Source organism: Scardinius erythrophthalmus (assembly GCF_964197995.2).
Source record: "Scardinius erythrophthalmus genome assembly, chromosome: 24".
Taxonomy (NCBI): Eukaryota; Metazoa; Chordata; class Actinopteri; order Cypriniformes; family Leuciscidae; genus Scardinius; species Scardinius erythrophthalmus.
The window spans coordinates 31781634-31906227 of record NC_138244.1 but is presented as its reverse complement, the minus strand read 5'-3'; the positions used below and the strand labels follow the sequence as shown (position 1 = coordinate 31906227).

The 124594-nt window shown below is 40.9% G+C and overlaps 4 protein-coding genes across 6 annotated transcripts; 3 read left to right on the top strand and 1 right to left on the bottom strand.

The window, feature by feature from the left end:
- Nucleotides 1-3994: 3994 nt before the first annotated feature.
- Nucleotides 3995-19752, top strand: LOC308684663 (stonustoxin subunit beta-like; the record flags this gene model as incomplete). Its single annotated transcript, XM_081355906.1, has 5 exons — nucleotides 3995-4135; nucleotides 5207-5240; nucleotides 5679-5772; nucleotides 18215-18261; nucleotides 18403-19752. 5 exons carry the CDS (start codon nucleotides 3995-3997, stop codon nucleotides 18930-18932), a joined length of 846 nt encoding a protein of 281 aa, XP_081212032.1. The 3' UTR covers nucleotides 18933-19752.
- Nucleotides 19753-22775: 3023 nt separating this feature from the next.
- trim44 (tripartite motif containing 44) lies at nucleotides 22776-33770 on the top strand. 3 transcript variants are annotated; one of them, XM_081356163.1, is made up of 6 exons: nucleotides 22776-23230; nucleotides 25655-26168; nucleotides 26862-26939; nucleotides 29537-29851; nucleotides 31265-31284; nucleotides 32159-33770. In XM_081356163.1, the coding sequence occupies exons 2-6, from the start codon at nucleotides 25707-25709 to the stop codon at nucleotides 32238-32240; spliced, it is 957 nt and encodes a 318-aa protein (XP_081212289.1). In that variant the 5' UTR covers nucleotides 22776-23230; nucleotides 25655-25706; the 3' UTR covers nucleotides 32241-33770. The 3 variants fall into 3 exon arrangements, with proteins under 3 accessions (XP_081212289.1, XP_081212288.1, XP_081212290.1); XM_081356162.1 differs by having other exon boundaries at nucleotides 22782-23230; nucleotides 31514-33442; XM_081356164.1 differs by having other exon boundaries at nucleotides 22782-23230; nucleotides 32164-32229.
- A 7681-nt stretch (nucleotides 33771-41451) lies between these two features.
- On the top strand, nucleotides 41452-62818 carry ldlrad3 (low density lipoprotein receptor class A domain containing 3). Its single transcript, XM_081355990.1, has 6 exons — nucleotides 41452-41641; nucleotides 45232-45378; nucleotides 54146-54271; nucleotides 54694-54828; nucleotides 55464-55848; nucleotides 61728-62818. The coding sequence occupies exons 1-6, from the start codon at nucleotides 41578-41580 to the stop codon at nucleotides 61879-61881; spliced, it is 1011 nt and encodes a 336-aa protein (XP_081212116.1). The 5' UTR covers nucleotides 41452-41577; the 3' UTR covers nucleotides 61882-62818.
- A 26888-nt stretch (nucleotides 62819-89706) lies between these two features.
- Nucleotides 89707-108050, bottom strand: LOC308684662 (scavenger receptor cysteine-rich domain-containing protein DMBT1-like; the record flags this gene model as incomplete). Its single annotated transcript, XM_081355905.1, has 18 exons — nucleotides 89707-90206; nucleotides 90425-90459; nucleotides 97462-97767; nucleotides 97915-97971; nucleotides 98129-98164; nucleotides 98689-98994; nucleotides 100415-100720; nucleotides 100870-100926; nucleotides 101088-101123; nucleotides 101646-101951; nucleotides 103373-103678; nucleotides 103828-103884; nucleotides 104046-104081; nucleotides 106330-106635; nucleotides 106781-106837; nucleotides 106998-107033; nucleotides 107556-107861; nucleotides 108023-108050. 17 exons carry the CDS (start codon nucleotides 108048-108050, stop codon nucleotides 90452-90454), a joined length of 2550 nt encoding a protein of 849 aa, XP_081212031.1. The 3' UTR covers nucleotides 89707-90206; nucleotides 90425-90451.
- Nucleotides 108051-124594: the final 16544 nt, after the last annotated feature.

Genomic DNA, 124594 nt, shown 5'->3' with positions numbered 1-124594 from the left:
GTCAGCAATTCTTAAAACACTACACACTGGGCAAAAGTCACTACAATGTCAATAATCACAGCAATCCAGTGGATATTGGACGGTTCATCATCATCAATAAAACATAATAATAAATAGCACAAATAGTTAGTTTGTATAAATCAGTGTACTGACATGGAGTCTAATGTACGAACACACACTCACAAGACCGGACTGAGGCTTACTGGCGGGCATCCAGCGATTGGTATGATCAGGGATGGGCAGTATTTCAGATAGCCTACATGTATTTAAAATATGTATTTGATATACAAAATACTATTTTGTATTTTAAAGCCTTTGGAAAAAATCTGATGTAATTTGTATTTAAATACATTTAAGATGAGTATTTTTGTATTTTCAAAATACATAAAATACTTTTTTTCAGTCATCCTCTTTATCAGGGTACTGATTTTGTGCATCAACTAGTTCAGACATTCACTGGCTCAGCATTGGAGCAGCGATTTGTTTTGAAATAAGGTGAGAATGTTGATTAAAGTTAAAATAGTGCATTATTATGATTGATGTCTGTTTCAATATAACCTCGATTTTATGTAGTTACATCGTAAAATACATCACAATTTTAAAGGTGCTAACGGAAATTAAAAGATAATTAATAAGAAACTGAAAGTGATGAAACGACACTCGGTTACTAACGTAACCTCGGTTCTCTCTAGAGAGGGAACGAGTGTTGTGTAAGTTTAGCTTACGCTACAGGAAAACTCCTTTTCTCGAGAATACACTGGCACAATATTATTTTCTTTAATTTTTACAATGTAAAATGCATTTGCTGCAGCAGCAGACCTAGGCGACACAGCTTGAGCGCCTATTGGCTACTCTGCGGCAACTGCTGCAACCTATCAGTGCGTCAGACATGACGTCAGCGCCAATGGGAGGCTCGCCTCGCGCTACATCATGGCCCGCCAAGATGGGTGTGGCCTCAGCCTATAAATACCCATCGCTCAGGTTGCACTATGATTTCAGTCGACTGGAAGCGAAACCATTGTGCAGCACAAGCACGGCAGGCTACGCAACACTCGTTCCCTCTCTAGAGAGAACCGATGTTACGTTTGTAACCGAGTGTCGTTCTCTTTCGAGAGTACTCTTGTGTTGCGTAAGTTTAGCTTACGCTACGGGAACCCTATGTAAAGCGCTGTGCGTGCTGAGGTTCCAACACTTATGTCCCAAGGGCAGTAGCCCGGGGCTCATGTATAAGTGGAACGGTCGCAACGGCAGAACAGGGCGGGACGACTCGGTATTGTGAGATAGGTGCATACACATATATACAGTTAAGGCAGTCTATCAACCTTGAAACTGCATAAGCCCACTGGACATTGCAGCATATCAACAGTCTAATCAAACTGAGTGGGGTAGACAATGTTAATATGGCATAATCAGACTGAGAACAGCCTGATCTGTAGGGTGGGTACTAGGTTATAAAACCTTACAAATGTAGACAGCGAGGCCCAGCCTGGTGCCATACAAATGTCATGAAGTGATACCCCACTTGTCCTAACCCCCAAGGGGCAATCCAAGCCCTTGGACGCATAAGCCGACGCAATAGCGTCTACTATCCATCTGGACAAGGTCTGTTTTGGGATGGCTAGCCCTTTGACGCGGCCACCGAACGAAACGAAAAGCTGCTCCGTTTGCCTAAAGGAAGCAGAGCGCTCCACATAAATCCTTAAAGCCCTTACTTGGCAAAGGAAATTAACCCCAGCCTCACTGTCGGACGCAGGGAGGGCCGAAAGGGAAATAACTTGCGCTTTAAACGGAGTCGCAAGCACCTTCGGGACGTAACCATGCTTTGGTTTGAGGATGACCTTAGAGTCATTAGGCCCAAATTCCAGGCACGTAGTGCTCCCTGTGAGCGTGTGCAGGTCGCCCACCCGTTTTACTGAGGCGAGTGCCAGCAGAAAAGCAGTTTTGAAGGACAGGTCCTTTAGCTCCACCGCGTGTGATGGTTAGAATGGTCCACCTTTCATGGCCTCTAGGACCGTGGAAAGGTCCCAAGCTGGAACCGAGGGTGGCCGAGGATGGTTCAGCCTCCCAGCGACTGGCCATTCACAAGCCGCTATAGCCGCCACATACACCTTGAGCGTGGATGGGGTTCTCCCGCTGTCCAACAGCTCTTGTAGGAAAGAAAGCACCACCGTTACCTCACAATCTAGCGGGTTTAAGTCATGAGCTGAGCACCATTCAGCGAACACTGACCATTTAGACGAATAGAGCCGTCTAGTAGACAGAGCTCTAGCCTGTGTGATCGTGTTCAGCACTCCCTCCGGGAGGTGAAATGATGATAGCTGATCGCCCACACATGTAGGGCACACAGCTCTGGGTACGGGTACCAAACTGCGCCCTGGGTCTGGGACAGCAGGTCCTTCCTCAGCAGAATCAGCCATGGAGCCGTGTTCCCCAGTTCTATCAGTTCTGGGAACCAAACCTGATTCTCCCACAGCGGGGCTACCAGGAGAATCGAGCATTTGCTCTCACTGACTCGCTTGATTACCTGTGGTAACAAGGCGACCGGGGGAAATGCATAGAGAGGGAACCTGGGCCAGTTTAGGGCCAGCGCATCTCTATCTTTTGAAAAGAACATTGTGCAGTGAGCGTTGGTTTGTGACGCGAACAGATTTACCTCTGCTCTGCCGAAAATGTCCCAAATGTTTTGCACCATCAGGGGATGCAGGGACCACTCCCCTGGGGAAAGCTTGGCCCTGGATAGCATATCTGGGCCCACGTTCAGGACGCCCGGCACATGAGCCGCTTTCAGCGAGCACAGATTGTGCTTGCCCCATATGAGGAGGCGTTTTGCTATTGCAAGAAGGCTCCGGGACCTGAGGCCGCCCTGGCGATTTATATAGGACACCACTGACGTGTTGTCTGTTCTGACCAGAACATGGTGGTTCCTCAGTGTGGGGAGGAAAAACTGAAGGGCGTTTTCGACTGCTTTCATCTCTAGTCAGTTTATGTGTAGACGCCTCTCCGCATCTGACCACAGGCCTATAGAAGGTCTCCCTTCGTAAAGGGCGCCTTAAAGAAATGATGTTGGATGGAAAGATGACAAGTGCCCAGGCTTCAAAAAAAGGGAAAATTTAAAGAAAATAAATAAGGTAGCATCTGGCATGATTATACAATTGTTCTGTATTCTTTCGTTTTTCAGTATTTGCATAATATTTAGTAGTTATTAATTGATGTGTTGCCAAACTGTCATAAAAGGAGATTTACGATGTTTTTTTCTCCCAATTATGGTTTATTTCTTGGCTAGTTACAGTAATTGCCGTTCTTATTGACAATAAAAACGTTATTAAGTGAATTATTTCAGTTTAATATGGAACATTTAATTTTGACTTTACATACTTTGCACATTACTTTTCTTGAATTACAAATATTTTGAATTCATTTCACTATTTACACTGCAAAGTTTTCAATAAAAAGAAAAATGAGTCTGAATGTATAATTACCACTACAGTTTTAAACATTAAACTATTTACAAGTGTAGCAAATTATTTCCTTAAACAAAAATGTCATACATTTTATGAAAGAAATACAGTTTACTGCCTACAAGTAGTTGTGGTCATGTAGCTGGGTCCTGGGTGCTGAAATCTGGCGAGTGAGTGTGTTCCTCACAGCTACTCCACTCAGGTCTCCAGGACCCATTTGAGGAGGTGGTCCCACATCATTTTCTGCTGCCTCAGGTCCAGGATCCTCCAAGTCCCCAACCCCAAGGCATACATTATGCAATACAGTATAACATGTGATGACGTCAGGGACAAAATGTGAGTCAACTTCAAGGGCCTTAAAGAAGATACTACGCCACCTTGAAGAAATGGCTATGGGCCGGTCTGGCAAATCCTTCTCCAACTTTGTCTGAGTCCTGAGGTTTAGGAAATTGAATACACTTGTTTTGTAGAGCTACAATTTTCATGGCAATTGAATGGACGATCTGAAAGACACTGGTCTTTGGAATGAAGAAAACATGAGACACAACACTATAAGAAGCCCCATGCCCAAGCCAATAGAGAAACACAAGCACCTCAACTACAGGATTCCAGCCATGCCTCTTTTTAATGCCAAGGAGTCTAACCAACATAGATATGGCATCTTGAGACAGTCTGAAGTCAGTCTTTGTGTCCACAATTTCTTCAAAGTAAATTTGAAGTACTGGCACATTGGGGTTAACCTTTGCAATTTGCCTTTGGTCCTGAAATTTGGAAGAATAAATATTTGGTTTAAATAATATAAAAAAAATATAAAATAATAATTATAATAATAACAACAATATACTGCATCTAATAATAATAGTAATAATAATAATACATGTATAAGTAGGCTATATTAGTACATTACATTAGTGCATTATTAGTATGACTATTCATTTATGACTATAATAGGATATTTAATGATAAATACATTAATTAAATTAGGTTAAGTTGATGATTGTCATGATTAAAAGCTAAAAAATAAATATATAAAAAAGCAGTCACGACTCACAAGATGTCCGTTCAGGGACAAATAGCTCTTTAATGGGCACAGTTGTGGTTCAAAATGAATAGAAATAACAATATATTCGCTTTGGGTGTCAGAAGGCTCGAACCCCAGATCTTATTTAACAAGTCATTGTTGGCTCAGACTGGTTGATGGGTTTGTGAGGAGAGAAAATGAATTTATTTAATGAACAAATCAAACACAAACATGTAAGGCTTTTATTTGTACACATAACATTGAAAACTATGGAGTGTGTTGTGATTGCTTCATCTGCCAGAGCTTCTAACACAGCCTGTTTATTTATTTATTTATTTATTTTGTCTCGCGCTTACAAGATTCCTTTGTAAGTATGTAATGCACATCTGTTATCTATTAAGTGGGCTCGAGTGTTTGGCTGTAGAGAGAGCCCTCTATGCTATTCTATTCTAAGCATTGTGTGGAAGCCTTCGGACCACAAGGCTCAGAAGGAAACTTTACCGGATATTGACCATTTATAGATTTGTTATACAACGTATATGATGTCATGTATGGTATCATTGGTTAGGATGGTCAAACTCCCCTTAGTTTTTCACTATATATTCCCGACACAGAGTTTTGTGAGTTTGAGCATTGTCTCCCCAGCTGGTTAATTGTTCATTCATATGCCCGAATAAAGACGAAGGCTAAAGGCACTTTTCGTGTTGGAATTCTTCATTTCTAACAGCTTGGGGGCTCGCTTCCGGGTTATTCTCCAGACGGTAAGAATTAAATTTTTCTTTAATAAGAGATTCATTCTTACTGTCTGCTGAGATACATTTTTGATAAGTGCTGTGATTTTTTAGCCTGGGTGCCAGCCCGGATCCCACCCACAACATTTTTGGGTCGGGAAGTTTGGTCTGGACTCGATCCGTTGAGGAGTAATTATGCCCGGCTCCTAAAAGGCCGAGCCAATCAAATTGCCAGGGCGGGCTTTAATCGATGATGGACAGATGATCTGCGGTTACGTAATCACCCACGTCACCAAAGAGCGCTTGGGTTGAATTAGTTTACAACAAAGATGACTGCCGCTGGAGAAGTGAGATTTCACGAGTTCACACTTACAAATAAGTCGGATAGAATAAATGCGTATATGAGATTTCACGAGTTCACACAAATAAGTCAGACAGAATAAATGCGTATATGACGTGCTGTCCGAGGAGAGGGCTGTGGGCTCGGTAGCCATACTCCCCTCCCCAAGAGTGAGGATTCGGGGTGGTGGAGGGATGCTGAAAAACTGTCAAGGAGTGTTAGGTAAGTTGACAGAGTGAATATGCTTCCTCATGCTGATATAGGGTAACGTTAGACATGGTATTGTTTGATGACAAGTTGATATTGGATTGATTATTTGTACGTGCTTCTCCCGAACTTATGAAACATCATGTGTAGATTCCGCCATCGCATCTAAGATATCCACAGCGCATTCATTTTAAAAAGCCGCGAGATTTTGTTGGTTGAAAATATGAATGAAGAACATGCGTCATTTACTCCGTTGCTCTGATTGGTTGTAGGTCTATCCAATTGAGTGCAGAGTTTTTTATTTTCCTGGTTCGGTTGAGACACGCCCCATAATCAGAGCCCTATGGAGCGGTATCAGACTCACATTCTGATTAGAATATGAGTATGACGAAGTCAGGCTAGTGATTTTTACCATGGTAAAATCAGATATGTAGTTTACCTCGTGTTTGAATGCGGGAAGAACGATAAAGAGAACTGATCCATCTGTTTATCGTTATATGGTTTACCTCGTGTTTTAATTAATGCGTGTTTTGATTAATGCATGTTTTTAATTAATGCGGGAAGAAGTGATCTTTTGTCGTTAATTGAGTGTACCTTGTGTTTTAATTAAGACACAGGAAGAGCGTGAGAAAAAACTGATCACTTTTCTACGTTTTTTTGGGATGTCCTTGCTGTGCAAGAAGGAAATAGGCTTTGGAGTTGAGAACTTTTTTTCTCTCTCTTGCAAAGATATTTCAAAGAGCTTCGGTCTTTTGGGCTGTGAATGAATAGGTTAGGCCTACTTTGATTTTTTTTTCTCTCCCTCTCTTTTCTTATACTCTCTTTGTCTCTGTCTTTTCTCTTTTTGGCCAATGTGTACTAACATAATTAATTAAAACTGCAGATTCTTTCTAGTTGGTTATTTCAAAATTTGTTTACTTTGAAATTTGTTTTATTTGAATTGGACTAGAGGAGACATTTTTGTGTGATTCACAATGGGGAATAAAATTAGTCCGCCGTTAATTAATGAATCTCCAAAAAGACAGAAAATAATATTTCTCCCTCGCAGATTGAAGGTGAGGTTCCTAGTGTTTTCCTTTTTCAGTCTGGGACGAGAAAAAAAAAGGCTTTGTAGACTGAGGGGAAAAAAGCGCTCCAACCCCTCCCTCCCAGATGTGAAAGTATTCCGGCCCCTGTCTGCATGGAACCCACTAAAAAACAGATTGTATCCGATTTGAAGAACACGACTGCTTTTCCCTTTGTGGAAATTTCAGACGGATTTAAAATTCGTCTTCTTAATATCTCAGAAGTGATGCCAATTTGCAAAGAATTACCGGATCCGGCCCGATCTCCACATCATTATGTCTCGGTATTGAAACGGTTAACAGCATACAATCAACTGACTGGTAGGGATTATCGCTTCATTTTAACTAAAACATTACCTGCCGAAATTACGGAGGAGGAATTAATTGAAGGGTTCGAGCTTCTAAACCCAGTTAATGATATACCTACCATCCGTAGCATTGTGATAAAGAATTCAGATCATATTGATCTGTCTAAACCTTTTTGTGGACTTAGAGTTATGAATGATGATGATGACAATTGTCTGTTGTTTGTGAACACGTTCCATTGTCCAATGAAAAGAAAAAAACACAAAAAAAAACCCAAAAGAAGTCAAAGTGCTATTGTTGTGGACGTCCCGGTCATACTGCAAAATTTTGCAGGAGAAAAGCCGAGATGCAGCAGGCTAATGGGAAATGGGAACCAGATGTTTAGGCGCTCTGATGGCTACGGGCCAAAAGCCCCCACCTTGCGCTCTCCCACTCAGCAGCAAAAGAGCCTGGATTTTGACGCTGGCTCTCTGACACTTATGTTTCCTGCAGTTTTTCCATTACGACCGACATAGGAAGTGCTCTCATCAACGATTTGCCTGCAACTGTGCTGAGACAGGACATCCCTGATGTAAATTCTAATTTGTGGGCGGTTCACAAGGATGACGCAGGTTTCATCAATGTACCTCCCTACAGGGCAAATTTGACAACTACTAGGCCTGTTTCAAAAGCAATACCCGCTTTCAAAGGAAAAAGAGGAGGGAATTAAACCCCTCATTCATCAATTACTGGCTCAAGGCATTCTGGTTCGCACTCATTCACCATATAATACACCAATTAACCCTACAAAAAGGCAACTGTTTCTTGGCGTTTAACGCAAGACCTGAGAAAAATCAATGATTTGATAAAACCACTTGCTCCTAATGTAAAAGATGTACAGACTATAATTAGTTCTATCCCTTCGGACCATGCATTTTATTCTGTTATTGATTTCAGCTTCGCCTTTTTCAGTATTCCTGTTGATCATGAAACTCCACTGTTTGCATTTTGTTTTCAAAATTGTCAATACATGTGGACCAGACTCCCATATGGGTTCAGATTGTCCGGCTGTTTTCTCCGCTGTAGTGCACGCAGCGCTGAATACGCATCAATAACATGTCAAACTCCCTCCAGACACCTGCCTGCTCCAGTACGCTGATGACATTCTAGTCACTGGTGCCTCCGAGGACATGTGTGCTGCTGCCACTACAATTGTCTTGCAACATCTTAGCAGAGGCTGGTTTCAAGGCATCTAAAGAGAAACTTCAGTGGGTGCAGATAAAAGTCACCTACTTACACTGCATGAAAAGACTCAAATCCGGCAAAATACGGGCATGGTAAACTCCTGTGTAATTTGATGTTTGCCGGATGTATGTGGGAAAAAGCGGATCAGAGTAACATGGAACAGTATATTTCCAGATAAACCCGGAAACCTCACATATGCGGACATATACAGGAATCCGTGAAATTTCACAGACATATACAGCTGAAACACTGCTGGGTGTGAGAGGACTGACAACTGTTAGGTGTGAAGACCTTTCATATGTTAATGACTGACACTAACACAGTGCTGGCTGTTCTCAGAGGGAGGGGTGGCCAGGGAGGACTTCAGGGTTGAATTATCTCTGGACTACTAGGTTAGGCTACAGCAAACAAGCTTTTTGTACAGAAAAATAAATAAATTCTTAAGGCCCTGAAACACAAAACCGACGTCAAAGAACTAGCAATGACTAAAGCCGACTCTAGGGTTGGCTCACGTCGCCTGTGTCAGGGCCTTAAAACCACTGCATGAAAAAAAGTCTCTTAATCAAATATTTTTTAGAAAAACAGGACAAAATAAACACCCAGTCTGAACATAAACATCTGAATATTTAATGAAGTAAACAAAGGAATTTAATTAGTGCTGGGAAAAAATTAATCGCATCCAAAATAAAAGTTTGTGTTTGCATAATATATGTGTTTGTACTGTGTATAATTATTTTGTATGTATAAATACACACATATGCATGTATTTATTTAAGAAATATTTGCATGTATATACTGTATATACATTTATACATAATTTATATTATATATAAATATAAATAATTTATATATAAATAAATAAAAATCTTAAATATATACATGCATATGTGTGTATTTATATATACAAAATAATTATACACCGTACACGCACATACAGTATATTAAGCAAACACAAACTTTTATTTTGGATGCGATTAATCACGATTAATTTTTTCCCAGCAATAAATTTAATGGAACAAATAAAGAAAAATGAACCAAACATTTCAGAATATCTCAAATTTTATTGTGAAGTTTTACAAATTGCAGACAACAACTTTTGTCAGCTTTTTCACAATTGGCTTTTAGCTTGCTTTAATAGCTGGGGACATTTAATTTAATATTCAACAATATTATTGATCTGCCTGCGTTGACACTATTATATGAGATCTGAACTGAGCTGGACGATGATATCACGGTTTTCTCCAAAGTGGCTATATATATATTGTTTTATGGTGCTTAATTTAACCCCTTGTTTGGGTATTAAATATAGACACCTTCTACCTTATTTTGTTTATTCTCAGGTTAGGTAAAGTCAGTCGAATTCGTTCTAAACAATAAGTATATAAATTTCCATACTTACAATTCAGTCGAAAGACTGCTCCGTGGTTTAGTTCAGCTCAATATTTGGTAAAACAGAGACTTAAGGCAGGCGAGCTTCTTAATTGCAATTAAATCAAATTTTTATTAAATACAGGTTAACTAGTTTACATAAAGTAAACTATAAAAAAAGTAAATCAAAACCAAATAATTTACAAGCTTTCATCTTCATGAGGCGCAATGGCAAGGCATCTAACACCGGAGAGGCCGTCCTTGGTGAAACAGCGTCTGACTTTGGCATTCTTTACAATACTTTTTATAGTCCACACGCCCTCCGCACAGATTCAGTCCTTTACAGATCTGTCCATTCCGAAGTCTTGAACTGTCCTCCGTTCTGGAAACCCCCTTGTAACTCCATATATAAAGCTCTTTCCTTTGTTCTCCTTTGTTTGCTGCTCTGGACCCTCTGCCTTTCTCCTGCGTCTCATGCTCCTCAGCAAAGTAGAAATGGCAAGCATTACCCATTTGATAAGTTACATGCTTTTCACTACTTAATGTTACTTCTATCTATTGATTAAATGCTTAAACACGAGTACATTATTGTCGTTTCTTGACCCACGTTACGTCACACCACCAGTGCATCATGGCAGTTTGAAAAAATGAATATTTACATATATTTTATATACACTTTAATTTCTATATTTATTTATTGATCTCGTTTTATATTGTATACTTTGTATATTTGTTCCTTTTTGATGTGCATGTTGCTTATCTCCACGTTTTGTATTTTTTTCCTTTACACCTTTGTTCACATTTCTTTTTCCCCATTAATTTTAATGTATGTTTATAATGTTCTTTGGAATGTTCATGTTATATTTGTTTTTGTTCCTTTACATTTTCAGGCCCTCAAATATTTTTGTTCCCCCATTCCTTTTTAATGCTTGTTTATAATGCTCTTTGGAATGTTTTATTTACCTTAATAAAAATGTCAGACTTTCTCATTGTTCTTTGTGTGTGTTTTTAAAATTATATTTGAATGTATTAAAATTTGGGTAAGGGGGGTTTAGTGTATACTGAGCAATATCTGCATAGCTGGCCTATAACCAATCAAATCACTGTGCGATAAGGCCTAGGGTGGGCTATGTTCTAAAAGTAACCAATCAAATCACTTTCCTGGGTTTTCAATGTGTCCGGTCCTCCAATAGTGGTCTGGGTAATGGGAGTGGTTTTAAAAGAAAAGGACCAATAGGGGGGAAGGCCAAAAGGTGCACAAAGGTGTGAAAATGTTCTCTTGAAAAAACCTTTGATGGGATTACTTGCCATGGCAACAAATGGCTGTAGCACGGGAGTATACGTCCACAACATACATCCGATTTGGTATCATTTCGGATGTATACGGATATATACAGACCCATGGAATTTGAGCTATCCGGCCAGTATACTCCTGGATTCTTCCGAATTTCAGCAGTGTATACAAGAGTATACTGGTCCGGATACACCTCTTTTCATGCAGTGTTAGGCCATGAACTGTCACAAGGCCAAGTTCGTCTGTTTGCTGACAGGGTCAAAGCCATCGCTGCATTCAAGCATCCATCAACACGGAAGCAAATGCAAAGCTTTCTGGGACTGGTACATTATTGCTTATGGGTGCCTAATTGCTAGCCTGGCTCCGCCCTCCTCCGTACTTCCGCTCAATTTCATTTTCCTTCAGTACTACGTCTGGGACTGCTGTATATTCTTAGGTTTCCAGAACCAAATTTTTTGTAGGACCAATCAGCGAATAGAGGGAGTGGCTGAGAACGATGACGTTGATGTGATCACACACATGACTAGCGTCGGCCAATAGTGAGCCTACGTGTGACGTACAACACACAGACGCGCTGCTTTATCAAGACTCGAGGAACAGAGAGAAGGAAATGAATAGTGGAATAAAGTCGTTTTTTTTTTTTTTTTTTTGCACAAAAAGTATTCTCGTCGCTTTATAAACTTTATAAAAGACAGACATCTTATTCTAAACATAATCCTCTGATCATTCGGACGACCACACGTTAGCGATTGGTTATGGCAGATCCTGAGTGACTCTGGGCAGATCCAATAGTTTTGAACTTTAACAGAGAACCCGCCTTCAAGGAAGTAAACGTTTCTCAATGGAGCGAGGCCAGACTCTCTGTACAAATGAAATGTACGAGAGTCTGGTAGAACCAGGCTACCTAATTGCTCCATGTATGACAAGATCCTGCGAGAAGCTACACTAGCTGGTAAAGAGGACGTTACATGGACAGCTGAAATGGACCAGGCATTCAGACATTTGAAATCCTCTCTCTTAACCCTCTGGGGTCTGAGGTGTTTTTGGGGTCCTTGAGATGTTCTGACATGCCCTGACATTTGTGCTTTTTTCAGTTGCTTATAAACATAGTAATGGCAAAAAAAAATTACACACTATTTAGCACAAACAGGGCTACCATAATATGTGAGCAACAAGAATGTACATGTCTGCATTTTTGAGAGAATAATGTTTATGCGTGGTTATTGAAAAAACTAAAAACTAAAGTTTCTGAAATAAGACCACAAAACACACACTAAATATGTGCCAATAAGACTTTTGTCTAATGGATGTCATCGCCTAGTGTTTTTTCTTCAAAATTATGTGAAAATCACCCTGCCTAATCCTTCACATAACACAATACATTGATTTGAATTTTGCAAAGCACTTTCTGTTTGGAAAGGCAATATTCGAGTGGGCGTCGACGTCGATCATGCATATGTAGTGGTTCACACCTGAGGACCGCATACTTAATGAGCCATTCATTCAGGTGAGTCACTGAGCCACAAGAATGCAAGAGCAACAGTTGGAAGCATCTCAATTCTTTTTTTATTTTTCCACATATTGTGCTTGCAATTTGGCCTATAATAGCCAAGGAAAACATGTAATTGTGCAGTTAATTCTCATACTGTATTTTCAGTTTTGGAATATTTATCCTCTCCCCAAATTTGTCACTAATAAAACACAATAAAAATTATTTAAAGAAAAGGCTTATATTTACCTTTTAATAGTTTGTTTACATCTACCTTGTAAATATTTAAATAACCAACAATTCAAGTGTAATCTTTCTTTGTACAAACTAAAGTATACATTTTATCATACATATTTTAAAGTTAAGGATTTGATTGATTATTTGATTATTTTTGACAAAAAAAATGGCAAATAAAAGCTTATTTGAGGTGGCAGATATTTTACAGTAAAAATGTATAATCTATCCAAAACTAATCAACGAAATGTTGTCTTTCATATGTCTGTAACATAGGTCTTTCATTTTTATTATAAGGAATATAAATTCAGACGCGAGTCAGACGCGGATACTGTGTTTGTTTTAGGCTCGCGCAGTCTTCACTCGGACGCGCGCTTCAATCCGTTGTGGAGACTCTCTTTTCGTTCCAGTGAAATTACAAAACAAAATACACACAAACGTGTGTGGTTGTATATCAGGCAGAGGCCTGATATACAACCACTGATAAACATAATCTGATTTGACAAAAAAAAAAAAAAAACTATATGAGTGCGGATTCGAACTCAGAACCTCTGAGACGCTAGGCAAATGTTCTACCACTAGACCACTTGAGTTCACGTATTTACATGTTCACGTATTTACTCACGTGAAAACTCGGTGTTTACTCGGCGTGATCAATTCGCTCTTGAACATGCTGCCGTTCGTCTGAGTTACAATCTTCCTCTGAGGAAAAGCCAAGGTGAGTTATTCCTCGCTGTCCAGGATCATCTGAAGAGCGTCTTTACCGGAGAAACGCGCCATCCTCTCTAAACGCGATGAACTATCAGTGAATCTGATCTGATGAAACTTCGTGTTTTCAAGGCATTGATCGGGGGGCGGGTGCGAAGCATAGATTACCTAAACTATTTACCATGTCAATAGCGCCGGGGGCGGGGCGGCATCAGTTCATTATAGAGATAATTAGGCAGAAGGAAAAAAGGTACCTCTCCTTGCTTTCAAACGGATTACATGAGTTGAAAACATTTGTTTTTTTTATTAATTACTTCATTTAAAAGAAGAGATTTCAAGCTTCATAAAGACATATATCACGTGCCTGTGTGAGAAGTATTCGCTGAGTTATGATTCATTTTCGGACGCGTTTCAGAATGGACTACACGGACAGAGAGAAGGCAGAACTCGCTCCGTGATTATTTTTCTTAATTTGGCGAAAAGCACAACACTTTGTTTTTATTGTGAGTATACAGAAAAATAATACACATTTAACAGAATCGATTGATGTATGAAACTCCTATGGAAAATCAAAGTCAACAGAGTATTTATGAGTTTCTTTTACACTGATAAAAAAAAAGCGAGCTGGTATCGCCGGCGATACCGCCGACCTCAGGGGGTTAAGGCCTCCCACCCTCGGCCTACCATGTTACTCTCGCGAATTTCATCTGTGCATGCACGAGGCTTTAGGAACAGCCGCCGCAATCCTGGCCCAAGATCATGGGGGCACCTTTTGTCCAATAGTTTATTTATCTAAAACTCTTCAATGGCTAGGGGTCTCCCTGCCTGTCTGCGCGCAGTGGCCGCAACGGCAATCATGGTACAGGATGCTGAAAGAGTCGTCTTATCACATCCACTTACTGTACATATTTCTTATTAGGTAGGAGCCATACTGCATAATATATATATATATACAACATATGACTGCTTAGTCTCAGCCTCAGACGTCACGCCCACGGAACGTTGGCTAAACGTCTGATGCATATGGTACCCTTAACTGGAAACACTTCAGGAATGTCGAAGTCGTCATCTGATTGGTTGAATTTTATCGGATTTCCGGGGGGCGCTGTAATGATAACCAGCTGGAGTGCCCTTGAAAGCCTCCAGAGGGCACTCCACAGCAGACTATCATGTTTCACTCACAAACTACATTTCCCATAACTCACTGCCCGGACTCATCATCACTGATCACATTCACCTGTACCTCATTCACTGATTGCATTCACCTGTGTCATCCTGTTAGTCTCAGTCTATTTATACCCTGTTCATTCATTCACTCACCACAAAGTCTTGTTGTACTGTTAGTCTGCAATTCCGAGCATTTTCCCTGGTTTCATGTCTCTTGGTTTTTTTGGATATCTTGCCCTGTTCCCTGGATTACTCTCTTGCCTCTGGTCCCTGGATTACTCTCTTGCCTCTGGTCCCTGCCTGTTTTGTTTGTTTGTTTGTTTGTTTGTTTGTTTGGACTGCCTATCTGTGTATGACCCTTGCCTGTACATTGGATTACGCCTCTGGATTGCCCTCAAATAAAGCTGCATTTGGATCTAAACCTTCGTGTCTCAGAGCAGTTTCGTAACAGAAGACTTCGCCACACCAAGATCCAGCAGCTATGACCTCCAGGAATCCAGCAGTACGGATCTCGCCTGATCTTCCCAGCATGAGCCGGGAGTTCGCTGGACAGATCGCGGCCTTGGCCCTGGATAGCCTCGATTTGTTCCAGTACACCTGGGGGTTTGTTCCTCTCGCTGCCTCTTGCTCTCTGGGTGACGAGGCGATTAAGTTGTGTTACCGGCTGGGGGCTAAGGAGGTCGACCCGAGGGAGCTCCCCGATCTCTCCGGTCTGGATTGGAGAGAGGCACTCTCCAGCCGAGCCTGCACTTCACGTCAGTTCAGCCGAGCCCGCACTTCACGCCAAATCTGCCGAAGCCAAGGCAGTATGCGTCATGCCCGCCGCCCCTGAGACTGAGAGCGTCATGCCCGCCGCGCCTAAGACAGCAAGCGACATGCCCGCCAAGCTAGAGCCTTCACCGCTGGTCTCGTCCAGCACAGAGCCCTCTTCACCGCTGTTCCCGTCCAGCACAGAGCCCTCTTCACCGCTGGTCTCGTCCAGCACAGAGCCTTCTTCATTGCCGCTGGTCCTAACCAGCTCAGAGCCCTCTTCATCGCTGGTCCTGTCCAGCTCAGAGCCCTCTTCGCCGCTGGTCCTGCCCAGTCCAGAGCCCTCTTCGCCGCTGGTCCTGCCCAGCTCAGAGTCCTCTTCGCCGCTGGTCCTGCCCAGCTCAGAGTCCTCTTCGCCGCTGGTCCCGTCAAACTCAGAGCGCGCTGATCCTGATCCAGAGACTGAGCTTCACGTCACTTCTGCCGATCCAGAGACTGAGCTTCACGTCACTTCTGCCGATCCAGAGACTGAGCTTCACGCCACTTCTGCCGATCCAGAGACTGAGCTTCACGTCACTTCTGCCGACCCAGAGACTGAGCTTCACGTCACTTCTGCCGACCCAGAGACTGAGCTTCACGCCACTTCTGCCGATCCAGAGACTGAGCTTCACGTCACTTCTGCCGATCCAGAGACTGAGCTTCACGTCACTTCTGCCGATCCAGAGACTGAGCTTCACGTCACGTCAGCCGATCCAGAGACTGAGCTTCACGTCACGTCCGCCCGTCAAGAGTCTCGTCCCGCCGAGACTGAATCTGTTCCTGAGCCTGAATCTGATCCTGATACTGAGCCTGAATCTGTTCCTCTTCCTCTTTCTGCGCCTGTGTCTTCGGACAAGATGGCCGACTCCACGCCTGTGTCTTCGGACAAGATGGCCGACTCCACGCCTGTGTCTTCGGACAAGATGGCCGACTCCACGCCTGTGTCTTCGGACAAGATGGCCACCGCAAGATGGTCTCCACTGAGCCAGTGTCTCAGGACAAGATGGTCTCCGCCGAGCCAGTGTCTTCGGACAAGATGGCCGCCGCTGAGCCGGTGTCTGTTCCTGTCCCTGTGTCTGTTCCTGTCCTGGTGTCTGTTCCTGTTCCTGAGCCGGTGTCTGTTCCTGTTCCTGAGCCGGTGTCTGTTCCCGTGCTATGGTCGCCTGCAGGGTCGTCTCCGCCCTGGCCGCCTGAAGGGTCTGCTCCGCCCTGGTCGCCTGCACGGCCTGCTCCGCCCTGGTCGCCTGTCTCAGTCTATTTATACCCTATTCATTCACTCACCGCGAAGTCTTGTTGTACTGTTAGTCTGCAATTCCGAGCATTTTCCCTGGTTTCATGTCTCTTGGTTTTTTGGATATCTTGCCCTGTTCCCTGGATTACTCTCTTGCCTCTGGTCCCTGGATTACTCTCTTGCCTGTGGTCCCTGCCTGTTTTGTTTGTTTGTTTGTTTGTTTGTTTGGACTGCCTATCTGTGTATGACCCTTGCCTGTACATTGGATTACGCCTCTGGATTGCCCTCAAATAAAGCTGCATTTGGATCTAAACCTTCGTGTCTCGGAGCAGTTTCGTAACAGGCGCGAGTGTCGTGTTTATTTTTGGTCCGCCGGGAAACAAAGCGCAGACTTGTGATTGCGGAAGAAAAACTGTTGTGTTTACATGAGTGACAATGAGCATTTATCAAGATCAGCTAAACGTAGGATTCTCAAAAGTATGCAAGGTTCACGGCATAGACTCTTTAAGAGATGTCCAGGAGTTTTGTTTGAGGCACTTAGTGGAGACAAAAAGAGATATTTTAGCCTGTTTGCCGACGGGATTTGGGAAGAGTATTATTTTCCAAGCCTGGCCGACCCTTTGTCAGCATTTAGAAGGATTGCCAGCAGATCCAATTTTACTAGTTGTGTGTCCCCTCCTATCTATTATGGAAGATCAAGTGAAGTACCTAACTGAGAAGGGGATATCAGCCGCGTTTGCTGATATCAGATGCTTTGAAGGTCTCTGAACAAAGTCTGCATACGTTTCCTACTGATTTACTCAGTGTTTTGATCAGATGTGGTAATGCAGACGCCATTGTTGTTATACGTGCACGAACAGATCAATGACTTACTGCTTGTTTTCTTCTCCTTCTTTGATTTTCTATGCTGACTGACTTGTTGCACGCCGGTCTGTTGTTGTGGGGACATTTCCACGCCCCGAAACATGTCGGTCAAACGGCCTTATGGGCGGGCCTTGGCCAAAGAAAGCTGCTATGAATTCCAGACCTTCAGCCGTCAGTCTGAAGGTCTGGCTACGCGAGACTAATGACTGCTCAATGCTGTTCAGGCTATGATGCTATATTGTTAGCTACTACTAATTTAACTTTGAAAGTAACCTCTCTTGTCCATGGTCCAACATTGGACTGTGCAACTGATTTCTTCCTGTTCAAGTTCATCATCTAACTCTAGTTGGCCTCATCATCTGTGATTTGGATTTATTTATTTATTTTCATCTTCCAGGACTGTTGTGATTGTTTTCACTGTGGACTAAATAAACGATTTAATTGCACTCAGCGTTTGGGTTCTGTCTGTTACCGTGTGAGTGATTTTCTGTATTCAAAATTTATATAGCTGTGTGTTTAGTCACTTAGTCTTGAATTTATTGTCACTGCGTTATGTATGCTGTAGACTGATCTGTCTTTATAGATCTGTAACTATTAGACTTCTAAGTTCATTGGACTGTCCAAAATAATTCTGTATTTGGTTACATTTTTGAATGCCTCATTTTGATAAATCCTTATTTATTTTGAAGTTCTCACTAATATTTTATGTCTCTTTCTAGTTTGGATCATGGAGAACATTTCAGAATTCAACAAGGACTGAGAAAATGTAGGACTTTTCTCTTTCACACACACACACACACACACACACACACACACACACACACACACACACACACACATATGCACTGCTCTAAAACTATCAACTTCACACAAGTTCTAATCTTCTTCTTGTGTTTCTTGTGTTCAGATGCCTGTGATCTCCTTCTGGATCCAAACACAGCACATGTTAAACTCTCTCTGTGTGAGGAGAAGAGGAAGGTGACACACACCAAAGACCCAGAGTCGTATCCCGATCATCCAGAGAGATTTGAGAACTATGAGCAGGTTCTGTGTGGGGAGAGTCTGACTGAACGCTGTTACTGGGAGGCTGAATGGAGCGGGAAAGGGGCTGGTATAGCCGTGGCATATAAAGGAATTAGCAGGAAAGGAGGGAATGACTGTTGGTTTGGATACAGTGACAAACCCTGGAGTCTGTACTGCACTGCAAATGGATTTACTGTCTGGCACAACAATATGAGCAATAACATTTCTTCCCCCTCACCGCCGTCTAACAGAGTAGGAGTGTATCTGGACTGGCCATCCGGCACTCTGTCCTTCTACAGCGTCTCTGACACAAACACACTCACACACTTACACACATTCAACACCACATTCACTGAACCCCTCTATGCTGGATTTAGGGTTTATGATGCCTCCGTCTCTCTGTGTCAGATTTAACAACCTGCAGTTGGTCTGTGCGCTTTCATTTGACCAGGACTAAAAAGAAAAAGCGGCCCATCACACCATAACGCACTGGCTTATTACGCACAGAGCAATTTTTAACACGACTTACTAACATTAAAATATAACAAAAAAAAACTTATAACCATATTGTCATTGAACCCTTTCAATTACAAATAATGTGCTAACTAGTTTTGATTTGGTATTGACTTTGAAGTGCTACCTATTGCAATACGATATCGTCAATCTCTATAGCGATCAGTGGCGTGGCGTGGGGAAAATTTCTGAGGAAGCCAATTAAGACGCAACCTCTAAGCTGTGTGTTTTAAGGGGTGGGGGAAGAAAATCATACGTTACCATTTATATATTGCTATTTGGATGAACTATTAGAGCGCCCAGCATCATCTTACCGGGACTTACGCTTGTTACAATCCAACACTTTGAGCACGTAGATACCTAAAATATGTTGCGCATACAGCTCAACTAACGCAGTTGTTATAAAGGTGTTTGAACAACAAAACACATCCTCTTGCACATATTTGACAATCGGAATATCAGATATATCCTGCTATAGCTAATAAATTTGTGAAATTTTGAATAAAAAAAGGAAATAAAAGCTGATCAACAGCGCTATTGTGCCTGCGGTGTGACAAGCAATGAAAGACGCGTCTCCATGGGAACCATAAAGTGATACTACGATCAATAACGGTCGCCTTGAAAAACTTACGTGTGAAAAGGTTGTTTGTAAGGCTTACATTTAAATGTGTCTTTGTTTTGTTTTGAGTGTATGGTCAATAAATAAAGGAATTAAAAAGATGGGCACAAAACCTTTCAAATCTTCCGCTGTTCATTTAAAGCCTCTACATTGGTCCCTTTGGTCACAATATGTTATTTTTGACACTATAGTGATAGTGACCTGTCAAATCAACAAAGAAAAGCATACCTTGGAGGTAAAAATATGGGTCTAGGGCCCTGAGTAATATTACAATGTGACTTTTTCAGAGATATTGACAGTTTATTTGAGCTAAATATGACTATGATAATAGATTTAACATGGAAATGGACTTAAAATAAGAAGAATATATCAGAATTGGATTCCTTGTATCAAACAAAGCAGAACAATTACATTATACAACAATTTAAGACTAAAGGAAGCTGAGATATAACCTTTTCTCTTTTCGGCGGGGGCCAATTTGGATTTTATGGATAACTGCCACTAGGGGGGCCACCCCAACTTGTATCCATGGATTTTTGAAAACCTTAGGCCCATACCTAACACCCTGCCAAAAATCAAAAACTTTTCCAGAAGTGCCCAATCTTCATGATTTTTCACGTATTCCTTCCCAGCTAAAGCTATTGTAACTGCGCTTGTTTCCGTCATTGGTATAAGTAGCAGTGGGTGGTAATAGACAAGAAATGTACAGTTTTCTATCATCTTGTTAATAACATTTCTTTAGTCATTCGCAGTCTTGCAGCCTGAGACCCTGTAGGAAACCCACCCTTACAAATGGAAATAAAAAGTCTTTTTAATGAACAAATGACTGGCTTCTTTACATTATAAATTATTTCTGTGGACCTCATTTATAAAATATAAAATACAGATTTGATCTTAGAGTGTTTGTATGCCACGATTCAGATTTATATAAAAAAAAGGTATTTGATGTGAACAAGGGCTGCACTGGTGGGAGAGGAGGGAGACCCTGTACTCAATCCTGAGTGAGACAGGAAGCCAGTGGAGTGATTTAAGGATGGGGGTGATATGGTCATATCTGCGCACCCTAGCAGCGCTTTTCTGAATGTACTGCAGCTTCTGGAGGCTTTTGTGAGGGATCCCGATGAGGAGCGCATTGCAGTAGTCCAGCTTGGAGGAGACAAAGGCGAGGACAAGCTTTTCCACACCTGCAAGAGTGAGTGTGGGACGAAGATGGAAGAAGGAGGTCTTGGACAGATGTTTAATGTGTGCCTCAAAGGTCAGACTAGAGTCCATTCTAACACCCAGGTTGGTGGCTGATGTTGAAAGTGGAAAATCCTGTCCAGAGAAGGTAATGCTGGTAATGCTGGCAGATGTCCGGACCTGGTGTGGAGTGCCAAGTAGGATGGCTTCAGTCTTGGAGCTTTTTAGCTGCAGACGTGTTGCTTCATCCACACCTTTATCTTCTCCAGGCAGGTGCTCAAAGTGGATGATGGCAGGGCAGCAGAGGGGGTTGATTTTACTCCTGAGTTAGAGTTTCATCTTTCTGATGATGTCCTCAACCTCTCGCTGTGAGATGTCAGAGAAACAGCAGAGAGGTTGGGAAGTCCCAGACTGTGGGTTGACAGTCTGGACAGGCAGGGTGGAGGAGCTGGATAGGAGGGAGCGGATGGTGTCTACTTTTTTTTTTCTGAAAAAATTAGAAAGTTGTTGCACCTCTCCTCTGTGGCTTCTGAATGACAGTTTGCGGTTTGAGGATGTGATTTATAGTAGAGAAAAGTTTCTTAAAGTTGCCAGGGCTATTGTTGATGATATTGGAGTATGACCGTGCATCGCACAAGGACCTTGCGTAGGCCTTTGGATGCTCTCTGTAGGCTTGCCTGTGAACAGTCAGTCCTGAGACCCCAAAATTACCCAAAAATTACCCAAAAATTGCCAAAATGTGTTATATTAGACCTATTATATGCATTTTATAATACATCCAAAAGCAAAACATGCAAACAGCACTATAAAAGGATGTGGTAATGGCAAATGAGCTAATGAGTGGTCCTCTGCTGCTCTCTACTGGCTATAGTGGTAATGTCGTGCCATTTTCATATTAAAAGAGTTAGTTTTCCACCAAGTGACAGAAATCCTTGACTAAAGCATGGCACATTTCCTGTGTTATCTCCATGAATGAAAATGAGAAATGTAGATCTTCTTTAAAGTTCTCTTTAAACTTGGCTTAAAGTTAAGCCAATCTAGACATTTACAGTAATATAGGGTTTGTCTGTATTCTCAATATAATGAATGAATATTAGCTGGTTATTTAAAATGATTAGAAATTAATTCAATTTTCAGGGACTGACTTGATGGGTTGTTTAGAACCTACTGTATTGTTAAGGTCTATCCTAGTATACAAACAATATATACAATTATAAAATATGAAAAAAAAAAAAAATGAAAAAAAGAAAGAAAATGCATTTGGGAAAATAAAACAGAATTTTATAGGGTGCTTTTAATACATTAATGTTGAATTGCATAAGTTTCATTATTTCAATGAATTAGACATGCTATTTGATTGCTTACATTTAATTCAACCATTCAGATGGAATCCAGAAAAAAATCAAAGGAAAAAAAATAATTAAAATCATCAATTTCAATTTTGAAGACATCAAAACTATGAGACCTTGAACTGAAATGAATGAATGGAAGAAAGTGTTGTACTAATGTTGACTTCCACCAAAGAGCGGTTATCTTTATAGTGAAAGTAAATGTCTTCCCTGTTGTGCCTTATAAACGAGTGAAACGCTTATGGGGGAGGGGAAGTTATTCTGATTCAAGACACCAGAAACATGAATTTAACACAGTAAATAATGAGGTGCAGCAATAAATCATTTATAAGAAATACTGCAATATTCCATTAAAAAAAAAAAAAAAAAAAATATATATATATATATATATATATATATATAATTAACTATTTTGATTTCATGGTGCCTTGAAAGCACAACAGCACAACATGAAGCACAAGTTGAAGCCACTGACGACTCACACTCCCACAGTCCAACATTTCTTAAAGGCAAAGCACTTGAAGACAAATAAATAAATGGTAACACTTTACAATAAGGTTTCAGCCTTAAAGCTCCGCCTACTCCCAGCAGTCACACACACACACACACACAGAGAGAGAGAGAGAGAGAGAGAGAGAGAGAGAGAGAGATCCAAGCAACCATTTTGTAATTAAAACAACATTAATCCAACATTAAATCAACTAAATAACAACAAATATTTAGAGAGCCGAGTATCCTTCCATGGTGTTTGTCCTCATCTCCGTCTGCTGTTGCTGGTCTCTGTCTTTCAGCTTGTTTTGGAGAAACAGGAAGTAGTGAAAAAAAAAAAAAAAAAGCAAAACAAGGAAGTGCAGGCAGTGTGAGCAGCAGCAGAGGTCTGAGATCATCATGTGTTGGGTTACAGCTCTGTGAAAACAGGGCAGCCCGAAAGAATACAAGTAAAATTAACAAAACAAAGGGGGAAAGAGAAAAAATCAGCATTAGCATCCCAGCGGGTCATACGTGTGCAGCACAGAGACAAAGGAAACAGTGTCCACTCCAGAAAGACAGAGGTAAGACTGAGGACTCATGAAGAAAACACAAGACAATAGCTTTCCTTCTCATGCTGTGAGCTGGAGAGAAAACCCGCTGAAGCTTCATGTTAGGAGCGGGAAGCTTTTGTGTAATCCTCTGTGTGAGGATCCGGAAGGTTGTTGAATGGCTGCGACTCCTGAACTTCCTCATTGTGTGTTTCAGCAAGACTCTACTGTCCTCAGGTTGATATAGGGGAACAAGAAGTTGCTTTGGATAATAGCGTCTGCTAAATGACTACAGCTGATCCTGGGACTTTAATACCTTGCCTAACAAAATACAAAGTGCTAACAGCTAGTGCGCTGAATAAAAGTAGTTTCTTTATAAAAAAAAGTCTTGCTGACCACAAATGTTTGAGCAGGAGTGTATGCTACACGGCTAACCTGCGTTGTTGTTGTTTTTCTGAAGCCTGTCTGACAGGGTTAGCTCTGAGTTGACAAAACCAAACAGATCCAAGCAACTTGCAATTTAACATTCTCTCACCATGTGTTATGAACTATCTCTATCAACTGGAGGCTTGATCCTGAGGTTATGAGTGCCTCAGAAACATGTGCACATGAAGTGTGATGTTTACAGCGACAGCCAAACGTGTGAATAAGAGATAGATTCACATCTCTGCAGAAGTAAGTGAAAGTGAATTTAAAGAGTTTGTCATTAGTATAGGTCCACAACAACACAGATTTGGTCATTTTAAAGGCTTTTATGAGAACATAATTTTACTTTATTATGATATTGATAATCTGTAAGCTTGATTTATATAATTTTATACAGCATATTAAGTATAATTAATATAATGAATAATATACAATTATAATTAATTAAAAAAGATTAGTAATTCATATTTTGATATTAATAAAAACGAATGACGATTTATTAAGGGTTTGTAGACAGATCTTAATTTGCATAAAAAGGTATGTTTTTTTGTCACACACCCAAAAGTACGTGCAAAGGTGACAAAAAACAAACAAAAAAACTCCTTTTAATGATAATGGAGAAAACTAAGTAGATATGTTACTAAAGTGATTGAACTGTAAGGTTACAGTGTTAGGATTGTATGGAAAAGTGCAGTAAGCACTGAACTAAATCTGAAATACTGCCCACTGTAAATCAGTCTGGTTCCTTTCAAGATTTTACAATGCAAAATGGCTAATGACATAAAATCCAAACCATTGACCGCTCCAGACCCTAACCCTAACCCTAACCCTAACCCTCGCTCTACGGCCAGTCTTTTTTGAGTCACTGTTGTCATCAGCTAATTTTCATTTGCTTTCAGCTTTTCAGTTTTATCCCCTTTAAAGAGAAGTGATGTTTTCCGAGACGGGACAATGACTGGATGGTCTTGTTTGCAATACATATATATTACTCTGTACTGTACATAACTTTGTGAGCTCATGGAAAACCTGCGAAAACCCCACTCATGAGTACAAGTGGAAAACCTCCATATCAAACAGCTGCAAGAAGAAAGATGATGTGAAATGGCCCAAAATCTTTCCTAGCATATTTTATGTTAGCAAACTAATTACAATACATTATAGCTATACACTTTTAGTGGACTGAACCATCCACACATTACTGTTATGCCGAGCTCACACTGCATGATTTCCGGCCAGATTTTCAAACGCAGACGAATGCCCGAAATCGGAGGCAAATCGGTGTTCGTTCGCACGAGTGACGATCACGCAGTGTGAATGATCAAAGACGCAATCTGAGAGAATCGCCGACGCCTGTGAGATATTTGGCGTGCTCTTTATCTGGACCTGAAGCGACTCACAATCCTGCTGTGTGAGTGTTCTGACTGAAAACTACACCTGCGATGACCTAAAGCCAACGAGAGAGCAAGATACAGGGCAGCGGGAGGAGTTATAGACCAGAAGATCAGTGTTTTAATAGATATGTACAATTATATCAAACAGAAACAAAGCACAAACATTCGCTTGACCAGCGCCGCAACAGCAGAACATTGCAGAATTATTCATTTACCCCCAACTCTCTTTACAGAACACAGTCTTTTCTCCCCGCGTCTCCCCAACCATTCCCTCCTGCATGATCGGTTTTCTTCTGTGTCCTTTTCAGCGCACAGACAATTTGGACAAATTGGATCATTTTTAATAACAATTCCAGTCTCACACACTCTTGATCTGGCTTTATTCCCGTATCACTTCTCGCGTGTGTTTGGTTGTTAAAACGTAGTTCGCGGACCAGACAGAGTTGTCGGCGATTCTTCCGACTGTAAAGTCATGCGGTGTGAAACCCCCTGTCACCGATCTATCGTTCAGTGTGAACACAACAGCGACTGAATGTCACCCCAGATAGTCATGCAGAAAAGAACAGTGACCTGACGAGTTTGAAAATGGTGCAGTGTAAACTTGGCATTAATGCCAATCCTTGTCCTTTGCCCATTTTAGGCTTCCACCCAGAAACTCCCTATCATCGTGTTAGCGTCTCCCGCTGACGGTCATGGACGCCTCCGGAGGAATCAGGGGCTGTCTGAAGGAGGAGAACCTGCCGCAGATGGACGGCACATGCGACGCGTGTGAACCGGACGAGCCTCAGCCGGCGGTGTGGGTTTGCACTCGCTGTCGCTTCGCCTTCTGCAGCAGCCATGCGGACCAGCACTCCCTGAGCACTGGGCACCCGCTGCAGGCGTACTGCACCCCCGAGCCCGCGCCGGAGTGTGTGTGCCCGCCGGCCGACAGCGCGGCGCAGGGAGCCTCTGCACCGCATGAGCTTCAGACCCACACCGGAGCCGGGAAGAGAGAAACTGTGACAGTGGAGAGGCTGAAGTGTAAAGAACATGATCAGGAGGGTTCGCTCTACTGTAAGCAGGACCAGCGGGTCATCTGTGTGGTGTGTGCAGTGCAGGGGGATCACAGAGAACATGAGATCATCACGCTCAGAGAGGCCTACCTGTGGCAGAAGGTCAGTGAACACACACACACACACACACACACACACACACACACTTTTGTTATACTTGTTAGGACATTCCATAGGCGTAATGGTTTTTCTACTGTACAAACTGTATATTCTATCCCCCTACACTAACCCTACCCATTACACACACACACACACACACTTAACCCTACCCCTAAACCTACCCATTACAGAAAACTTTATGCATTTTTACATTTTTAATAAAACACTGTTTAGTATGTTTTTAAAGCCATTTGAAATGTGAGGGCTCAGGAAATGTTCTCATAAATCACGTTCACGTTGTAATACCAGTGTAGTACCCATGTCATTATACAAATTTCTGTCGTCATAAATCACAAAAACAAACACACACACTCACTCACACACACACTCAAGCACACACACACACAAAGCACTGGTTATAATTCTGTCATTTAGGACACATAGGGATAGATCACCAAATGTAAGTTCCAAAACTCTGGCTACGTTCAGACTGCCAGTCCAAATCTGACTTTTGTGCTTAAATTAATGTATTTATGAAAAAAAAAATTTGAAACAGAAGAAGATCCTCAAAGACTGGTTTGTTTATTGAAGAAGCCGAGCACAAGTGTGCAGGGAATGAGTCAGTGTTGAGGACCGACCAGCAGAGGGAGCAGTGGACAGCAGTGTCGACATGTTCATGGTTTGTTTGTGTTTCAGAGCCGAGAAGGCATCGACTTGCTGGAGCGCACGCAGGAAATATCAGACAGGATCAAGAACAAGTGGATAAGCCCAGACGTGAGTCACCCTCATCACATTATTGCCTTAACCCCTTAACTGCCCACCAAGAAAAAGGCATTTGAAAGAATGTTTGTTTGCATTTCTTATCTACTTATGTCGCTAGTAACCACAATCAATGTCTTTTTTTTCATAACATCCCATAATTTAAAAAATATCGGCCTCTACCAAATGGTTGAGATGGCACTTAAAGGTAAAATAAATTGTATACACATTTTCATATGAACTATAATACTAATTTATTAAAAAACATAATCAATTTTTTTTTTTTTTTTATATTGAATCTTCTTTATTTATTGAAGTATGCCATTAAATATTTCAGGTTTTCATTTTAACACAGGAAATTATATGTTTTCTTGTTTTGTTTTTTAACAACAAACTAAAATAAATAACACAAATAACTAAAAGTAACAAAACCAAAGACATTACATTCTTTCTGCATTCAAAAACAATAAATAAATAAATAGGAAAAGACAGTAATATAATGGCATTTTAGGCTTTTATGTTTCAAGAAACACGCCGTCAAGTGTGGTAGAGCAACAGGGTTTTTGTTTCTTTGCCCATCATAATTTATGATCAAAACCTTTTCTAATCTTGACAAAACACATTGTCAGAAAGGTCTGAGTCTCAAGGTTCCATATTTTGTGACAGAAGTGATATTTAGACAGACATTTGTTAATTTGTTACGGCAGAATGCATACAATTAAAATCAATGGAATGTATGTCACCCGGTGGCTATTTTTGGTAATACGCCTAAACAAAATCTTCAATTCAATTCAGTTCAATTCAATTCAATTCAATTCAAATCTTCAACTTCAATTTTTGTGATATCAACTTCAAATTTGGAACACAACTTGGATAGATATATGGCTTTGATTTTATAGTAATTATATAGTAAAAAATATTTTGTAAAATATTTATTTTATATAAAAGAACAAATATTAAGTACAGTATATTTGATTTACTGTAAATTTAAACTTCCATTTACTTTTTCATACTTTCATTTTTTGAAGTGCAATAATCTGCTGAGTGTTTTCTTTAAAACAAGACCAGACTTGGGTCTATCTTCCAAAGCATTCTTGAATTAGAACCAAGTTTTAATAGTGCATTTTAATGTCCATTCTCAAAAAGGGGGGTGGACAGTTAACCGTTATGTGACAAATCAACCGTTTGCTTGAGCAATGAGCATGTTTTTGAAAAATTATTAAAAACATACAAACGTTTTTTCATGGCACCAAGTAACATCATTTTGTAAAGTCAGGGCTCTTACAGTGTAATATGTAAAAAAAAAAAAAACTTTCTTACCTTGCAAAATTTCACCAAAAACAGTTCACATGGCAGGAGTGATTTTATTGTTTCTGAAATCCATGTTTCAGGAAATGTTGTGACGAGTGCTGTTGATTGACACTGTGACATCTAGTGGATATTTTTGGCATAACATACCTCAGCCAGATGGTAGAGATGGCTCAATCAGCTTGAGTTAAGTTAGGTACTCCTCTCAATAAAATATAGAGCCTCAAAATGTGCTCAACCATTTGCTCGAGCAGGCACTTCCACACATGCTGCACACAAGGAAATATTGAGCAAAAAAATATAGATGTGTCATGAAATACGACTAATTTATGCATCTCTTTAGTCCAAATGAATTCCATCATTAAAAGAGCATTTCAGAGACTCTGACTTCCGTCATGTGCAACCTCTAGGCCCTAGTCTATGTTTGATGGACACCATGTTCTCCTCCTACTCACAGGCACTGTATGTGAAATATAGATACAAGATAAGTGCTTATAATTACAATTATACAATTATAATTGCATTTAATTGATAATAACTTAACCATGGTAAAACCCCAAAAATCAAGAAAAACTACTTTGGACATGCAAATCATGAGGTCTTGCGCATCCAGTCGCTTCACTTCGCTTCTGAAACGCTCCTGGTGTGTGTTGGCACCGCCTGGAGGACAGATACGCCGCAGACGTGTGCAGTGCAAATAACATGTAGCCAATGTGTCAATAATAAAGTTGGGCTAATACGATCAAATCTTCTGGATCAGGTAAAGACACTAGCTGCTGGATTTTCAACCAAACGATAGGACGGTTGTAGTAATAGTCTTGAGGTCAATGTATGACCTAGCATTTCTGTATCAGGAACAGAAAGCATGTTTCATAACTGAAAAATATGGCAGGTGAATGCAATACAACCAACTGCAGCTACTGGAGGTAGAAGAAGGGAAAGCAAATGATATGGACAGAGATATTTAGGAAAAGGCTTTACCTCTAAATCTCAGTACCTCGGCTGCTGTGTTTTGAACAAACTGCTATGTGTTTATGGAGACTACATCCAGCCTGAAGTAAATATAATTATCTAGTCTTGTGGTTATGAATGCATGAACAAGCTTGTCTGAATCAGGAACAGGCAGTTTCATAACTGAACAATATTCCTTGGGAGAAAGCATTATTTTTCAATCCTGTAGTTGCCTTTGCACTCCAAATAGTAATCAGGCTTGTTACTACACCAAATTAGCATAGATTGAACAAAGTTTACTTACATAAATCAATATACTGTGTAGCAAACCTCTCCTGCTTGGCTGCTCATAGATGGGTGTGGAAGAGCTGGAGCAGTTTGTGAACGATCAGTTTGACGAGCTGCACCGGCTGGTTCGGCTGGAGGAGTGGCGTGTCCTACACCTGGTGGATCTGAAGGAGGCTTTCCTCACAGCCCAGGCCGCCGAGAAGATCTCTGAGATCAGCGTCCACACGGAGAAGCTTCAGGAGGAAATGGACTCCATCACACAGCAGCTGAGCGACCTGGATCAGATGGAGCAGGACGGGGTCGCGCCGATGTCCCTCGCCCCGCTGTTGGCCAGCGGACCGGCACCGGCACCTGAAGCTCTGCTGGAGCCCAGACCACTGGTCAGTCAAGCTTCTCACATCGCACATGATTTCAAAGAAGCTTCACTGAAAGAAAAAAAACACAGTAATAATGCATGAAGAGGTTTGGGCTGGTTAACTAAGATAAGTACATTTATAATACTTTTACACATTTGGCATATGCTTTTATTCAAAGCAGCTTACATTGCATTCAAGGTATGAGCTACAGGAACGCAAGAACAAATCACATTTCAGAATCGCAGCAGACATATTTGACTCTCAGTGTATTGTAATGTTAAAGGACATTGATCAAACTGGGAAAGCAATAATTTATTGTCTATAAGGTCCATCTCATATTGCTTGATGAGGTGGTCAAAGAGGTTTGCTTTGCTGTCTAACTGGTGGTTGTTTTAGTCACTAAGTCCTTAAGATCGAGGACTAGGTGAAGGCATAGATGATTTCAGCTTTCTGTTTCTACCGTCCATTGCTGGATTCATTCATTAGCCGCGTTTCCACGGCAGGAACTTTCCCCAGGAACTAGGGACTTTGGGCTGGTACTCTGTGTGTTTCGACCGCAGGAACCAGGGTCTAAATGAAGTTCTGGGTAAATATTTCCCCCTCAGAAAGTCCCTGCTTGCGAGAACCAAAGTTCAGGAACTTTCAGGGGTGGGACTTGGGCACTGAACATGCTGATTGGTGGAGTTCATACCGCATTTTGATTGGTTGACTCCACGCAGCATTTCATTTCGACCACCATTTTTTTAAATCTATTGCGGTGCGCGCAGTCCTAAATCACCGGACTAATTTGCCTAATCTTCACGGTACTTTAGACTGTGGTGGAAATGCAGAAAGCAACAGGTCTTGGGGGAAAAAGTTCCTGGGACAAATTGTTCCTGGTAATTCCGGTGGAAACGCGGCTATCGACTGCTGTTGTTACTCACCAGTTCATCAACAGCTATCTGCAGTTAAGATCGCAGCATTTGGGCTTCTAACATCCTTCTGCGCTTCCTGACAAATATTTAAGTCAGTGGCAGATTATCCTGCACAACCAGTTACTCCTGAAACCTGGCATTGTGGGACTAAGAAATAATGTTTTCTCAAGTAGAGTACACTTTGGTCCTGGAGATTCATTGTCCTGCAGAGTTTAATCAAACACATCTGCCTGTGTTTGTAAGTCAGTTTTCATAAAAGCATCTTCTGAATGGATAAATGTAAGTATAGCAAAGTTTTAGAAAAGGGCTGACATGTTCTATCACAGGATGGGCTTGACCTAAAGCTTCTGTATGGAGATATACTGTAGGACAACTATAACACATTACCATATTATTACATACTTTACATACCAGGGAAAGGCAGCTCTACTAGTCTCACAGCCACTGACAGTCGGGGTGTATGATATAGCAGAAGAACAGTGATTTCAAATGAATAACTTCTTTTCTTTGCTCTGTTTTTCAGATTCCTGATTTGAGACTAAGGTAAGGGATTTGAAATGATCTTTTGTTTCAGTAACTGCCAGGTACTCTTTGTATTGTAAATAGGCATGGTTTGTTGACAATATACCAATAGCTGAACATTATTGGGTTGCATACTAACTGATTGACGAAAGATACAGTGGATGTGGCCGGGGCCGGATGCAGGCTTTTAGATATACTGAGGTCCCAAATTTTAGTCTCTCAAATGATGTACTCAGAACTTCCCCTCCAGATCCTGGGGAACACCAGAGATACTTCCCATTCCAGAGAAGAGGATTTTGGCAGGGAGTCAGAACGGCTTGGCAACACTGGAGACACAGGCAGTGTATAAGACTGCATACTGTTATCTCATCAGAGTCCACAGGATTGACAATCCGATAAGTCAGTCCCAGTTCTCCACATGAATCCATGACTTGTATAATACCGGCTTCATGCGGGGATGTGGCACCCACACTCTCAGAAAATAAAGTACATAATTGTACCTTTAGGGGTACAATGGCTTGTCACTGGGGCTGTACCCTCAAGGGTACAATATTGTACCTTAACCTTTAAAAGAAACGGTACATATATGTACCTTTTAATGCTTTTTGACCCTCAAAAAGGTACATATATGTACCTTGAGGTCCAATAATAAGCCCTATGGGGTACGTTAGTGTAGATTGTACCTTGGGGGAAGGAAATGGACTCCTACTGTACCCCTATTTCTGACAGTGCTCGAATCAACATCTAGATTAAACTGTGCCCTGTGTCACTATTACTTCTCTATATTTAATTGGGATTTTGTGACCTCCAAGTTTTAAATTTCTGTGCCGGTGTCTGTATTTTGTCAATGTTTGAATGTAAAAGTATAATTCATGAGTCTTCCTTCCTCTTACAGAGCAGTCAATCAAAGGAGGGATGCGGAAGATCCTTCGGGAGATGAAGAGAGAGGAGATGCACATATTGGACATACACCCTAAAACTAATGGCCGTTCCGTCACCTTCTCCGGCTTTCTCCCTTCATACCAAACTTATCGGGATGAAAAACTATGACTATCGCTGAATACAACTGTGCTGATCATATTTCTTTAGTTTTAACCGCTCATCTCAAAATTGTTTTGTCTTGAACCAATTTCTTTCTTTCTATCAAAGTTAATAAAACAAAATGGAAATGCTGGAAAGGCAGGAAGGAAGCAGAAACACTACATTCTACAAGACAGATTTGTATTTTGTCATTTGAATTTTTTTTAAAGAAAAAAAAAACTCTTTTGATAGAATGCCTTTAACCTTTTTTGTTATAATTATTCAGATTTCACACTGGTTTGATAGTTTGATTCATGAAATGCGGTCTCTGACCTTCACATCATCATGCTATACTTTGATTCTATTCGAGCTTAAACGTAGAGGATTATATATTTGGTCTAGCTGTTCATTGTTTGATGCATTGTTTCTAGTCCATTTGTTGGCTACCTTTTCTTTATCAGAATGAAATGTACATTTTCCTGGGTCACTGATTCCCAGTATACCAAATATATTACAACCCTGATCGTAACCTGCTGGAAAACCATTTCTTGTGTTTGGATATCAGTATGTTGGGTCTGGAATCGCATTGTGTACATTTTCCTCACCAGTTTTAAATGTATATTTAGCTTTTTTCAGTTCTCTTAGCATTTTTTTCTGAATTAGTAGATCTCTCTTTGATAACTAAGCAATGCTTTGCTTTGGGAAAACATGAGGTTATATATTTGATAATGGTCAGTTGGGGAAAGTTACTTTTATAAGTAATGAATTCCTGAATACTGCGTTACTTCCTAAAAGTTTTAGTTACTTTTTTATTTATTTTTATTTCGTTGCTTTTTATGGAAAGTAATGCACTATGTTACTTTTGCATTATGTTTTCTCACCTTGGCTTGCTTGTATTTTAATAAGAAAAAAAGTTGTATTTTTGGCAGCAAATGTAAAGGCCCGTTCACACCAAAGGGGAAATGAATAAGTCTCAGACTGAAGGAAACGCAGATTTACATTTACATTTATGCATTTGGCAGACGCTTTTATCCAAAGCGATTTACATTGCATTTTAAGGTACACATTTACATTCTTATCAGTTCTTGCTTTCCCTGGGAATCGAAGTTTAACACTCTTACTTTAGCAATAATATTAATAAAAACTTGTACTCAAATGTAAAGTCATTTTTGCTTATTCGTATGGTTGATTTGGATCATTGAAGGTCAAAAGCAAAGACATTGGTTAATAAAGTGCGATTAAATACATAAAGTATTTAATACGTCTCTGCACTTACAATTCTCTCAACATGGGGATGGGAGAGCTGTCAGTCAATACATGGGAAAACAAAGTAACTTGTGTTACTTATTTACTTATTACTTATTTTTTTGTTGTAAATTAATTAAAAGTAATGTGTTACTTGAAAAGATGTAATTTGATTACGTAATGCCCATATGATCTTTGATATTAGGAATACAGTGACCTCTGTATCAATAAAATGTTTGGCTAACAAGTGATTTTAACTATTGCTCAATCATGGAGTCCATGAATGTGAGTTAAACTCTCAGGAAAAGCAGTGTGGAAAGATTCAGTTCTCAGCATACACACATCATAAGCTGTGTTGTAAAATAATAGGCTTTTATGATTTAACTTACTCTACCTACACTGATTCTGAACTCCTACCATCATGTAAGCTGCTGATGATATTACTGATTTAAAAAATCAAAGCTTCAATGCTTTTGAGGATTAAAATACCAAGGTCCACAATTACTACCAGCTTGCTCCAGCGCAAAACCTCTTTTGGCGGTAAATAAAATACTGTCCGGATTTACTAAAGACACGGAGTGTAAAATTAGTGTTTAAAAAGCGAGGACAGGGTTATTTTTACGCCTGATCTTATTGCAAAATGCATTTGTAGAAGTTTCCCTTTCAGATGCAGTATATATGGGAGGAGAGTATTTAAATAATTAATGCAAGGTGATTTACTAAGGTTTACGCTAGTCAATTTACTGGTGTGTACATCAATATTTACCGCCCAAAAAAGCATATCTTACGCGGCTCTTGGTAGATTGCGTTGGTCATTATGGAAATGATCCGGCTACGTCTGTTCTTTAACGTGTGTGTTGTCAGTAGATCACGTGCTGAACTTTACACTCCCATCAGCACTTTTATGTGATTGCGCTCTCATGCTAATTTGCCCTGTTTATTAAGTCTGGTCTCAAGTCTGCCAGTGCCGGGCACTCAAAGCACTTTCTTTAAAGTCCCCCTGCAGTCAATAATTTTACCTCTTTAAACTCAGCTTTGATATTCAAAATAACATTTTTAGGCCTAAACGTTTTTCCTGTGAAAAATGTTTCTTAATGCCTTAAAATAGCTTAAATATTACTCTGAACTCTTGCTTCATTCAGCACAGATGGGACAAAAAATATACAAATTAGACCCCGCCTCCACTCACTCACAGCAGCTCGATTACCTGATCCACTCGATCAACCGTAGCAAACGCTGCACAATGGCAAGTGGAAATACTGGAAATACTTTAATTCAGCCATATATGTTTGAAGCAGAAACTGATTCAGAAGTAAATTATACAGGCTCATCTGCAAGTCCATGTATCAGAATGGTAATGCGTTTTATGTATCGCTCTGTACCGTTGGACACATAACGATAATTAATATGATTAGCCTTTGGCTTGACTATGTTATCAAACAGCTAATAATGTGTTGCTAATGTTACACAAACTATGTTCCCGTTCTCCACCTCAGAGTCAGCCTAAAAATCAGCATTGAGAATCAGTGAGAAGAGCCCCGCCCCACTCGCGACAGGATTGGTCACATGTTTGTGACGGTAGGAAACAGGACGTCTCAAAAACACATCTTTGATTCACTGCAGTTTTATGGAGAAAATACTCAGCAATGGTGTTGACTTATGAATTTACACATGGTTTGTCTGGAAAGGCTGCATAGAGATATAAACAACATTAAAACTTGATTTCTTAAAAAAAACAAAAAAAAAAAAACATATAAAATCCCTACCTGTGCAAAGCTCCAGAAGCCCTTCAGAAAATGAGAACGGGAAGCAGGGGACATGCGAAAACATCTGAGGTACAGTGGCTCAAGCTGAGGAAGAGGACACCACACTTGCTTACATATAACCAGGTTTTGCATGAAAACAGATTGGTAGTGATTTGATGAGATAATTATGTAACTATCTCTATCAAATAAAAAATTCAATGACAACAATTGTGCCTCATTTTGAATGAAAGTTTTAGATCTCAACTTTTGGTTTTATAGCAGTCCAATCTGAGGTGGTCAGAGTTCACGGAGGCGGCAGGAAAACCCTGGACAGGCTTCGATTCAGGAATGATCCAAACAATCAGATCCCGATCGCAACCACAGTGACAGGAGACACGTCACAGTGAGGTCTCGTTAGTCAACATTACCTAACGCATTAGCTAACATGAATTAACAATGAGCTATATATTCTTCAAAGCATTTATTAATCTTGTAACGTTAGTTGCTAAAAATCGAATTGATCTTTGTTCATGTTAACCTAAAACACTTTGTATAGTTTATAATACCTGATTCTCGAGATTTTGAGGCCTATGATGAGCTTGAAAAAGTACTTTTTCAGAATATTAGAAAGGTTGAAACATTTTATACATAAAATTAAAAACAATAACGTCATAGTGATTGATGCAACAATTCATAGGAAATCATGTTAATGCTAGCATATGCTAGGTTATTAGCAAAAAAAAGTAATTTGTTTGTTATAGCGCAACCCTGTGGCCTATTTTTTCTAAATTTGGTATTTATCTAGTATTTAATACCATTTAATACCATTAATGTATTTATTCATGTATTTTTTTTTTAATTATGTTTCGTGCAGCTCTGCAGATGGATATTATTCAAGTCAAATCACATTTATTTCTATAGCCCATACAATACAAACTGATCCAAAGCAGCTTCACCAAGTGTTAATGTTGATAAATAATGAAACACATGACATTTAAGCTGTGATGCAACTCTACAGAAGACAAGTGACATTATTCAGCTCAATTCAGGTTCAATAACAGTGTGTTTCGTGTGAGAGAGAGAGTGTGTGTGTGTGTGTGTGTTTGTAATATAAACTACTTCTGTATTTAAAGGGGTGGTTGATTATGATTTAAAGGGTTAGTTCACCCAAAAATGAAAATTCTGTCAGTAATTACTCACCCTCATGTTGTTCCAACCGCGTAAGACCTTCGTTCATCTTCGGAACACAAATTAAGATATTTTTGATTAAATCTGAGCGGTGTCTCACTCCTCTATAGGCTTCTAAGGGAATGAAACTTGCTGGCCCAGAAAAGTTATTAAAGACATCGTTAATATAGTCCAAGTGACTCCAGTGGCTCAATCTTAAGTTTATAAAGCGACGAGAATACTTTTAGTGCGCAAAAACAAACAAAAATAACGACTTTAATCCACTTTTCATTTCCTTCTATCTGGGCCTCGAGTCTTTTCACGTAGTGTTTTAGCGCAGCGCTTCTGTGTTGCACGTCACACATCACACACATGACCAGCGTCGGCCAATAGTGAGCCTACGTGGTGACGTGCAACACAGACTTTAGTTAGTGTGTAATGTTGCTGTTTGAGCATAAACAACATCTGCAAAGTTATGACGCTCAAAGTTCAAAGCAAAGGGAGATATTTGATATTTTAAAGAAATCGCTTTTTAAGGACTACGGCTGGGAAAGACTACACCACATTCCTCCCGGGTTAGTGACATCACCAACCCTAACATTTACATAAACCCCGCCCCCTGCCCTGAACACGATTTATAGATCATCACAACAGAATATGCTAATCAGTGACTAGAAGACAGTTAACTCTACATCAGCTACATAAATTCATCAACTAACCATTCAGAAATGTCCTGTTGCTTCTACATGTTGTCACTTCTTCTTGAGTCTCTCCATCATTGTCTGACTCCGGTTTGAACATAAAAGGCTAAAAGTTTTTGGAATGTTCAGCACATGTCTGTGTGAGTGCAAGCTGTTGAAGCTCCGCCCCCTGTGCCGGGAGCAGCAGCTCATTTGCATTTAAAGGAACAGACACAAAACTGTGCGTTTTTGCTCACCCTCAAAAAGTGACAACTTTAACATGCTATATAAAAATATCCGTGGGGTATTTTGAGCTAAAACTCAACCACCCATTATACCACCCCTTTAAATATTTTAACCGTATGAATCGTACAGTGCAAGTGACAATTTAGAATGAAAAGCACACAAAAAATATGAGAAAGCCCTAAAACAGACAATTAGTCTTCAGCCCAATTTCACAATCATGTCAGCCCTGTGTACAGAAGACAATACCTGATCATGTCAGTGCAGTCAGATCAATAATATTACTCTACATCAGGCACGTGCACACATAGACATCAAAGGGGGCTTGAGCACCTGCCCTTTTTATTCCTGGAGAGAAAGTGCCCTTTTTTCTGGGGTGCTTTTTTTTTTATTTTTGAAAAATAATATATATTCCTTTTAATAATATATATCCCAAATAAATCTATCAAATAAATAATTAATTTGACACAAAAAATTCATTTAAAAGGGTTAATTGATTTAAACCCGATTGTATTGCTTCCGCTAAAGAAAATAGTACGCTCCATCTCTGCGGCAAAGAGTATAGAAGTACCAAGAGGCGAAACTCAATAGAACGTTCCATTGCAACAAACTCACCCATGCGCAGAGCTGCAGCTCCGCCATCTTGGACTGAACGCAACACAGCTGTCATAGAATTTAACGATCCCGGTTCAAATTCAAAAGCGGTTAAATGAACTAAAAAGTAGTTTCTAGTTTTTAATATCTCTAGAGCAGACATCCCATGTCTCCCGGAAGATACGGGAGTCTCCCGCATATTGATAGCGGCTTCCTGATGCCCACAAATTAGCTAAAATCACCCAGAATCTAGAGCGAGCGAGCAAGAGCGCGCAGCTCCAAACCGTGCAACGTTAGAGCACACGGCAGAAATTGTGAGGAAGCGAGATATCAACATATCAACCTAAAATGTGGAACACAACTTGGTCAGATTTTTTGCTTTCATTTTCTTGCAGCTCTAGAGTAAAATATATTTTGTAATATATATATTTTATATAAAATATAGATAATTATATTTTTAAATGTGTACATTTTAATAAACTCAAACTTATATAACTTTTTTCTGTTTCACTTTAATAATTTATTTCACTTCAACAATAATCTGACAAATTAAAACAAGACCAACCATAGGTCTAAATTCCAAAGCATTCTTGAATTACAACCATTTAAGTTTGGATAGTGATTTTCATGTTTATGCGAAAAAAAGGTGACACTAGTTAAAGGGTTAATTTAGTGATAACAATGAATTAATAAAGCGGTCATTTGTCAGGTTAGGTGTTCATATATCTCTGAAAGTATGCGATTTAAAAAGCCCATTTCGAGTCTTGACAATTTCGACCAAATACATAACATTAGCAAACTGTTACTGCGGTTATGGGATAGCTTACATTAACGTTACAGCACCTGTTATCGTTGACGTTAGCTCACTTTAAAGTTAATAAAAAAATTTCTACTTTACCTTTCTGGATCTTTGGGGAATCTATGAAGTGCTGGTTGATTGGTGGTACACTGGTAGTTGTTGCAGTTGATGGTTTTCTTTGTTTCCAATTATTTCCAGACATAATGTTAATGCTGTACAGTAGTTGTGCTAACGGTAAAGCCGTTGGTTCAGTCCAAAATGGCGGCCGCGCTACCGAAGCGCCACCTAGTGGCTGTTGTCAAAACTACAACGGAGTTTCGCCTCTTGTTACTTCTATACTCTTTGACTCCGCACAGCGGTCTGTTATCAAGAAATAACCTTTACAGTCTATGGAAATAACAGACCGCATTCTACATTGGAATTTAACCAAGCCAAGTAATAAAATAAGCATATCACCACCAGGTGACATGCTTTAGTTATTTTGTTTATCCTATTTACCTGCATTGCCCTGTCAATTAGATGCAAATGTGCGCATTTTAACTAGTTGACGCCTAATTTGCATACAGAACGTCCCCAGTTAATGACTTACATCAAGAGTCTTTCCCCCTGAAATGTAGAAATCTAAATTGGTGAATTTAGAAGAAATCTACAGATGCAAACAGATGGAGGATACACTCTAAAAAATGTAGTAAATCTGAGTAACTGCATCTGGTACATTAATAAATAAAACTGAGTAGAAATAGGTTAACATTAAACATTAAAAATAACAATATTTATAAATTCACTTTTTATTTATGAGTAATTAATAAATTAGCAGATTTTGCTATCTGTAACAAAATAGCAGCAACAGCCCTCTTCAGTTTAGAGTGAATATTTGTGTTGATTTTAAAGTGTTATGTATTCTGATAACACCAAAATAATTAAAATGATGTAGTGCCTTGTGCAAAAATAAACAAATTATTAGTAAAACACGCCCCTCTGCTTGATGCAGTTATTTAGGTTATTCTATATATACTTGAAACTAGTAACATAGAAAATGTTTTCAAAACATGCACATTGCGGAATGGTTTCCTTTGCTGCTCTATAAACCTAGTGAATACTAAGTAGACCATGGTTTCTGTGTGAACTGATTAACTTTTTAAATTATTATTTTTTTTAAAGGAAGTCAGAGTTGCGTTAATATATATACTTTTTTGTTAAAAAAAAACAAAACACTTGAGCCTTTATTTCACTTGAGCCCCTGCCCCTCAAAATTTCTGTGCACGTCCCTGCTCTACATTAAATGTCTTTAAAACCCCAGCTAAACAAGGAACACAACCTCGCTCAGGAGACCGAATGGAGGAAAACCCCTTGGGAGAATCCAGACTCAGTCGGATCAGTTCTCCTCTGGCCAACGAATGAACACTATTATGATTATGATTCAGGCAGCATTACAAGACTGTGGACTTTACATTTTTGAATAACCTCGGGATAATAATGAGACAGACTAATATTAGCATAGATGCCACTCCTCTTAACAAGGACATCGGATGTTATGGGAAGAGTTCCCGGTTCTGGTTGATTTAATGTATTTGGCCTAACAATCCTTTAACGGATTTGATATAATAGTGTGTTATGTGTGTGCCAGATTAAATAGATGTGCTTCTAATCTAGATTTAAACTGACAGAGTGTGTCTGCATCCCGAACAAGACTTGATTTCGATATTCTATCAAGTGTTTGATAATCAAATTTTTTTACAGCAGGATTTGCACCTGCCCACACTGCCAAAAGAACCAAAACCTGGTTCAATGACCATGGTATTACTGTGTAATTACTGTGTGATTTCATGTAATATTCTAATTCTGGGATTTTGATTTCGTGGGTTTCATAAGCTGTAAGCCTTAATCATCAAAATTATAACAAATAAAAGCTTGAAATATCTCACTTTGCATGTAATGAGTCTATATAATATATTAGTTTCACCTGTTAAGTTGAATTCTTGAAACAAATCAACTTTTGGATGATATTCAAATTTTATGACCAGCACCTGTATTTAAATACCGAGGTGCTTTTTTCTGGTGGCTGGAAAAAAAAAGTTTCATGCTATAAAAAAAGACAAGAAAGAATGTTATACAGACAGTTATCATGTGAATAGGTGATCTAAAATAACCGCCCGACTTTATAGCCTATTAAGTGTCTATAACTATGTATTAATAATTTGCTACAATGCACTTGTTGCGTACATGTATGTGTTTGCATTGTACTAAATATTTTAAAAATACCTGCATGAAATTATATCTGTAATTACATCTATAATGACAGGCTAACCCCTTAAACCCACACATACAGTAAACCTGTGCTAATATTACCTGTATCATCCTCAATAACAGTGTGTTTATAGCAGGCTACAACATCAACACAATAAGTACATTTAACTTAATTATTTGTTTATGTAGGCTAAGTAGGCTACATAGCAGTTAAAGCACCTAATATAAAGTGTGACTTTCTCTAATACTTCGTTTATGGTCCAGGAAAGTAATGTTATTTTAAAGAGAAAAGTCAGGAAAATACTGTAGATGTTTGCGGGTATATGATGTCTGTAGATGTGAAGGAGTTTGTCCTTGTTGAGACCCCGCTCTCCTCGGCCATGTCTCCGTGTCTCCGCCTTTCTGCTGCTCCACTCCAGCATGTTTTCTCCTCCTCCTCCTCCCTTCTTCCACAGTGATTCAGGACTGTCCCGACAACACGAGCACACACACGGACACACAGCACACACTGAAGGCTTTACGCGTTAGATCCAGCGAGCTGTTGCCCCGCTGCGGGCCGGTCCGTCGGGGAACGATGTGGGTTTGGTACTTTCTGCTCGGCTCGGGCTCGGGTTCGGGAACGGGCTCGGGATCAGTCGGTGAGTCGCTACGCCAGGCTTCATCCATTGTTTCTCTGAATGTCCTCCTGTAGCGCCATTAGTACAGCAGTTGCTGTAGTGTTTCAGCAGTGCTCAGGCATCGCAGCTGTTGCATTCTCTTACAAACGCACTTTATGTGGCAGCTTATAACTTTTGAAGCATTAAGTAACGGGTTAGTGAAGCCGGCATCAATGTGCACGCGCTGCTCGCTCCCGGGGACTTGTTTTCCTTTTAAACGGTTCGTTATGTGAACCAGAGAGACTTGTGATTCACTCGGTGTAAGCAAGAGTTGATATGCGTAGAGTAATGAGCTCGTGCAGCTAAAACAATTATAAACAAAACAGTTTTAGTGTTTATTTGTTTGAAGCTTGTCAAATAGGCTTTATGAATCTCGTCAGTGACAATCCTACCGTATTCATTAACATCACACGGTCATGACGTTTCAGGAATAATGTTCAAAACAGCACTAATGAGATCGAGTGTGTCGAGCACATAATGGAGTGTGTGTCTCTGCTGAAGGTCATCTGAACACCATTGGCCAGATAAACAATAACCTTTTCAAACCTACTGACTGTTTAGACTAATCAAATAGACTAAAAGGAGTTGAAAAATGTTTTAGATTTTGCTAACACAGCATTAGGGTTAAATATGTTGCAAACATTACCAGCTTCTTGTGCCTAAACTATCAAGCAACATTAATTAGAATGGTTTTATTGGAGTGGAAGTCGTTTAGTGGTCTGACAGATCCAGATCAGCTTTATGTTTGAAGTATTTTGGCATGTTACGACTTTGTACTCCTTTCTTCTCAAAGTTGCTGTGTGTTCAGTTGGACAGCCGTATCATGAAAGAGATTTCTGAGACGAGCTTTCCAACCCCATCTCCTGGCACTGCGCATCTGTAGTTCCTGCTTTCATATGACAGTCTCTTTATATGCTAACATTACCTTTTACATGCATGATTTCTCAGTTCACAACACATTTTACATGCGTCTGATATGCAGTATCCAGTTACATTTCATTAATCGATTAGCAGGAAGTGGCAGAACTTTTAAACCCCACTGAGACAACACAAATGAACCAAATGGATTTTAAATCAATAATGTAAGAGGAATTATTGTTATTATTTAATATTTATTTGTCAGGGACTATGCATAGAAAACTATTATCTCACAAGAGAAGAAAACTTTCCAATGGTAAGTTTTAAAAACAGTGCAACCTTAGCTAATAAGTTAGTACATAGCTATTTACCACAGTGAAAGCTACTGGTTATGGGATAAACCTATGGGTTGTGTTAAATGTCATCAATGTAATCATTGTGATAATGTTGTGACAGGAAAAACTTTTCTAGATGTAAAAACAAATAGGATCTATTTGATTTATGAACTGTTAAACCACCCATGTTCTTTATAGATTGAAGTGCAAGGTTTTTTTTTATATTGATTGAGCAAAAAAGATGATTTCTTGATTAATTGGCTAAACACGAATATGCCATGAGGGGGAATGAAATCTAAGGAGAGATGGATTACTGTAATGCATTCATTTAAAGTGTTTAGCCATAGGATTTTTCAAGATATCAATCAAATATTACAATTAGGAAAGGAAAAAGACAACAAAAACTTAACCAAAGAGAGACTTTTTGGATTTATAAACTTAAGGCTAATAAATATCCAGAACTTGAATGAGTGTTTTTATTTTTGAGTATGAAAACGAGTTATTGGTATTGGTGAATGTTTAATACAATAGGAAATGTTAGTCACATGACAGCTGTTAACTTATTGTGTGCCTTAAAGCATATTATGGTAAGTTTGTTGTGTTACCCTCTCCTGAGGAAGGCCTGTGCTGAAACGCCTACGAGAATTCTTTTAACTTTTGTATGTAGTCATGAGACAAAGGCACTTTAATGGAAAAGAGTGCCATGGTGAACCCAGTGATGAACCCTCGACCATAGAGCACCTTTACTTCACATTTCCAATTTCAATAAATCTCTCTATCATGCGCCGTCTTGTTGTTGACTCTTATGCTCTGGAAGCTTCAGCTGCTCCTGTGCTTTCAGAGTATGCAGGTATTTACATGATGACATTGCAATATTATCTTATAGATATGTTATTTTATATAATCATTTAATGTTATATAAATATTTTGTTATATTTATTATATTTTAGTTGACTGCATATAAGCTGTACAGCTTTGCTTATTATTATTCCTTTTTATATTTTTAAAACAACATGAGGGTGAGTAATTACTGACAGAATTTTCATTTTTGGGTGAATAACCCTTTAACTTATCAGGTAGAGTCAGGTCGCCTTTATTATATAGCACATAAGGCACATATTCAAGCAGCTTCCAGTGATAGAAAGGAAATAACGTTCATGGTGTAAATGGAATCATTTCTGCTGTGGCGCAGCTCTAAAAAGACAGTAAATAGTCGCTATTCAGTTGAGTCAGTTCAGTGTTGATTCTGTTTGGGTATCATCAGACACGCTTCTTCCATCTAGTTGTTATTGGAAACATGCTTGTTCTAAAAGCTTTATTTGCTATTGGAAACAAGCTTGTTCTTAAGGCTATGTAGTAGTTATGGAAGACAAATGTTATCAAATATACTTGTTACTTTAGGCCTTTAGTGGTATACTATTATATTTCATAATATACTAGTTCATACTAAAACCACTTTATTTGGGTACCAGCAACGCTTATCTTAAAGCTGTTGTTTAAAATGTTATGCTCTTTATGCTATCCGATTATGTTGCAACGTCCTGTGTTGAAGTTAGCAACATATTTGAGTGTTAAAGGTTATCTAGAGTACATGCTTGTGCTTAAATACACAGTAGGTACGTTTCACTGCAGAGGTCCGTTATTCAACAGTAACAACATCGTAGTTTGATGATCCCGTGAAGGAGTGTGGAATCATGGGAGTCGTCATCTTCACCTCCACAGCAATGGAATCAGTTCGACAGGAGCAGAAATCATGATCATTCATGATATCTGCAATACATTTATGTTGGTTCTGTTCTGTTTACCCTATCACTGCTCTCCCTGCTCTTATCTAAGCTCGGCTGCATGGATGCGCAGGGAGTTCTTGCCCAGAACAGAACCATTCCGCCAATCCAATCCAAGTTCAAGAGAGCGAATCAGAGAGAGAGAGAGAATGCCTTGGCTTTTGCCACCATTCAAATTTAAACACTGCACCCTTTTCGGTACCATGAGATTACAACAACCCGAAATACTTAAATAGATCACTGAATAAGTAAATAATATTTGTGTATGACTGTGACGACCCGTGTCTTTAGTGGGGTTTTCCCCAGTGCTAGCTGGATTACATTGATGACACCTGCTGCTTACTTCCCTTTGGGCCTTTAAAAGAAGCAAGACGGATGGCAGAGGGGGCGGCCTATTTGATAAGTTTACTTTTGTGATTCGTTTGGTTGTTTCGTTTTGCACACACCACTATGCTACAGCACATTACATTCCCATGCATTCATTTAGCATTTCACAACTGATGCCTGTGTCTGGAATCTTGTTTCTAGAATTGGTTTCACCAGTCATATAATCTTCAATATAAAGATTGTAAATACAATCATCTCTTTTCTTCAGATTGCCAGCTTCTTCCTGGAAATAACTTTACGACAGAGTGCAACATTCCAGGAAACTTTATGTGTGGGGATGGCGAATGTATTCCTGGAGGTTGGCAGTGTGACGGCTTTCCAGACTGCGTCGACAAGAGTGACGAGAAGGGTTGCCGTAAGTCTCACTTTCACTGCACACGGAGCTGGACAATTATGAATGTTTATTCCTGCCTTGGCTCACATAATCATTGCTTATGCACCAATTAGCTCAAAGGGAGTTATGTATAATTAATTGTGATACATATTGGTATTAGCTGTAAGAATTAACTGATGTTGCAGAGTAGGGGTGTGCGATATCACAATTTTTGATCGTGGACAATTAAAATGTCTCCACGATCTGCTTTTGAAGAAATATCATAGTATCATGGATTCTATCAGTTGCTGTTCTGGCGCCTCTGTCCCAACATACTGTACAACGCGACGTATATTCACATCAAATGTTACAGGACACTGCAGTTCACAAAAGTTCATAATTTGCATGTGTGTTAATGCCTTGTTGGTTAAACATTTAATTCGCGTGCTGATGCGCTGTTCTAACGTGCGCGTTTCTGAGCGCGTAACAGTTACACATGAAGCTCACAGGCACTAAAAGCCTGTCTAACAGCGCCTAGTTACTGGACTAAGTTATCTTTCGAGTCTTATTGTGCTAATACTGTTAAATACACACAAGGTTTAAATAAACAAAGTCGGTTGTCTAAAGTGAAAGCAAACAGAGAAAATTGAGAGAAAATCTGCTTGTCAAATGCGTGTATATTAGACGTGTCGCGTGCAGCTCTTAAAGAGACAGTAGCTTAATAGTAAACATGCTGTCGCTTGTCCTTAAAGGAATAATTCACTTTAAAATGAAAATTCTGTCATTATGTACTCACCCTCATGTTGTTTCAAAACAAATATACTATGGAAGTCAAAGGGACCCAGAAACTGTCTGGTTACTGACATTCTTCTAAATATCTTCCTTTGTGTTCAGCAGAAGAAAGAAATTCATACAGGTTTGAAACAACATGAGGGTGAGTAGATAATGACAGAATTTTCATTTTAAAGTGAATTATTCCTTTAAAGAGATAGTTCACCCAAAAATATATACTATGGAAGTCACTGGGGTACATCAACTGTTTGGTTACCCACATTCTTCAAAATAACTTTTATTTTCAACAGAAGTGCTTCATTTATGTCTCATATCACACCGCAGATGCGCTCTCTCTCGTTTCATTCAAACGCAGTTTCTGCCATCTGTCGCCTGGATTTAAAATTAATTTGGAGGACTTGGAGTAAAATGAAATGAGGATTTTGATAAATAGTAGGTCTCTGGTAATATTGTTGTAGTGTTTGTATTGTTGCCAGAATGATTGTTTTGTACACAATGGGAATTAATACAACATGCTCATGATTGAACTAAAATGAAAAAAGGAATTAATAAAAAAAAAAAACGTTTTAATTCATGGACACACAATCTTTATTCTGCATGTAGTGCAGGTGTTACGACCACTACATTTCCCATCATCCTCCCTGGCCCTCACCTGCATGCCCTTCCTCCTATTGAATCTCCTTCGTCATGCGCTTGATCTCAACCACCTCAGCCGTGACAGAATACAAGACCAATATCAGTTTATTTTTTGCGGTGTTTTCTTTCTTTTGTTTTTCTCCATGGACATTCCTGCTGTTGCCCTGCTATGCCTGGAGCAGAAGGACCGCTTGCTGGAGTCTTACACCAGGGAATTCTTGGAATTGGCATGCCTAACGCACTATCCGGAACGGGCACGCCTCCCAGGGAGCGGTCCGCGTGAAGATTTCGCAGCATGTGTGGAGTGGGTGCTGGTAAACAACAACTCCGCATTCACCATCGGCCTCGCAGAGCCTACCAACACCCCTCCACCAAATCCAGAGTCTTGTCCTGCCGAGAACACCCTTCCAGAGTCTTGTCCTGCCGAGAGCGCACTTCCAGAGTCTCGTCCCGCCGAGAGCGCACTTCCAGAGTCTCGTCCCGCCAAGAGAGCACTTCCAGAGTCTCGCCCCGTCGAGACCACCCTTCCTGAGTTTCTTCATGTCAGCCCTGCCAAGCCTGAGCCTGTTCACGCCATGCCTGCCGAGCCTGAGCCTGTTCACGTCAGTCCTGCCGAGCCTGTTCACGTCATGCCTGCCGAGCCTGAGGCTGTTCACGTCATGCCTGCTGAGCCTGAGCCTGTACACGTCATGCCTGCCGAGCCAGAGACTGTTCACGCCAGGTCAACCGTGCCTGTGTCTTCGGACAAGGTGGCTGCTGCACCTGAGACAGTTCCGGATGATACAGCACTCATGATAGTCGCCACAGCTATTTTGTGTGTTTGGGCTGAGCCCTTGTCTCTGGCCAAGACGGCTGCCGCCACACCTGAGCCCTTGTCTCCGGCCAAGATATCCGCCGCCTCGCCTCCTGAACCCTCGGCCAAGATGGCCGCCGCCTCTGCCAGGGTCGTCTCCGCCAAGGCCGCCTGAAGGTCCAGCTCTGCTCTGGTCCCCCGAGCTGCCGGCTCTGCCCTGGCCGCCTGCTCCGCCCTGGCCACCTGCACAGCCTCTGGTCTCCCGAGCACCCCAGTTGCACCATCTACGGCGCGAGGACACGCCTACCGGGAGGGGGGAGTACTGTTATAATCACTACATAGCTACCTTCTCCAGAAAGCTTCTAGCCTATTTAGAAATTATTTTATTTTAGCTAATTTAGGTCTAGAACATATAGAGCCCAATTTTATTGTCAATGCCAATAGTATAAAGGAGGTGTGTGTGTGTGTGTGTGTTTTGTTCCTGTACATTGTCCAGATTAACAACTTCAGGTCCTCAATTAGTTCAAGAAGGGGGGATTTGTCGTGAAGAGCATTCACTACGGCCCAGTTTGATGGCTGCAACAGTGGAGAAAGGTTTGCTACATTTCGCTTGGATTTGTGTGGGCTAAAACAAACTAATGTGCAACGGCATCAGATAAGGACTTTAGGACAACAGCCAGACACCTCTTAGAAGGTGAGGAGACTACCCCAGTCCCAAGCCCAGGAAGGACAGGACTTCTCATTGGTCCATGTGCAGTTTCTGCCCTTCATCCATCTTGAAACTTATTCCTAAGGTTTAAATATAACAATTCTCTGGCCCAGAGGCAGAAGGCATACACATTTCCAAGAAGTTTACGCTAAACCTTCACGTCAAGGTTCCTTCGTCTGCGTGTTCCAGATTGTTAAGGACCTTCTGCGCCTACTTCAGCACCTCATCTGCGTGTTTCAGATTTTAGGACCATTTTGCTGCTCTAGGAGATCAGCATCCCACAGAGTTTTGTTTTCAAGGCTGTTGAAACAGATTCCGGCTCCTTTCTCCATAGCATTGTCACCCAGCACAACCAGTGGAAGACGTCACCGCCATCGGACTGCTCACTCGACCACGTGGAGCGTACATACCACTGCCAAACCTCTTTCCAGAGACCTTGGTATATTATCAGTATGTGATTTTCTAATTCATGTTAGATGTTATAAAGCTGATGCCAGTTCATTAAAATACAAAATCTTTCATTTATTTGTTTGCATAATAAGGTTGTTCACCTTATTAGTTTCAGAGAAGCAACAGTTCGTCTTTCCATAAGATAACATACTTTCGTTTATCTTTGCCAAACTTTGCCAAACCTCTTTCCAGATACCTTGGTATTGTAGTATATTATCAGTATATGCTTTTCTAATTTATGCTAGATGTTATAAAGCTGATGCCAGTTAATTAAAATACAAAATCTTTTATTTATTTGTTTGCATAATAAGGTTGTTCATCTTGTTAGTTTCAGAGAATCAACAGTTTGTCTTTCCATAAGATAACATACTATTGTTTATATTTTTCTTAATATAATTCATTTATTACACTTGTGTCTCCTTTGATAGTACAGGAAGAGGCTTTACAAGTTATCCAAATATCTCACTAATCCTTCTGATTATTCAGCTGACACAAATTCACTCCATTTTACATTATTTTATTTATTCAGCTGTTCTCTTCTTTACTGTTAACGTGAAATTAAAGGGAGGAATGAGTCATCAGACACTCTCACATTCAATCTGAGCGGCGTATGACCAAAACTCACTACATTAATTTGGTGCCACTTGTGAGAATCACTACAGCTGGGAAGAAAATGTTAAATAGCTCAAAAAGATGTTAAATAGGATAAAGGCTGCTGACCTCACCATCTGCACTTGCAAGCGTGCCCTGGCCAAAACAGAGACCTGGACCTATGGTTTGTACCAGGGCTTGCGGTTATCTGGCCTCAATTTGGGAACAACTCTGAGAGGCCCTTAATTGTTTTGTGCAATATGTATTGACTACATTCACAGGGGTTCTCAACTCTGGCCCTTGACATCCACTTTCCTGCAGAGTTTAGCTCCAACCTTGAACAAACTCACCTGCCTGTATCTTACTAGTAATCCTGAAGACCTTGGATCAGCTTGTTCAGTGCTAGCTTTCACTTCACGATGTATGAATGAAGGAAGCATTTATATAGCACTAGAAAACAACAACAACACTGTTCAATTACTTCTGAGTTTGCAGCACTACTGTAGACAGTCCCTTCCGATGACAGAGTTTTGAGTGCATTACTACTTCTCACCGCTGCTTCCTGATGGTTTAAAGGACAATTACTCTGAGTCGCCCCCCTGACGTTTCGAAGAACAGTACAACGACGAGCGCATCAAGAATAATAGCTTCATCCATTTGGGGAGGTGTGTGTGCAGTCATGCGAAAGTATAAACAAGGCTTCAGATCTATTCCACTTTACTACTAGTTACAGCATGAAATAAACATGAATGAACATCAGAAGGTATGTTGAAAAATATAGTATGACTTACTGAAATCTGTATCATGTAATTGCTCAATTAGTTGTTTCAATCGGTTGAAACCACGGAAAGACATCAATAAAACAGCTTGTTTGTAATCAAACTAAGTTTCTGACCAGGCAATCGAACCAAGTGTAAAAGCACCTTAAAGAGCCTTCCAGGACTTTGAATAAGGAACTTTGTATCTGCTCTGGTCGTGGCTCCTTTAAAAGTGCATTGAAAAATGGTTACCTACATGGACATGGTTTAATTTCTTGTAACAACTATAAAGCTACAATATGACATGCATTTTTCATATTGACATTTATTCTACAAATAATAGTGCTTGAATGCTAACTTAATTTGCAAATAGTGTAGTATTGTAATATATTCAACATATACTTACGCAAAGCATGGTAAAACACAAAATTGTGAATTAAAGATAGACTCATTCAGGAAAAAAGCTTACATCTCCAAAATTCTGCACAGGTGTGTAAACAGTCCAAAAAATTATAAATAAATAAATAAATATTAAAAAAAAAAACATAAAAAAAAAAAATCTTGGTCCTTGGAAGTTCAAGTTGGAAAAGAGTACATTTAAAACAATCGATAGCACATGGACACAAAGTGGTTGCCTTCCCCTTCCTTGTATGACCTCACAACATGGAGAGGATGGTAATCATCAATGGAGTCAATGACAGTAGTGGGAATGACACAGCATGCATAATAGTGTCTTTTAAAACCTACTGTGTCCCATTTCCTAACAATGAACTTGATGACAGACTCAAAAACCCCAATCTTCTGAACACTTCAGTCAATGATGGAGTATGCTCAAATCTGTGGCAGACTTGATCAAATCCCTCAATGGAAGCAAGTGGATTAGTGCAAACAGGACCAAGTTCTTTGTGATGTGTAAATATGTGTTCAGACAAAAGACTGTAACAAAGCAACAGTTGATGCCCGAAGGCCATTGTTTTGCAAAGGTTTCTGAAGTTGGATGTGACGTGGGCAAGCCTTTTTAAAAAACAAGCTTGGCCTCAAAGCGCATGGACCAGTAGTACACCAGAGAGTGCAGTTTCCTTATATAACCTGGATAATGCAGCATGAAGTGATGTTTTGGCTTAAGACATCTATCAGGGAAGAGTCCTAGGAAAAGGCTGTGGTGCTCATCAATGTCATCAATCTCAGATGTCTGAGAAATAATACTGCATCTTCTGTTAAGGCTGGAGAAAAAATACATTCCATACAGGTCAACAAAAGCAGCAAGAGCTCCCAGTATTTGTTTCCCTCAGGAATGAGATCTCCTATCATCAAAGGAAGTAGCCTTAACAGGCACCACATTTGTGCTGCTGTCTGCTTCATCGAATTGTCAGGTATTTTTCATTCTTGAGGTCGGATTGTGGATGGCTTGTTGGCACAGTCACAGAAGCCATAATTGTAACTTGTGATTCGGTAATTAACCTGGTCTAAGGTTAATACCTTCTGTGAGATGAGAGAGCCTAATACCAATTTAATTTCATATGCACCTTCTCCTTCAAGGATATCATGCATGACAACTGATGCTACATTTTCTGTCACATGGAAGTATTTCAGGTTGTTTAAAAGTATCTCTCTTTTTAGGCCAGTTTCTGTTGGATTCTGAAGCCATCCTTATTCCTAAGCAGTGAAGGATCTTCCATTGTTTGTGTTCGCAGGAACTGTTTTGTTCACATGGCACCAGTGACAAACACTGTTCCCAGATAATCTCTCTGCATAGCCAAGGACTGAATTTAGACCTAAATTATCCCCACAAATTTGGGCAACCCAAACCTTTAATGTGCCTTTGAAGTGAGCCATGTCTACTTCCATTTGTTTCCAAGTCATTGATATCATCAACAACTGACTTCAGGACAGCACCTATACCATATGTTTTGGCATCATCTACCTTATACACTGCCAAAAGAAAGTGAGAGTCCAGACTTGGAAGGCAATCTGGAGGAAGGCATTCAACAGTGAAATAGATGAATCCCAACTTGTGGATTAAGGTTTTGGAGCCTAGTGGATTAACCATTTCACAGTCGTCATTATACAACAGAAGAGGAACAGAGGGCTGAGTGGGAAAAACAAACTTGTTTTCAACACAGTGGTGTCATCCAGACTGTTTGAGTCACTAAGCTTCTTTTTCCACTCCATTATCTTCTCCATCGTTCCTGGACTCTCAAGAATGAGTTTCAGAAGTGGACGTAAAGGAATCCTTTACACCTGCCACCTGTTTTACAGTCCCTGTCTGTGAGTCCCTTTGTTGGGTGTATGAGACACCAGGGAGAGGCTGCTCCACTGGCTGAACTAGGTACCCAGCTTGAACAAAGTATTTCATCTGCTTGTGTTCAGTATCCAGGCATTGAAAAGGTTTAGCTGCATTTTCAAATAGCTGATTCAGCTGTTGGCCTTCAGGAGTCTCACTTTGACCAATCCTTTGTAAGAAAGACATGGTCTGTCTTTGTAAAGCACCAACAATATCATAGAACAGACTAGATGTTTGCTGAACTACAAAGTTGACAGTAGATAGGGTCATAGATGATTTTGTGCTCAACTTTGATAGAAACAAGGCCACTCTGTCTGTGATAGTGTTCTGCTCTAACTCATCCCATTCCATGTCATCAGCAGCATTATCTTCCTCCTCTAAAGGCTGACTGTGAGAAGTCAGAGGTCTGCTTTCAGACCTAAATGTCAATGTCTCAGGCATGTGTGTTGACTGGCTGGATTCTTCTGTCTCAGCCTCTACACGGTGCTGGAGCAGATGTTGCTTAAATTATCTGCTGTAATTAAATTTCCTAGGACACCCAGCTTGGCCACACTCAAAATAACTTGATGAACTATGTACATTATGCATTCTCCTTAGGTGAGAAAACAAAAAACGAACATTGGCCCCAACAGTCTTTTTGGACTTAAAGCAGATATATCCCATCTTAAATGTGTATTTCTTCACTCACAACAAGCAGCTCTCTCAGGTGCTTTTTACATTTCAGATGTAGGCCTGTCTTTGGTATCATTGGTTCTAGGGATTTTTTTATCAAGCAGCAGGGTGGTTTCTTTATTAATTTGTTCATCTGTAAAGAGAAAAAGAGTGAAGAAAAGAGACAAGAAGAGAAGAATGTAAGAAAACTGGCCTACCCAGAGGCACAATGGGTTATAATGAAGTACATTTTCATTTTACCTAAATAAAGTTTACATTTAAAGCTTGGTATCAGGACATCCAAGTTCCATTCTTTCAGCTTCTCCTGTACAAAATTATCCATTATTTTTAGCTGTTATTCTGCACTCTGTCAGTGGGAAAATGGGCAAAGTGGCAGAGGCTGTTTTAAGTAGGCATCTTGTTTTTTAAAGCATTTAAAATTATACAACAGGGTCTGTATATCAAACCGATGCAAATATGAGAAATTATAATACACTTAACTTTTGAGCACATACTTAATCAATGACTGACAAAAAGACAATTTTGCACTAGAGATACACCAATAATAATATTTTGGCCAATACAGATATTTTCCATTTGCTCACTTATTTGAACTTTTGACATTAAAACACATCACTCATATTAAAGGTCAAAAACGCATACATTAAAGGGTTAGTTCATCCAAAAATGAAAATTATGTCATTAATTACACACAAACCTGTAAGACCTTCATTCATCTTCGAAACACAAATGTTACAAATGTCTTCGAATACAAAATATATTTTTGATGAAATCCGAGAGCTTTCTTACCCTTAAGAGACTGCAATGCAACGACCACGTTCAAGGCCCAGAAAGGTAGTAAAGACATTGTTAAAATAGTCCATGTGACTACAGTGGTTCAACCTTAGTTTTATGAAGCGACAAGAATACTTTCTGTGCACAAAGAAAACAAAAATAACGACTTTATTCAACAATTTCTTCTCTTCCATTGTTTGTGACAAGTTCTCTCTGTGGGACTTAGCTTATTTATTTCATGTATTAGAAGAAATCTTAATACAATGGTGTGTCACCCAAGTGACTGCTCAGCCAAATACAGAGACCCACATTTTTCCCCCTCTTTATTTCTCTCTCTCGCCTCCTCACAGTGAAGATGAAGTCAAAGTGTGCGCCCACATTCTTTGCTTGTGCAAACGGGGTCCACTGCATTATTGGCCGCTTCCAGTGTAATGGCTTCAGGGACTGTCCTGATGGCAGCGATGAAGACAACTGCAGTGAGTATCCAATGCTCAGTCAAACACAGAAACATCAACCATGGTAAAGGAACGAAACCACTTTATATTAGGTCTGTATATTACTTCATTTATGATGTATTATTGTGGAATAATTTGATTTTATGTGGGTTGCACCCCCTACTGGGTTTAACAGGTTAATCTTCAGTTAATACTGACTTTATTGAAAGGATATTCAATTAAATTTGGGTGAGGTTAGTAGGTTAACTTCTCCTTCTGCTTATTAAACAACTGTTTGGCAATACATTTACTTAAAAAATAAATTCAAATGAGGTATTCTAAGTAAAATTAAATATAAAAGAAAATTCAATTAAATATAAAATTAAATATTTATTTTATTTGTTATACTAGAAGAAAGAGAGCATGTACAAATATATGAAATAATCTGTAAATCTCTCCCACAGCTGCTAACCCTCTGGTGTGTTCATCCGCACGCTTCCACTGTCGCAATGGCCGGTGTGTAGATCGTAGTTTTCTCTGCAATGGACAGGATAACTGTCAAGATAACAGCGATGAAGAGAACTGCCTTACAACAGCAGGTACAGACACACACTACACTAACACATCCGCACACTGAAGGCAGGTTTTGAATGAACTTTAAGATGATTTCATCAAAAGGCTTATGCTTAAATGTTTGAAATTAGCTTTGTAGCTAAAAAGTACCCGAATACTCTCTCTATTTAATGAGTTTGGCTGTGTCCATAATTCCAGACAGTGAAAAATCTTCATAAGCATAGATGTTCCTGACTGTAACCAAAGGTCATAGGCTCAGTTCCCAGAGAATACATGAACTGCTACAATGCATACTTCAATGTTTTAAGTTGATTTGAATGGAAGTGTCTGCCAAATGCATGTACATAGATGTGTAATAATAGTCATGTGTTCACTGAATGCATAATTTAATATTTACAGTAATTAGAGAAAGTTTAAACTGTGCAACTGTAGACTTTTTATAGCTACTCTTTACTTTTTTTGAAGAAATGTACACAAAATATATAAAAAACAACAACAACTGATTAACACGGTAATCTGTTATATCAAGATGTATATCTTGGGAATTTACCCAAGAGTTCCTCTTTATGGTATGATTGAATGTATGTTCCAGTTTATTTACTTGGCTATTTATGTAAAATAATCTTTGAAATAATTTAAAATCATTCCCGATTCCTCCCAGAATACCCAGGACAGGACGTTGTGACTCTGGACTATCGACTACACTATTACCCCAGTATCACATACGCAGTGATTGGCAGTGCCGTCATCTTTGTGCTGGTAGTGGCACTGCTGGCCCTCGTCCTGCACCATCAGAGAAAGCGAAGTGTCCTGCTGCCACACGGGGTCTACAGAGGCGCCTGCCACCAACCACTCCTGCTGTCCCGGCTTGTCATAGTGGACAGAGGACACGTCCGTCCTGGAGGACATGAACTTTCACCCCAGTGTCCGTCCCCATCAGAGACGTTCAGCTCAGTCCACAGTCTCCAGCTGCTCTCTCCTTCACAATATCCCAGAACTGCCATAGACTGTCCTCCAACATACTCGCAGGCTGTGCTGGATGTTGGGTATGCTTATCAATACTACAAATTAAATGATATGTCAAACTTTTCTAATTAAATATCAAGCTTTTACCACATTCAACAGTTATCCACTAGTGGCTGACCGATAGGGATTTTTTGATGGCCAATGCCAGTATCTTACAGAGCAAGATGGCCGATGACCAACTGTAGCTGTATGAGCTATATGAGAAAGTTTTATAGCATTTTCCTTCCTATAACTAATAACAGAATTGTCAAAAACAGAATAAACCAACATCAGCTGATGCCGATAATTAAAAAATGCCAAATACCAGCATTGGCAACATTGTATATCAAAGCCTTTCTAAAAGTTAAAATAGTTTTGGATTGATGGATAGATAGATGGATATAACGATAGACAGATAGATAGATGATAGATAGATATACAGATGGATAGATAGATACTCCACCGCTCCTGCGTGGATTACCTGCCTATCTCTGCCAGACCCCATGCTCTCTCGGAAGGAAGAAGCGATTCAGATGCCGTGGCAAACGAGGTGGTTTGTTGGTTAAAATAAAGACTTTAATGGCTTTGTTCCCAAATACTGATCCTCGCTGGATTTTGGGAGATCTTGACGTGGATTGTCGTCGGTGCGCGCTTCGACCATTTTGGGATCCTGCATATAAGTGGCTGAAATCTATGATTGACGTGGATAAGGAGCCTCCGGTCATCATTCATCGGCCACCCCGTCTTAGAAGAGGTGGTGTGGACGCTACTCTCCATCGGTCTATTGACTGTGAATCTCCGTCGTTGAAAGACTCAACTCCAGTGAGGATAGCCTTGGTGAATGCTAGATCACTAGCTAACAAGTCCTTTATTTTTAATGACTTTTTAACTTTCAAGGACTTGGGCGTGTTGTGTGTGACTGAGACCTGGATTGGTGTTGGTGAGTCGAGTGTTTTTGCAGAAGTTTTACCACTGAACTGTACCTATTTCAACTCACCACGGCTTACGGGACTAGTAGTTGGAGTAGCAACTATTTTTAAAAAACAATTAAACTGTCGGCATTTGCCATCTTACTCCTATTCCAGCTTTGAACTCAGTTTTTTTTAACTAAGTCCGAGTTATCCGGTGTTGTGCGCTGTTGTTTATTGCCCATTCAAATATAACAAGGACTTTATCGATGATTTTGCTGATTTTTTGGCCGGAATCATGACGAAATATGTTCAGGTCTTAATTGTGGGGGATCTTAAAGTCCCCGTGAACCGGAAGTTGCAAACTACTTTTCTCCAGCGTTGTGATGTATTTCCCAGTGAAACGGAATATTGAACAGAGGGCAGGGTTTTACTTTAGCGCTCCTCCTCTCCATCTCTGCTCATAGCAGACTGACGGTTTGAGGGAGTGGTTCAGCGTTTTCAACCCAAGCCGTCAAACTGATGTCATCAGAGAAGGAACACCATTTCAGACCGGAAGTAACTTTTCAGATTTGATTAAAGATTACCACGGCAAACATTTTTTTTCTGTGTATTAACTTGCACATATTAATTGTTCACCACAAAACTAGTAATATGTACTAACAAAGTCCATTTTGATTTCATGTCGACTTTAATATCCATGTGTGCTGTCCCGCCAAGCCTTTGGCTAAAGCTTTTTTAAATCTTTTGGAGTCTTTTAACGTAACTCAGTTTGTCGCAAGTCCCACACATATATGTGGACACACACTAGATTTGGTTTCATCATATGGCTTGCCTATTGGTAATATTGAAGTCTGTGATGCCACTTTCTCTGATGATTTGCTTTTTTTATTTGAGATATGTATTTCTTGTGATTTTAAAGTGACTGTTCCAAACCGTCGCTGTCGGACGATTAATCCTTCAACTGCTCAATTATTTTCTGAGGCTTTTAATGGCATTGAGGATGATTATTCAATGTCGTCATATGGCCTTAACACCAACGACTTAACCTCATTGTTATTTTTAACCTGTGAAAGGTTATTTTGGATACAGTGGCCCCTTTTAGGATGGTTCAAGAAAAAAATAGAGTTCAACCGTGGCTGAATGCTACTACTCGAGCTATGAGACTTGAATGCAGAAGGAAAAAGGATAAATTACAGATCTCATTTGATATTTTAAAGGAGAATTTGTCTAAATATCAAAAAACTGTTAGATCTGAAAAATCTAAGTATCTCTCTAATGGTATCTGTAATAACTCTCATAAGCCAGCTGTGCTGTTCAGTACTATTAATGCTATTTTGAACAATCCCCAGCCTACTTGTTTAGAGCCTTCTGCCGAAATGTGTGAACAATTTTGTACACTTTTTTTATTGACAAGATTGACACTGTTAGAGCAGATATCTTTCCCATCGACTTTTTTATCCATTTTCACTGTGTGCTCTGCTTTTTTTAATCAGTTGAGGTTTTTAATGACTTGTTACTTACTACTGACTCAGGGGACTGTGCGATTTAAATTTTACTAGACCTTTCGGCTGCATTTGATACTTTTTAGACCATAACCCCTGATTTCCACCAACTGCGGATCGGCTGCGGATCCGCTCCGGAACGGCGGCGGAGTCAATAGGTTTCCATTAAAGTCAATGTGTGTATTTTCACTGACTGGGGAACGGCTGCGTTCCGACTCCGGCGATCCGCAGCCCTCCGGAGCAGATACGCAGAGCTTCTATTTTTGCCGGATGCCGGAGAGCTCCGCAGCAATTCAGCACTTATATCGCGCGATCATACGTGAATTCACGAGATCTCGTGGGTCCTCGTGACTTCAGCTGTTAGTCATGGCCGCATCCGTTTCGCAACAAATCCGGACCTGGTGGGTATTGAAGGACAGCGGAGCACGGAGCCGACACGCAGCGGAGCCGATCCGCAGCCGTTCCGCAGTTGGTGGAAATCAGGGGTAAGATCTTGATTACACACTTGGAATTCGGTTTGAAATCGATGTGGTTACTTGGCTAGTTTCCTGGTTCTGGTCACCTCGCCAGGGTGGCCACCTTCCTCCTTTTTCATCCGGGCTTAGGACTGTCCTTGGCGGAGTTGCATTATGAGGAAAGTCTTTGAGGGCAAACAGGGCATTCAATTGGATGAAGATCACTTCTTAACGGACCTCATGTTTGCTGATGATAGCTCAGTCCTCGCGAAGAAAGATGCTTAGGCCACGGATATCCTCTACAACATCGCCCACATTGCTCAGTCGTATGGTCTTGAGATCAACGCCAAAAAGACCAAAGTACTCTCAACGGATGGTTCCCAAGCACTCGTCCACCTTGCCTACTTGTTAAGACTGAACAAGTACAACAATTCAAATACCTTGGTTCGTTGGTTCAGGAGAAGAAAGTGGCATCTTCCCTCAAATGGTGTCTGTGGAAGAAAAACAACATCTCCACAAAGATCAAGATCCGCCTCTTTCGTACGTTGATCCTACCAATTCTTCACTATGGATCTGAAACATGGACCTGCCTCAAGATGGATTTGATCAAACTTGAAGTTTTTCAAATGCGATGCCTACGCCAGATCCTGGGAATTTCGATTCGCGACCGCATCACCAACGACGCAATCCGAGCCAGGTGCCAACAACAACCAGCCATCGAAGAGCAGATACAACAACAACAGCTGAGATGGATGCAAATCGAATACCACACCAACTCCTCTGGAGGAAACGACCAAGCCAGTGGAGAATCCAGTGCACTGCACCCGAGAAAACATGGATCAAGCAAATCAAAGAAGATCTGAAGAACCAGCGGCTTGACCTACAACAGGCAAGAGTAGTCGCTACAGGCCAGAAAGCATGGAGACAAGTGATCAAACGAGTTCGGAATCCTGCGGCACCCACAGCAGCATACTGGTTGCGAGGTCGTCCTCCCCCAGATGTCTGCTAGGGATCAAAGAGAAGAGAACACACTTAAGGTGCGTTCCATTCGACAGGGTCCATACGCAGTGTTCACTGCTCCCCTACTCCCTGAGCACGGTATGTCAGTTGAAGTGGACTTCACTGACAATAACCGCTCATTTGAAACTCCCTGCAAACGTCATCAAAGAAAGTCAACTACGGGGTCGCGCAGATTATGATATAACATAAATATATATAGGACTACATTCATATTTTAATTTTTATTATTATATTATATATTTACAATTATATTGCACTATTTTACAACTACCTAAAATAAAATCACTTTACTTCCCATACACAAAAGAAATATATTTTCTGGATATGTTTTGGAATATATGCAAATATTTGAAATTGGCCCAATAAATATATTTCATACTTATATTTCATATATTTTTGTTATATTTCAGAATATATTTCAATGTATTTTTTTCTGTACGGGTCCCCAAAAGTGTCAAAAATATATGTGGCATATATTCCAAATACATTGAAATATATTCTGAAATATAACAAAAATATATGAAATATAAGTATGAAATATATTTATTGGGCCAATTTCAAATATTTGCATATATTCCAAAACATATCCAGAAAATATATTTCAAATATAATTCTTTTGTGTATGGGTTCACAAACTAGCTAAGCTGGCTGCATTCACTGAGGTAAATTATAATCATCAAAAATAGTATATGTAATATTCACAACAATAACCGTTAAAAATACTGTCATTTAACAATTGCGAAATGTATGAATACTTACACACACGTTAGTTATGTCCGTTCTTACTGGTGATGACGTGGTGCGCGAAATGACAGTTGGGTGATCATCGCTCTCCACTTCCTGTGAAGTGATGTATCGATGTTCCCTTATTCCCTATTCCGTGCGCAGTGCCCTTCGAACTGAACATGTTCGCTCCCTTCGGATTGGAATCTCACTTAAGATGGCGGAATACCCTGTGAAGTCCACTTCGCAGTCCACTTACGGTCAAATGGAACGCACCTATAGAAACAATGTGTTGGTATTAAGGGTACTGCGTTGGCATGGTTTAGATCCTATTTGTCTGAAAGAACTTTCTCAGTTCGTTTTGGAGACTTAACCTCCTCAAAAGCTTCTTTCACGTGTGGGGTCCCTCAGGGCTCAATTTTAGGGCCTATTTTGTTATCTCTGTATATGCTCTCCTTAGGACATATTTTTAGGAAATTTGGTATTTCTTTTCATTGTTATGCAGACGATACGCAAATTTATCTGCCTTTGAAACTAAAAGATACTTGCACTTTAGTGCCACTATTGCAGTGTCTTGAGGAAATTAAGGCCTGGATGGCACTAAATTGCCTTAGCTTTAATGAAAATAAAACAGAAGTTATGCTGTTTACGCCGGGAGGCACTTATGAATCATTACATTTGGACCTTGGTGAATTTAATCCACTTGTGAAGCCCTATGCAAAAAATGTAGGTGTTATTATGGATTGTGATTTTAAATTGGAAAAACAGATTCACTTGGTAGTTAAATCTAGCTTTTTCCAATTGAGACAACGCTCCAAGGTAAAATCTTTCCTGTCCTTTAAAGACTTGTTCATATTTTCATTTCAACTCATCTGGATTATTGTAATGGCCTCTCTCTCCTCTCTCTGTTTTTAAATCTCTTAATGGTTTTGCACCTAAATATCTTTCTGACCTGATCAAGCTGTATGCACCTGATCAAGCTGTATGCACTAAGATCACTTTGGTCTGCTGACCGAAGCTCTGGAATAATTTTGCCCCTCTACATTAAACAGGCTCAAACACTTGCTGTTTTTAAATCTAGCCTAAAAAAATGGCATTTGAGATATGTGAGTTGCTTTTTTATTGTGTCTTATTGTTTTATTCTGCGCTGTTGACTGTTTGTATCATGATATGTGATATGCGTGTACAGCACTTTGATAAACACTTGCTGTTTTTAAAAAGTGCTTTATAAATCGACTTTAACTTTGACAATAATTAAACATCTCATGTTATGAAGCTCAACACTCTCTGTATGTATTTCTCTCTCTAGCCGACCGTCATGGTTTGACCTCCCACCTCCTCCTTACCCTCCAGAGACTGAGAGAGAACCACCAGTCTATGAATCACCAGACTCAGCCAGTGCGGTCCCGTCTCAAACCTGGACCAGCAACACCAGCACTGAGTCTCAGCAGCCAGCGCTGTAAACCCAGAGGACGGGGACCAATCGTGCATCATACATCTGTGCCGAGTGTTCAGAAAGACCAGCGGTGATGATGGCGATGTTTGCAGGATTCACAAAGTACTTGTAGGGCATGTTAGTGGCACCATCTGGTGGCCAATGAACTGCATTACTCATATCATAACCAATGACATTGGCAGTCAAAAAAAGCTCTATAAAGATGGTACACATCCAGCTTTTTACTACTGCTGCAATTTGACCAGAGTAATGCAACAAGACTTTCACTCATTCCTGTGAGATTTACATAAAGTGTGGGGACAGTTGATATACTATTTAATTATTGCCCGTGTACAATAGTTCAGTGTTTGCATTCCCTGTGAGTTTGATGTAAATTGAGGAATGCAGAAGTAGTTTTTGTGAAAAGGACCTCTGTGCCTCGTCTTTCTTTATGTTAATGAACATGTACTTCAAGCATTTTATGCTCTAATTGTGCGTTATGCTCTTAACATACAGCACTGGGAACAGTTGTTTTATGTAATGACTGCTCTCTTCTATCTCTAATACAGACAGATTTGCAGTGAACCTGCAGCTCTTTCTAAACACCCTGATTATGATATCTTAATAAAAAATAAGTTGTTAACATATGGCTGACATATGGCACAACACCAGGATAACAGAATTACATGATGAACTAATGAACCTTTTTCTGCAGCTGCAGTCAAGTGTAACGAACCATCCAAAACAATGCATAATTGAGTTAGATTTCCCTTCTTTGAATGTGACTGATGGCAGTGTTTCTCCTGCTAATCACAGAGGCTGCATCACATACACATGAAATCGCATACTTCCCTATTATATATAGTAGGCAGAAAAACAGTTTGTGACTAAATAAGGATTTCTGAATTCACAGTGTCATGACCGGCTCAAAGCCGTGGCAAATGAAAGGACACAGTCTGGTTGGTATGATCTTTACAAAAGATTTATTAAATAAATATATAGAACAAAACATAAATCAACACAATTTCTGTCAGACACATGATCAATCTAAGTGACAGACAGAACCAAATTAATCAAGATCAAAATAAAGAAACAAAGACCAGAATCAAGAACAAAGTAACCAGGAGCACGCTCACACTACCCCAACAAAACCTAAGCTTTATAGAGGGAAGAACCGGTGGACATCGTTCACTTGATGAGGTCTCCCAGCCACACCCACTGGCAGGCCGTAGCAGGAAGAACCTGAGCCTTTAAAGGGGTGGTATAATGCCCTTTTCACAAGATGTAAAATAAGTCTTTGATGTCCCCAGAGTGTGTATGTGAAGTTTTAGCTCAAAATACCACACAGATATTTTTATATAGCATGTTAAAATTGTCACTTTTTGAGGGTGAGCAAAAACACACCGTTTTTGTGTCTGTCCCTTTAAATGTAAATGAGCTGCTGCTCCCGGCACAGTGGGCGGAGCTACAACAGTTTTTTTTTTTTTTTTTACCAGACTTGCACTGAAAATTTCAATGTTTATGTTCAAACCAGAGTCAGACAATAATGGAGAGACTCAAGAAGAAGTGACAACATGTAGAAAGCAACAGGACATTTCTGAATGGTTAGTTGATGAATTTATGTAGCTTATGTGTAGTTATCTTCTAGTCACTGATTAGCATTTTCTGTCATGATAATCTATAAATAGTGTTCCGGGGGCGGGGTTTATGTAAATGTTAGGGTTGGTGATGTCACTAACCTGGGAGGAATGTGGTGTAGTCTCTACCAGCCATTTGTTGTAGTCCTTAAAAAACGATTCTTTAAAAGCAAATATCTTCCTTTGCTTTGAACTTTGAGCTTCGTAACTTTACAGATGTTGTTTATGCTCAAACAGCAACATTTTTACAACATTTTAGCAATACTAACTAAAGTTAAAAAAGTGAAATCATGTGAAATCAAAATCAAATCAAAAAAGTGAAATCCCTTTAATATGGCAAATATCTAACAGGTACCCCTGTAAAAATAAGCACACCTCATTAACATCTGGTTAGGGTTATATAACGAGTGAAGAAAAACTAAAGAGTTGTGATCAGTAAAAACCACCAGAGGTCCCTCAGACAAACCCACATACACTTCAAAGTATTGCAAAGCCCAAATCAGAGCAAGCGCTTCCTTTTCAATCACAGAATAATTAAAGGTAGGGTAGGTAATCCTGTTCAGAAACACTTTTTTTTTATACTGGGTGAAATGGTCCTTCCATCCTGAGAGTAGTCAATACATTATGTGTTTAGAAAAAGGAATGCAAAAAATCAGACCTCTGTAGCAGCTGCAGGACAGTAAAAACTCTGACCAATCACTGCCATTCGGTGCGAATGTAAAGAACCAATCAGATGCCTTCATGTCTCGTGCCCGAGCCCCACTGCGCGCGCTGCCCTGCGTGCACTCATCACATGTCACCGTTCCCGGAAATATTCAGCTCAAAGCACCTCGAACCGACGATGCGGTACTTGTCTCCGGACTCGGAGTGTACGTTAGTCTTCATTAGAGTCAACAATGTTTTCATCATGGAAACTCTTACATGCAAAACACCGTATATGTTATGAATCTTACACGAAATTCACCTTCATCACAGTGTAACTGATGGTAATGGAAAAACGTGTATCAATGCAACCTGTTTTTAGTTTTGCCTTATAAATATAGCTCGTTACCGAATGAAACTTTACCATTATCGATATGCTAGCTTTATAGTGAGTGCTAAAAGAAATCTTATTTGTTTATATTCATAGTGATAAAGTTAGGTATTTTATTACATGTGATTCTGACATGATGTCACTGTATGTCCTGCGCTCCTTCCTCTCCACTCGTCTCAGGTAATAAATGCGTCTTCCAGCTGAGCCTGAGCGTTTGGCGTCGCGCGTTCATGTGTTTTGGGGGCGTGGCTTTGGAAGGAGCTCAGAAGGGAGGGGGTGGGAGTGAATGGAAATAATGAGCTGTGTTTATTGCAGATTAAAAGGTCTACAGTCACTTGATTTTTATATTCTCTTTTTCAGAGTACTTACATTTTAATTATGTATTGGTATATAAAGACAGTTTAAACAAATTTGGAATGTTTTTTTTTTAGAAAAAGGATTACCTACCCTACCTTTAAGTTGGTAAGAATTAAACTTTTTAGAAAAGAATCCAACCGGATGATCAATTCCATCTGTTACAGAACGGCACCAGCACCCACATTGCTGGCATCCACTTGCAACCGAAACGCTTGGTCAAATTTCGGAGCTTTCAAAACAGGATCCTCTGTAAGAAGCATTTTCAATTTTTCGAATGCTTGCTGACAACAAGTCCAACAAAAGTCTATTTTTGCAATAAATTTGTCAGGGGGGGCACCACTGTAGAAAAATTCCACCATTCCAAGAAATCGCAGAAGTTCTTTCTTAGTGGTAGGCATAGGGAGGTTATCAGTCGCTTCTACTTTTGCACGGACAGGGCGCACTTGGCCTTGCCCAACCACTTTCCCCAAGTAAACTACTGTGGCCTTTTAACAAATTAACAGTCAAATTTGCCTTCACCAATGGATCAAATAGTGCTCTCATTTGAACTATGTGATCATCCCAAGTTTGACTATACACACTGACGTCATCTAAGTAACAGCACATCCCCTCAAACCAGAAATAACTCGATTCATTAAACGCTGGAAAGTTGCGGGAGAATTACGCAATCCGAAACTCATAACCTTGTACAAAAATAATCCTGATGGTAAAATGAAAGCAGAAATTTCATGAGCTCTTTCAGTTAAAGGCACTTGCCAGTAACCTTTTAGTAGATCAAACTTGCTAACAAATTTAGCGCTTCCCACCTGATTAATACAGTCCTCAATTCAAGGCAATGGAAATTAATCAGGTTTTGGGAGGAAGTTTGATCCAAAATCCCAGCTAGCTAAGGTGCCTGAGCACCAGATCCTTGTGTTCGCATAACTGATCTCTCGAGTGGGCCGTTTGAAGCTTCGAACATCATGCAGTATCGGAAGGTCGGAACTGCGGGTTTGAAAAAATCACTTCGAGGGCTGTCAGTAGGAGCTCAAGACACTCAAACGGTTGTATTTTGAGAGAGAGCCCATTATTCACCTTTGCACTGTTGCATAAGCCTCATCCCTCAAACATCCCACTAAAATATGTATTTCAGACTTACCTTTGCACAGTTGCAAAAGCACATCCCATATCCTTTGTGTCTGACTTTACATTGAGTTGGTTTTGTGTGTCTGTGAATGAATGAATGAATGAATGAATGAATGAATGAATTTTATTATTGTGTCATGTCCAAATAGGACCCATCCCTTTCGGGATTATAAGACACCACAAATCACTTTCAATTATAGCATTCACTTCCTGTAGATGGTAACATACTTCACAGTAGGTCAACACATGCATAAATAAATAAAGTAGTACATAAAAGTGAGAAAAAATAAATAAATAAACAAAAATAAAATAAAATAATAATAATAAAATAAAGAATTACAGATTTAGTTTCTCACCTAAATGTATTTTTTGTTCTCTTTGCCCAGGCTTTTTCTAAATAATCAGCAAGGGCGAATATCTTATAATCAAAAAACCACTTTAGTCTATCCGCATCATTCAACCACATCAAATCTGTAGTTTTACACTTTTTAAACAGCTTCAACCGCATCTCATGGTATAAAGGGCAGTAAAACATAAAATGAAACTCATTCTATATATCAATATTACAATAATCACAGATTCTTTCTTCCTCTGGCACTCCCCTGTAACGTCCTGTTTCCAGGTGCAGGGGCAAAACTCCAGAGCGGAGCTGAGCACACAATGATCTCTGTTTTTTTGATAGGGGAGCACATACATATTTTTCATTTCCAAAACAACTCTTTATTATTCTATATGTTCTTAATTTTGGTTTAAGATATATATCTTGTGACCATTTTCTTTTATGTATATCTAATAAAACTTCCTTTATAGCAAGTATATGTACTGTATTTATATTTTGAAAAAGGTCAAGAGCTCCAATTTGTGTAAATATGTCCTGTACTTCACATGCCCATGCATGCACCCTTTACAGACACATCCCAGTTGAATATTTTCTTAGCAACTCGGTTCTCAGGCATTTTCACCAATCTATTCCATAAAGCCATCATACTACCTTTACATCTTACTTCACTTGGTTCCCAACCCATGTCACCCGTTATTGCTAAGATTGGGGTAAATTTATGGACTCCTAAAAAATAACGTATTGCTCTATTTTGTACCATCTCTCCTCTCACATTTATTTTTGAGCCCCATATTCCTGCCATATAGTCCATGACAGGGCAAACACAGGCCTGAAATAATTTGGAATAGGTAGCATATCCCAGGTTTCCCAACTGTTTTGTTTTTGCTATTACACCCCCAAGCGCTCTACTAGCAGATTCGGCCAATGTACCTATACCATACTTATAATTCAAATACTCATCCAAAATAAAGCCCAGATATTTATAATGTTCTACATAATCCAACTTGTGACCCCAAAAATAAAATTGAAACTTACTTCTTCTATGCCCAGATTTTCTAAAATGCATAATCTGTGTTTTACTATGGTTAACTCTAAGTCTCCACTTCCCACACCATTTTTCGGCACACTCTAACATCTTCTGAAGATGTTCTTCATTTTCCGCCACCAAGATTATGTCATCTGCATAAAGTAATATGTCTAATGTGTTATCCCCATCATAATTTATACCCAATCCAAGAGCTTTTATTTCCTGTGCCAAATTATTAATAAATATGGCAAACAGGGTAGGGGAGAGACAGTCCCCCTGTTTAACCCCTTGTGGTGTAGGGAACCACTCTGAATAGTACTCATTGACTTTAACACAAGCTTGAGGATCTTTATACAATGATTGTAAGGCCCAATAAAACCTTCCCTCTAGCCCTTCTCTTGAAAGACAATAAAATAATAAATCTCTGTTTACAGAGTCAAAAGCTTTTTGAAAATCAATATAACAAACAAATGATGGCTTGTCTTGTATTAATCTATTTCTAACTACCGTAGTGATAGAAAATACATGATCCACACAAGCTCTTGCCTTTCTGAAACCGTTCTGCTCCTCTACTAAACGATCATTTTCTTCCAGGTAGGCCATGAGCCTGTTATTAAGAATAGATGTATATAATTTGTATGTTGTACTCAATAAGCTAATTCCCCGGTAATTAGCTGGTACTCTGGGGTCATTTTTTATAGATTTTGGTATTGGACTAATAATCGACTTGTACCACGTAGAAGGAATGAGCCCATTTTCAAAACAAAATTTAAATAAAATAAAAAGGAGATCTTTAAATAACGGACATTTCAATATTTCATTTGTCAACATATCAATACCAGAAGCCTTTCCCACTTTCAGGGCATCAATAGCTTTTTGCACCTCCTCCTCGTTAATATCTGCGTTTAACACATTTTCATGGTCAGAGTGAGATGCTTCTCTTTCTAACTTACAATTAAAAAGACAAATTTCATTTAGAAAAACTGAATCAAAGCAATCCTTTTCCTGATTACCCGAAAACAAATCTGAAAAACACTTTTCCCATTCCTGCAATACCTGTGAGACATCTGAAACTATTTGACCCTTATTATCATATATTTCAAGTGGTATTTTATTATATCTTTTGGGCCCGAGTTTTCTAATCTGATCCCAAAATCGTTGCGGGTTGGAAGCATGCATATCCTCTAGTTGTAAAATACAACCCTTATTATACTGTCTTTTAAAATATCTTAACCTTTTGTCAAACTGATTTTGTCTCAATTTAAATTCAGCTCTACAGTGTTGTTTTAATTCTTTTCCACCTTTACATTTCAGATAAATATGCTCTGCTTTACGCATCAACTTCCACAAATTTTTAAGCTCTTCATTCCAGAAAGGTTTATTTAACCTGTGAATTTTGTGAGATGACTTTGGTCTTATTTCTACTCCTCCTAATTCATCATACAACAAATTACATACCCTACTATACCAATTATCTATGACATCTTGTTTATTTTGTGCTACTTGCAATTTGTCAACTAATTCCATTATACCTTTAGTTAATTTCTCTGAGGGTCGCTTTAGATCATGCCTACCTAACTTGCAGGTAGACCTTTTATAAGCCTCCTGATTGCTCTCTTCTATGTTAAAACCAATTTGTTGCCGTACACTTAATTCAAGTAATAATAATGAATGGTCTGGAACATGACACCTGTCACTGATCAAGTCGTAACATTGACAATCAGAGATGAGTTGGGATGGAGATATAACTTTAAAGTCAAGACAGGTTTCAAGGCAATCAAAGGGTATAACTATATAGTCTACAACCGCCTTCCCTTTGGTTGAAATCGAAGTAAAGTTATCACAAAGGGGGCTTACCCGGCCATTTAAAACACACATTTTAGCGTCTACTAGAAATTCCAAAAAGGCCTCGCCATGACGATTCACATAGTCATCAATTGCAATACGCATAGGGATATTGTCCACCTCTTTCACATAGTCCAACTTGTCACCAATTCGACTATTGAAGTCACCGACAACATAAATTGCATCCAAATTTGAAAATAAATACATCTGACTTGATAAATGAGCAAAAAAAGTGGATGCATCCCTGCCCCAAAAAGATGTCTCGGGTGGTAAATAACAGGAATACACAGCAAAACCATAATCAGAATGTCTGTGCGTAAAACAGATCCCTATAATCCCATCAACTGTTTTGTCAACTATTTCTATTGCATATTCTCTAAAAAGACATGATTTAACAAATATACCTACTCCACCCGAGCCTCTTGGTGCTTTAATATGTGTCATCCTATTCTGCCCAAACCATACATAACCCTCTAAATGTATTACTGAATCTCCCATTAAGTGCGTTTCATTTAGAGCAATCAGATCAGGTGCAAGTGCTGTTAGAATTGTAGATCGCAAACCTCTATTCAGGTCAGTCCAACCGTTAATGTTCCAATGTGCCAGAGTTAGAGAGTCTAAAGAGGAATGAGCAGCATTTCACGGGGTATCCGTGTGGCGTTGTCTCCCATGTCCGTCTACTCGCGGCTGTTCTTTCCTCCGTAATCGTCCATTTCCAGCGACATAGAACTCTGATCCCCCCGGGATTTCCTTAAGAAGCGTCTTAAAGTTTGTTTCGATCAGTCTCTCAGTATGAGACTTCGCCGACCGTATATACACTCTGCTGAACTCCTGTTGCTCTCGTAGTTGCTGCTTTCTCCGTAGAATCGCAACCTTCTCATGAACAGATCTGAATTCCGCTTTCACCACTCCCGGTGCTCTGCCGTAGGCCCGCATCCTCTCTACCGCAATCTGTGTGTACACTTATTTGGGATTTAGTAAAGTAGTTTTTGTCAACTGTAACCTCAACACCAGACAGAAACTGAATGCATGCCATACATCTATTGCATTTAATCATGTTTTATAGCTGGGGTCTGAGAGACCCGAACAGAACATTCGGGTTAAACAGTTATTAAAGTGCCCCTATTATGGTTTTCAGTATTCCCTTTCATGCCGTGTGTAATATTAGCTGTTTGTGAATGTAAATGTTGAAAGTTCCTTTCATCTTGGCCAGGTTCAGCCAGAGATGGTGTTCCTGGACCACAAGCGTGGACATCGTCTACCTAGGGGTGTGCGCAGTGACTTTCGTCACCCGGAGGGCGAGGTCTGTCCCTGTACGCAGCTCCTGCATCAACCCTGGGTCAGAACTACCCTTTTGCAGCTCTTGGAGTGACTTGGCCTGGTAGACTTGCAGGAGGGCCATGGTGTGCAGGGTGGAGACGGCCAGTCTAGCGGCGCTGTAAGCCTTGGCAGCAAGAGCGGCCAAGAACTTATAGGCCCTTGATGGGAGACATGGGTGACACAGCCAGGTGGCAGTATTTTGCAGGTGTAAGATTGAAAATAATCAAAGATATTTGAAAATGAACAAAGACATTTGCTTTTACTGTTTGAACCTCGCTCTTTCTTACCCCAAGGACCATTTGTAATTCCTAAAGGCAGAGGTGCTGATAGTGATCAAGGCCTGGCCAAAATGTGTGTAAGGGAAATCCACCCTTACAGATTGAGCCGAAATGCGGGATCCCTTGCAGTGAGTTTTCTGAAATCTACGTCGATCTGTCGTCAAAATGATGAGTTGTTTTCAGAGTTGATTCTTTGAATGGATTAAAGCTGACCTTCTGACCACGAACTGGATAAGTCTGTTTTCATTGTTTAATTGTATGATAGGAAAAGTCTCCATTTAAATGAATTGAATAAAACAGAAATTAGAAGGTTTTAAATAGCTTCAATAGTACCATTACTGCACAATCCAAGAACTGTTTAAGATCTCCTCAGGGATAGAAGGGAAAATTTCTGATAACAGTGACGGAGTGAATGGAGCAAAAAAAGTTATGCCTATCTTGAACAGCAAATACTTACCAAAAACTCAATTCAGATTATATAATGCTCGCATATTGGCACACACATTTCATGGTAGACATGAAAATAAATCAAAACGTGGTGAAATAATTGAGGCTTTAAACTACATGAGTTAAAAATGGCTACCATGAGTTAACAAAATTTCTGTCTTCACTTATGAGTGCTAAATGTGAAAAAGTGCATTCTAAAAATGCAGAGGCACAAATGTGTGAGGCAAAGATTCACGATCTTCAAACACAGTTGGATAAATTACTAGCGGAGCAGTAAGCCCTGACTGAAAGGGTAAACATCACAAGGAGATCATTGCAGATCTCAAGGCTAAGCTAAATGTTAAAAAGTCCATGTGTCCAGAAACGCTTAAGAGCGATGGGACTAAAAAGCATGTTCACTTCTTAGAGGAGGTGACATAGGCCTTGTCCACATGGACACGGGTATTTTTATAACCGTGACTTTTTTTACGCGGTTCGGCCGTTCGTCCACACGGAAACGCAGTATCAGGTCACTGAAACCGAACATTTTTGAAAACCCCTGCCAGGGTGAGGATTTTCAGAAACGCCGGTTGCAGTGTTGTCGTGTAGACAGTAAAACCGGGGTTTTTGCTTCTGATTCAGGCTTCTGATTGGCCAACGTGGCTTTACGATCGCCGCCTGCTGGTGTGGCATGCTCTTGACAGCGCTTGATAGCGTGTTTTTGCGTTTTCATGTAGGCGGAGATTTCTTTTAAACCGAGCATGTGTGGACGGGATTTTTTTTTTGTAAACGCAGGAGGAAAAACTCCGGTTATAAAAATACCCGTGTCCGTGTGGACTAGGCCTTACTCTAATGAATATGAAACGTTTAGTTCAGAAAATGCATGTGCAACTGTCCACGAAAGTGTGCCTATTTCAGTTCTTAAGGTGATGTAGCACTGTAATAGCTCAGAGTCATGTACCAGAACGCATGGTGTACAAGCATAAGAGAGAACGTAGCAATCAACCCTATGGCAAATAAAGCAGATTTTGCAGTTCCTGTAAATTTTCCAGAAAATAGGCCATAAAGAGGAAAAATGCTGGTCACTGGGAAGGGGCAGACCTCCTCCTTCTATTCAGAAAAATAGGAAACCACATGGGAAGGGAAAAGATCAGCGATCTGCACATACAGGTAAAACTCTTAGTGAGTTAACTACATTGTTCATGCAAGGCCTTCATCTATTAACTTCACTTGCTAGTGGGTTAGCAGCCCAATATCAACAAGTTTAATAGTTAAACATCCAAAATGCAATGATCCTGTTTGTATTTTCAAATTTTTAATTGTGCATAACACATTGTGCTAATAGAACACACTTTATAGCTGTCTGTGCTACTACATGTGCACATAGGCTAGTTAAGTTTATTCTTTAAAACACATGATTGCTTTACTGTAAGTGTTGAATGAAACACTTATGTTAAAGGTTGTAGATGCTGAGGACTTCCGGTTTGGTAATGCGGTTGTCATAATTCCTGTCTTGTTTTCCCCTTGTCTTGTGTGGACTTTTATGTTATTTCCTGTTCTGTGCCATGTTTTGTAGTCCTTTGTAGTTTTTCTTGTTGATTAGTTCATGATTGTTCCCAGGTGTGTCTTGTAACAGTCACAGCCTGTTACAAGGCATACTATCTTTTCTGGGAGCTATGTTCATCCTAGCCACTAGGGGTCACTAGTAGCACTCCATGTTTATAATAAAAAGGGGAAGTAGCAGAAGAAGAATTATATGTAATAGAGGCAGCGTTTACAATGTATGAAATGAAGAGAGCACTCTCAGGGGTAAGGAAAACTTCTCCAGGAAAGGATGACATTCGTGTAGAATTGATAAAAAAATGTATCAGAAACATCATTAAATACAATTCTAGGATTGTTTAATAGAGTATGGGAAACAGGGAAACTTCCTTCTGAGTGGAAACATGGGGTCATAGTACCAATCGGCAAGCCAGGGAAAGACAAAGCTCAACCAAGCAGCTATAGGCCAATAGCTCTGACATCTAACCTATGTAAGCTAATGGAGAGAATGGTAATGTCAAGGTTAGTATATTTTATTGAGAAAAATGGGTTATTTTCACAATTCCAGAGTGGTTTTAGGAAGGGGCGTAGCATTATGGATTCTGTAGTTAGTCTGGAGGCAGAAATAAGGAAGGCTCAAGTAAATAAAGAGGTAGTAGTTGGAGTGTTCTTCGATATTGAGAAAGCATACGATATGTTATGGAAAGAGGGTTTGTTAATGAAACTTGATAAAATGGGAAATACTGGAAGGATGTATGATTGGATCAAGGATTTCTTATTGAATAGGACAATACAAGTTAGAATTTGGACAACATATTCACAAATATATACAATAGACAATGGAACTCCCCAAGGTAGTGTGTGTAGTCCAATACTTTTTAACATTATGATTAATGATATATATACACAAATTGACACAGGAATAGGGAGGTCACTGTACGCAGATGATGGTGCACTATGGAAAAAGGGAAGAAATTAAATATTTGTAGTAAAAAGTCTGCAGGGAGCAGTAAATAAGGTAGAAAATTGGGCAAATGAGTGGGGTTTCTGGTTTTCAATTGCAAAAACGCAGGTCATTTGTTTTTAAAAAAGGAGGAAAAATAGTAAAGTATAAAAATGTATGGTCATGAATTGGAACAAGTTAAAATGTTAAGATTTTTAGGTATGTGGATGGACTCTAAATTAACATTTGGTATTCACATTCAAAAGCTAAGAGATAAATGTAAAAAAGGAATAAATGTAATGAGGTGCTTGGCCGGGGTAGAGTGGGGTGCGAGTAGACAGTCTTTAAGAAGTATATATAGCTCATTAATAAGACCGGCAATAGATTATGGTAGTCTGATATACTGCGCTGCATCAGAAACATGGCTCAAAAAGATTGAGGTAATTCAGACTCAAGCTCTAAGGATTAGCTGTGGTGCATTTAGAACATCTCCAGTACCATCTATTCAAGTAGAGATGGGAGAAATGCCATTAGAAGTTCGTAGGAGAAAGTTAAGGATGAGATACTGGATTAATGTAAAAGGACAGGCATCCAGTTAAAAAGGTACTGGAAAACTGTTGGGAGTATGAGTATGGAAATATAAAGAGTTTTGGCTGGGTAACAAATGAGGAGGCACTGGAAACAGGTATAACAGAGATAGAGGTAGTTCCGTCTGTTGCAATTTCATCTATACCCCCATGGTTATTCCCATTGCCAGATATAGATCTATTCATACATAACGAGATGCATAAGAATGAACCAAATTTGCCATCAAAAGTAATCGCTCAACAATACATTATTCAAGCATATAACAACATGACTCAAATATTTACAGATGGATCAAAAGATCCGAAAACAGGTAGAGCCGCTGCAGCAATATATATTCCTCAGTACAATATTAAAATATCAAAAAGAGCAACAGATCATATATTTGTTTTTTACAACAGAACTGATAGCCATGTTATTGGCTTTACAATGGATAGAAGAAAAGCAGCCTAACAGTAGTGTGATATGTACAGACTCACTATCAGCTCTGCAGAGTTTAGAAAGTGGAAAATCTTTAGCAAGACAAGATATTTTAAATGAAACATTACAGAAACTATATAACATAAAGCACTTAGGCGTAAAGGTGAGTTTTTTTGTGGGTTCCAGCCCATGTTGGAGTAAAGGGAAATGAGGAAGCTGATAAACTGGCAAAGGAGTCGTTGAAAGATCCTGAGATCAACATCAGAGTACAGATGAGTAAAGCAGAAATTAAGGGGCTGATCGGGACTGAAGTGAAAAAGAGGCAGAGGATATGGGATAATGAAATAAGAGGAAGACACATGTATAGTATACAAAGAAATGTGGGGGTGGAAAAAACAACTACAAATAACAGGAAAAAGGATGTGATAATTACAAGATTACGTATTGGGCATACTTCACTAAACCAAAGTCTACATAAAATAGGTAAACATGAAACTGGTAATTGCGATAAATGTGGATATCCTGAAACAGTAAAGCATATATTACTAGATTGTATAGCATACAATAGAGAAAGACTTGAATTAGTTCAGTCACTAAAGGATATGGGTGTAAGCAATTATTCACTCAAGGAAATATTAGGAGAAGGAACAAATGATGAAATACACGAGAAATTATTAAAATTTATAAAGGATACAAAACTGGTAAAAAAGATATAGCCTAATTGAAGGTGTATTCAAGTGTATTAAACCAAGTAGTCCTCCATACTCCGACCCAGTAGGTGGCGGAAAATGCACCTTTAGTTGGTTTGCCAACCGCCATGCTGGTCCAAGGGAGGAAGGGAGGAAGGGAGGAAGGGAGGAAGGGAGGAAGGGAGGAAGGGAGGAAGGGAGGAAGGGAGGAAGGGAGGAAGGGAGGAAGGGAGGAAGGGAGGAAGGAAGGGAGGAAGGAAGGGAGGAAGGAAGGGAGGGAGGAAGGGAGGAAGGGAGGAAGGGAGGAAGGGAGGAAGGGAGGGAGGGAGGAAGGGAGGAAGGGAGGGAGGAAGGGAGGGAGGAAGGGAGGGAGGAAGGGAGGGAGGAAGGGAGGAAGGGAGGGAGGAAGGGAGGAACGCGCAGAGTTTGAAATTAACAAACATCAAAATCAATCAACAGGATTTTTACGTTGAGAGAGAGAGATGACTAGATCTCGAATCCAGAGACAAAGGAATGCATAGAGCATTCAGAGGAAGGAGAAGGAGATGGGATGGAGGTAGGTGGGGAAAATGTAGAGGAGAGGAGAGCATTCACAATGGTAGGGACAAGGAAAAGGAAAAATTAAAATAAAGAAGGGACAGCAAGTAGTTAATGGGAAAGTAGTGAAGAAGAGTGGATATAAAGGAGAAGGGATGAGTTTAAGTTAATAGTTAGGTTTAAAGAGGGTCATGGAATGATAGGGTTGAGTCCCATAGCTTTGACGATTGAGTTAAAAAGGTTGATAGGTGAGATAAAAAAGTGCAAAGGTATTGCAGGATGGAGCATTGTTGATGATATGTGTTAATGAGGAGCAAAGGGGGAAAATAATGAGAGTCAAAAAGGTGTGTAAACAAGAGGTAGTGAGTTACAAGCCAGTAGGTGAAAAGACGTGGGTAAGTGGAGTAATTTCTGGAGTTCAGTTAGAGGTATCAGTGGAAGAGTTAAAGAAAAATATTGAGGGAGGGAAAGTAGAAGTCAGACGATTGAAAACAAACAAAGATGGAAGTAGAGTGGATAGTTTATCAGTTTGAAGAGGAAATGTTACCAGAGAGGGTTAGAATTGGATATATAAGTTTCCCAGTAAGAGCTTATGTGAAGGCGCCATTGAGATGCTATAATTGCCAAAGATATGGACATATTGCAAAAGTGTGCAAGGCAAAAAAGAGATGTGCGAGATGTGGAGGCGAACATGACTATGGGAGATGTGAGGAAGGTGCGGCGGTAAAGTGCTGAAACTGTGGGGGTGCGCACAATGTTGCATATGGGGGCTGCGCAGTAAGGAAGAAAGCAGTAGAAGTGCAGAATGAGAAGAATAAAAATAATATGACATATGCTGAAGCAGTGAAACTAGTGGAACGAAAGAGCAAGGAGAAGCTAGAAGATGACAGTAAAGAGGGGCAAAATGTAAGTAAGCCGAGAGATCAAATAAGGGTGGAAGAAGTGACGGTGTTAGTGGTGAGCAAGAAGAATTTTGTGTTGATTATGGCAGAAGTTATTAATTGTACAGCTCAAACAGATAAAAGAACAGAGAAGATTCAAATAATTGTAAAGGCAGCGGAAAGATTTCTAGGTGCAAAAGGACTCACATGGGAGAAAGTTAGAGATGGTCTAACTTTGGAGTCTCAGCAAAGTCAGGAAACAATCTGGATATTAATACTGCAGTGGAATGCAAGGAGCCTATTGGCTATTGGCTAATGGTTTGGAGTTCAAAGGATATGTTAACCAAATGAAAGAGAAACCGGATGTGATTTCTATACAGGAATCTTGGCTTAAACCTGAACTTGATTTTGTACCGAAAGGATATTCTGCAGTGAGAAGGGATAGAGAAGAAGGTAATGGAGGAGGATGTGTGACTTTTATTAGAGTAGGTATTCCATATAGGAAAGTAGGAATAGGGAAAACAAGTGAGTATGTAGTGGTTGAAGTATGGGATCAAGGGAAGAAGTATGTGATAATAAATTTGTATAACCCATGCAAGAGATTAGGATTGAATGAATTGGAAAAAATTGAAGGACAAGATGATGAAAGAGTTATCTGGTGTGGAGATTTTAATGCACATAATACACTGTGGGGTGGGAAAGTAGTGGATATAAATGGGCAGGTAGTAGAAGAGTTAATAGATGTGAGAAAATTAGTTTGTCTCAATGATGGGGGTGGAACGAGGATAAATGTCTCTTCTGGGTTAGAGTCTGCATTAGATTTAACATTGGTATCAGGAGTGTTAGGAGGAATAACGGAATGGGAGATTTTGAAGAATTGCACAATGGGTAGCGATCATTACCTGCTAATAAATGATGTTTTATTAACAAGGTTCGGGAGGAGCACGTTCAGATAATTAACACAGGTGGAGAGCACTCAGCAATCGATGGTAAGAGGTGTATATATACTCAGCAGTCTCACCTCATTTCATTGACAGTTTTTGCAGCATCCCTCCACCACCCCTTCTCCACGCTTCTAGTCCTAAACACTTACATACGGGGGGAGTACTCTGGGTTCGGGCCGAACTCCGAGCTCGGAGCCCTCCCTCCGGACAGCACGCCAAATACGCATTAAACTTTACCCCTTCAAATTATATGTAAGTGTGAACTCGTGAATCACTGTTATGGGGAGTGGAAGAAGAGAAGGGAAAAAGAAGGGAGCTACAGGGAGATGGATATATGAAAAGGTTAACTGGGCAGAATTTATGAGAGAAAGTGAGGAGGAACTGAGTATGGTGGACAGAACAGAAGGAAATAGTATTAATGCTTTAAATGATAGGATCATTGCAATAATTAAAGGGGCAGCAGAGAAATGTATCCCAAAGGGTAAAGGAATTAGGAAGTCGAAAATGGTTCCTTGGTGGAATTAAGATTGCAATGAAGCCATAAGAAATAAAAGGAAAGCATTTAGGAAATTGAAGAGAACTCAAATTTAGTTAAATATAAAGTGACTCAAGCAATGGTAAGGAGAGTGGTAAGAAAGACAAAAGGGGAGTTTTGGAGATCATTCTGTAATGAAATAGGGCAAAGTACTCCAGTAGAAGAGATGAGAGGAATACGTAAGGAATTTGTTTTACCTGTGCTTAAAATGGGAGAGGAGTTAGAAGTAACAGATGAAGAGAAGACAATAATGTTTGAGATGAGTTTATTAAGGTTAACTCTTTCAGAAACTTGTGTGAAGAGAGGAAGAGAATAAGAGAAGAGAAGTTAAAAAGAAATCCGACAGTGAAAGACAGAAGGGAAGTTTTGGACAGTGTATTAGATGTTCCATTTGAAATGGCTGAATTGAAGAGAGCATTAAAAAGAGTGAAAGAATCTGCAACTGGGCAAGATGGAGTAAGTTATAGTATGATAAAAAAGTGAAAGTGAAAAGGCATTGAGTGTAATATTGGAGTTTGTAAACAGGATATGGATGGAAGGAGTGTTACCTAAGAGCTGGAAAGAGGCAATAGTTATTCCCATAAGGAAGCCAGGGAAGGATCATAGTATTCCAACTAATTATAGACCAATAGCACTTACTTCCCATGTATGTAAAATAATGGAACAAATGATTACAGACAGGTTAATGTATTATTTGGAAAAAGAGAAGTTATCTCTAAATCAGAGTGGATTTAGGGGGGGGGATGAGGAACGATGGACCCAGTAGTTTGCTTGGAGTCTGATATTAGAAAGGCGTTGATAAATAAAGTGTTTGTGATAGTGTTTTTTGACATTAAAACAGGCTTACAATATGGAGAGAAGGGTTTCTACTGAAACTGGAAAGTATGGGGGTAGGAGGGAGAATGTATAATTGGATCAAAGAATTTCTGATGGTCGAGACTTGTACATCCAATTTCTCAATAGTATAGCTCAATAAGGAACTACACATTTACACAAACATTTTATTTGTTTACTTTTTGTTCAAAAAATAAAGAAAATAGTACTGGAATTGAAACAATAAAATATTTTAAATACTTTTGTTATCTTTCCCGGAACAAACAGTGGTTTGCATAATTCAGAGTTTTTACTCAATTGATCCACCAGGCCATACAATTGCATGCCACTCTGAAGCTGCTGCAGAAATGGAATCAGTCTTGTTGTAGAGCAGGGGTGGGCAAACTTTTTGGCTCAAGGGCCACACTGGGTTTTAAAATTTGACAGAGGGCCGGCCCAGTAGCAGATTATGAAACACGATCTCATGAAAGTGCGTATATATACCACGGATTACATTTCTCGTACCATTTATACGGCAAAAAAATATATTTTTTGCGTGCATATGCTGCGCACTGTAAACCCATTAGTTAGGATTAGGGGTGCGGAGTGCAATTTCTAAAAAATATTTGAAATAATTTGAAAGATATTTTGAAAAATGTCAGTAACCAAACAGTTGATGGACCCCATTTACTTCCATAGTAGAAAAAAAAAAAAAATACTATGGAAGTCAATGGGGTCCATCAACTGTTTGGTTACCGACATTTTTCAAAATATATTCTTTTGTGTTCAGCAGAAAAAAGAAATTCATACAGGTTTGAAACAACTTGAGGGTGAGTAAATGATGACCGTATTTTAATTTTTGGGCGAACTATCCCTTTAAGTGCGTATCATATGCACGCGAAAACTGCGTTTCATAAGAACTTCACAACTTCATAAGAATTTCACAAATACAATTCGTGGTATTCGAACTTTCATGAGATCGGGCTGAGCAAACACATTTACGTTGTGGCAACGTCTGCGCGAAATTCAACAACTGAGAGACGACATTCTGACAATACATTTTTTTTATGCTAGATATCCCCCATTTAGCATGTTATGGTTTGAGGTTAATTTTTAATTAGATGTTTTATAATTATAGCCTATACTTTTTAAATATTGTTTATCCTTATTATTATTTAATGGGCCTAACCGTAAATTAGAAACAAAACACGTAAGTGTACACTTAGAAGAGTAAAAATGACAGAAGGTTACGTTAATTCAACTTTATTAAAACTGAATGGCAATCAATTTGCACTTCCAAAAGTCATACATTTGTGGGGAAAAAAACGAAATAAACGATTATACAAATTTATTTTAAGTATAATAAAATAAAACATAAAAAGCAAAGGCAGATCAGAACATTTAATGAACAAAACCGGGTTCTGTACATGGCAGACAGGGGAGCGTAACGTTAGTCGAAAGCCGGGCGATAAAGGAGGATACATCCACAAATCCAGAGTAGCAAAACTAAATAGCAGACAAATCAAAGGAAAAACTAAACATGTGCAAGGGGTTACCGAACTTTTTTTTCTCTGTGAGTTTTCAAAAAAAGAAATAAACATTAACGTGCACCAAGTCTGTGCGCTTAAGTTGCTGTCTGTTTGGTTTCCATGGTGACGCGTCTAGCTTGTTACGTGACACACCGCAGCCACAACAGCGCTGAATGAATGATGATCTGCTTTTATGTCATTTTTCCTTTTTTACATTTGCTAGCTATGGCATGAAATATCTGATATTCCGATTGTCAAATATATGCAACGCAATATATATATATAACGCAAAGTATTGCAAGAAAAAGGCAAAATGAATGCGATCTTTAGACAATTTTTTAAATACTCGACGGGCCGGATTAAACAGCCTAACGGGCCGTATGTGGCCCGCGGGCCGTAGTTTGCCCACCCCTGTTGTAGAGTGTAAGACAATAGCCCTTTAAAAAAAAAGACAAACTGTTTTAAAAACACAAACAAATGACAACAAATAAATAAATATTATATATATATATGAAGAGTTTGGTTCCAAAACGCGATAAACGCCATTTAAAAAAAAAAAGAGTTCCCGCAAAAATCAGTATTGTATAGGGTCGGTATTGAAAAGTCAATTTTAAATTTTACGTAAAATGCGATATCCGCCGTGTTATTCTGTCATGTTTTCTCCCTTTCTTTCCAAACCACGACAAACGCCAGTCTCCTTTTTCTGCAGAATACGATAAATCCGCTCAACCAATCACAGCGCACCATTCCACGCATTGTAAACAGTAACGGCGGCGCTCTGAATATACCCGGCATCCTAGGTTTTCCTATCTACTTTGTACTTTTTGATCAACAATCAAACACATTTTTTTTATAATTTTGACGGCATTGATGAACCTGTGGTGGTTTCTGCGGTAGGGAAGAAACGTAAGCTATCGAAATCTAATCATTTACGTGAGGAGATTAAGAAGACGAGGCACGCGGGAGGAGGAAAAATGCCGGCTGTTGCTTGTTCTCACACGACAGCATCAAACTTCAGTCACGCTGACACGTTGACCCCAGGGGATCTTTTGAAAAACTTTCAATTGTTTTACTCAAAGTCAACGAAAACCGAGCAGGACCAAGCCATTTTACAGATGATCGCCGTCAAAAAAGTTCAGGAGGTATTTCCTAGCGATGGCTGATTGAATGTATTTTTAGTCCAGTGCCTGTAATAAGATATTGACCGAGTTCAGAGGCTGTCATATGTAGATCAACTTATTTTGTTGTGTATTTTCAACAGTTTCAATATGAAAAATAACTTTTATAATGATTCAATGGATTAATTGCATTTTGAAAAAAAAGTGTCATGAATTTATTGCATTTTGGGGAAAAAATGATCCGTTTTTATAATAAATCTTTGAAAATCAAAATCTGGATTTGAATATTTTTTTGTTATTATAACCTAAAGATGCTATGTGAAAGTTTGAAACAGAAAATAGTGGTTTTCATCTTGCCACATTCTTGGTAAAGAAAACACATTTTTACTCAAATTAATCAAAATGGATTTATCGCGTTTTGGAACCAAACTCTTCATATATATATATATATATATATATATATAAATAAAAACCTCACCAAATGATGCTTGCTTTCCGTTCATGATTGATGTTGTAAGGGTGGATTCCTGCTGTGGTTCAGGCTGCAAGACTGCCGAATGACTAAAGAAACGTTATTAGCAAGATGGTAGAAAACTGCACATTTCTTGTCTATTCCACCCACTGCCACTTATACCAACGACGGAAATAAGCTCAGTTACAATAGCTTAATATTTGTGGGAGAGCATTGCTATAGAGAGTGACGATATTGTATTGCAATATGTAGCACTTCAAAGTCAATACCAAATCAAAACTAGTTAGCACATTAGTTGTAATTGAAAAGGTTTAATGACAAAATATGGTTATGGTTACACTTTACATAGTTACAAAATAGATGTATGAGATGATGATAACTTATATTATTAATTGTACCCAGCATATATGAAAAATGTTACCAGAGAGAGAGAGAGAGAGAGAGAGGAGGAGGAGGTAAAGAGCGAGAGACCCAAGAAAGGGACCCAGAGAAGAAGAGAGCCAGAGCATCAAAGAGACAGAGCAACAGTTTCAATCTTCTTTTATCCTTTCCCTGACCATGCGACTAAAACCCAAATGTGAGACATTCAAACTGACCAATCAGATTATTACACGTCCCCCACTGTACTAAAGGTGTGACAATTCATTGACCCCCAAAGTACAAACATTTTGGCCTACAGGCCTTGATCACTTTGGGAACTCCAAATGGTCATTGTGGTAGGAAGAGGGGGTAGAAAAACAGTCAAGATTATTTTTAATTCTACAATCTGTCTAGTGTACCCACAACTAACAATTTCATCAGCCAACATCATTAGAGATTCTGTATCTGCAGCATCTTCAACCTGCAAAATTCAAGAGTGGAAGAGAGATGGTTAAGTATAAATATAAATATGATATTAACCTGACACACACTCAACAAATTATTACTTACCCTACAGATGGGGAGAGAAGATTCCAGATCCATTACATCCTCTTTGCTCAGACAACTGAAGTTAACTTCTCCTGCACAGAGAAAGTTGTAGCACCACTCCCTCAGGAATGCAGGAGCAGGGCCCCCTTGTGCAAGACTGACAGCAAATATTTCTCCATTTGCTGTGGCATCACCTCATTGATAGCATACATTGATAGCATGTCATCTTTTTTGAAAAGTGAGGCGAGTCAGGAGCCAGAGGAGAGGTGTCTAATGACTCCTGGAGTGGCACAATATAGATTATTTCTTTCCCTCCAGAGGAGACAGACCTTAATGTTTTTGCAGAGTATCCCTCTGCCTCTGGATGAATGATCACCAGCTTTCTTCTACCACTACCACCTTTAAAAAAAAAAAAAAAACGAATTAGACATTGGCCAGCAGGATACCATGTTAGACCAGCTAAAACACCTGTTGCCTTGTGTAAAAGCCACCCTCCAGAAAGGCCCTCCATCTTTGGATATGTTTGAGTTAGTATTTTTGAGATCTTGAATAATGGCAAAAAGCAAAGCAAACAGCATAAAAGAGGTCATGGATATAGAACTGGATTAATGGTTGCTATAATTTATGAGGCATTACATTTAATGTCCCACAATGTCTCAAATCATTTTAGTAAACTACCTCTGCATGGTCACTGTCTTCAGAAATGGAAACGGTCCGTCTTCCCATCCCTGCTTGTACGAGTTCAAGCTCCTCATTTGGCAATGGTGTAATTGTAGTGTGTTTTGGTAGCAGGTAAAAATTAAGTGAAATCACCTTACTTCATTTACTCTGCTTAGGGACAGGTAATGCTCTCTTTTTGCCCCGCTTTATGCTCGGCCTAAAATATTCCGGAAAAGACCTGAGGATTTATAAAGTGCAAATATGAGTTGATTAGTCAATGTTGCTAGAAGACATGAACATAATGTCCCTTACAGTCTTCTTACAGTCTGATCGATCCAATATCAAATTGGAATAGCATAACCATGTTTCTAAACATTAAAACATTGTTTACTAAATTAGGTTATGAAATATTCCTTACTTTTCAAGTATAGCTTAAGCTTCAGTGGGACTTCTAAAGTCTCTAATCTCTGCGGAAACTAAACACAATATTGACTGAGCTCATAATATTTCCTTCAGAACAAAGTGTGAGCATGAACCTAGCCATCTCCTCCTGCACTGTCACACTTGGGCCTGGTGTCTGCGCTGTCACACTTGGGCCTGGTGCCTGCGCTGTCACACTTGGGCCTGGTCTCTGCACTGTCACACTTGGGCCTGGTCTCTGCACTGTCACACTTGGGCCTGGTGTCTGCGCTGTCTCACTTGGGCCTGGTGTCTGCACTGTCACACTTGGGCCTGGTCTCTGCACTGTCACACTTGGGCCTGGTGTCTGCGCTGTCTCACTTGGGCCTGGTGTCTGCGCTGTCACACTTGGGCCTGGTGCCTGCGCTGTCACACTTGGGCCTGGTGTCTGCGCTGTTACACTTGGGCCTGGTGTCTGCACTGTCACACTTGAGCCTGGTGTCTGCGCTGTCACACTTGAGCCTGGTGTCTGCGCTGTCACACTTGGGCCTGGTCTCTGCACTGTCACACTTGAGCCTGGTGTCTGCGCTGTCACACTTGGGCCTGTTGTCTGCACTGTCACACTTGAGCCTGGTGTCTGCGCTGTCACACTTGGGCCTGGTCTCTGCACTGTCACACTTGGGCCTGGTCTCTGCACTGTCACACTTGGGCCTGGTGTCTGCGCTGTCTCACTTGGGCCTGGTGTCTGCACTGTCACACTTGGGCCTGGTCTCTGCACTGTCACACTTGGGCCTGGTGTCTGCGCTGTCTCACTTGGGCCTGGTGTCTGCGCTGTCACACTTGGGCCTGGTGCCTGCGCTGTCACACTTGGGCCTGGTGTCTGCGCTGTTACACTTGGGCCTGGTGTCTGCGCTGTCACACTTGGGCCTGGTGTCTGCGCTGTCTCACTTGGGCCTGGTGTCTGCGCTGTCACACTTGGGCCTGGTGCCTGCGCTGTCACACTTGGGCCTGGTGTCTGCGCTGTCACACTTGGGCCTGGTGTCTGCGCTGTCACACTTGGGCCTGGTGTCTGCGCTGTCACACTTGGGCCTGGTGTCTGCGCTGTCTCACTTGGGCCTGGTGTCTGCGCTGTCACACTTGGGCCTGGTCTCTGCACTGTCACACTTGAGCCTGGTGTCTGCACTGTCACACTTGGGCCTGGTCTCTGCACTGTCACACTTGGGCCTGGTGTCTGCACTGTCACACTTGGGCCTGGTGTCTGCGCTGTCACACTTGGGCCTGGTGTCTGCGCTGTCACACTTGGGCCTGGTCTCTGCACTGTCACACTTGGGCCTGGTGTCTGCGCTGTCACACTTGGGCCTGGTCTCTGCACTGTCACACTTGGGCCTGGTGTCTGCACTGTCACACTTGGGCCTGGTGTCTGCAATGTAACACTTGGGCCTGGTCTCTGCACTGTCTCACTTGGGCCTGGTCTCTCAGGTTCTGCTGCCTGCCTGTCAGTGCTCACTGAGTTGAGTTTTCAGCACACGTTCTAATCATAGGTTCTAATCTCGTTTCTTCCTCTTCTGCCGTCGGTGATGCAGGGAGTCTTGTGATTGGTTGTCAAGCCAGCCAATCAGAATTTAGCAGCCTCATCTCTGATTGGCTGGAATTATGGCATATTGTAACACTGGGTTGTGTTGAGCAAGCGAGTCGTCTGCGCTAAGAGAGCGCTCAGGGCTGGTGTGAGAGCAGCAAGAAAGTGAAACGTTGCACATGCGAAAGAGAACGTCTGCGCACATTCAAATACTTATTTTAAATGTAAAATTGATTTTCGTTCGCTCTAAATATTTTCTTATCTGTGAGATGAACATTTCTCCGCAAAACTCAGTTCACGCGCGTGCGAAATGCCCTTTTGCACGCTCAAAATGTGATCTTGCGCGCGCAGAATTGTGACCGAAATCTAACCCCATACTTCATCAGATCTGGTGTGTGAGTGAGAGTGTGTCCAGGCACAGGTCCTTCATCAGATCTTGATCCAGCTGACTACAGTAAATCTCGGGATAAATAGAGAGACTAATATAAGTGTAGATGCCATACTTCTTATGGTGTAATAAGTACATCCGGTTTTATTGGAAGTGTTCCTGGTTCCGGCTGACCTAATTTATGCAGCATAACATTTTACATGATTTGAATTATATAAGTTGATAATGTTTTATGTGTATGCTAGGTCAAAGAGATGTGTCTTTAATCTAGCTTTGAACTGACAGAGTGTGTCTGCTTCCTAGACAATGTTAGGAAGACTGTTCCAAAGTTTTGGTGCTAAATAGGAAAAGGATCTCCCGCCAGCAGTCGCTTTTGATATTCTAGGTATTTGTATTGTTTAACAACGGTACAAAATGTCCAGCAGGATGTAATACAGGCAACTATATATGTAACCTCGCTATATACAAATATTCCACACCATGAAGGTCTATTGGCTCTAGAACATTTCCTTGATTTGCGTGTTGAGGATGTTTGCCTTCCGACTAATTTTATCACTGAAATGGCTGAAATGGTACTCACTAAAAATATTTCTTATTTGAAAACCGGTATTATTTCCAGATTGAGGGCACATCCATGGGGGGGCTAACATGGCTCTTGATTATACCAATTTATATTTGAGTTTCTTAAAGGACAGATATGTTTTCAATAATAACCATTTTTTTGACAACATTATTTTGTTTAAGAGATACATTGATCTAACTGACGATGAAGACTTGACCGAACATCCATCGAGTGTTAGACAGTATTCTAGGTTAGTACTTGCAGATGTTTTTGGTCCAATAATTAGAATCTCTGTTTTTTTTGTTTAATTAAGTAGTAGGAAATTACTAGTCATCCAGTTTTTTTTATATCAGCTGTGTATTCCGTTAATTTTGTGAATTGGTAAGTTTCGTCCGGGCGTGAAGAAATATAGAGCTGAGTATCATCAGCATAACAGTGAAAACTAATGCCATGCTTCCTAATGATATCTCCTAAGGGTAGCATGTACAGAGTGAACAGCAGCGGTCCTAGTACTGAGCCTTGTACTCCATACTGAACTTGTGATCGATAAGACATCTCTTCATTTACTGCTACAAACTGATAATGGTCAGATAAATATGATTTAAACCATGCTAGTGCAATTCCACTAATGCCAACATCATTTTCGAGTCTATTTAAAAGAATGTTGTGGTCGATAGTGTCAAATGCAGCACTAAGATCGAGTAACACCAATAGAGAGATACAACCACGATCGGATGATAAGAGCAGATCATTTGTGACTCTAATGAGAGCTGTCTCGGTACTATGGTACGGTCTAAATCCTGACTGGAAATCCTCGAAGATATCATTTCTTTCTAAAAAGGAACACAGTTGTGTGGATACTGCCTTTGACAGAAAATGTAGATTAGTGATCGGCCTGTAATCGACTAATTCAGTAGGATCAAGTTGCGTTTTTTTAACAAGTGGTTTATTAATAGCCAGCTTAAAAGTTTTTGGTACGTATCCTAATGACAAAGATGAACTAATGATATTAAGAAGACCTCTGGAAGCATCTCTTTCAGTAGCTTAGTCGGTATAGGGTCTAACATACATGTTATTGATTTATATGATTTAACGAGATTAGACAATTCTTCCTCTCCTATAGCAATGCATAAAAGGAATTTTTCCTCAGGGAGACTACAATGCACTGCCTGATATGATACCTTTGTAGACGGTTGCATAGTTCTAATTTTCTCTCCACTATTATCAATCTTGTAAGTAAAGAAGTTCTTAAGTCATTACTGTGCTGTTTAGAAACATCGTGGGTTGAAGCTTTATTTCTCGTTAATTTAGCCACTGTTTCAAAACAATTCCTAGGGTTGTGTTTGTTTTCTTCTAACAGGGTTGAAATATAAGCAGATCTAGCGGATTTTAAGGCATTTCTGTATGCAATCGTGCTCTCTCTCCATGAAATGGGTCAGATTCGACCAACGCTACGCTCCATAAAGGGTGCAACACAGCCAAATCTTCATCCCTGGAGGACTCTAGCGCATTCCTAATGCAGCAATTGACAACGTATCCTCCACCGGAGGCCTGAATGAGACACTGGGGACCAGCAAACTCACCCAGAAGCTCCACAGCTTGCAATGTGATAGAGGAGTGGTAGGGCCACAGAGATTGGCCTGGTACAATTATGAAGCAATTACGATTCACAACCTTTCAAAACCCCTTAAAAGCTTACAATGACTTCAGCCATTACTAGAGACTTATCTTTTTAGTTTTTTTTTCACTTTAGAATACTTTTCCAAATAATTAGTAATTCCTTCTGAAGGATTTGGTAATACTTGAGTCATTACTAGTAGGTAACCACTATGAAAAAATAGTAGTTACTGATTAGCTAATAGTGAACTACCTCATTCGACTGAGTGCCATTAGTTTCTAATTCATTAGTCAGAGTTTCTTCTTAGGTAATAGTACTGTAGTTACTAGAGAGTTAATGATGCGTTACTCATTTGTTCCTGTGTAGTTATTCATTAATGATGGAACAGTATTCTGAAGCGTTCCCACATTGTTCATTTCTTTGGTGATTTTAATGTTATGTGAGTTTGCTTGTTGTGTATTTGTGGAAACGTGAATATATAGTGTAAATAGTTGTACAATATACTGTGGAAAAATGACTTCTGTTGTCATTTGTTTATTTGTGTCTTTATTTCAGACTTAGTTGTACACTATTGTAACCGACAAATCATTACTTTTTGTATTATTGTATTTTAGCTACTCTTGTTGATGCCCTTGTGTGATGTATTTGGGTCACATGCAGTAACAACAGGAGCAGCTTGAGGGCGCTATTGCCTGGAGGTAACCGGACATATAATCTCAGCTACCATCGTGTAAGTCAGTTCGTTTGGTAGAGGGAAATCTAATGGTTGAACTCATGCTACCTTCTTGCTCCTCTAAAGTCCTTTGTTGAGAACTCTTTGAGTTTCTGCTCAACTGTGAGTATGGATTGATACATTTGACGTTGTGTTTGTTTCATAAGATCATTGATGTTAGCTATTTGCTTTCTTTCTAGAAAGGACATTTAACTTCCACATGTTCTTTTGTGAGCACTGATTGGATACAAGAGGCAGTGAATTCAAGAGCAGTCCATGCTGGCAACGAGGCTACAACACATGGCCTAGCACATGGCCAGTAACGTGGCGCTGAGGACAACGATTCACTGAATGCTGTTGACCGCGATCTATTCTCACATTGTGGATTATAGGATTACATCCATTGCATCGCACTCAAGTAGCCTTGTGGATTTGTAACTCATTTCATCTTCATCATCACTTCAACTTATCAAAGACAGGACATTCAAACGATAAGTTTACTTCATCTCATTGACTCATTATTGAAGAGACAAAGACCTTTGAGATTGCTTTGCAGTTTATTTATATTGTCTGTTTGGCACATGTATTAAGCACTGGTGGGGAAAATAAAATAGGTTTAAATGATCATTTGTTGAAAAGATTTATTTATCAGTACATGTCAAAAATCTATTGAACCACCTCAGAGTAACATAGAATATTGTCAAACAGTAGACATTGTTTCTGTTCTTCCTAATGATTCTACCCCACACTTTAATGTGAAAAGAAAACTACCCTTTGAACCAGACAGCTCTTAAGTTCTACTTAATAACAAGAAATCTACATGTTGATTTGGGAAAAAAAGATATTACTCCAACGTACAATCAGGAGTGACGTATTTAAGATGATCTTGAGAGAGTGTGATTTGCAAAGGTGTTGAGAAACCCAGCTTGTAGCAATGTGGCATCAGTATCACATTAATTTAGAAAGAAATTAAATGTGTGTAAAACAATGAACATTCTTTGTAAAAAGTATTTCACTCTGTGAAATATTCTAGAAAAAGTTCAGGACACCTAGCAGAGAAACAAATAGCATAATCAAAGAACCACACAGAATTGGAGCCGTGGATATGTTCCGTTGTTCTTGGGTCCAAATATCTGTGAACAAGAAATATAATACAGTGATATGTAATGGATTCAATCTGACATATAGCAGATTTTTAAAATATGCATAACCAATACATCACTCAACTGAATTAAATTAGGTTTTTTAATAAAAAATAAATAAAAATAATAATAATAATAATAAAAAAAAAAAAACCCTTTGTTTCTTTCAGACAACATCAGGGGACCCACTGTCATGGAATTCTACAAACCTGCCCTCTCTCCAGTGGTCTCCAGAGTTACAGTGCTAAAAGAGAAAAAGAAATACAGGATAATCAGGCTGTGTATTATTTAGACCAGCATTTGATTCTATACTTTATTAAAGCGGAGGACAGTAAAAACATATAGCTAAGCAAACATGTGTTTTGGTTTAGGACATAGTGCAAGAAAAAAATGTCATGATACTAAAATATGAAATGTTTTAATAAAATTTAAACAGTTTCAACATTTATTGATACCTTTTATTTATTGATATGTTTTGTTGGAGATCAATACTGTATTAATGAATGTTAATTATTAGTATTTACAATAAAACGGACAATATATATATTAATACATACACACATCTATACTGATACAGCCATACTCAGTTTACTGACCAAATATTCAGATATTTTTATGTATAAATCAGAGATAGAAGGGGTTGTGCAGTGGTGTAAGGAGCTTAACTTGATGTGGAATGTTAAAAAAAATGAAAGAAATAATTTTTTGACCCAAGGTTTGTGGGTGATCATTGCCCAGTGTCAATTTATGAGGAGGACGTTTAGCAGGCAATAACATATAAGCATTCAGGGATTTACTTCTCAGCTAAAATGAGGCCATCAAGTGGAGTATGTTTGGACACAAGCTAGTCAGTGCTTGCATTATTTGTAAAGACTCAGGGACTATGGGGTGGATAAAAGTATCATGTTACAGTTCTACAGATCAGCTATTTAATCAATAATATGTCATGGCTTCACAATATGTCCATTAAACGTAGGTCACAACTTCAAAATGTGGTTGAAATAATTGCCATTTAGCCCCATCTGTCTGTAAAAAAGCAGAGCCTTATTTATTATTGTTGATCCAAGCCATATTCTTCATAAGGAGAATGAGCTGATGCCCTCAGGCAAGACAATCTGTAAGTTGAATAGGTATAAATTCTCTCTAATTCCATTGTGTCACGGTTCATGAATCGGCTGTCTCTCACTGATGTGTCTGCGTGAGTGTAATTGTGTGGGTGTGGTTACTCGTTGTGTTAATTAGTGTCACCAGCTGTCATCAATCCCAGGTTCCTTTATATGCCCAGTAACTTCACTCTCATGTTGTCAGATCGTTGTGGTTGTTTCCCGGTGTGTGTCCTGTGCTCGTGCCTCGTCTACAAGGTTCCTCGTCTGGATTTCGTCAGTTCTTCGTGTCGTCTGGATTTCGTCAGTTCCTCGTGTCGTCTGGATGTTCCACGGTTCCTGGGTTTCACTCGAGCACGCTTACCACTGCACCACCACCGGATCGCCATCTCGTCCCTGCTTCAACAGCCACCTGAGTGTTTGTCCCCGACCTGTGTCTTTACATCTGACCACCAACAATAAACTGAGTTTTACTTGCATCTTGCATCCTCCTATTATTTCCTCACAGAACGATCTGACCAATCATGGACGCAGCAAGCACAACTCAACTCAACGATTTCATCGCTCACTGCATCACACGTATGGACCAACAAGAGGAGGCACAGGTCGTGCGGTACAAGCACTCGTGAAGCAGGTGTCCGAGCTCTCCCAACAGATACAACAGCTACGGATTCCCACTGCGCCCCCCACACCGCCCGTTCCCCCACCACCAGCGCCCGCAGCAGCGGAAGGACCGGAGCCACGCCTACCTACACCTGAGGGGTATTCCGGTGAGCCTGAATATTGCAGAGCATTCCTCACGAGATGTTCCATGCATTTTGCCTTACAGCCACGCACTTTCCAGAGTGAACATGCAAAGGTGGCATTTGTATTGACCCTGCTGTCAGGGAAAGCAGCGCTTTGGGGAACGGCGGTGTGGGAGAACGGAAACAACTGCTGCACCTCGTTCCAGGCACTCTCCGAGGAGATGAGGAGAGTGTTCGACCGTGCAGTGGCGGGTAAGGAGGCGGCCAGATTACTCGCCGAACTGCGGCAGGGGGAAGGCTCGGTGGCGGACTATTCCATTCAGTTCCGCACCCTGGCCGCAGAGTGCCATTGGAACGAGGAGGCGCAGTGGGATATGTTCCTGCATGGGCTGGCTGACCGCGTTCAAAGGGAGATATATACTTTGGACTTACCTGAGTCATTGAACGGACTGGTGGATCTTGCTCTGAGAGTGGACGCTCGACTGAATCGTGTGACCAGATTGACGCATCCCAGCCGTCCACAGCCCGACACGGGGGACCACCAGCCCGGTGGTGTGAGCGCGGTCAGCCCCGCATTCGACCACGAGCCCATGCAGGTGGGGAGAGCTCGGCTTTCCCGGGAGGAGAGGGAAAGGCGGAGATCCCATGGACTCTGCCTATACTGTGGAAAAGAAGCAAGCCCGGTAGTAAGTATGAGGCTACTATCGGGTGGGATCTCCGCCGAAAAGACCTCATCACCATCATCGACCCTCCTCCCGGTAAGACTGAGATGGCGAACGTCGACGCACTGCACCAATGCACTACTGGATTCGGGAGCGGAGGGTAATTTCATGGACTCCAAACTTGCACTTAAACTTCAGATTCCCGTCACTCCCCTCCCGCACCAGATTATCGTCAACGCACTCAATGGACAGGAACTTCCCCGGATTACGCATTCTACTGAAAACATCACCCTCATCACTTCTGGCAATCACACAGAACTCATCTCATTTTTACTCATGGACTCACCACTTGCACCAGTGGTTTTGGGACACCCGTGGCTTTCAAGACACAACCCCGTGTCGACTGGTGCACTAATACTGTTTCCACATGGAGTAACCACTGTCATGAGTCCTGTTTAGTGTCTGCCTGTCCCTCTGTGTCTGGTTCTGTGTTTCAGGGTGAGGCAGCGGATTTGTCTAACGTGCCCGCGGAGTACCTCGATCTGAAGGAAGTGTTCAGTAAGTCTCGTGCTGCTTCTCCCCTCCGCATCGTTCCTATGACTGTGCGATAGATCTACTGCCAGGTAAATCTCCGCCTAAGGGCAAACTTTACTCTCTTTCTGTTCCCGAGAGGGAGGCCATGGAGAAATATATTTCTGATTCTCTGGCCTCTGGATTCATCCAGCCTTCCTCTTCTCCTGCGGGGGCGGGGTTCTTTTTCGTTGGGAAGAAGGATGGTTCTCTGCGACCTTGCATTGATTACCGAGAGCTGAACAACATCACGGTAAAGAATTCTTTTCCTTTGCCGTTGATGTCTTCAGCTTTCGAGAGGTTGCAGGGAGCATCCATTTTCACGAAACTGGACTTACGCAATGCATATCATTTGGTTCGCATCAGGAAGGGGGATGAATGGAAAACCGCTTTTAATACCCCCAGGGGGCACTTTGAATATTTGGTTATGCCTTTCGGGCTTTCCAACAGCCCAGCGGTTTTCCAGGCACTCGTGAATGACGTGTTGAGAGACATGGTAGATCAATTCATATATGTTTACCTGGATGACATATTGATTTTTTCTTCGTCTCTCCAGGAACACGTTCAACACGTCAGACGAGTGCTCCAGAGACTGTTAGAGAATGGGCTTTTTGTCAAGGCAGAGAAATGCGCGTTTCATGCACAGTCTGTTCCCTTCCTAGGGTACATCATCTCTTCTGAGGGAGTGCGCATGGATCCTGACAAGGTTAAGGCTGTGGTTGATTGGCCAAGTCCAGATTCCCGTAAGGCCCTACAGCGGTTTCTGGGGTTCGCCAATTTTTACCGGCGTTTCATTCGCAATTTCAGCCAACTAGTCGCACCTCTGACTGCCTTGACCTCCCCCCGAACGACGTTCAGGTGGTCGAACACTGCCGAGGCAGTGTTCACCAACCTCAAGAGTCGCTTCGTTTCGGCTCCAATTCTTGTCACCCCTGATCCCACACGTCAGTTCGTGGTGGAGGTCGACGCGTCAGAGGTGGGAGTAGGAGCAGTGCTTTCACAACGCGCTTCCTCAGACGACAAGATGCATCCCTGCGCGTTTATTTCTCATCGACTATCGCCTGCCGAACGTAATTATGACATTGGTAACAGAGAGTTGTTGGCAGTCAAGTTAGCGTTGGAGGAGTGGCGTCATTGGTTAGAGGGTTCGGGGGTACCCTTTATCGTTTGGACCGATCACAAGAATCTTGAATACATCAGATCTGCTAAAAGACTCAACTCCAGGCAAGCTCGGTGGGCTCTTTTTTTCGGATGTTTTGATTTTGTTCTCTCGTACCGCCCGGGTTCCAAGAACATCAAACCCGACTCTTTATCTCGTATTTTTGATCCATCCGAACGCCCGGTGACTCCCGAGTGTATTTTACCTGAGAAGGTTGTCATCTCCACTCTGGTATGGGAGGTCGAATCGAGGGTCAAGACAGCCCTAGAAGGGGTAACGCCTCCGCCTGGTTGCCCACCGAGTCGTTTGTTTGTTCCGGAGGGGTTACGGTCCGACGTTATTCGATGGGGTCATTGCTCCAACGTGGCGTGTCATCCAGGAGTGACTCGCACGAGTTTTCTAGTTAAGCAACGATTCTGGTGGCCATTAATGGCTCGCGACATTCACGATTTTTTTTTGGCTTGCTCAGTCTGTGCCACTGGTAAGACATCTAACCAACCCCCAGACGGGTTACTTCGACCGCTGTCTGTCCCTTCGAGACCCTGGTCCCATATCGCTCTAGATTTTGTCACCGCCCTCCCGCCCTCCAAAGGCATGACGGTTGTTTTAACCGTAGTGGACCGGTTCTCGAAGGCGGCACATTTCATCCCCTTGCCCAAATTACCTTCAGCCAAGGAGACAGCGGTCACAGTCATAGATCACGTCTTTCGGTTACATGGCCTCCCGATGGACGTGGTCTCTGACAGAGGTTCCCAATTCGTATCCAAATTTTGGCGAGAATTTTGTAAGTTACTGGGGGCCACGGTCAGTCTGTCCTCGGGCTATCATCCCCAGAGCAATGGTCAGTCTGAACGAGCCAACCAGGACCTCGAGAGAATGTTGCGATGTTTGGTTGCCAAGAATCCGTCGTCCTGGAGCCAACAGCTTTCTATGGTGGAGTACGCCCACAATTCATTACCAGTGTCATCCACGGGCCTTTCGCCATTTAAGTGTAGTTTAGGTTACCAGCCACCAATTTTTCCGAGTCTGGAATCCGAGGTCGCGGTCCCCTCCGCTCACGCATTCGTCCAGAGGTGCCGCCGTACTTGGACTAGAGCCCGTGAGACTCTACTCCAAGCAGGGGGGCGCATGAAGGCCAAGGCCGATCGCCACCGGTCAAAGCCTCCCGTCTACGTCGTGGGTCAAAAAGTGTGGCTTTCTACCAAGAATATTCCGCTCCGCTCCGTGTCTAAAAAGTTAGCTCCCAAATTCATTGGCCCGTTTCCTGTCACCAAGATTATTAGTCCGGTGACAGTCCGACTCAAACTCCCTCCTGCGTACAGGAGAATTCACCCCGCCTTCCATGTGTCTAGAGTCAAGCCCGTGTTTTATTCTCACTTTAATCCGCCTGCCCCGGTTCCCCCCCCGCCGCGACTCGTAGATGGGGAACCTACGTATTTGGTACACCGTATTCTGGACTCGAGACGGAGGGGACGCGGATTTCAGTACTTGGTGGACTGGGAGGGTTACGGTCCGGAGGAGAGAAGTTGGGTACCTGCTAGAGACATTCTGGATCACTCCCTTATCGATGATTACAATCGACAGGTAAGGTTGTCTGGGAACGCCAGGAGGCGTTCCTAGGGAGGGGGGTACTGTCACGGTTCATGAATCGGCTGTCTCTCACTGATGTGTCTGCGTGAGTGTAATTGTGTGGGTGTGGTTACTCGTTGTGTTAATTAGTGTCACCAGCTGTCATCAATCCCAGGTTCCTTTATATGCCCAGTAACTTCACTCTCATGTTGTCAGATCGTTGTGGTTGTTTCCCGGTGTGTGTCCTGTGCTCGTGCCTCGTCTACAAGGTTCCTCGTCTGGATTTCGTCAGTTCTTCGTGTCGTCTGGATTTCGTCAGTTCCTCGTGTCGTCTGGATGTTCCACGGTTCCTGGGTTTCACTCGAGCACGCTTACCACTGCACCACCACCGGATCGCCATCTCGTCCCTGCTTCAACAGCCACCTGAGTGTTTGTCCCCGACCTGTGTCTTTACATCTGACCACCAACAATAAACTGAGTTTTACTTGCATCTTGCATCCTCCTATTATTTCCTCACACATTGTCAATTACATGATTGAACAATAAGTAATGATTGCTTTGTGTGAGTGAGGGTAGATTTGTAATGTGTTGGGTATTGGGTTATAATTTAGGTGTAGGTATTGTGTATTAAAATAGTGTAATGATTGATGTATACCATTTGGAAATGTTATGTTTTGTGTTGTATGGATAAAGTGTAAATGTATGGTGGACTGTTGTGCATTGAAACTGCTCTCTCGATAGCCCAAGACAAATTTCTCAAAAAAAGTATCAAACTAAAGGTGATGATACACAGGGAAACTTTTTGAGCAATGTTGATGGGCAATCTTGCCGAGCGATTGTTGCTTGGGCACTTTCCCATTGAAAATGGCCAATACATTTCTATCTGGATAATTTAGATCAGTCGTGGGCCCTGTGACTCATCTGGTTGCCCGTTGACAGCAACATTGCCCAGCAACATTGCTTAAAAAGCTGCCCTGTGTATGCCCCTTCCCGAGCTAAAAACAAGTCGACTGTGGATGAGAGTCTGAAACAAGGACGGATGGGATGTTGTCGTTCTCCATTTCACAGACGATGAGTGGAAAGAACGTAATAGAACATACAATAATGCCTAAGTTTACCACTGGGGGTGACCACACAAATGTCCTCAACAATACTATGTGCATGCCATTGGATAGCTTGACCCCGTGAGTTAAGCATGAATGGAATATAATTGGAAAAAGTTGTTGTGTTATTGCACGTATAACATGTAACATAAAATAATGAAATACTATAATTATACATTGGTTCTTTCAAGTAGATTATATTCTTTAGATAACATAAATATGAGAAATCTCATGAGAAAATATCAAAACAAATAAAATTTATTTTTCACAGACACAACAGTATACTCTATAACATCCCAAATATACATCAGTTGTATAAATGTGTTTGACTCACATTGGCAGATGACTCCAGCATCTTCACCGTGCCCACAGTCATGTGATCCCCATGCATTTGATGAACAGTTTGTCAGTGTTGATTCATTCCCACGGCACTGGACATTATCCAACCATATTTGTCCAGAACCTTGTCCAAAATAAGCAGAACTCTTTGCCTCTATAACACTCCCACAGCCCAGTTCTCTACACACCACTGCTGCATCTGTAGAATCCCACAGATCATCACACACTGTTCCCCATATTCCATTGTGGAAAACCTCCACTCTTCCAGAACAGAGGTTGGGTCCATTCACCAACTTGACAGCTATTAATAACAAAACAATATAAAGAGAGAAAAACAGGTCATTAGGTTTTTCGTGTGTTAATTTTTGTTTGTTAGTTTTGTATTTTTGATGAGATAACAAACAAAGTGTTAATATTAGTGGAGTTTCATCCTCCTCAGCATCATTACCTTTGGGTCCTGGCCGTGAGGCAGTCGTGTTCAATGTCGCTGTTGAAGCAGAAGAAACTAACACACAAATAAACAACGTTATGTTTAGATGAAGATGTTGACATATCAGATTGATTGCAGTGCTTTATGTTTTTCAGTTCAAACTTGTTTTTTAGGCTGTTTTAAAAGTTGTGTGAAAAGCAGATCTGGTTCTAATTCAAAGGTGTATAATTACCTGTCGATGGTGCTGCACTAGTTTGTGCCTGGCCTGCTACAGAAAAAAAGGGAGATGAACAAAGTCTATTACAGTTCCAGAACGGATATCTTCATTTGCATGGTCTTTCCCACACTGAGAGTGATATTCAAACGGATGGTAAACAAAAATTTGGTTTTTATTCTCTAAACCATTCGCCTTCAACATGCTAAGAAAGTCGACTGCAGAGATTCCAAACATGAAGTGAGTGGAACAAAAGTCAATGTCTGACATTGAGACCTGGCCAATTAATTTAGCCCATGCAACCAACTGGGCAAAAGTTACAAAGTTCTAAATGAAGGTTAATGTACACATTAGCTGGCTCCCAATTCACTTCCCCCAAAGAAATTGCCTGCTCATTAGTCTTCAGGCATCAGGAGCCGCCTTCCGGAGGGGGGAGTAATGTCATGTTTAATCTGTTCTTGTTTCGTTTTCAAGGACTTTTAGCATGTGTATCTTTTGTTTCCTGCCTCATCATCATTAGTGGTCATGGCTATTCATTGTTACATTAATTAGAGCATGAATAAATGTGTTTGACTCACCTTGGCAGATGACTCCAGCATCTTCATTGTGCCCACAGTTATGTGATCCCCATGCATTTGATGAACAGTTTGTCAGTGTTGATTCATTCCCACGGCACTGGACATCATCCAGCCATATTTGTCCAGAACCTTGTCCAAAATAAGCAACACTCTTTGCCTCTATAACACTCCCACAGCCCAGTTCTCTACACACCACTGCTGCATCTATAGAATCCCACAGATCATCACACACTGTTCCCCATGTTCCATTGTGGAGAACCTCCACTCTTCCAGAACAGCGGTTGGGTCCATTCACCAACTTGACAGCTTTTAACCACAAAACAATATAAAGAGAGAAAAACAGGTCATTAGGTTTTTCGTTTGTTCATTTTTGTTTGTTAGTTTTGTATTTTTGATGAGATATTAGTGGAGTTTCATCCTGGCCTGCTACAGAAAAAGAGAAATGAACAAAGTCTATTACAGTTCCAGAACGGATTTCTTCATTTGCATGGTCTGTCTCACACTGAGAGTGATATTCAAACGGATGGTAAACAAAAATTAGGTTTTTATTCTCTAAACCATTCGCCTTCACCATGCTAAGAAAGTGGACTGCAAAGATTGCAAGCATGAAGTGAGTGGAACAAAACTCAATGTCTGACATTGAGACCAGGCCAATTCATTTAGCCCATGCCACCAGCTGGGCAAAAGTTACAAAGTTCTAAATGAAGCTTAAATGTACACATTAGCTTGGTCCCAATTCAGAGGCTGCATCCTTCGAAGGCCGATTGCGTCACCGTTGCGCCACAAAGGATCCTTCAAATGCGGCCTCCAAATGCGTCCTTCGTTCCCCGTGAAGTGAAGGATACAACAGATGGATCCTGGTGGAGTACTGGTACTGGTGGAGCTGGATGATGAGTTGTGTGATGAAGCCCTTCCTCCAGTATTTGAATTCAGTTTGGAGAGAACGATTTGCTGATCACTTCCTGTGCTCAGGCCCTTCCTCCTCCACTGGTTCCGTCCGGCATCCAAGTCCCTTCATTTCCATTGGGTCTGCCCAGACCAAGTCTTCCTCTTCTTCTCCGTCTCCACCGGTCCAGTCCGGTTCCCACTCATCTTCGTCACAGATGGTACTGTCCATCTTCAAGCCTCCTTCATCGCCGCTGGTCCTAACCAGCTCAAAGCTTTTGTTGCCACTAATGATATGCCCACCTAGCCTCCCACTCCCACCTCCTCTGCCCAAGCCATTCAGTCCTTCGGGCCCCTCCTTTTCTGGCTCTCTTCAGTCCCTCAGCTCCACTATTTACTCTACCCTTCTTAGACCAGTTGGGCTTCAGATTCGCCAGCTCAGCCCAGGGGTGTCAATTCCAGTGCTCCACATCAAACCTCCAAGCCTGTAGCTCCACCTCGGCCTGTCGAGCAGTCGACTCCACCTTGGATCCTCACTCCCTCTGCTTCACCCAGGACCGTCCACCTTGGTCTGACATCGCTCTGTCTGCACCACGGACTTCCAAACCTTACGCTGCTACCTGCCCTGACACTTCCCCCAAAGAGATTGCCTGCTCATTTGTCTTCAGGCATCAGGAGCCGCCTTCCGGAGGGGGGAGTAATGTCATGTTTAGTCTGTTCTTGTTTTGTTTTCAAGGACATTTAGCATGTGTCTCTTTCGTTTTCCTGCCTTCTCATCATTAGTTGTCATGGCTTTTCATTGTTTCATTAATTAAAGCATAAATAAATGTGTTTGACTCACCTTGGCAGATGACTCCAGCATCTTCACCGTGCACACAGTCATGTGATCCCCATGCATTTGATGAACAGTTTGTCAGTGTTGATTCATTCCCATGGCACTGGACATTATCCAACCATATTTGTCCAGAACCTTGTCCAAAATAAGCAGAACTCTTTGCCTCTATAACACTCCCACAGCCCAGTTCTCTACACACCACTGCTGCGTCTGTAGAATCCCACAGATCATCACACACTGTTCCCCATATTCCATTGTGGAGAACCTCCACTCTTCCAGAACAGAGGTTGGGTCCATTCACCAACTTGACAGCTATTAATCACAAAACAATATAAAGAGAGAAAAACAGGTCATTAGGTTTTCCGTGTGTGTTAATTTTTGTTTGTTAGTTTTGTATTTTTGATGAGATAACAAACAAAGTGTTAATATTAGTGGAGTTTCATCCTCCTCAGCATCATTACCTTTGGGTCCTGGCCGTGAGGCAGTCGTGTTCAATGTCGCTGTTGAAGCAGAAGAAACTAACAGACAAATAAACAACAATGTTATGTTTAGATGAAGATGTTGACATATCAGATTGATTGCAGGGCTTTATGTTTTTCAGTTCAAACTAATTTTTTAAGGCTGTTTTAAAAGTTGTGTGAAAAGCAGATCTGGTTCTAATTCAAAGGTCTATAATAACCTGTCGATGGTGCTGCACTAGTTTGTGCCTGGCCTGCTACAGAAAAAGAGAAATGAACAAAGTCTATTACAGTTCCAGAACGGATTTCTTCATTTGCATGGTCTTTCCCACACTGAGAGTGATATTCAAACAGATGGTAAACAAAAATTAGGTTTTTATTCTCTAAACCATTCGCCTTCACCATGCTAAGAAAGTGGACTGCATAGATTCCAAACATGAAGTGAGTGGAACAAAAGTCAATGTCTGACATTGAGACCAGGCCAATTAATTTAGCCCATGCAACCAACTGGGCAAAAGTTACAAAGTTCTAAATGAAGGTTAATGTACACATTAGCTGGCTCCCAATTCACTTCCCCCAAAGAGATTGCCTGCTCATTAGTCTTCAGGCATCAGGAGCCGCCTTCCGGAGGGGGGAGTAATGTCATGTTTAGTCTGTTCTTGTTTCGTTTTCAAGGACTTTTAGCATGTGTATCTTTTGTTTCCTGCCTCATCATCATTAGTGGTCATGGCTATTCATTGTTTCATTAATTAGAGCATGAATAAATGTGTTTGACTCACCTTGGCAGATGACTCCAGCATCTTCATTGTGCCCACAGTTATGTGATCCCCATGCATTTGATGAACAGTTTGTCAGTGTTGATTCATTCCCACGGCACTGGACATCATCCAGCCATATTTGTCCAGAACCTTGTCCAAAATAAGCAACACTCTTTGCCTCTATAACACTCCCACAGCCCAGTTCTCTACACACCACTGCTGCATCTGTAGAATCCCACAGATCATCACACACTGTTCCCCATGTTCCATTGTGGAGAACCTCCACTCTTCCAGAACAGCGGTTGGATCCATTCACCAACTTGACAGCTTTTAACCACAAAACAATATAAAGAGAGAAAAACAGGTCATTAGGTTTTTCGTTTGTTCATTTTTGTTTGTTAGTTTTGTATTTTTGATGAGATATTAGTGGAGTTTCATCCTGGCCTGCTACAGAAAAAGAGAAATGAACAAAGTCTATTACAGTTCTAGAACGGATTTCTTCATTTGCATGGTCTTTCCCACACTGAGAGTGATATTCAAACGGATGGTAAACAAAAATTAGGTTTTTATTCTCTAAACCATTCGCCTTCACCATGCTAAGAAAGTGGACTGCAAAGATTGCAAGCATGAAGTGAGTGGAACAAAACTCAATGTCTGACATTGAGACCAGGCCAATTCATTTCGCCCATGCCACCAACTGGGCAAAAGTTACAAAGTTCTAAATGAAGCTAAAATGTACACATTAGCTTGGTCCCAATTCAGAGGCTGCATCCTTCGAAGGCCGATTGCGTCACCGTTGCGCCACAAAGGCTCCTTCAAATGCGGCCTCCAAATGTGTCCTTCGTTCCCCGTGACTGAAGGATACAACAGATGGATCCTGGTGGAGTACTGGTACTGGTGGAGCTGGATGATGAGTTGTGTGGTGAAGCCCTTCCTCCAGTATTTGAATTCAGTTTGGAGAGAACGATTTGCTGATCACTTCCTGTGCTCAGGCCCTTCCTCCTCCACTGGTTCCGTCCGGCATCCAAGTCCCTTCATTTCCATTGGGTCTGCCCAGACCAAGTCTTCCTCTTCTTCTCCGTCTCCACCGGTCCAGTCCGGTTCCCACTCATCTTCGTCACAGATGGTACTGTCCATCTTCAAGCCTCCTTCATCGCCGCTGGTCCTAACCAGCTCAAAGCTTTTGTTGCCACTAATGATATGCCCACCTAGCCTCCCTCTCCCACCTCCTCAGCCCAAGCCATTCAGTCCTTCGGGCCCCTCCTTTTCTGGCTCTCTTCAGTCCCTCAGCTCCACTATTTACTCTACCCTTCTTAGACCAGCCTTGGGCTTCAGATTCGCCAGCTCAGCCCAGGGTTGTCAATTCCAGTGCTCCACATCAGACCTCCAAGCCTGTAGCTCCACCTCGGCCTGTCGAGCAGTCGACTCCACCTTGGATCCTCACTCCCTCTGCTTCACCCAGGACCGTCCACCTTGGTCTGACATCGCTCTGTCTGCACCACGGACTTCCAAACCTTACGCTGCTACCTGCCCTGACACTTCCCCCAAAGAGATTGCCTGCTCATTTGTCTTCAGGCATCAGGAGCCGCCTTCCGGAGGGGGGAGTAATGTCATGTTTAGTCTGTTCTTGTTTTGTTTTCAAGGACATTTAGCATGTGTCTCTTTCGTTTTCCTGCCTTCTCATCATTAGTTGTCATGGCTTTTCATTGTTTCATTAATTAAAGCATAAATAAATGTGTTTGACTCACCTTGGCAGATGACTCCAGCATCTTCACCGTGCACACAGTCATGTGATCCCCATGCATTTGATGAACAGTTTGTCAGTGTTGATTCATTCCCATGGCACTGGACATTATCCAACCATATTTGTCCAGAACCTTGTCCAAAATAAGCAGAACTCTTTGCCTCTATAACACTCCCACAGCCCAGTTCTCTACACACCACTGCTGCGTCTGTAGAATCCCACAGATCATCACACACTGTTCCCCATATTCCATTGTGGAGAACCTCCACTCTTCCAGAACAGAGGTTGGGTCCATTCACCAACTTGACAGCTATTAATCACAAAACAATATAAAGAGAGAAAAACAGGTCATTAGGTTTTCCGTGTGTGTTAATTTTTGTTTGTTAGTTTTGTATTTTTGATGAGATAACAAACAAAGTGTTAATATTAGTGGAGTTTCATCCTCCTCAGCATCATTACCTTTGGGTCCTGGCCGTGAGGCAGTCGTGTTCAATGTCGCTGTTGAAGCAGAAGAAACTAACAGACAAATAAACAACAATGTTATGTTTAGATGAAGATGTTGACATATCAGATTGATTGCAGTGCTTTATGTTTTTCAGTTCAAACTAATTTTTTAAGGCTGTTTTAAAAGTTGTGTGAAAAGCAGATCTGGTTCTAATTCAAAGGTCTATAATAACCTGTCGATGGTGCTGCACTAGTTTGTGCCTGGCCTGCTACAGAAAAAGAGAAATGAACAAAGTCTATTACAGTTCCAGAACGGATTTCTTCATTTGCATGGTCTTTCCCACACTGAGAGTGATATTCAAACAGATGGTAAACAAAAATTAGGTTTTTATTCTCTAAACCATTCGCCTTCACCATGCTAAGAAAGTGGACTGCATAGATTCCAAACATGAAGTGAGTGGAACAAAAGTCAATGTCTGACATTGAGACCAGGCCAATTAATTTAGCCCATGCAACCAACTGGGCAAAAGTTACAAAGTTCTAAATAAAGGTTAATGTACACATTAGCTGGCTCCCAATTCACTTCCCCCAAAGAGATTGCCTGCTCATTAGTCTTCAGGCATCAGGAGCCGCCTTCCGGAGGGGGGAGTAATGTCATGTTTAGTCTGTTCTTGTTTCGTTTTCAAGGACTTTTAGCATGTGTATCTTTTGTTTCCTGCCTCATCATCATTAGTGGTCATGGCTATTCATTGTTTCATTAATTAGAGCATGAATAAATGTGTTTGACTCACCTTGGCAGATGACTCCAGCATCTTCATTGTGCCCACAGTTATGTGATCCCCATGCATTTGATGAACAGTTTGTCAGTGTTGATTCATTCCCACGGCACTGGACATCATCCAGCCATATTTGTCCAGAACCTTGTCCAAAATAAGCAACACTCTTTGCCTCTATAACACTCCCACAGCCCAGTTCTCTACACACCACTGCTGCATCTGTAGAATCCCACAGATCATCACACACTGTTCCCCATGTTCCATTGTGGAGAACCTCCACTCTTCCAGAACAGCGGTTGGATCCATTCACCAGCTTGACAGCTTTTAACCACAAAACAATATAAAGAGAGAAAAACAGGTCATTAGGTTTTTCGTTTGTTCATTTTTGTTTGTTAGTTTTGTATTTTTGATGAGATATTAGTGGAGTTTCATCCTGGCCTGCTACAGAAAAAGAGAAATGAACAAAGTCTATTACAGTTCTAGAACGGATTTCTTCATTTGCATGGTCTTTCCCACACTGAGAGTGATATTCAAACGGATGGTAAACAAAAATTAGGTTTTTATTCTCTAAACCATTCGCCTTCACCATGCTAAGAAAGTGGACTGCAAAGATTGCAAGCATGAAGTGAGTGGAACAAAACTCAATGTCTGACATTGAGACCAGGCCAATTCATTTCGCCCATGCCACCAACTGGGCAAAAGTTACAAAGTTCTAAATGAAGCTAAAATGTACACATTAGCTTGGTCCCAATTCAGAGGCTGCATCCTTCGAAGGCCGATTGCGTCACCGTTGCGCCACAAAGGCTCCTTCAAATGCGGCCTCCAAATGTGTCCTTCGTTCCCCGTGACTGAAGGATACAACAGATGGATCCTGGTGGAGTACTGGTACTGGTGGAGCTGGATGATGAGTTGTGTGGTGAAGCCCTTCCTCCAGTATTTGAATTCAGTTTGGAGAGAACGATTTGCTGATCACTTCCTGTGCTCAGGCCCTTCCTCCTCCACTGGTTCCGTCCGGCATCCAAGTCCCTTCATTTCCATTGGGTCTGCCCAGACCAAGTCTTCCTCTTCTTCTCCGTCTCCACCGGTCCAGTCCGGTTCCCACTCATCTTCGTCACAGATGGTACTGTCCATCTTCAAGCCTCCTTCATCGCCGCTGGTCCTAACCAGCTCAAAGCTTTTGTTGCCACTAATGATATGCCCACCTAGCCTCCCTCTCCCACCTCCTCAGCCCAAGCCATTCAGTCCTTCGGGCCCCTCCTTTTCTGGCTCTCTTCAGTCCCTCAGCTCCACTATTTACTCTACCCTTCTTAGACCAGCCTTGGGCTTCAGATTCGCCAGCTCAGCCCAGGGTTGTCAATTCCAGTGCTCCACATCAGACCTCCAAGCCTGTAGCTCCACCTCGGCCTGTCGAGCAGTCGACTCCACCTTGGATCCTCACTCCCTCTGCTTCACCCAGGACCGTCCACCTTGGTCTGACATCGCTCTGTCTGCACCACGGACTTCCAAACCTTACGCTGCTACCTGCCCTGACACTTCCCCCAAAGAGATTGCCTGCTCATTAGTCTTCAGACATCAGGAGCCGCCTTCCGGAGGGGGGAGTAATGTCATGTTTAGTCTGTTCTTGTTTTGTTTTCAAGGACATTTAGCATGTGTCTCTTTCGTTTCCTGCCTCATCATCATTAGTTGTCATGGCTTTTCATTGTTTCATTAATTAAAGCATAAATAAATGTGTTTGACTCACCTTGGCAGATGACTCCAGCATCTTCACCGTGCACACAGTCATGTGATCCCCATGCATTTGATGAACAGTTTGTCAGTGTTGATTCATTCCCATGGCACTGGACATTATCCAACCATATTTGTCCAGAACCTTGTCCAAAATAAGCAGAACTCTTTGCCTCTATAACACTCCCACAGCCCAGTTCTCTACACACCACTGCTGCATCTGTAGAATCCCACAGATCATCACACACTGTTCCCCATATTCCATTGTGGAGAACCTCCACTCTTCCAGAACAGAGGTTGGGTCCATTCACCAACTTGACAGCTATTAATCACAAAACAATATAAAGAGAGAAAAAACAGGTCATTAGGTTTTTCGTGTGTTAATTTTTGTTTGTTAGTTTTATATTTTTGATGAGATAACAAACAAAGTGTTAATATTAGTGGAGTTTCATCCTCAGCATCATTACCTTTGGGTCCTGGCCGTGAGGCAGTCGTGTTCAATGTCACTGTTGAAGCAGAAGAAACTAACACACAAATAAACAACAATGTTATGTTTAGATGAAGATGTTGACATATCAGATTGATTGCAGTGCTTTATGTTTTTCAGTTCAAACTCATTTTTTAGGCTGTTTTAAAAGTTGTGTGAAAAGCAGATCTGGTTCTAATTTAAAGGTCTATAATTACCTGTCGATGGTGCTGCAGTAGTTTGTGCCTGGCCTGCTACAGAAAAAGAGAGATTAACAAAGTCTATTACAGTTCCAAAACGGATATCTTCATTTGCATGGTCTTTCCCACACTGAGAGTGATATTCAAACGGATGGTAAACAAAAATTAGGTTTTTATTCTCTAAACCATTCGCCTTCAACATGCTAAGAAAGTCGACTGCAGAGATTCCAAACATGAAGTGAGTGGAACAAAAGTCAATGTCTGACACTGAGAACAGGCCAATTCATTCAGCCCATGCAACCAACTGGGCAAAAGTTACAAAGTTCTAAATGAAGCTTAATGTACACATTAGCTGGCTCCCAATTCACTTCCCCCAAAGAGATTGCCTGCTCATTAGTCTTCAGGCATCAGGAGCCGCCTTCCGGAGGGGGGAGTAATGTCATGTTTAGTCTGTTCTTGTTTCGTTTTCAAGGACTTTCAGCATGTGTATCTTTTGTTTCCTGCCTCATCATCATTAGTGGTCATGGCTATTCATTGTTTAATTAATTAAAGCATAAATAAATGTGTTTGACTCACCTTGGCAGATGACTCCAGCATCTTCACCGTGCACACAGTCATGTGATCCCCATGCATTTGATGAACAGTTTGTCAGTGTTGATTCATTCCCACGGCACTGGACATTATCCAACCATATTTGTCCAGAACCTTGTCCAAAATAAGCAGAACTCTTTGCCTCTATAACACTCCCACAGCCCAGTTCTCTACACACCACTGCTGCATCTGTAGAATCCCACAGATCATCACACACTGTTCCCCATATTCCATTGTGGAGAACCTCCACTCTTCCAGAACAGAGGTTGGGTCCATTCACCAACTTGACAGCTATTAATCACAAAACAATATAAAGAGAGAAAAACAGGTCATTAGGTTTTTCATTTGTTAATTTGTTAGTTTTGTATTTTTGATGAGATAACAAACAAAGTGGTAATATTAGTTTTGTAATATTAATATTAGATGAGTTTCATCCTCATCAGCATCATTACCTTTGAGTACTGGCCGTGAGGCAGTCATGTTCAATGTCACTGTTGAAGCAGAAGAAATTAACACACAAATAAACAACAATGTTATGTTTAGATGAAGATGTTGACATATCAGATTGATTGCAGTGCTTTATGTTTTTCAGTTCAAACTCATTTTTTAGGCTGTTTTACAAGTTGTGTGAAAAGCAGATCTGGTTCTAATTCAAAGGTGTATAATTACCTGTCTGTGGTGCTGCACTAGTTTGTGCCTGACCTATTACAGAAAAAAGAGAGATGAACAAAGTCTATTACAGTTCCAGAACGGATTTATTCACTTGGATGATATTTCCCACACTGAGAGTGATATTTGTACGGATGGTAAACAAAAATTAGATTTTTTTATTCTCTAAACCATTTGCTTGCAACATGTTGAATTTTCGCCAGCAGCCATATCACCCTGTAGCCCAACACTGGTTGCCCACTGAAGCTTGAATTGAATTGAATTGTTTATTGATCCAACAATCAGCTATCTCATATATATACATATGAGTGCTGTTCTTCCTGTGGTCAAAATCACTATTACATATCAATGTTTACAAAATAAGCAAGCATTCATACAACATACAAACATAAACAAAGACATTTAGTAGAAGATTAACTGAAAATATTCCTTGATTTAAGTTGGTTAAAATTTAGATCAAACTCATGAACTAAGAACCCATGTATACTTATAGGATCAAAAACTTTTACTTAGCACCTTTTTAACAAAAAACAAAAGTAAAAAGTCATAAGAACTTGTGTAAATAAATACAATTTCAATTTAATTTTAAAGACCATCTGGCTTCATTGACCAAAAAACTAGGTAAGGAATTCCATGCTACCATGGCCCTATAGTGTAATGTTCTCTGTCTGGCTCCTGTTCTATTAACAGGCAGGAGAAATCTTCCTTCTGATGACTGACGTGTGACATATTCGTGTCCATCCTAAGAAAACTTAAAATTATTAAATAAAATAACAGGAGTTCTTGTTGTTATAACATTTCTTGCAAAACCAAGAAGAGAATAATATAACCTACTTTTAACTGGTAGCCAGTTTAACATATTCAACATATCACAAACTCTAGTTCTATATGAACAATTAAGCACTATACGGGCAGCTTTGTTTTGAGCCACCTGTAATCGATTGAGATTATATTCTGATGTGTTGGACCAGGGACGGACTGGGGCTAAAAAACAGCCCTGGACTTTCTCCCAAATAGGCCCATCATCCGGCCATTCGCCTCTAGCCATGTGTGACGTGCACACTGCACTATAGCCAGGATGTCCTGATACTATATGCCACAATACTGTAGCCTATCAGACAAGGTATTCACAGCAAGTAACATCTCAAAACCATTGATGATAATTGGGGTTGTGTTTATTAATGAAGCCTCAGCCTTTAAATAAAAACAAAAAATGTAATGCCATAAAATACAAATAATGAAATGTCACAGTAACCCCAAATTACACAAACTTGTAATTATAAAACATATAGTTACTATATACCAGGGGTCTCCAACCTTTTTGTGTGCGAGGGCCATACCTCAAGGGATAAAATAATCTAGAAGGAATTTTTATTTGTTATACTCCAATATTTATTATACATAACATGGTGAAGCTTTTTTACTTTTCACCATCATATGGGAAATAATAAAATATCTTGATATTCTGGTTCAGACTTACAAGCGTAAAAAAAAAAAAAAAAATTCCTGAAAAATTATGAAAATATTCATGATTTTTTTTTTTTTTTGATTTTCTATAAACCTATTGTATGTGTTATCAAAAACAGTAGCCCAAACATTTAGTATAAATATAAATGAAAAAAATAAATAAATAAACTGCCATAACTTCTAAACAAAACATTACTGCATTAGGCTACATTTCATACATGACTATATTAATATAACAGCATTTTTAATATGAATAGGGCCTACAGGCACATTTCTGCCCAAAAAGTTTGTTTTACTAAAGTTAATTCATAAGTTTTGGTGTGAAATGTCTTCTAACTGGTTTGTTCTCGGAACAATGTTTCGCCTGTATTTTTTTTTTTTTTTTGCGTCAATATGTTGAGAATATCAGCGATGTTTCATCTGGCTTTTTACAAGCTTAAATCACACAGTCATTTGTGGGTTTATAATAGAGATAGAGATAGAGAATTCTGCGCTGGATTTAAATGCTTCGTTCTCAGTTGATCGCGCAGCTCTGTGTAATAGCCTAATGTTCGCGTGATCGAGATCAGCCCGCACAGCTGCTTTGGCCGCGATCTGTTTTTTTGGCCCGAGCTAATAATGCGCTGCTCAGATCAAACAAGTTTTGTTCCGCTTTTTGAGCGTTTGCCATTTGATGTTTCACATACGCAACGCAAATGACAGCGTATAATCAAAAAGAGTTGGGTAATTTTGTAGAGGCAAAAGTTCAAATTGAAACGTTTAGTTGAAAAGGTCGCAAAATTATACATTTTTTTCCGAAGTCTGGAACTCCGACGGCAAGTTAGGGCTATTTATAGAATGTGTTTAGCGGGCAACTCACAGGCACCACGTTGGAGACCACTGCTATACAAATATAATGTAAGCAAATTTAAAAGTGCAGCCTTATAAAACTAACTTTCTGTCAGTGGCTATAGGCCGACTCTTCTTCCTCAGTTGTTGTTTTTTACACGTAGCATATAAGTGATCATATTAGTGCCCCTGCTGTTGGCGGTTCATATTGCTTTAGACTTTTTTTTTTTTTTTTTTGTGCCGACGGCCTTCGGTTGGACGGCCGTTCTGGACTTTTCCAGAACGCACAGATTGTCAGTCCGTCCCTGTGTTGGACCATATGACTGTACAGTAATCTAGTTGAGAGAGAACTAAAGCTTGCATTAATTGTTTAATCAAATGTCTTGGTAAATATATTTTACAATATCTAATTGCAGCCATCGCTCTCCCCATTTTCTTCAACATTTCATCAATCTGATTTGTCCAGGACATACGGCTATCAATCAATACACCAAGTAACTTAACTTCTGTAACCTGTTCTATTTCTATGTCATCTAGTTTTAATTGCAGTCTTGGCTCTACTCTCCCTACCCTCTTAGAACATAATACACTACATTTTGTTTTTTCTATATTAAGTACCAATTTATTTATATTAACCCATCTCCTAATACGCACTAGCTCTTCATTTAGAGTCTCTTCAAGCTCTCGACACAAACGCTGATGAATATATGGTAGAATCATCTCCGTACATAGCAATGGAAGCATTGTTTAAAACTAAAGGTAAATCATTAGTAAATATTGAAAATAAAAGCGGCCCCAAACAACTCCCCTGTGGCACTCCACAGCTCATAACCCTCATTTCTGAGAAACCTCCATTGCAATAAACACAATATTTTCTATTGGTAAGATAACTATTGATCCATGCAACAGAATCCCTGTCAAAACCATAGCAGTGCAATTTCTTAATTAACAATTTATGGTCAAGAATATCAAAAGCGGCACTGAAATCTAGTAAAACAGAGCACACTATCTTTCCTGCATCGATTTCTTTCAGCCATTCATCAGTCATTTGTGTTAACGCTGTAGCTGTAGAATGTCCCTTCCTGTAGGCATGTTGATGAGCTGTGTTCAAGCTAAGCAGGGTTGAGCCTGGTTAGTACCTGGATAGGAGACCTCCTGAGAAAACCAGGTTGTTGCTGGAAGAGGTGTTAGCGAGGCCAGCAGTGGGCGCTCACCCTGTGGTCTGTGTGGGTCTTAACGCCCCAGTGTAGTGACGGGGACACTATACTGTCAAAGAGCACCGTCCTTCGGATGAGACGTAAAACTGAGGTCCTGACTCTCTGTGGTCATTAAAAATCCCATGGCATTTCTCGTAACGAGTAGGGGTGTAACCTGGCCACATTCCACCCATTGGCCCTTACCAATCATGGCCTCCTAATAATCCCATCCATCCATCCATCCATCCATCTTCTACCGCTTATCCGCCTAATAATCCCCTTACATTGAATTGGCTCTATCACTCTCTCTCCTCTCTCCACCTATAGCTGGTGTGTGGTGAGCGCACTGGCGCCGTTGTACTGTGGCTGCCGTCGCATCATCCCAGTGGATGCTGCACACTGGTGGTGGTTGAGGAGAGATCCCCTGATCTGAGTGTAAAGCGCTTTGGGTGTACAGTAGTACATATGAAAGCGCTATATAAATGCCCGATTCTATTCTATTCTATTCCCCAACAATCTCATAATATTATTTTATTATATTATTTTTATATTATTTATTATTTTATTGTATTTAATGCAGGTTTTTTTTTTGTGTTAATGATTTAATTTGATTGGTAACAGCCCTATAGTGTCTTAATATTTCTAATTGAATATATTGATCAAATGCAAGATTTTAAATTGAAAGATGAAGCATACTGTAACTTTAATAACATTAGGAAAGAAATGCCCCTTTTAAAGGTAAAAAAAAATAAAATAATAATTCTGTCCCCCTTTACTTAACATACACATAAATTGTAAGAATATGACTAATAGTAAAGACTACTAAGAAATAAACATTAGGCATAGATGCTAAATCTATTAAATAGCAGTGCCAAACTAGCTTTTGTTAATACAATGTTGGTATGAGCCACCAGTCATCTAAAAATATAAAAAATAACACAAAGTGAAAATAAAGTGGCATTTTGGGGTTAATATTGAAACGACAGTTACCATGGTGAATACACAATATTAACAAGAACTGTTAATGAAACATGGAAACTGCTCCTGGTGAATAGAATTAAAATCATACCTGCATGCAAATCCTTCTTAGCTAACACACAACATACCAGTAACATGATTTATTGGTATTTTACTTTTATTTCGTGACTTACTAATTTACAACGTAACAACATTGCATGCTCGTAGTTTGCTTTGCATTTTATACACAGCGCGCGCCGCCGCATTTGCGCGTGCGATTTAAGAGTGTGCGCTACGAACACAGTTAGCCTATAACGGCTGACATGACAGTCACAGGAACGTCCGTTTTTCTGAGGTGAAATTCTTTTTATTTTAATACTTAGTTACACATACGTCACTGCCTGGTAAGTTCCTATTGTGCTGGGTTTTCTGAAGTAGTTGTGATTCGCCTCTCATAACATGCTCTAAAAATGCACGCAGAGTGGATTATTTTTTTTTTTGTAATCGCGGCTTTGAACGATTACGTAATCGTGGCATCATCGTAATCGCGATTAGAAATTCGATTAATTGTGCAGCCCTAGAGTATGGATTATTACTCACCAGTTTGCTTTACTCCACAGGACAGGATGATGGATTTACTCCAGGAAACACATCCTCTGGAGGATTATGTGGAGGAATTCTTGGAGCTGTCTCAGCTCGTTCCCTGGAATGATGACAAACTAAAGGGCTGTTTTTGGAGTGAGCTCGGCGAGCACCTCTTATTAATAATGCCTATGGGGAACTCCAGCTGCACATTGCAGCAGTTCATCGATTATGCACTGTGGTTGGGGGGTTCCCCCTGTGTAGGGGTGGTTGAAGAGGATTGTTACATCTCACATTCCAAGGTCCATTCACCCAGAGGTCGTCCTCACCCCAGAGTCTACGCCCACGGCAGCTAAGGAGCCAGAGCCCACCAAAGGCCCAGTGCCAGAGCTGATGCCCGCCAGGAACCCTGAGCCAGAACCAATGCCCACAACGGAGCCATTGCTTGCACCCTCGTCCGTTTCCGAGACCCAGTCTGCTGTCCAGTCTGACCAGATGTGTAAATCCCAGTGGGAGTACTGGTGGAGCTGGATGATGAGTTGTGTAGCCAAGCCCTTCCTCCAGTATATGAATTCAGTTTCGAGACATTGATTTACTGATCACTTTTTGTGCTCAGGCCCTTCCTCCTCCACTGGTTCCGTCCGGCATCCAAGTCCCCTTATTTCTGCTGGTTCTGCTCAGACCCAAGTCTTCCTCTTCTTCTTCGTCTCTGCTGGTCCAGTCCTGTTCCAACTCGTCTTTGTCACAGATTTTACTGTCCATCTTTAAATGTCATTCATTGCTGCTGGTCCTACCCAGCTCAAAGCATTCATTGCCGCTAATGATATGCCCAGCCTCTACCCTGCTTAGATAAGCCTTGGGCTTCAGATTCGCCAGCTCAGCCAAGGGGTGTCAACTCCTGTGCTCCACCTCAGACCTCCAGGCCGTCGTCCCCTCAGCTCCACCGTGCTTCCTCGCCCCACCGGCTCCACCTTGGTCTGACATCACTTTGTCTGCTCTACAGAATTTCAAGCCTTCCGCTGCACTTTCGGGTCTCTATCTCTTCGGCCCCATCTGGCTCCGACTTCCCTCTAGCTCCTCGATTTTCAGTTTCATTGAACCTCTAAAGATAATGTATTACTCATTCTCCGCATGATGACTCTAAAACGCCTCTGATTGGCCACTGTGTTCATACGCTTAATATGTCTGTGATTGGCTACAATGCTCAACGCTGAAACAACACAATATAAGTAGTTTTGTTTCGTGTCCTATAGTGCCCGGACTCGACTGTACGAATTAAATTTATACCATTTTACCAATTGCATGCATGTTAATTGAAAAACATTTCCACCTAAATGGCAGCTATACAAGGAAATATCTGACAAACACAATAGGTATGGAATGGAAAAACTGGTTTAAGGTATTGAGTGATTAAGACACAACACACGGTTTAAGGTGTTGTTGATTCTAGATAAAGTCATAGTCTGCCCACATTTGTAAATAAAGGCACTGATCAGATTATATATATATATATATGAAGAGTTCAGATGCAAAAGCCTGTGAGTGCCATCTGAAAATTTCTTCTAGAATGATCATTTTTATCAAGCTTGAATATTTAAGTTCAGTAATTTCACTTAAATGACAATAAATAGTTAATTTTCATTGTCATTTAAGTGAAATTACTGAACTTAAATACATGAGCTTGATAAAAATGATCATTTTAGAATAAATTTTCAGATGGGACTTAGAGGCTTTTGCATCTGAACTCTTCATTATATATATATATATATATATATATATATATATATATATATATATATATATATATATATTGTAACAGGGTTTCTTTTAGTCCACTTGTGGGTGCTATTGTTTCCTAGCCACTAGGGGGATACAAGAGGGCACATTGTATGAGATAAAACAGGAAGCAGTAGAGTAAGGTCTGTTTGATGCTGCCTCATGGTTGTTTGCTTACTGTTTACCAATTCTCGAGGTCGGACATCCGGGACTTTTACTCCCATAATGCACTGCGTGCGCATAGCAACGCGGCGAAGGGTAAAACAAACAAGCGCCCGCCATTAAGCAACACGAAGCGGAAGACAAACGGAGCGCAAATCATGCCGAAAAACTGTTCTGTTGTTCTCTATATACTAGGGGTGTAACGATTCGTTTTAACAACGATTCGATTCGTATCGCGATTCGTGGTTGTCGATACGATTCAAGGACGATATTGGTTCATTTAGAACGATACGATCCGAAACGATTCAGTGACTTGAAATCGATTCAGTGACTTTTTAGCCAAAAATTCTTGAAAGGGAATCAGGTATCAATTAATTATGCGCGTGCAATTAAAGAGTGCACGCTACGAGCACAGTATAACGATGACAGGACATGAGATTTCATTTTTCTGAGGTGAGAGACTTTATTTCGTTACAAGTTATGAAAATAATGATAGAATAATGACACTGACATATAGCCTGACAACATCATCTGACCGCAGATACTGAATCTGGACAACACGTTTTTTTCTAATTTGAAACGTAACGACGTTGCATGCTTGTAGTTTATTTTGTGCTTTATATAGGCTAGTGAAACGATATAAGCCTGCAGCGCGCGCCGCCGCATTTGCGCGTGCAATTGAAGAGTGCGCGCAACTGCAGTACAGCGGCTGAGAGGACAGGAAAGTCTTTCCGAGGTGAGAGACTTTGCGCTGCTTGTTGTTTTTGCGCTGCTGCTGCTGGCACGTCACGCATGGCGATCACGTCTAACATTTAATGCCTTTATCATTAAAAGTGCTAAGAAAAAAACATCCTTATAAAGTCTGACGTGCTTAAATCCAATGCGTTATTTCATAGTATCGATACAATCGATTCATTACCTTTTAAAACGATGTTAGATCGATATATGTCTAGATCGATATAACTTGCCGAGCACAGATCGATGTAGTTGGATCATTAAGAATATGAATCGATACATCGATGTAGTTGATGAATCGTTACACCCCTACTATATACTGATAAGACATTCTGTAATAGAAGAAGAAGATCTGTATTCGGCTCCCGAGCCACATCTGGCTCTTTGGCAAAAATCATGTGGCTCGCAAGGTCTCTCACCCTTTACCAACAAACTATCGATGAAACAATTGACACATCAACAAAGATCAGCTCTCTGCAGAAAAAGCAACCAATTACAATTACCTTGTTGTAGCCTAGTACAGCCTACTAAAGTTAATGAAAAGTTTATGATAATAATAATATTAAAGTTGTACCGGCAAACTTGTACCGGCAAACTGTTGTCACGAGTCACCACAGCAATCAGCTAACCACTTACGTTTCTGGTAACCTACAGCTCCTGCACTGGCGAAAATGTAAAAGTAGACTTTATAAATTTTAATATATAATTTTATTGAAACGGGTACTTTTACTGCGCAAAGAGACATTTCACCCGCTGCCCGCTGGTACTTTCACTTTTGCCTCAGATAACGTTACTCTTTATGTCCTATAGCTGCTACATGTGTCGTAATAATCCGCACAGATTTCAGTTGGCGATTCTGTTTAAAGTTATTAATAACAAAACATGAATTAATGAGAAAGAAAAGAACAGATGTGCTTTATATTGAAAAAAAATATTAAAAGCGCGATAAGTCGCGAAAGAGAACTGGGGCCGTATTCACAAAGAATTTTAAGGCTAAAAGTAGCTCCTAACTGGCGAATTTAGGAGCAACTCCTAAAAATAATGGGCGTGTCACTCGTAACTTTAGGACTCCTAATTTTTTTGACTAAGAGTAATTCATGAAGCATTTTAGCCCTAAAAGTAGCACCTAAGCCTGGGACAGCTTAAAAGAAGTCGAGAGGACTCCTAACTCACTAAGACCTTCACAAACCGCTTTTTGTGGCATTTCACGTTGCGATGTTTTGAAATGCGTATGCGGCGGCTACAGGAGCTTCCAATCGCGAGGGAACAATTTTGCATTGTAGGCATAATGCAATAACGCCACCAACAACAAGCAAAACTAGGCTACTCATTCAATGCATGTAAACTAATTGTAACGTTTGATTGTGAATCAAATTAAAATGTTCTTCTCTTTGCAAACGTAGGCAGAGGCATATAGTGACAGATTAATTCAATAATGTTGCAAAGATATTGCATCAATCCATATGTTTCATTAGGCTACTAGGCTATTTGTTTTTCCTTACTCTTTATTCATTTAGGCTATTTATTCAGTTATTCATCATCTTCCGTCCTTCGCACTACTTGTGTAGCGCACGCATTCTCAGACCTGTCACCTGTCAATCATCATCGTAGGGGAGGGGTTTGGAATCATTCCCGCGTTACAATCATCAGCCAATCAAGGTGGTCACTTCAGTCAAGCTCGTGCATGAGTAATGACGTCATCCATAGCAACAAAGACTCACTCTTAGTTTAGGAGTTGTCATTTTTCTTTACTAAGAGTAGGTCTGAAAGGCGTTGTGAATAACTTTTAAGAGAAAACTCCTAGCTAAAATCTTTTAGTGCGATTTAGGAGTACTCCTAGTGGTAAGATAAAATGCTTTGTGAATACGGCCCCTGAACTCTACTGACAGGATGCTGTGCGCACGCTCCGAGCGCAACACGGACAAGCACAGTAGCCTTTGTCTTCGGTTGCGTGCCTAAACGGCCAAATAAACACAGAAATATTTCAAAATCCCAAGTCGAGTATTCACGTAAACACAGCTGATGTAAGTAACTGTTACTGTGTGCATTCACTCTCTCTCTCACACACACGCACACAAAAGAGGATTTATGCTCATCACTTGGTAACTCAACCTCACATTGAAAGCCCTGCACAATTAATTCCATATTGCAACTTATTTATTGTTTGCTGAATATTTGTTTGTTTTTAGTTGTCTATGGACCGTTTTTTTTTTTACTGCGGCTAAAATGCATTATGAAAACATGTCTCTTTGGTCAAAAAGGTTCCCGACCCCTGATATAGCTCCTTTCACAGATATGTAACGTTAGCTAAGTTAGTCACAAAGCGCTTTACATGAGTGTTTTATTACATTCACTTCTCACCACCGACATACATTCGCATACACAGATATAGATAAAGTAGTCCGTTAGTATCCATAACTGACATAATCCACAGCAAAACTTCTGTGAATAGGTACCTTTTTGATTTGCCTCGGGCTTTGCCTTTGGTTTGTTTTACCCTTCAAACATGGCGGCGGCTTGTTGCTATGCAAGTCACATGATTTGTGACGTAACGCCGACCAAGAGAATCCTGTTTGATTCCTGCTCAAATGTAAGTTTAATCGATTGTATGAATTGTTTGGGTGAGCTGATGTTTAATCTATATAATTTAATTGATGTGTTTGATGTTTTCTTGTAGAGGATTTGTTTGGGATGTAACTATTGCTCATCAGCTGTGGATACTGCTAAGTGTTTATGACCAAACACCCTGCTTATAGGCCTACTACTGAAGCACTCTTTTGATTCGTTTGCTGGGAAACCTTACAACTCACCAAACAACTAAGCGTTGGACAACCTTCTAATTCATCACTATCCACTTTTGCACCTATGTTCAAACTACATATAAGACTGGTTTCTTTCATATTCTGAACTGTTGGGGTTTGTGAACCTCAGAGGACTGTGTTGGACATTTCGATACACCCACATGTATATACTAGCTCATATACTAGCTGACTTTGATATGAAACAGTCTCTCAGCTTTCAAATTCTGTTAATTTTATCACAAAATTCAAATAATAAATGCAGTTTTGCCACACTTTAATGTAGTGCAAGTGAAAACAATCATCCCTTCCTCTTTACTACATTACTGAACAAAATGAACATGAGTGAACAGAAAATATTGAAAGATACTGTCCAACTTACCGAAATCTGCATCATGTCCCTCATGTAATCACTCAATCAGTGTTTCAACCGCAGAAAGATGTAAATAAAACAGCTTGTAAACTTGTCTCATGTAACTCAGAAAAGCCATTAGTTGATCATTAACTTAGTCAGCAAGAGTGCACTCGCCACCAAGTGGATAGGGGTGAGAATTACAGTCATAAGTTACAATCAGATCACCCTTAGTGTAATCTGTCAAAATGATGGACGGTTTTCAGATTTTTTCGTCACAGCTAAAAAAAAAAGTGAGTGTCCATGGTAACTAATAACTGGAACAAAGGAACACAGGAAACTTAAAGTCCAATATGAAACCGATACCAAAACACAGGCAAAACGTGACTGAACTCCTCCCTTCCGGAAGGTGACTCATGGCGCCTTAAATGAAAAATTAAGTTCAGGATAGTGGAGGAGCAGAGGATTTTCAAAGTGGAGCAGAAGACCACCACAGCAGAACTGACAACCCCTATGGAGGATGGGACGCTGGGAGAAGCCATGGAGGAGCGAATGATGGAAGGGCACATGGAGTGGAACGGGTGCCAGCCAGAGCATGTGAGCGGAGTGGAGCAGTGAGAATCTCCGCTCATCGCTCACGGAACTGTTCACCCCTCCGCTCCCCCGCTCAAAGCTACATCAGGCCGCTCCGCTCATTATCACTCAGCGCTCAACGAAGTTTGCTTCGCGCTCCACTCAAATCGCCCCCCGCTCGCTCCAAAAAAGGAAAAAAAATCTACATGTATATCACTTTTAGTTTAGACCACAGCCTTACCTCCTAAAGAACTAATGAGTAACAACAACATTTTTCAAATAGAAATGTTTTATTTCAAATTACAGGCCTATGTAAGAAGCAATATAGCCTACACAAAAGGTCCTGTAAAATGAAACGAATAAATGGGCCTAATAATATAAATAAAAATTATATAAACAAAAATATACATACATTTTTTTAAAAGTAAACTAACTATAAGGCCAGATAAGTGAACTTTTGCACAACGCGCACGATTAAAATTTAAATTTGCTTCCATACACACAAACTGCTGTAAAATTAAACGAATAAATGGGCCTAATAATATAAATATTATTACGGACGACACAAATTTGGCTAAATAAAACGAACCATTAGGTCTACTTGAATGAAAAAACTAATTTGTTTGAATATTACGCTATATTTAATTTACACTTTGTTACAAGTTACCGTATTCAATTTGCTAACCTTTTGTTTTCTTCCCATCGTGTTCGCGTAGCTCACGGTCATGTTTTCGAGAGATGTGTCTTTTGAGATTCCAAAATGAATCTTTGCTGACTGAAACGATGTCTCCACATTCGTTTTCTTGTACCAGATTATCATTGTTAGTTAGTTATATGAATAGTAGGCTACACCTGACCTGTATGACTTCTCATTTTCCTTTTTGAAGTATCCTTTTTGAACTCCATTATTGAGGTGAGTTTTGACTGAAAATAGTCTACTGTTGATGACTGTGCAAGACAGATGGATCCTGGTTTAGGTTTGACTCAGCATGCTTCTGTCACGGTTGTTGAATGCATTGTTTCCTTCTTGTCTCGTGTCATTGTTGTTATGTGTGTGAGTGGGCGTTGTCCCGCTCACGTGTCTGTCAGCGCTCCAGCTGATCATCATCATCATCTCAATCACTGTTCACAGCTGCTGTTCATTCCCATTGCCTACATATACTCACACCATTATCTGTTCCAGTGTCGGATTGTTTGTTGAGGTCCTGTGTTGCTGTTCCGTGTTCCTGTGAAGTCGCCGTCCTGTGAAGTTGCCGTGTCTGTGTCTCGCCTGCCTTGTCTTCTTGCCGTCCTGTTCCTTGTCTTTGGATACACCGCACTTCACCGGGATCGGGATTCTGCACATCACAGCACCAGAGCACCACAGACCATCTTAAGTCCCTGCACGAGCCTGAGTCGTCGCCCTTCTTTGTTCCTGAACTGTTTCCTGACCATTTGAGATATTAAACGTTTTTGAGCACCTGCAAACTGTTTCCTGTCTGTTCTATCATGACAGAACAATCCGACCAGTTGATGGAAGCAGCAGGTGGCGCCGCAGCTACAATGGATGACTTTGTTCGTGCAAGTATTCAAAGGATGGACGCCCAAGACCGTCAGCAAGGGGAGGCGGCGCGCGCGATTCAGGCTCTCGTCACGCAGGTGTCCGAGCTGACCCAGCGTTTTCAACAGCTGCAACCTCCCGCTGCGCCAGCCGCACCGCCCGTCCCTCCCACACCACCGATGACCGCCTCCCAGTCGGAGCCACGCCTTCCTACGCCTGAGCCCTATTCTGGTGAGCCTAACTTTTGCCGGCCGTTTTTGACTCGATGCAGCATGCACTTTGCTCTCCAGCCACGGACATTTGAGAGGGAAGAGACGAAGGTGGCCTTCGTTCTCACATTATTGACTGGGAGAGCGGCACTATGGGGGACGGCGGTGTGGGAAAATCGAGAACCATGCTGTTCCTCGTTCCAGGAGCTCTCCTCGGAGATGAGGAGAGTTTTTGACCGCGCGGTCGCGGGAAGAGAGGCTGCCAGGGTCTTATCAGAGCTACGCCAGCAAGAGCGTTCGGTATCTGATTATGCCATCGAGTTTAAGACCCTGGCGGCCGAGTGTCGCTGGAACGAGGAAGCGCAGTGGGATAGGTTCCTGCATGGGTTGGCTGACCGCGTCCAGAGGGAGATCTACGCCCTGGATCTACCCCCCTCACTGAATGGACTTATCGATCTGGCTCTGAGGGTGGACGCTCGACTAGCCCGGGTCGGACCACGCGCTCCACCCAGCCTGCCTCGTGGGGGGGGGGAACATCAGCGATCCAGCGGCATGGACGCGGTCGGTCCCTCCGATCCCGAGCCCATGCAGGTGGGTCGAGCTCGGCTTTCCCGGGAGGAGAGGGAGAGGCGGAGATCCCTTGGCCTTTGCCTGTACTGCGGGGGAGCAGGACACTTTGCCAACAACTGCCCGGTAAAAGGTCAAGCCCGATAGTAAGTATGAGGCTACTATCGGGTGGGATCTCCGCCGAAAAGTCCTCATCTACATCCACCATCCTCCCGGGGAGACTTAGATGGTCTGTCCACGATCATCACTGCACCGCACTGGTGGACTCCGGGGCAGAAGGTAATTTTATGGATCGCACCTTTGCACTTCAGCTTCAGATCCCACTCAGAACACTTCCCCAGAGCATCACCGTACATGCACTCAATGGACAGTCACTACCCACCATCTCCCAGGCCACCGAGAACATTACACTCATCATCTCAGGAAATCACGCAGAGACAATATCATTCTACATCACGGACTCCCATCACACCCCCATTGTATTGGGTCACCCCTGGCTCAAGAAACACAACCCCCGCATTGACTGGAAACAAAGAACCATATCAGCCTGGAGCACTGAATGTCATAGTTCTTGTCTTGTGTCTGCCTGTTCTGTTGTCTCTGTTCCTGTATTGCAGGAGGAAGCAGTGGATTTATCAAACGTGCCCGCGGAGTACCGTGACCTGAGGGAAGTGTTCAGTAAGTCAAGGGCTGCTTCTCTTCCTCCGCACCGTCCCTACGACTGTGCTATAGATTTACTGTCAGGTAAGTCTCCGCCTAAAGGCAAGATTTATTCACTCTCGGTTCCGGAGAGGGAGGCTATGGAGAAATATATTTCTGATTCTCTAGCATCCGGGTTCATCCAACCTTCCTCATCTCCAGCGGGGGCGGGGTTCTTTTTTGTGGGGAAGAAGGATGGATCGCTGCGACCTTGTATTGATTACCGGGGGTTGAACAACATCACGGTAAAGAATACTTATCCTTTGCCGTTGATGTCTTCAGCCTTCGAGAGGTTGCAGGGAGCATCCATCTTCACAAAACTGGACTTACGTAATGCTTATCATTTGGTTCGTATCAGGAAGGGGGATGAGTGGAAGACTGCCTTCAACACCCCTAGGGGGCACTTTGAATACTTGGTCATGCCTTTCGGTTTGTCCAACAGTCCCGCAGTCTTCCAAGCACTCGTCAATGACGTGCTGCGAGACATGATCGATCAGTTTATTTATGTTTACCTGGATGACATTCTGATTTTTTCCTCGTCTCTCCAGGAACACGTGCAGCACGTCCGACGAGTTCTCCAAAGGTTGCTAGAGAATGGGCTTTTTGTCAAGGCGGAGAAATGCGCTTTTCATGCACAGTCGGTCCCTTTCTTAGGACACATCGTGTCGGCTGAGGGTATGCGTATGGATCCTGACAAAGTTAAGGCTGTGGTAGAGTGGCCAAACCCAGATTCCCGTAAGGCCCTACAGAGGTTTCTGGGGTTCGCCAATTTCTACCGGCGTTTTATTCGCAACTTTAGCCAACTAGCCGCACCTCTGACTGCCTTGACCTCCCCCCGAACTGCGTTCAGGTGGTCGGAAGCAGCCGAGACTGCTTTTACCAACCTCAAGAGCCGCTTCGTTTCGGCTCCCATCTTAATCGCCCCTGATTCCTCACGTCAGTTTGTGGTGGAGGTCGACGCGTCAGAGGTGGGGGTAGGCGCAGTTCTTTCCCAACGCTCACCTTCAGACAACAAGATGCATCCATGCGCGTTTTTATCCCATCGCTTATCACCAGCTGAACAAAATTACGACATTGGCAACAGGGAGTTGTTGGCGGTCAAGTTAGCCTTGGAAGAATGGCGTCATTGGTTAGAAGGGTCCGGGGTACCCTTTATCGTCTGGACGGATCATAAGAATCTGGAGTACATTAGATCCGCTAAAAGGTTGAACTCCAGGCAGGCGCGGTGGGCACTTTTTTTCGGCCGATTTGATTTTACTCTCTCGTATCGTCCGGGTTCCAAAAACATCAAACCCGATTCTTTGTCCCGTATTTTTGATCGATCCGAACACGCACCTACTCCCGAGCGTATTTTTCCTGAGACCCTAATTATCTCTACGCTCACTTGGGAGGTCGAATCGAGAGTCAAGAAGGCTCTAGAAGGGGTAACGCCTCCGATCCGGTGCCCACCGAACCGCTTATTTGTGCCGGAGAAACTACGTCCAGACGTTATTCGATGGGGCCATTGTTCTAGTCTAGCCTGTCATCCAGGAGTTACTCGCACCCTCTATTTGGTCAGACAACGATTCTGGTGGCCGCTTATGGCTCGCGACGTTCACGATTTTGTTTTGGCTTGCTCAGTTTGTGCTATTGGTAAGTCTTCCAATCGACCCCCAGATGGGTTACTCCAACCGCTGTCGGTGCCTTCGAGACCCTGGTCCCATATCGCTCTAGATTTTGTTACCGCCCTCCCACCCTCCCAGGGTAACACGGTAGTTTTAACCGTGGTGGACCGATTCTCGAAGGCAGCCCACTTTGTTCCCTTGCCCAAATTACCCTCAGCCAAGGAGACAGCGGTTGCAGTCGTTAATCACGTCTTTCGGTTACATGGCCTCCCGACAGACGTGGTTTCTGACAGGGGTCCCCAATTTGTGT

What these genes read in the sequence shown, in the direction of transcription:
- ldlrad3 (XM_081355990.1), top strand. Translation starts at nt 41,578, where the DNA reads ATGTGGGTTTGGTACTTTCTGCTCGGCTCGGGCTCGGGTTCGGGAACG. An exon ending in AACGGGCTCGGGATCAGTCG is followed by an intron (nt 41,642 to 45,231) that starts GTGAGTCGCTAC and finishes TCTTTTCTTCAG; the next exon opens with ATTGCCAGCTTCTTCCTGGA. An exon ending in GAACTGCCTTACAACAGCAG is followed by an intron (nt 54,829 to 55,463) that starts GTACAGACACAC and finishes GATTCCTCCCAG; the next exon opens with AATACCCAGGACAGGACGTT.
- trim44 (XM_081356162.1), top strand. Translation starts at nt 25,707, where the DNA reads ATGGACGCCTCCGGAGGAATCAGGGGCTGTCTGAAGGAGGAGAACCTG. An exon ending in TGCTGGAGCCCAGACCACTG is followed by an intron (nt 29,852 to 31,264) that starts GTCAGTCAAGCT and finishes TCTGTTTTTCAG; the next exon opens with ATTCCTGATTTGAGACTAAG. An exon ending in ATTCCTGATTTGAGACTAAG is followed by an intron (nt 31,285 to 31,513) that starts GTAAGGGATTTG and finishes CTTCCCCTCCAG; the next exon opens with ATCCTGGGGAACACCAGAGA.